This window comes from Melospiza georgiana, chromosome 1 (assembly GCF_028018845.1).
Source record: "Melospiza georgiana isolate bMelGeo1 chromosome 1, bMelGeo1.pri, whole genome shotgun sequence".
Classification (NCBI taxonomy): Eukaryota; Metazoa; Chordata; class Aves; order Passeriformes; family Passerellidae; genus Melospiza; species Melospiza georgiana.
The window spans coordinates 2,569,113-2,681,199 of record NC_080430.1 but is presented as its reverse complement, the minus strand read 5'-3'; the positions used below and the strand labels follow the sequence as shown (position 1 = coordinate 2,681,199).

The window sequence follows — 112,087 nt, the reverse complement described above, 5'->3', positions numbered from 1 at the left end:
CTACAACATGTCATGGGTTTAAAATAAAGGAGCATCTTAAAATGATGAGCTAATAAAAGTTCCAGCTTATAGAGAGAACTGTGAAAGGCTTGAAAAACACCCTGAATTTGGATGAAGATAAATAAAATATCATCAGGCACAACTCTAGTCCCTTCCTCTTTGAAATAAAAACCGAGAACTTTTCCATAAATGTTTTCTGCCCAACAACAAACATCAGGAAGATGTGTTCAAAACAGAAACTTGTGCAGTTTTAGAAAGAAAAATCTTCCCTTGCCCTTGAAAACCATAATTTGGAGTTCCAAACCTGCCCATCTGAACAGTTCAGTTGGAAATAAAAGGATGCCAAATGGAATTAACCAGAGTTTACAGGCACCAAAACAAGCTGTGTTTGGGTTTTCTCCAAAAAAATTAATTTAAATTATTTGAATTATAATAACCAGCAAGGCCTGAGGCATTATATCTTATTTCAATACTGCTCTGAAGTATGAGATTTTTTGCATAAAAAGGCAGATTTTTGTAAAAAAGATTATATTATTCCTGCTTCTCTCCGTGGGAGAATTTTATTTTTCCCCATGTGAAGCTGCACAAGAATTTAAAGGCTGACACCATTTATTTCTCCTCAGTATGTTTACTCAGTTTTTACAGCTAAAACACCCTGACTCTTTGTCTCCCAATCTAGCATTGTCAGAAAAATAAAATTAAATAAAATCAACGCTAATAAAATCTTCACAAAGAAACAAGTAACAGAAAATAAGATTTTTTTTTTCCTACCACATCTAATTCTGATGGGAAGAGCACCTAATTCTGAATTAAACCTCACAAGAAATTCCCTAAGGCACTTCTATCATGAGGGAACACATTCCCCTAAAAAGTTTACTTATACCTGGCAATGTTAATTGACAAAGTCCTGGAGGACACAGAAAATTAATATATAGAGGCAAATTAAGTATTATATTGATTTAAAAAAGAACAGAGGAACTGGGTTAATTTTTCTTCAATTCCTAACTGGATTATTTTTTCTTAAAATGCATTTTTTCAGAATTTCAGGACAAAAAAGAAATTAAATAAACAAAGCTGAAGTGACACATCTTGCTAAGGCTTCCAAAAAGCTTATAAAAGCTCCTTTTTATTTTATGCTTTCCTGAGCTTCTCTGCTCTCAGCATTAAACCTTTTTCTATATTCCTAATAAAATACCTAAATTTAAAAATTTCTGCTGAATTTTTAAATTTAGGTATTTTACCTAAGTTTTACCTGATTTAACCCTGTATATCCCAAACATTTTGTCAGGATGCCTGGAGATGTTTGAAGAGTGGACACATTTGAGCATCCCATTATGGATTTTTGCCCATTTCAAAACAACTGAGGAGTTGCTGATCCCAAATCCTCCTTTGCTTCCCAGTAATCCCCAAACTTTCCCAGAGCTGCACCTGAGCAGCATTTTCCTGGCATTATGAACTAGACTGAAAAAGTAAAAATTAAAAAAAAATTAAATGAAAGGTTAAAAAAAATGTTTCCTGAATTTTGTGTTGGTGGAAGCCTGAAGATGCGAAGCCTCAAGATCTGCCAAAAATCAGATTTTCAGTAAAAATATGGCCCTGATGGCAAAATCTGTCTGGTTCTGTTGGGCCAATTCTTCTATTTTGGCATTAAACCTTCAATAACTATACGCTGAATAAAGCTCTGCACCACAATCCAAAACTGTGTACAGGTCTCTCACAGTACCAAGCTATTTCCTACAGGAAAAAGTTAATTTCATTCTGGTAGAAATGCACATTTTACAAGTTGTTTTGCACTGAGGGCAGTGCAATTGCCATAGAAAACCAGCACACTTGGTATAAAAATGGGTTTTTGCCCACAGAAGATATGGACTTCCCATCCCTAGAAGGGTTCAAGGCCAGGATAGATTGGGGTCTGAGCAACCTGAGAAATATTTCTATTAATAAGCCAAACAAATAAACAATCACAGCACAAAGAAAACTAAAGCCCACAAACAAAAAAGAACAGAAAAAAACTGCCCCAAATCAAACAAACACCAAAAAAATTAAAAACAAGACCAAAAAAACCAACTAACCAACCAACCCAAAACAAAAAAATCCAAATAGAGAATCCCAGAGTGGTTTTGGTTGGAAAGAACCCAAACAAGTTCTATTAAAAAAAAAAAAACAAACAAATAAAACAGCAACAGAACAAAAACCTACAAAAAAGAAAACAAAAAAACCCTGAAACAAGCAAACACCAAGAAAATAAAAAAAAAAAAATACTCAAAAAACCCCCAACCAATCAAATTAAATCAAAACACCAAACAAAAAACCCCAACAGAGAATTCCAGAGTGGTTTGGGTTGGAAAGGACCCAAACAACCTGAGAAATAGTTCTATTAAAAAACCCAAACAAATAAACAATCACAGCATAAAGAAAAAACTACAAACCAAAAAGAAAACAAAAACCAAATCAAACATTGAAAAAAATTCAAAATACCCAAACAACCACCTCAAAACCAAAAACAATACCCCAAAAACCCAACCAACCAACCCAAAACAAATCAAATAAAAAGCCCAAACAGAGACTCCCAGAGTGGTTTGGGTCAGAAACGACCCTAAAAACATCATTTTCCATCCTCCACAACCCCAGGTTGCTCCAAACCCCATCCAACCTGCCCCATATTAAAATATAAAAAACAGCCAAGAGCAGGACAACCAAGAGTATGGAGCTGATTTACCTTTTGAAACGTCTTTTACTCGAGGAACTTCATTCCTTTCAGAGAGTTACCTGCACAGAAGGTCCATTTTTAGGTGCTGAAGCAGCACCATGGGCTCTCCGTGGCCACACTCATCCATCTCTTCTTGGGTTCCAGCTAAGGAAGATGCATCAGCACGGATAAAATGGGCTCAGTCCCTCATCCCAAACATTGCCCAGTGACTCAGCTCATCCCACTCTGCCTCTCCAGCTCCCCCTTCATCATCATCATCATCATCATGAGGAGCCCCTGAGGGAGCTGGGGGTGCTCAGCCTGGAGAAAAGGAGACTCAGGGCTGCCCCCATCACTCTGTGCAGCTCCTGAAAGGTGCCTGTGCCCAGCTGGGGCTGGGCTCTGTCTGCAGCAGCACTGACACACCCAGAGCACACAGCCTCAAGCTGCACCAAGGGAAGTTTAGGTTGGTGTGCAAACCCAGGGCACTGGGAATATTTCTGTGTCTGCTCTGGGGTGCCCTGACCCCCAGGGCAGCACTGACTCTGACCCTCATCCATGGAGAAAGTTTCCCAGACTTCAAGACAGACTGGAATCCACCAAAGTGTGCAACAGATTATAGAGAGCAGTGTGGGTGTGTCACTGGGTGAGAAATTGAGGGTTTGGGGTTTTTAGTGTGTTGTGGATGGCAGCAAGATGGAGGGCACAGGATGTCATCCTGGGTTTCTTCTTCATGCTGCTTCTTCCTCCTTCTCCATGGGTTTGGGTGGCATTTTGTAATTGGGCAGAAAAGTCCCCATGGCAGCTCTGTGGGATCAGTTATTGGGTTAAAAGGGAAAATAATCCAGGTGTCAGTTCTGAATTGGATAGTTTAGTCTGAAAAGCCCTTGTACCAAGAGATTGTTGGCCATTTTGTGCCTTCTGATGAAAAGCTGCTGAACTCCCAGCAGTGAGACTGTTTTACTGATAAACAATAAACACCTGAGTGTGAACATGAACTACTGTCTCTGGTGCCTTCAATCCAGACCCAGAGAAACCCACACCTGGAACCAGCACAGGTTGGATATCAGGAAAAGGTTTTTCACAGAAAGAGTGATAAAGTTCTGGAATGGCTGCCCGGGGAGGTGGTGCAGTCCCCATCCCTGGGTGTGTTTAACAAGGCCTGGATGTGGCACTGGGTGCCAGGGTTTGGTTGAGCTGTTGGGGCTGGGCTGGACTCGATGATCTTGAAGGTCTCTTCCAACCTGGTCATTCTGGGAATCAGCAGAGAAACCATTTCCCTTTTTGCCAATACGCCACAACCAGTGGCAGTGACTGCTTTACCCAAAAATAAAGATTTCATGGCCACATTGTTATTGGGTGAGTTCTGCTTTCCAGGGAATTCCAAACTGAGTGCATATCCTGTTTGTGACTCACCTTGGACAAGCCAACAGAGTTGTTTAAGCTCTAAATTCCTCCAGCACCCCTGAGGGATCAATCCCAGCACAATCCAATCAATCCCAGCACAATCCCATCACCTGCAGTGCCTCTGGGAAAAGCTCAGTATGTCACAGATGGGACATTGTCAGCAAAGGGGCTTTAAAGACTTAATACACAAAGGAAAATTTGGATAAAAATTTGACAACCAGGTTGTTTTACTAATAAAACTATCTTAAATATTATTTGCATTAAAATGACCTTAATTTTTTTTTATACTAATAAAACTCTCAAATGTTTTAATTGCATTAAAATGACCTTGAATTATTTTTTACATTAATAAAACTATTTTAAATATTTTACTTGCATGAAAATAACCTTGAATAATTTTTTACATTTTTTTGAACATTATATAATTATTTTGTTGTTTGAGTTGGTTTTTTCATTACCCTCTGGGGGGCAAACAAAGATCCCTCAGGAAAGAGAGAAGGAGCAAGCACCAAGGTTTTTATTCAAGTGTGCTCTCCTCAAAGAGCCCCATTCATCCAATAATGGATATTTACATCATTATTTATACAACTATTGGCTGTAGTCAGTGTCACTCACAGATCTTTAGTGTGATTACCTCCCAACAGGATGCACATCCACACTTTAAAAATACAAAGTGCCTGCACAATGGATTTGTAATTCTAGAAAGGCAATTTCTTTCCACATCACAACAGAGTTCAGCCCTTAAATGTTCCTCAGCTGGAGCACAAATCAATCATTTACAGGATGATTAAGCACCCAGGAAAGCTTTCACTCACACACATATACACCCCAGATTAGCTTTGCTTCACAACTGCTGCCAGAAGTTGTCCTTAAAATCAAACTTGGATACTCTGCCTGAATTTTGGAGTGATTCTGATTAACGCAAAATGTAACTTTGCTTATGATAAATGATGCTTCTGCTGAACAGGGGGGAAAAGAATTCTCTCAGCTCAGCAGTGGCCTCAGCAGAGCTGCACAAACAGGACAAGAACATCACAAACAGGACAAGAACATCACAAACATCACTGCCAAGGGCTGAGAGGGGGGCTTGGAACAGGGACCTGTTCTGGGAGAAAAGGTAATGGCTCCAGCTGGGAAGGGAGCAGGTCTAGATGGGACATTGGGAAGGAATTCTTCACTCTAAGGGTGGTGATGCCCTGGCACAGGGTGCCCAGAGCAGCTGTGGCTGCCCCTGGATCCCTGGAATTGTCCCAGACCAGGCTGGATGGGCTTGGAGCAGCCTGGGATGGTGGAAGGTGTCCCTGCCATGGCAAGGGTGGCACTGGATGATTTTTAATGTCCCTTGCAACCCAAACCATTCTTGGATTCCATGATCTGTGAGAAGAGCGGAGTCACTTACTCTGTGAAGTTTTGTGAAGCCTGAACAAGCTCCCAAGAGTGAATTCCAGACACGCCTCCATCCTTGTTTCCTCCTCCTGGTGATACCATTCATTTGAGCACCCTGATAAAAAACCTTGACATGAGCCACACAGATTTTATTTCCCCCATTTGTAGCTGTGACTTCCTCCATTCAGTCCCTCTTAAAGAGCTGTTTGTTTTTCTGGAATTTTAATGGAATTGCCTGCAGCCTTTGCTGAGCCAGGGATCTACCAGGATAACAAATCCATCTTTTCTACTAAAATCTCCTTCATAACAAGTCAGACATTGGTTGAAAACAGATTTATGGATTCCAGAATGAAGAAAGCAACATCCTACCAATTCAGCCAATCTTCTAAACCCACTCATTTCTGTTAAAACTTCTGATACATCTTCACCTATCTTATTTTTCAAATCTCAGTGATTACAGTCCCTCCTGTTCTGATAGAAATCCCCAAGCTCCCAGGGTCACACTGCTACAATTATATTGATTAAACTCCAGCAGACCTTGAGTTCTTCCCTATTTGCTTCAAGAACTGAAGCCACCCTGAGACCCACAGAACAACAGGAACTCTGTCACTGGGAAGCTCCCACACCTTCTGGGTGATTTCTCATGGGCAGCTCCTCACAGCACTGACTGCTCCTTCCTCACAGCACAGCCAACAGACCCCAGCTCCCTTCTCAACCAGCTGACCCCTCTTTTATAGCACTCAAGCTCACTGGACACAGCTGGGGCCTGTTAAGGGCAGGGCTGGTCTCAATCTTTGGTGATTGGCACAGCTGCAGCTCCTCAGGGGCCAGATCACCTTCTGCACCATCTTTGTTTTCTTTCTATCCCACACAGTCATTCAGCAGGTTCTGCAGCACAGCAAGGAGAGATCGGCAACAGCTCCTGGGAGGGGGGATGTTGGATTAGGCCCTTTCCTGACCCACAGCTGGGGCAACTGAGAGGTGCTTTAAAAACTTTTATTCCATTTTCAGTCTCATGTGAAGGGTGAGACAAAGCAGATGTTATCATTCACACCATCACAATCAGAAGTCAATTATTTCCTAATTACATTACAAAGTGTTTCTTGGCCTATCAGCTTTAGCCACACCATGCTGTAAATGCCTTAAAGCAAATCATCTAAAATTACCCCTCGTGGGTCTCACTACAATGCATCTTTCCTGTTCTATTTCTCCAAAGTATCCAGTCTTATTTGCAAGGTTATCTTTTGAAACTTGTTCCTGGTTCCATTTCTCTCTCAGCAATGTCTGTCCTATTCCATGACATTTCCAAGTCAGCATTTCTCATCTCAAAGTTTGCATATGGATGCACACACTGTGTGAGCCTTCTGTCAGGCTTGGAGAATTCCCTCCAAATCCATTTCCCACAGGAGGAAGCTCTGAGTTTACAGGAGAGCTGAGGAACTGGGAATGCACCAGAGCCTGAGATTCAAAGCTCACCAGAGCATCTTCTAATTATTGATGAGATTATTGATTATCCCAGGCCAGGCTGGACAGGGCTTGGAGCAGCCTGGGACAGTGGGAGGAGTCCCTGCCATAGCAGGGGTGGAACAAGATCAGCTTTAAGGTTCCTCCCAACCCAAACCAGTCTGGGATTTAACTCTGAAAATCCACCTACATCTCCCAAACAAACATTTTTCATCAAAGTTAAAGATCTGAGTTACCATAAATTCTTTCTGTAAGTCAGAATGCTCCCACAGCTCCTTCAGTCATGACCTACCCAAGGCACAAAGATCTGGGAATTCTCTACCAGAAGCAGCAGCAGAAATTGTTTTATATTTCTAATTTATCTAAATTCTCTGCTTTTGCAACCCAACACTCTTAAATATTTACCTAAGCAACCTGATTCATCAGCTCCAAATCAAAGATCTCCTCAATAAGGAGAGCTGGCACTGTGGAAAACCAGATTTTATTTTTTATATGGCACTATTATTCAAATCAGAGCAGCACTACTGAATTTCCCAGCTTCACAAAGCCCAGCCTATCACACAAACGTGGATTTAAAACACCTTTGATTAATATTATTTAAAAACCAGCATAAAATACTGAGATTGATTTGGGAAGAACACATTTCCCTGTGCCTGCTTTCCAAAATATCTCACACAGCACAAGCTGCCAGCACAGCCCCACTAAAATAGCTGCATTTATTCCATCACAGGTGCTTTGGAACGAGTATCAAAGCAACCAAGCTGCAGTCAAATAAAAGCAGAGATGCCCCCCAGGGAAGGGATGTTTCTCTCATGATCTGCTCTGGAAATCCCCTTCTCTCTGCAAAAGGAGGGTAAAGAGGAGGCTGCTTGGCAGGGGCACCAAAATTAATTTATAAAACATGTGTCCAATCAGCAGCAACAACAGGAACCTGCTCAGAAGGGATCATTTGGGATATTTGATGTGTACAGCTCAGCTGAAGATGGAAACACCTCAAAATTAGATTATCCAAAGCACCATTTTATAACTTTTATAACAAGTTTTATAACTTCTCCACCAATGAAAAAAAAAACAATATAGCAATTATTTTTTCTGCCTGTCACCAGAAAAGAAAAAACACTTTTCAATTTTAAAATTCCTTGCTCTAAAACAAGGAACTTTTCCCAGGCAAGGTTTAGAACATCACACTTAACTTCTACAGCACAAACCAGCCAAATTCTCTTGATACCTATGCAATTCTTGACTTTTGCTTCAGATCTCTGCCAAAAAAAATGAATCTCGGACATTTGTCAATTTATTTTGAGAAAAATGCTAAATTCATCCCAATTCCCCCATAATATCCCTTGAAGTCCTCACTAAACTCTTCCCTTTATTCTCAACTACCTGATGCAAATCTGAATTTTCTGTGTGATCCGAGATCCCTCAGCTCCAAGTTCAACAACTGCCCAAACTTCCCCAGAATTAAGGCAATTAATTCTTCCAGAATTAAGGCAATAAAACCCAGTCACAAAAAACACACAGGATTTTAATTTCTGTCATGAACACGGAACAGGTCAATTCAAGGCAGAATTACCAAACTGAAATTCAGCAGCTGAGGAACAGTGTGAGTGGATCTAAACAAGCTGTCACCATTTATTAGGGACATCCACACAGCACAGGTGATTATTTAAATAAAAAGGAATCAAACCACATACACAGAAAATACCAGAAAATCACACTGGCCATGACTTATGACAGAATTCTCCTGTTTCTGAAGACTCTCACACATGTGAACCCCATCAGTTCAGCACAGGTGGACATAACAAGGCATCCTGGTGATCCACAATAAAAAAAATAAATAAAATAAAAGGAAAAGCAGATGGAATTCCCAAGTTAAGGTGCACAACACCCTGTGGCATCAGAGCACATCTGTGAAGGGGAATTTTAAGGATGTTACATAAGAGGTAGAAGTAAGATTTCTGCAGCGTTCAAACATCCACAGTTGTTTTACAGAAACACTTAAATAAGCCTAAATTGATTAATGATTAAAATCTTGCATAATCAACAAGTTTTTTTAAGCGAAGTTATAATTTCACACATTTCTGTTGGGCCCAACCAAAATCTCCTTCAGTAATATTTCACTAGCAGTGTAAAATGGGATATTTTAAGGAAATCAGTTTGACCAACACACAGGCAAATGAAACACTTCAGACACCAAACAGTAATATTAAAATATAGACACTATTAATCTTTGTAGATCTGTCATAAAAAATAAAAGGAAACTTATTTTTCCCATCTATATATTGGAAACATAATTATGTGAAAAAAACTATGCTCATTAAGTAACTATTGTGCATAAACAAGTTGTGTTTTATTCACACAACTTTATTTACTGTTTTTATTCAGCAAAAAACAAAGCAATCTTTGTCTGGCAATGATTTTTTTCTCTGATTTATTCTCTCTCTAACCAGTGCTTTTTTTTAATACACTATATGCAATATTTTCCTTTTTAAAGCTCATTTGGCAATATAAGTTTGGATTTATAACTCTAGTTCCTCAATTTAGAAGGAACTAAATTTAGAAGTTGCTCCTAACCCAATATATTTTCAATTTCTAACAGCACAGACATTTATATTAAACACATAATTTTGCACCTTTGATTACAGTATTGGTAATGAAGAAAAATAAGGACCTTCCATTCTATAGCACTGATAAATTTGCTTGGCAAAGTTATTATTTTATTTTAGAAAATTACAAAGCAGTTCTCTACCAAAAAAATTAATTTATTAAAAAATCAGACATCTCAAGTGCTACAAACCAAAAAAAAAAAAAAACAAAAAACCAAAAAGTGCTGGTGACTGGCATGGATAAACTGCACAGGGAATAATAAATCAAGGTCTCAGCATGGTTAAGGCTCCATTTCCCTCAAAGCAAAACAGGAGAAAACGTGGTGCAAAAATTCCCAGAAAACCCCAAGTTCCTGCAGCAGGTACATTCCTCAGCTTTAAGAGAAATCAAAATTATCCAGGCTCATTCCAAGAATCCCTCTAAAAGCGGCTGGGAGCTCATCCCTCCAGATTTTATTGATAAAAGTTCAAGGTGAGCCACTGAGCTTGTGTTTAATGAGCTCCTGCACTCAAGGCAAAGCAAGAAACCCAAATCAAGGCAGAAATCTCTTAAAAGCTGTGCCTTCAATGCAAGCAGGGCCACACTCAGCTCCTCAGCAGCCCAATCATTCAAAAATAATAATTTAAATATATATTCCACAGCCAACTGCCCTCATATTCACTGATGGGAAGTGCTCCCTGCTCCTGTTCAATCTACAAACACCAAATAATCAATAATTCAAAGTCTTTCCACTTTAACAACCCCATTAGGAAAAATAAATGAATAAATCTGTAACAGACTGTGGCCATAAGGAATTTAACATTTAGTTTTGCAGCAAAGAGCGCTCTACCACAGAAATAAAGATATAAAGAACAAAATCCCCAAACCCCACTGCTTTGGCCTGTGCCACCTTGCAGCATTTGTGAAAATTGCAGCTCTCAAACAAAGAATGGGCCAAAAAAAAGAGAAAAATTCCAATACCCAGCTTTGCTTCCAGAGCAGGTAAAAATAGAATTAAAAAAAAAATTAATAAACATCTAGGCTTAAGGTCTGTTTGTTGCATAATTTTTACAGTATTTCAACAAAACCAAAACCCAAATTCCTGCAGAATGAGAGCTAAGACTTAATGGTGATGTAGTGAATATCCCACAAAGCCAAGGTGGATTCTGCCCCTGGGGGAAGAACAGACATGAACCACAACCAAACCCATCTTATGCTCACTTCTCCTTGCTCTTTGTCATCTCCCAAATCTAGAAAATAAATGGATAAACTGCACAGGGAATAATAAATCAGTGAAATCCTGCCAGGAGAGGAGCTGATGCTGATCCCAGAGGGACAACTCCATGCCCAAACCCTGTCCTGGCCCCTCAATTTAATAAAAACACACCTGGCAGGAAGGTTGGCCATCAGGGCAGGGCAGGAAGAAACCAACTCTGCCCAAAATCTGCACCCTGACAGAATCCAGAAGGGAAAAGAATCTTAATTCAAGCCAAGATCCCTGGTCCCTCAAGCCCTCCTGACCATGGCAGGCAAAAGAAGAGAATTCTCCACTGGAATTTGGGCTCCTTCCTTCTTGAGGCTCCCTTTCCCTTCTTTTTATCCCCCAAAAATGGGGTGCAGATCAAAGACAATGCCAGGAAGTTGGGCTCTGGAAAAGTGGAAAAACCTGGTACAGTAATATTAAAATATAGACACTATTCATCTTTGTATATCTGTCATAAAAACTAAACAGATTTTTATCTCCCCTGCTCTGCAAACAGAAATTCCTCACCAAACCTCTCATTCACCAAATCCCCACCTTAAAACATTGATTTCCTTCAAAAGAAATAACCAGGAATAACCATAAACAAAACATTCATTTCCTTCAAAAGAAATAAACAGGAAAAACCAAGAGACCATGAACTAGAAAATAAACAGGAACTAGAAACAAACAGGAATAAAGAGACCATGAGCTAGAGCAGCAGTTCTGCCTAAGGCAAACAATTCCCAAATTTCACATATCCAGGTACAGACAAAAATATTGGTGGTAAATTCCAGCAGCAAAGACAAATATTCAGTTTAAAAAGGATAAAAATGCAGTTTGGGAATTAAAGTCACCCACTCCTGAAAAGGCAAAACAAGCAGCATGAACTTAAATAATCTCCCTGCATGATGCTCTAATAGAAATAATAAATTAATAACAATTTCTGAGTTTTAGTTTATATAAATAGCATCAGAGCAACTTAACTGCCAGAGGGACCCTGTGGGTACAGAAAAACAGAGGTACAAAACCTATAACCAGAAAAAAAAAATAAAGAGTTAAAAAATAAAGAAAAAAAAAATTAAGAGCTGTTCCCTGCTGCTGGCCTCCCTTCTGGGAATTAATGAGGTTGAATCACCAAAAACCTTCAGTTATTAACACAGAATACAGAAATAATTGTAATTTTTAAGTCTATGTTGCACTGGACTATCAACAACTAAAGCATTAAAGATTCACTAGCAACTATCAAAAAGCACCCTGATAATAATCCTGACTCAAAAAGGGACAACTGAGTGTTAAATTTATTTAAACTGGAGCAATCCAGTGTCCCTGACACCAGGACTGGCTACAACTCTGCCACTTTCTTCAGCTCACCCCCAAAATTTAGAAAGTATAAATCGAAATAGGGAAAAAATCCCAAATAATTAAATCTCATGAAAGTGGAGTGCAGGGGTGGAGGTGGGAAAAAGGGGGAATAACCTGAATTTTATCTGATAGCTTCTCAAAATGAGGAAGGGCATTTCTTTCCTGTCTCTAAACATCAAACCTAACTCCAAACCAAAATCACCTCTTTGGCTTAAATGTGACCCAAACCTCAATTCTGCTTTCCCTGAAGTCAGTAAAATATGAATACAATCAGTTCCTAAACCCACAAGCATTACAACTTGTGCTTATTCACACCAAAAACTCAGTGCAAGACTTGCAGAATTTGCACCTTGCTGCCAAATTAAACACAAGGCAGAAAAAATGATGTTCTGACTGGCAGAGCTGCTGCAACTCCAGGTGTTATTGTACAAAACAAAGTGTTATTTTACAAAATAAAGTGTTTGTTTCCCTAAAAATACAAAAAGTTTTGTAATAAAACAACAGAAATGGAGCATTCTGAAATTAGGAATTGAAGACAACTTATTCTAGGTCTGGTGCTGTCCATAACCAACCCATTTAAAGAAAAGGGTAGTAAAAAATTATTAAAACTTATTTTTGTAAATAAAACCTTATTTTTGTTTGCAGAGCTGGAGTTTTTGTGAAGAAAAGTGAGTGAGGCCAAGTGACAGAGGAGCATTTGCAGGGCATGAGCAGGAGCACCTGACCCAGCACATGATCCAGGGGGACATTCCAGAGCCCAGAGCTCCTTCAGGAGCCCAACCTGCAGCAGCTCCTGAGTGCAATTAACATAATTAACAATATGAGCTGATTGCAGTCACGTGTAACCCTTCAAAATGCCATTTTTAAAGAGAAATTGGAGTCAGAAGTGACCACACAGCTTTTTTAACACTCTGGAAAAATGAGATTGTTAAAGGCACATTAACTATGAGCTAATTAAGATCATTAATTAACACATTAATTAAGTATTACAAGAAGAACTAATTATACCCTAAACATTCACCACTACAAAACAACCATGGTTGTGTAAACAGAAAAAAACCCAAGATCCAGACTCTGAAATTCTGATTTCCTGCCAGCACAGCAATGGTAAATTAATTTTAATTTGGGTAATTAAACTCCCAAATCACCCACAAACTGAGATACTGCAAACTCCACTTTTAAGCTGTGCAGCACAATCAGTTTTACAAATGCAGATTGACCCTTCTTAAATTAGTTTGTGCAAATAAATTCCATGTACACAGAGAGAAAACACACTAAAATAACCCTGGTACCTGTTTTTTAGGCTAAGGCTTGAAATAATCTTTTAAGTGGAATTCACTTTTTTTTTAAAGGGGAAAAACATAATTTTGCTACACTAATGATCTGATTTCTATCTACTTTTGTTTTTAAACTTCACTCAGTGGATTACAGTGAGGCCTGGGTAAATTTTAGCTACAAATCTCCAGCCCTCAACAGAGTTAAGGATGGCACTACTGAGACAAAATCTGCTCTAGAAACATCCACAGATCCAGAACAACACAACTGCATTTGGAACAAGTTTGCAAGTACAAATATATATGTGAACAGTTCTATAATTACCCACAAAAATGTCAAATTTGACACCGAACACCACATGACATGAAAATCTTCATTTTTGTCCTTCAAGTTTTGCTTATATCCCCATCTTAATTCACTTTTAACCCAAGAACTGCCCTCCAAAACTGTTCATTAGTATCCTGATACTCAAGAACTTTAATTATTAGTACATGTTAGGAGACTGTGGAACAGTAAGACAGTTGTTAAAGCATTAAAATATTCCTAAATGCCCTAAGATCACAGCTTGGATTAATTTTTCTTCACTAGTTTTCACCCTGAACAGCCACACTCTGATTGTCTAAGCCACACAATGGAGACTAATTAACAGCAATTAACTATATTAAACCTTCCACACCAAAAAAATAATCAGTGAAAGAGCTTTGGTAACCTAGTACATAATTAGGTTTGTGTAAATATTTTGCAAACATCCCTCTCCCAAAAAACCCCTATATACCACGTGTATATTTATATAATAATATACAGAGTTCCTGAGTAAATCCTTAAATCTGACTATTCAGAAGATTTGGCAAAATATTTAACTTCATATTACTAAAATAGATTTTTAAAATAAACATTCAATGAAGGCATTAAAATAAATAGGGAATGTGTCTGAAAAAAATATAGTACCAAGAACATATATTAGTAACAAATAATAATTTTTTTATATGCAAGTGCATACTATGTTATATTGTTACTGGTTTTAACCCCACTGAGGAACCAAGAAATCTAATTTCTAATCCTGAGCAAGTTGTCTAACACCTGCTAATGTGCACTTCCACGCAGTTCACACTGCAAAGCTACAAAAATCCACTTTTTTTTAGTGGGAAAACCAAAGTGGACAATTCTATGGAAAAGCTCAGCTCATAATGGTTTTGCTGGAAACTGAACTGGCAGCACAAAACCAGCACTGAACACTGATTATTCCTGTCAAACAGAGATAACCTGTCCCAAAAAACACCACCACAGCAGCACGGATTGCTCCTGACACAGTGATGAGGTGCAAACTACTCAGTGATCACTTTGGCTCCGGAAAGAACTACATACACATGGTGCAAAAAATGAAAATAAAACAAACCCTGAATGACTACCGAGTACCTTTAAATATCCTAAATTGTCTCATTAGCCAAAAAAAAAAAAAAAAAAAAGAGAGTTGAGTTTTTCCAGATTCTGGTTGCTCAGGTCCTGGCTGGGCTCAGAGCTTTGGGTAAGCACAGGAGGAAAGCTCAGCTCTTGTTCAGCTTCCCTAAAATGAAAATTTATCAGCAGCAGACACCTGCAATATTCAACTGCATCAATACCACCACAAACTGTGTCTCCACACCAGAACCACAGCACCACAACTGCAGCATTGACCAGGCACCTTAATTAACCCTTTTTTTTTTAAATTAACCCCTTCCTGACATCCAGTGAAATCCACCTCTGGCGGTGCTGGGCAGGACCTGAGCCCTTCCCTCCCCATCCTCAACTTTCCATTTATTATCGGCGATTATTCCAAAATCTTCCTCTCTTCCTCAGCTTTTCCACTTCCTCTGCTTTCCTGCTCCAGGCTGCTTTTCTCCTGGCTGCTTGTGCTTGAAGGACGAAGCTCTGGCAGGAGGAGTTGTGGGTTTCCAGGTCCAGCAGGAGGGGCTTTGGGCAGGGCCAGCTGCAGCGCGCACCAGAGCGCGGTGCGAGTTGCGCGCGTGGCTCCAGCCAGGGCTCGCAGGGCAGCTGCCAGGGCCAGCACATCTGCAACACAGGGAAAACTCATCAGGGGACAAGCCTGGAAATGTTGTTACCAGCTTTGGGTTTCTATGATGGGATCTTTGGTGTCCAGATGACCCTGAGATGTTGGAAAATCTCTTTTTCCCAGGTCCGAGATCAAAGAAGACTGAATTCCTTGGCTGTCATTCTCAAGGTTGTTTATTCTCTGTTATCTATAAAATTCTCTCTCTGACCTGCTGCGATCTGTCTGGCAGGTTGGTTCATGGCACATTGACCACCTTCAGGGTGGTGTTTACTTTATTTACAATAATTTTCCAATACCTATCACCTATGTTAGTCTGTCTCTACTCTAAACCAATCCAGAAGTGTCACCATCACAGCAGAAAATGGAGGCCAAGAAGAAGGAGAAGAAGGAGAAAGACAGGATTCCTCCATCTTGCCTCTTGAACCCCCATTCTAAATCCCCCAAAATTCTACTTTTTCACCCTGTGACAAATTCACTGTCATTCTACTCAAACTCTTGTGGCTTGTAACTCCTGGCACAAAGGTGGTGATTGTTTCCATGGGCTAAAATCAAAGGCCCAGGTGTTTGTGACTCCGTGCCAAGGGCTCTGAGCCCCCTGACAGGGTCTGGAGTCTTCCAAGGCAGTCAGAGGAATGTCCTGGGTCAGGACTGAAGGCACTTGAGACAATAGCTCATGTTTAGACTTACATGTCCTTTATTTCTTATCTACGTCACAGTCTCACAGCAGTGAGTTCTGCAGCCTTTCATTAACAAGGCACAAAATGGCCAACTACCTCTTGGTACAATGTCTTTTAAGGATAAACTCTCCAATTAAGAAATGAAATCTAAATTATTTTTACTGTTAACCAAATAACTAATCACTCAAAGTCTGAAATATTGGCATTAAATCTAATCATAATCATCCACTTAACCACTGTGTCCTACTTCTCCCGCCTGGCCAAGAACCTTCCTTCTACTATTCCTGACTCACACTTGGAGTTAAAAAGTCACATGGAACTGTTAGGAGTTATTTTAAAAGTTAGTTTGCATATAGGACTAGTCTTTTAAGGGCACGACATTTTACATTTTAATTTTTGACATCTGAATTGCAAAATCAAAACATTTTGCTTCTCTTTCCAGCTTATCACAAGAGCAGCTATTCCACAGCCAAAGGAATCTCACTGTCCCCTTCACTTCAGCCCTAAGGACTGAATTCCTCTTTTGCTCTGACACAGCTATTTTCTGAAGAAAAATAATATGATCTTTAACCCCAAACCAAAAATTGCCACATTTACTGCTGCTACAGGTTATCCCGGCTTTACTTCAACAGAATTTGGGAAACCTGGAATGTCATTCCTGGTGGGTTTGTGATTTAGGTAAGGTAGACAATTGTTCTGCACAACACTGGCTATTTTATTATTTTATAAGCTGAAGAGAAAAGAAAGTTTAGCTGTACCAGGAAGTAATTCTACCTGCTTAAAAACAAGCACATTTTTGCTTTTAGGACAACCACTTACGGTTATATAACGTGACTGAAGTTTTTACAAAAACTCTTCCTAATCAAGAGGATAAAATAGCTTTTTTTTTTAATAGTAACAGGAAAACAACAACAAAACAATAGAACGCAAAGTAAGTCAAAGTCTTAAAATTAACAACAAAATTAAAATGTATTTGCAAGCTTCCTTGCTGAAGTGACAAAAATTGCTGGGTATTCCAAATTTACATTTTTATGTGGAACATAGTCACAATTAAACCCCTGGAAAAGCTCTGAGGGCTGCAGGAATGGGCAGCATTACCTTTCTCATTGTTGCAGCGTGGCCCCCTGTGACTCCGGGGGTTTGCAGCATTCCCAATCTCATCCTTCCGACGTGCCTGGGTCACCTGAATGGCTTCCAGGTGCAGCTCCAAGGTCCTGGAGATGTTCCTGTGCAGGGGAGCACCACAGAGCCTCTCCATTCTTCCTATCAGTGCGAGCACCTAGCAGAAAACTCAAGCTATTGTTTCATGTCCTTGCTTGCTGTACAAATGTAACTTTTCTACTTTCAAACTTTGCAGCTGCTCTAAGTTCTCTGAGGCCTGCTTTCACAGATTTCTAAAAGTCTTATCTTTACTATTTCCCACAATCCCCCCCACTCCCAAATGTAGTAAATACCCTCACAAAGATCAAACAGCAACAGGACATCCCTTCATTATACAGAAACCTCTCCCCATATGAAAGAAAGATGTACTGTCCCAGTAGGGAGCAAAACTAGAAGCAGATCTTTAATAGAGACCGTGTCAAAACCCATCATTCCACAGAAAACTAATAACCCTATTTAAATTAATCAGTAAACTTTATCAAAAAACGCCCAAAAACCTAAGTACCCTTGAAAATTTAGTAAAACAACAATTACAAAAAAAAATCACATCACACCCACAAATAGTTCTGTATTCATCATCCACAAAAAGACTTCTAACTCCTAGAGATTACTTCAAAACCTAAACAAAACCAAGAAAGCAATCAAAAACATGACACCCCTCCAACCTAGATTTCCTTCTCTATCAATAACTCCAAGAAACTAACCTCTGGTTAGTTTCAATTTAAAAGACTATCCTCATCGTTTAAAAGACAACTGTTCTCATCAATTTAAATGACTGTTTTCTCAACATACCACTCCATCCAAAAAACCATCCCAAAGTTCACCTTTTCAGTTCACAGAATTCACAGAATCACTGGGTTGGAAGAGACCTTAAAGATTACAGAGCCCAACGCAGGCCCCAACACCTCAACTAAACCCTGGCGCTGAGCTCCACTGATCAGTTCTACCAGTGAACTCAACCACCAGTTCCAAAAGAGAACCACTACAAAACCACCAAAACCCACTAAGGTTGATGCGTAAACCAACAAATCCCAGATTTGTTGATGAATAAACAAACAAATCCCAGGAGAAGTGCAGGAGTGCAGGCGTACCCAGGCACACTCATGGGCCTGGTCGGTGAGCAGGCGATCCACATGGGATGGAACTCAACCTCGAGTTCCAACTATCAGCCAAAGAAAACCACCACAAAACCACCAAACCCACTGCGGCTGATGAACAAACAAACAAATTCCAGATTTGTTGATGAATAAACAGACAAATCCCAGGAGACTGCAGGCGTACCTGGGTGCGCTGGCGGGCCTGGTCAGTGAGCAGGCAATCCACACGGGATGGATTCACAGGGAGCCGTGGCACAGGGCTGGGACTGGAGATAGACTGCCCTGGGAAGTGCCTTGCAAGGTCAGCCTCAGCCTGAAAGGGAAATAATTTGTCAGTGTGATGGTTTGAAGTGAGTACAGTGTGCTCAATCTGGTTTTGGCGCTGTTTGGAATTTTCAAGTGGATTAGCAGTGAGGGCCTGATCGGCTTCTGAGGGCATTGACAGAAAAACATTCCCAAATATCACAGGATCCCAGAGTGGTTTGGGTTGGAAGGGATCTTTAGGCTCATCTTATTCTACCCTCTGCAATGAATGCCTTCCACTATCCCAGGGTGTTCCAAGCCCCATCCAACCTGGCCTGGGACACTGACAGGGATCCAGGGCCTGCCCACCCTCACAGGGAGCAATTCCATCCTTTTTCCATGAGGAAAACACTAAACCACTGTTGGTTTAATCCCAAGCTCCCTGAATGTGGATTTGCAACAGAATGATTTGGGTTGAGAAAGGACCTGCAAGCTTCCACTATCCCAGGGTGTTCCAAGCCCTGTCCAGCCTTGGGCACTTCCAGGGATCCAGGGGCAGCCACAGCTTCTCTGGGCACCCTGTGCCAGGGCCTCAGCACCCTCACAGTAAAACTTTCTTCCCAAATCTAATCTAACCCTGCCCTCTTTTGGTTTGAAGTCATTCCCCTTGACCTGTCACTACATGCCCTTGTCAGAAGTCCCTCTCCAGCTTCCTTGCAGGAATATTTCTCTAATTCAGCTCTCCCTCAGAGTTCAACACCTCTCACTGCTTGTCTCAAATGTCACATATTAAGATTATCAAGAAAAAAAAAAACCAACCAAAACCAGGCGATAACAGCAGCATAAATCACATCTCAAGTGCATTAGGATGAAACTCCATTTAGCAAAAACTGATACCAGCACTTGAACCCAGAAGATATTTTTCTTTAACAAAGAAAATCTTTAACACAACAGCCAAGCTTCCACTGAGAAAGAGTGGCTTAGGCAGGGTCTAACACAGACAGTGACTAAACACCACCAAATCTATTTTTGGATAGGAAATTCTGACACTTAAGTAAGAAAGACACAGCTAGCAGTAGATTCCTTATCTCATTCCTTCTCCAGGGTACCATGGATGTAAGAGAGAGGGGTCAGGTGCTGCACTCAAGGCTAAGTCCATATTTGTGCATATTTGTACTAAAAGTATGTGGTGAAGTCCTTCTCTTTTTGCTTCACTTATTATTTACTACATTATTACTTGTTAGTAATTATAATTTTATTATTATTATTTTGTCTCTGCCTGACCTAACATGGATTACAAGAGCTGACTCCCCCTGCACTCATCATCTGAGGAATCTGAAAGGCATCCAGAAAAAAATAATGGATGGAGAAAAGGTCATGGAATCGTATAATGACACCAGGTAATTAAGAATTACAATTAATAAGCAATTAAGTAAACTACGTGCACATTTAATATTGCACATTATTCCTAACTTGTGGAAATGCTTTAAATGTGAGATCCCTAGAAGAGTGGGGTTTATCAAAGGAGACAGGTAAGCTGTGACCCCAAAGCAGCTGCAAGGAACAGGTTTCAGAGAGCTAAAAGGGCTGAGTGATTAAACAAGACAGAGAGAATTACATAAAATCCCAGGAGGAGTTTCTCTCTCCTTGCAGTCATCCTCTCCTGAGGAATGTGGTTTGGCTGCAGGAACGGGAGCCAGGCTGTGGCTTGGAGGACTGAGAACAGTTTCTGTTCTGTAACCACAAACCACCCTGAGAAACCCAGAACAGCTCACTGGGATAAAACTGGAACACTTGGAATGGACCAGAGCAAGGGGTCAATTAAGCCCCTTTGATTAACGAGTATGAGGGTAAACAACCCTCCTTTCATGATGAAATAAAAAGCAGGAGACCAAAACTATGAGGTGGTCTTTGTAAACAACTGAAAACAGGAGACAAGCACTGGATCAAGAACCATCCCTTGCTCACTTCCAGAGCATTCCTGGAAGGCCAGACAGGCAGAGAGGAGTCTTGTTTGAAGGCATCCATGAGAGAACAACACAGGCACCTCCATTCACAATTCCAGAAGTCCATCAGCAAGGCCCCACAGCTGATGATGGAAAGAAAAAGAAGTTTTCCAGGTCAAGCCTGCTCAGACACCTTTATCCAGTGATCAGGAGGCTTCTCACACATGGGAGTAGCACCCAGTGCATTATTAAAATCAGGGATTATGGCCAATTTATTTTCTGAGACCTGGCATGGAATTCAGGTATTTGACTCCTCTTGGGAAAGCTCTTCCTCCCTCTTTGGAGCACAGAGTTTTCATTCCCAAGTGCAATACCCTCGTTATCAGTGTGATGCTCCCCCTGCCAACAGTTCTGGAAGTGAGTCTAAAGCAGGAAAGTGACTGTAATGAGAGAAGCATAAACTGAAATTCCCTTTGGGAACAAGAAAAATATTGTAGGTTTTCTCTGCAGACACACAGAGAGTGCCCGGGATTAGTCACTTCATTTTCTTTCTTACTACTTTACTACAAGAAGAAAAACAAACAGAAGAGAAAGCTGTGACCGTATCATGGACAGTAAAAACCAACCAAACAAAAAAAATAAACAAAACCAAAACAACAACAACAAAAAAAACAACCAAAAACCCCAACAAACCAAAGAAGAAACACCATAAAACTTTCTCTCTTAAAACCAGCCCAGTCTTTATCAGGAATCGCCACCAGCTGTGTTTTACCTTCTTCCTCTCCTTCTCCAGAGCTCTCCACTGCTCGTGGCACTCCTCCAGGCGGATGTGGAGCTCGTTAGCGGGGCCACTGCGGCTCCTGGGAGGCCTGAACTTGTTAAATGGGGCTGAGAAGGCAAAGCAGGGGGCAGGGATTTCCCCAGGGAAGAGATCACTCATGAAGGGACTCAAGGGGTTGAAGTCGTCGCAGTGAAAAAGATCAACGAGGTCCGAGAATGGAAACGGCGGCGGAGGGAAACTGAAGCCGTTGGCTGGTGGGAACAGTTGGTGATTAAATGGAGGGAAGCTGGGATTTTGTTTAAAATCAGACATGAATGGGAAGGAAGGAAGCAGAGATGGGTTGATGAAATCTGATAAGCTGCCACCGCTCTGCTCCTGCTTCTTCGGGAACACGTGCAAGGTCTGGTGGCTTGGGGCCGTAGATCCCAAATGAGGGATCCAATTCCTTCTGCCTCTTCTGTCATCTTTACTGCCACTTTCCTGGCTCTGCCTCTTTGGGAACCTGTGGTATTTCTCAGCATGGTCTTCACCTGCAGCCTTCTGCTGCCCAAGCCAGCCGGGTGAAAATCGAACGGGGAATCTGCGGCGCCGTCCGTCCTTGTTCACCCCAGCACCCTCCTGGGACCTTCCAATGGGTCTCATCTGCTTCTGGCTCTCTGAGACGAAATGAGGAACCCCCAGGTGACTGGAAACTCCATTTGATGTCTGTAACCTCCCATCTTTCCTGGGAGGGAGGGTGGGAAGGAGGTGGGAGTAGAAGGAGGGCTGTGTGAAAGGCTGGTGGGTGGGAGAGCCCCCAGACATGGTGGAAACCCCTGATGAGGACTGGGGGCTCGTTGCCATTTGTTTTCCATATGGAATTTCAGATGCAGCAGCTGCCAGACTGTTCCCATCAAGCCATGCACACCCCTGGTATGAGGAGTAATTCCCATTTTGCACAGTGTTTTTCACAGATAAATCATATTCAGCTGCTTGAGGAGAGCTTTCCTTAGGGCCCATATTCACTTTACACTCATTATTATTAAAAGCATCCCCCACAATAAAGCCATTTTGCACATGGCTTTCCTGGGGTTTCCTGCCTGTTTCTCCAGAAAATGGATTTTCCTTAGGGGGTGGGTTGAAAAAATGAAGGGATGGATGGACAGGTGACTGCAGTTTGTGAGCAGCTGGGAAGTTCTCATATCTCTTAGAGAACAGGTGGCTGTCCTGGGGTACTTTATCCCAAGAGTTATCACCAGGCTGATTGGAAAGATCAGGGGAATACTTAGTTTGTCCTTGAGCATTATTTTTCAGTGCTTTTCCTCTTTTCCAAAACTCCTTCTGGGTGCTGGGGTTTTCTTTCATCCTGTTCCGAGCAGAAAAAGGGCTAAAACTGGACCCACACTTTTCATAATCTCCATTTAACCTCCTGTGGTCATCATGCTGGTTCCAGCCCCCATTTGGGAAGGAAAACCCTTCCTGGGGAGCTGTGGTGCTGTTCTGCAAGGAGGAGTTTTCAGGGTTCTTCAGGGCACTGCTGGCATGAGCACAGGGAGAGAGCCAAGACTCGAGGAGCTGAAGGTCCCCCAAACCTCTGTGCAGCATCTCCACCTCAGGAGGCTCCTGCAGGGGTTCCTGGTGGCAGCTGGAGCCCAGCAGGGTCGGAAAATCCTTGGGTTGGAGCCAGTGCTGAGCCGGCAGCCCTGGGAACTCCCCACTGCTGCCCAGATCAGGTGCCCACGCAGCGGGGAACAAACTGGACAGAGAATTCCTGGAACAGAGTTAAACCGACCTCCCGTCAGGATTTAAAACATTTCTTGCTTTAAAATAATCCACACATCACGCACAGCTCTCCTCAAAAACAGGAGGAATATTCCCACTGCAGCTGAGCAAGTGCTCTGTGAAATCTCATCACCCACGCTGTTTATCCTGCACGTTCAGAAATGCAGAGTTTATTTGGATTTATTAAATATCTCAGATTCCACTGTGTTCTGTCAGCTCCCTACTGGTTAAAATTAATTATATTTTTCCCCCTCTTCAAATGCTGTAAAGTTGATGGAAAACTTGTTAAAATTTGCATTTTTAACAGTTCGGTATTGTTTTTTATACCGGCAAATGAAGTAAAAACACTTCCACATTTTAGGGGGATTTGAAAGGCTGTCATTACTCAAATTAATTAATTAAAAATCTCTATCATATATGTGTGACAATGGGCATAAAAACCAGCACAGGAATTGTAAGAACCCTCAAAACAAACTCACCAATCTGTAGCTGGCTCTGGCTTGTTGGGCTCCTCTAAAATGCTCGACACCAACCCAAACACATCAGGGCCATTGCCAGAGTAAGGAAGATTTATTGGTGCCCTGAAAAAAACAAAACAAAACAAAAAAAAAAAAACCCAGAGTAAAAGTGTTAAGTAAGTAAAACTTATTAAAGTTTTCTCCTAAACAAAACAGGCAAAAAGAAGATCAAACCTTTATCTTGGCAGCATTTTTTTAGTTCTGAATTTATTGTATCCTCAGCATCCCTCTACAGAAATCCCTTCCTGCATTTGTGAATTCTACAGCCCAAGAGGAGAAGAATTATTTTCCTTCTTTTTTTTACCAGAGACTTTCCAAGCACCAAAAATTTCCCTCTCTTTCCAAGGGAAAAAAAAACCTGTTTCATGAACATTCCTTCAAACCTTGACTGTCTTGTTTAGAGCATAAATAGAATCACTACTCTCAAAGTCTGGAGCACTCTAATTCACCTACTGCCAAATAATTCAAAAACTATTATGCTAATCTCAAAAATAATTTATATGTAAGTTATATATACTTAACTTGAACCACTTTTCAATCCCCCTTCTGGACAGGTCAAAATTTTACTAGATATTTCTGGTAAACACCCAAGGTTTGCAACAATCTTTAAACAAACCCAACTTTTTACCTCAGGTGCAAGATCAGATTTTCATGGAGTTGTTTGGAATGACTCCTGACTCTTCCTCACAAGTGAATTACAGAGCTCTCCTTCCCTCCATCCTCATTATTTTGCTCCAATAAACTTCCCTTCCTTCCTCACCTTTCAGGGTTCTTGAAGATCTGAGATTTTCTGGTCCCACCTTACCCAAGCCCCCTTGGCTGCCACACAATTGCTCACTGACTTTGCTGATTAACAGAGACCATAAAATTGGGACAAACTCATATTTAAAAAAAAAAAAAATCACATTTTTAATCTCAGTGAGAATCACACCCTGCTGGCTTTTCAGACCTCACCAGTTTCACCTCTAACTCAGTCCCTGATTTACCCCATGATTGCTCAGTTTCCTCTCCAAGGAACCTGAATTTAATTTAGGATGCTCAGAAGTGCAAAGGTTCTTGAAAATGTTCTGTGAATGCAGAACTGATATTTGATAACCAGATCTTTTATGTGCTTTGGTCAAATAGCAAAGTTTTTTCTTTTCTTTTTGTTCTTTTTTTTTTTTTAAGGGAGGCATCAAGGAATTTTGAATATCCACAGGCTCAGAATGGGTGTAGACATGAATTAACCCAACAATTTACATGAATTAACCCTAATTCCAAAACTTGTTTGTTTTTTAAAGCTAGCTTGCAATAATCTAAAGGCTGCTTTAAGAAAATACCGTATACTTTATTTAGCAAATTGCCACTCTTTGATTAAAATTAACTCTCACAGCTGAGACCAAAGCTGTGATCTTTTATTCAAAAATACACCTCACTCTGACATTTCCCACTGAAAACCAGCAAAAAAAATTAAGGTTTTTTGCAATCCATCATCTTATTTAACTGTTTCCTTTCAGCACCTTGTGAGCCAGTGGACTCCACTTTCTGCTCAGCTCAGATTTTGCTTTTCTTATTAAGCAAATGATACAAAAAATGCAGTGAGGCATTAGAAATGCTCATTAAAAGAGCATTTTCTCATCAAAAGCTGCTGTGTCAGTCTCTAGCACCCAATAAAAAAGTTTCTATCACCCTCCAAAAAAGGCAATATTCGGTCACTGTCACTTGGCTTTAGGATGGAAAAAACAAACCCCACACACCTTTTTTTCACAACCTCAGTAATAACCACCACAGAGCAAAGAAAAGCTGCTGAGCTTCCAGAGATGCCCGAAACTCTCCCAAAAAAATCCAGAATTTGTTCTGTAACACAAGAAGTGACCCAGTGGCCCCAAGGCCCCAGCAGGGATGCTGATACCTTTTTTTTGGGCACTCCTGGAAGGCATTTTGGGATCCAAAATCCTCAGCACACCCCAGCCAGTCCCTGCACAGCTGGGAGGGCTCTGGGGGCGTGGGGGGACTGGGGACTGCTCCCAGGAATGGGGAGAACAACTGGGTGTCCATGGTTTGCCTCCTGCAGGGAACAGAGAAAAAAAAAAAATGTTATTTAATATTAGATGTTCATCTGGTGAGCAGGAAAGGCAGCAAAGCAAAGCTTTGCTTTTGTTTCCTGAAATAAAAGAATTTTTCAGCACTGCATAACGTAACCACAACAAAAGTCTAAATCATGTCCCTCCCTTGCCTTAAACTAACCCAAATCTGCCCTCCAAAAATAAATATGCATAAAATAAATGCAATAAATAAATAGAGCTGACTTACTGCACAGCAATAGGGATTCTCCACAGGTTTCACATTTTAGGTGTTGGTGTGGCACCTTCAGAGCTCTATGAGACTGGGAATGCACCTGTGCCAGGCAAACACATCCCCTCTGGAAAACAAGAGCCATCATCCCTGTTATACCCCAAAAAACACAAAATATTCCAGTGAAGAAAGGAGAGGCACCTGGGAACTCCACAGAGCAAAATGTGGGTAAAGAAAAGTAACTCAGTACTGCTGCAGAAAGGAATATCACAAATAAATTATTTCTTCCAAGGTTATTTATGCCAAGAAAAACTGGAGCAGATGGTATTTGAGGTCTCTTCAAACCTGGAATTCTCTGAATTTAATTTACTATTAATCCTTGGCCTACTGAAAGCTGTCCCAGACCCAGATCTCCATTCCTGGAGATTTTCTGGAAAGGTTGGACAGAAATATTCTCTGGTCATGTGTGTTTTTACCAAGAGCAGGGCAGAACAACTCTGCAGTGAATAAATTTATTTTAAATAAATAAATAAAAACTTTACACAAGTTTATCACTTGCTACAAACTGATTTTGCACACCCAAACCAATCCCTATTAAATAACAAAATTAGAGGCATTAAGACCCCAAGGAGACCACACAAATATCCTGTAAAATTCCATATAAACAGCATGGAACATACGAACAGCCTGGCAGTGTTTATTTAACCAAATATTAGGTTAAATAAATGCTAATATTAGGCCAAAATCCCACAAGAATTTAGCAGCACACCCACAGCCCCTGGTCCTGTTTGGGCTACCAGGGAGCAGCAGGCAGAGAGAAATCCCTGCTCCTTGGCCAGAGAATAGAACACTTGTGCACAGATTAAAAATAGGATGTGTAACAAATGGATTCATGTTTTATTTCCAGAGCCATTCATCACTGCTGATGGGAGCTGTGTCTAAAGCCCAGGAGAAGAGGGACTTCATGTACCCTAGATAAGGCTCAGTGCTCCCACAACACTGGAGCCTGTCCTTCCCCCCAGGCAAACACTGAATTCTCCTCAGGGGTTTACAGAGGAACCACTAACAAGCTGCAGGGGAAAAAAAAAATGGATGGAAACTCAGAATTAAAAAGCAATTAATTCAATTAATTCAATTTAACTCAAAAAATCAAAGTTTAAAAGCAATTAATTAAATGCGGCCTTAAAAAAAAAAAAAGAGGGGGAAAAAATCAAATTATTTCATTTATTCCCCTGCAAATCCCAGGAAAGCCACTGGTCTTAATAAATCACCATCAAAAACAACAATAAAAAACTACATCTAAAGCCCAGACAGGTGTTGTGGACTAATTTTTTCATTCAAACAGTGAAGGAACAGACAAAAGAAAAAAAACTATTTACCAAAACCATTCACTATTTCCAAAAGCCTCAAGCAGTTCCTTGGACTTAAATTCTCTGCCAAAGTTTCTTTTGAGGAGAAATACATGAGCACAACCTCATCAGTAAAATGTTAATATTTCAGGTATAAATTTATACAAAATTAAACAGCATGAAAGCTATTAGACATTGATATTGTTGTGGTATTTGTGACAAGAAAAAAGGAGAGATTTACATCAGATATTAAGAGAAAGTTGTTTCCTGTCAGGGTGGGGTGGCCCTGGCACAGATTCCCAGAGCAGCTGTGGCTGTCACATCCCTGGCAGTGGCCAAGGCCAGGCTGGAGCAGCTGGGACAGTGGGAGATGTCCCTGCCCATGGCTGGGGGTGGAATGAGATGATTTTTAAGGTCTCTCCCAACCCAAACCATTCTGGGCTTCTGTGATCTGCAAGATCAGCGAAAGATGTGTCTGAGGCATTTTCCACATAGAGGATTCTCCCAGATGGGGCAGCTGGAAACAGAGACCTGAACCCTGTGAAAATCCTCTCTCAGCCAGGATTCCACAGCAGGAGACTGCTGGAACCCTGATTATTGAGAATTTCAGATTTCTGTGCTGCCAGACCCCAAGAGAACACTGCACTGACCTGAGGCCGTGGAGAAGCTTCCAAAATGGAATGACAGAACTGGGATTGTGGGTGTGGAGTTTGGATAGAAGTGTGTGATATCACAGGGTGGGAAACTCAGAGTTTAAGGGTTTAGAATACAGTAATGGATATAAAGCAAGATGGAGGTTTGGGGTGGAGGCTGCTCCTTCTTCTTCACCTTCTTCTTCTCCTCCTTCTTCATCTTCTTTTCCAAGTCCCCATGGCAGGCATGGGTGGTTGTTTATTGGGTTAAAAGTGAAAATAATTTCGGTGTCATTTCTTAATTGGACAGTTGATCCTTCAAAGGCCTTGCAGAGAGAGAGATGGGGCTCCATTTTTAGTTTGTGAGAGTGAAGTGCTGCAGAACTCGGGATTTGTGAGTGTGTGACAGAGATAAGAGCTGATAAACATCTGAGTCCCAACAAGAAATTCCATCTCACACATTCAATCCTGACCTTGGCAGAAAAGAAGCAAAAGAATTGACAGACCACTCCCATGTTGCTCCTCATCACTGGAAGGGTTTTGCTCCCAGAGCTGTCCAAAGCCCTGAAAGCAGTTCCAGACTCCATTCCAAGATGCCAGGAGCTGCTGGCAGAGCATGGGAGATCCCTTAGGCCACCTGGAAGGAGTTTTAGGAATTTTCCTGGAGAATCCTAAATTATGCCAGGGTTATGAACATCTGGGGGACTGGAACAGAATGATTTGGGTTGGGAATGGACTTGCAGGTTCCACCAGACCAGGCTGCTCCAAGTCCCAATGACCAGCCTGGCCTTGGGCACTTCCAGGGATCCAGGGGCAGCCACAGCTGCTCTGGGAAGCTGCTCCAGGGTCTCAGCACCTTTAGGAAGGATTTCCTCCTCTTTAGATGTCAGAAGAGCTTCTGGCTCATAGCAGATTAAGAGTTCTCTGAGAAGATATTTTATAAGCTGAAAAATAACCTAAGCACAGCTAAATATTGCTCCATTTTACAATCAGGAGAAACTGCTTTCACTGACATGAAATTCCACCTGACAGAGCTCTTGATTTTCCAAAAAAAGCATTAAAATTAGCCAAAAGCCTTTTTAGAATCAGTTATCCTAAAGCTGCAGGATCTCCCTGCCCCAGAGCACTGCAAGAACATCCCTGATAACAACAGCAAACCACAGCCCTGCAGCATTATCACACCCACACTGAGGGGATTCTGCTCTCATTCCTTGGCAGGGGAAGGATTTCCTGCTTATTCCTTGGGTTTTGTTTCTTGGCAGGATAAAACAAGCACAAAAAACCCAGTTTTGTGGCTTTTTGAAGATTTTTAATAACTCCCACCTATGGATATCTTAATCTGTAGCACACGGGGACTGCCTGACTCAGGGTGCACTGCCAGGGATTCTCTGAAACCACTGGGTAAAAAAATAAAATAATAAAAAAACCCAAAATAACCCAAATCTCTAAATTTCTTTTTTTGGGTTTCCCAGGAAATGAACCAGCAGAAGTAAACAGGCAAAAAGAACATGTAAAACACCAAATTCAGGGAAGAAAATAGGTCAGTTATTCAGACCCCTTAATATCAGGGATAAAACTATAAAAATGGCAGATTACTGAAGACTTCCCTCTAAATCCTGAGCTCACATCATCAAAAAGATTTGTCACAGCAGCAAAAGGAAAGGATCCTTTTCAGCAGCCAAAGAATCAAGAAACTTTTTTTCTGAGGAAAATCCCAAGTCTGCCAGACCACTCTTAACTGGGTCAAAATCACCTTAAAAAAAGCACCTTTTAAGGAGGGGGAACAAGGTGTGTGTGTGGGAATAAAAGTGAATAAAATAAATTTTAAGGTGTGTGTGAATAAATAAATAATAATAAAAATAATAAATTAATAATCATAAATAAATTAAATTAATAAATTTATGAGGTGTTTGTTCAATACATGGGTTCTGTTGCCCAATTACAATTAAGAATACTCACAGGCTCACAGGCCATTTGTTTATTTTGTTTTAACACAAGAACCTAAATATTCATTTTATACCACCAAAGATTTTTGGGTTTGTTTTTATTTTTTTGGGCGCACGGAAACTTCCAGCAGTTATTCTTCAGGACTTTGTGGTGAGCCTGACAAAGCCAAGAAGAGCTTGGAGGATCTGCTGGATTCCCATGACCAGAGGATGACTCTGACACAACCAGGGAGAGCTGCTCCACCTGGGATGCAACATTCCCTCCAGGTGCTGAGGTTGTTATGGAATGTGGTTATTCACCATAAAACAAACCCCTCACCCAAGTTTTTATTTCTGCTGCCCTGCAAAAGCTCAGCTTTGGGCTCACCTGCTGTGGCTGGCACTGCCCAGGGGTGGCACTTGGACCATGTCCCTGTCCTCAGCACCCAGGTTCTCTCCTCTGGAGCGAGCAGCATTGCGTGAAGGCTGGGATCAAGGCTCCTAAGGAACAACTTCTCCTGTTAAAAGCAATAAAAAAAACCCAAAAAAGCAGTTACCAGGTCTGTCAAAGCTGTATTTGTACACAAAATTCATTTCTAGCTCCCCCAGCCCAGCCATCCCTATCCCAAAGCCAGACACGGAAATCCATCCTGCCAGGGAAGGGGTGAGAACTCACTCATGGGGAATTTTGGAAGGCATTTTATCATTGTTGTTGCTTTTAATGAAGGGATGGGGCTATTTTCAGGCTAAGAATGGTTTATTGCTCAGATAAACATCAGTCTCAGAGGCTGTGAGGTTTTAGAGGAGCAAGCAGTCGGCCATAGCTCAGAGTAGTCATAATTTCTTTGTTACAAGACAATATAGAACTTTCTAAACTAATAGGCAGCTGCTATAGGGTTTATTTTGCTTTTCTGACCCATCACCTTTACTCATTTCTCCTGCCCTGTGGATACTTTTGTCCAATGGGCTTTTGTCTCACATGCATAAATATATTTCTATTATAACTTCTAAACTCACAGCTCACTCCATACAACCACTACAGTATAAACCCTTCACCATCTTATCAATACAATTTCTCACTTATTTAAAGCAAATTCTCTTTCTTACAACTACAGAAACATAAGTTTATGATTTTTCTACTTAACATCTGTATATTATATTTTTACACCAATCCAAGCTTCTTTCAAAGATACAAATCAAATCCTTCAGTGCTCATAGAAGTTTCTGGTTTTTCAATTCCCACAGAATTTGAGACAGGACTTCTGATTTGGTTTTGATGATGTGGTTCATTTTTCTTACCTTTTGCACAGATAGGAAGGGTGAGTTTGGCTTACATCTTTACTGTATGGTTTGAAGGTTACAAGACTTTTAAAGGAGTTATTGACTACTAAAACACTGCTAACAAGGATCTTTATGTTTTTAAGTTAAATGCATGAATCTGAAATGCAAGGAACTCTCAGAACTTTGGGCCTGTAAGCCAAAGCTTAGAATTAAACCCAGGTTTTGATTTGACCTTGGAAAAGGCTCCCAAACTGAGGTGCTAGAAGGGAGAATGTGGATTTACAGTTTAAAGCAGAGAATGTTAAGCTAAGTAGAGGAAGTTTAGAGTTTTAAAGTTTAAGATATATGAAAAATTAAAAGTAGTTACAGAAGTAAACAAGGAGTTTATAATACAGTACTGTAGCTTTGTGTGTTATAACATGGTTGGATAAGAAAGCTCACACTGTAGCATGGATCCATAAGACAAAATATTTAATGATTAAATCAAAAAACAAATATCCTTGGCATAAATATCCTATTGGCAGTGTTTTATTGGTCAACAACTCCTTAAAAAATCTTGTAACTAAGGGTCTGGTGACCTTCTGAACCATGCAGTGAAGATGTGAGCCAAGCTCACCCTTCCTGCCTAATCAACTATATTCTCTTATCAACTATATTCTCACTGTACCAATATTTTGGTTACCAATAAGAGAAAAAATTTTTAAAAAATAAATTTTGAACAATATTATCAACAGTGCATTTGATGCCTGGCAAAGAATTAACATAGGCAATAGAAAAAAGGAATTAGAAAAAATAGAAAAAAGGGGAAGATAAGAAAATAAACTGCACCATCAAAAACAATTCAGAGGTCCCAATTCCTTCCAATATTCCCCACAAGTGAATTATCAGAGTCAGGCATTGGAGCAGGATGGCAGGGAAGTGCTGGAATCCATCACCATCATCACTGGTGGAACCGCCAGCAGTGCTCAAAAGGGATCTGAATGTGACACGTGGGGACAGGGCTGGACTTGATGACCTCAGAGGTTTTTTCCCACATGACCAACTCCCTGTTCCCAAGAGCATTCCAGGTGGAATGTTCTGATCCCCAAATCCTTCCAGTTTGACCCATTACAGCACAAGGGACTGTCCAGCTGTGGCTGTCCCCTGCCACACGTGTGACACTTGTCAGGACACAGCAATGTCCCAGGAGACAGAATCAACACCCTGCACAAACCTAAGGCTTCATCTTCACTGAACTTCACTCAGAGCTTTGAGGCAGCGCAGCTTTTATGATTAATATAAATTAGAATTTAAATTTCGCAGCAGTCACGTTATGATAAATTCTCCAAACCTGACAAAGCAGCTGCTCCCATCCTAAAGGAAGGAGATGATGTCAGACTGTTGGAGCCCTGGCTGCTGAGAATTTCAGATTTCTGTGCTGCCAGGCACTGACCCCCAAGAGAACACTGCACTGACCTGAGGCCATGGAGAAGCTTCCAAAATGGAATGACAGAACTGGGATTGTGGGTGTGGAGTTTGGATAGAAGTGTGTGATACCACAGGGTGGGAAACTCAGAGTTTAAGGGTTTAGAATACAGTAATGGATATAAAGCAAGGTGGAGGTTTTGGGGTGGAGGTTGGTCCTTCTTCACCTTCTCCTCCGTGGGTTTGGGTGGTTTTGTGTAATTGGATAAAAAGTCCCCATTGCAGCCATAGGTGGTTGGTTATTGGATTAAAAGTAAAAATAATTAATCATTTCTTAATTGAACAGTTGATCCTTCAAAGGCCTTGCAGAGAGAGAGATGGGGCTCCATTTTTAATTTGTGAGAGTGAAGGGCTGCAGAACTCAGGGTTTGTGAGAGTGTGACAGAGATAAGAACTGATAAACATCTGAGTCCCAACAAGAAATTCCATCTCACACATTGAATCCTGACCCTGGCAAAAAAAAAGCAGCAACTCCACATCCCACTGTGGCTGATTCCCCCCATCCTGCAGCACCAAATCACCAAGGATTTGGCTGATCTGATGTCCAACCTGGATTTTGCTCCCAGAAATGGGATCTCACCACATCAACCTTTTATCAGCTGTTTTTCTGTCAAGGCACCCCTCACCATACACATTATTGATCTGGTTAATCATTACCTCTGTGCCACAACCCTTATTTGCAACTTCAGAAGTAGATTTCAAAAGCACTCAGGAATATCCTGAAGCCCAAACAACAATCCATTGATCCCTCTAAAACAGGAATTCCCTGAAATCATGGCAAACTCCCAAACTGTTGCAGGTGCTGCCTTTGGAATTCACAACCCACACAAGAGTCCAAGTGAAGCTTAAAATTCACACAGGTGCTCAAAACCAGCTTTGGGTGCTGCCCTTGTGCTCCAGCCTCCTAGAGATAAATATATTTTCCATCTGTGGCTGCCACAAAGAGATGCTTCTTGCACTAGTGGGGAATAAAAAGGGGATTTCAGAAGGAAATGGGGAAGGCCTGAGAACTTCCAACCACATTACAAGCTCCAGAATCATCAGGTGCCAGGTTTGAAGACCCACATTTCCCTTTTTTTTTTTTTTTTTTTTTTTACTTATTTTATATTTAGGCCTGCTTTACAAAGCTACATGGCAGAAAGGTTTTGGGGATAAGAGGTTCCAACCAGCTCCTCAATTCCATCCCTGAAAGAAGGCAGTGATACTTTTGTCAGGTGCCTCTTTCTGAGCCAAAAACCCCCACCCAAACACACAAATCATTTCTGCAATATTTTATTAAAGCCTCTAATTCATAACCTCTCCACTGACTGAAATTCTTGCTTTAGTTAAAAAAAAAAATTAATAATTTGCCAGCAGAGAGTTTAGAAACAAAGCCCTGCTCAGACATGCTCTTAAACCATTTCAAAAAGTTACCAATATTGTTTTTAATGATAGATCTTACACCTCTACACCCCTGATTGTTGCCCAAAGCCACAAATACTCTGAACACTTCACTCCCACTACTTCCAACTGTTTTACTCTGAAGTTTCACCTTTTTTTAAATGCAGGCTACATGACAATAAAAGGGAATGGAATTCACCTTCACTTACAATTCCTGTCACATTTCACACTCCATTATCTCCTAGGAGTCCCAGGATACACAAGGGAATATTAAACAAACAGGTAATGAGATTTTACTGGACTTCCACTCACTTTAATGACAAATAATCCAAAGGCACCACAAGTGCCTGATTTGTAGATAATGTCCTGTGCTGTAAAATAGGATTATTGGTACTAAAATAAACCTTTTTGTTCAGGAATATAAAATTCCAGCTGGAGTTACAAAATATTTCTCCCAGTTCATTCTGACCTATCCAGTACAGTTAAAATTCTACTAAATCAAACTCTTTCCAAATATATCCTAAAGTGCACAAAAATGCTGGAATTATGCATTGCTGAATGGGGAAAACCCACACTTACTGAAGTTACAACTGCTGTAACATGTGGACAAAAATAAACAGAACTTTTAAATCAGCTGAACAGAGATCAGGACACACTAAATATTATATAAAAGTTTGTGTCTTAATTTCATTAGACTATTCAAATTAGATATAAAGCCACTTTTCCCATTTGATTTCCTCCTCCCTTTGTGAAAATAAAGTCATAATTAAGTGTCCTCAGGGCTTCAGATTGGAACAAAGCACTGTCACAACATCCCTTCAAACACCTAAACTGTTTCTAAAGAGGAACAGACAAGTTTTTAATGTTTTCATTACCTGGTTGGGAAGTTACTACACATCTCAAGATGACAGCAAGATTCTCAAATTTCCTATTCACTTTGAGAAAAACTTTTATAGCCTCCTGCTAGGAGGCTCTGGAGCTCAGCACCACGAGATAACTGGAGAAATCTGAGTTTTATCAGCACTGGTATCAAATAACCACCTGAAAGCTCTGAGAAATCTGAACACTACTAGGAAAGTAACTCACCACACTTTTTTTTAAACTGCAGCAATCCCAGCCAACGTTACTGTGCAGAAATCACTGTAACATCAGCGATCTGATCATGAAATCAACATCAGTATCACCAATATCAGCAGAAATCAGTATCCTGGGTGGTCTTCCAGATGTTCAAACCACCAGCATCTCTCTGGACACCCTGAATTATCCTTTGGGCAGCTCAAGCAGCCCTCTGGACACGCCAAATTAGTTATCCCCTCCAGACACCACAAGTTATCCTCTGGGCAGCCCAAGCATCCCATGGACACCCCAAATTCTCCTTCAGACAGCCCAATCATCCCTCCAGGCACCCCGAATTATCCTTTGGGAAGCCCGAGCATCCCTCCAAGCATGCCAAGTTATCCCTCCGGACACCCAGAATTAGTTATCCCCACCAGACACCCCAAATTATCCTCTGGGCAGCCCAATCATCCCTCTGGACACCCCGAATTATTCTTTGGGCACCCCAAGCATCCATCCAGGCACCCTGAATCATTCTTCTGGACACCCCAAGTCAGTTATCCCCTCCAGACACCCCGAATTATTCTTTGGGCAGCCCGAGCATCCCTCTGGACACCCCGAGTTAGTTATCCCCCCCCAGACACCCTGAATTATTCTTTGAGCAGCCCAAGCACCCCCCAGACACCCCAAATTATTCTTTGGGCAGCCAGAGCATCCCTCCAGGCACCCTGAATTATCCCTCTATACACCCCGAGTTTGTTATTCCCTCCAGACATCCCGAATTATCCTCTGGGCAGCCCGAACATCCCTCCGGGCACCCCAAATTATTCCTCTGGACACCCTGAGCATCCATCCAGGCACTCCAAGTTATCCCTCCGGACACCCCGAGTTCGTTATTCCCCGGGAAGCCCAAGCACCCCTCCGGGCACCCCGAGTTATCCTTCGGGCAGCCCGAGCATCCCTCTGGACACCCCGAGCATCCCTCTCAGGCATTCCAAGTTATCCCTTCAGACACCCCGAGTTAGTTATCACCCTGGGACACCCCGAATTATCCCTCTCCCCTGGACAGCCCGAGCATCCATCCAGGCACCCCAAGTTATCCCTCCGGACACCCCGAGCTTGTTATTATCCGGACACCCCGAGTTTGTTATCCCCTCCGGACACGCAGAAACCTCATCCCGCATCCAGAGCCAACTTGCACCGAGACCAACCCGCGCAGCCGCCGGGTCCCACCTGCCATTCCCCGGCTGCTCTCGCTGCCCCCGGCACAGCCCAGCGAGACCGGAGCCGATCCCGTGCCCCGGCCAGCAGCGGATCCCCGCTCACCCCCGTTACCACACGCGCTCCGTTGCCAGGCTATGACAGCAAAGCGTCTCCTCCGCCCTCCCGGAGCCGCGGGACAGCGCGGGAAGCAGCGGGAAAGCCCCGGGGAGCGGCCCCGCCGGTGTCACCTCGGTGTCCCCGCGGTGTCACCTCGGGCTGGCCGGGCCACGGAGGCTCCCGGGCGGCGGGGCCGGGCGCGGGGAGGCCCCGGAGGAGCGCGGGGAAAGCGGAGCTCACACTCGGCCGCCGCCGCTGCCCAGCCAGTCCCGGCCCGGGAGCGCTGATGTCACCGCAGGGCCGGGCGGCGCGGGGACGCTGGGAATTGCAGTCCGTGCCCGAGGACTGGGAATTGCGGTCCGTGCCCGAGGACTGGGAATTGCGGTCCGTGCCCGGTGTGCCCGAGGATTGGGAATTGCAGCCCGGTGTGCCCGAGAATTGGGATTGGGAATTTCGGTCCGTTCCCGGTATCCCGAGAATTAGGAATTGCAGTCCGTGCCCGGTGTGCCCGAGGATTGGGATTGGGAATTCCGGTCCGTTCCCGGTATTCCGAGGATTGGGAATTGCGGTCCGTGCCCGGTGTGCCCGAGAATGGGAAATGGGAATTGAAGTCTGTGCCCGGTATCCCGAGATTGGGATTGGGAATTGCGGTCCGTTCCCGGTATCCTGAGGACTGGGGATTGCGGTCTGTACCTGCTGTGCCCGGGATTGGGAATTGCGGTCCGTGCCCGGTATCCTGAGGATTGGGAATTGCGGTCTGTACCTGGTGTGCCCGGGATTGGGAATTGCGGTCCGTGCCCGGTATCCTGAGGATTGGGAATTGCGGTCCGTGCCCGCTGTTCCCGAGGGCGGGATTGGGAATTGCGGTCCCGCTCTCCTGGGGACTGGGAATTGCGGTCCGTTCTCTCCCTCCCGAGGTCTGGGATCGGGAATTGCGTCCGTTCCCACTGCCCCCGAGGTCAGGGATTGGGAATTGCAGTCTGTGCCCGGTGTCGCCGAGGATCGGGAATTGCGGTCCGTTCCCGTTATCCTGATGTTTAGGATCGGGAATTGCGGTCCGTTCCCGTTATTCCGAGGTTTAGGATCGGGAATTGCGGTCCGTTCCCGTTATCCCGAGGTTCGGGATCGGGAATTGCGGTCCGTTCCCGTTATCCCGAGGTTTAGGATCGGGAATTGCGGTCCGTTCCGGTTATCCCGAGGTTTGGGATCGGGAATTGCGGTCCGTTCCCGCTCTCCCAGAGGTTTAGGATCGGGAATTGCGGTCCGTTCCCGTTATCCTGAGGTTTGGGATCGGGAATTGCGGTCCGTTCCCGTTATCCCCAGGGTCGGGATCCCCTTGCCCGCGGGGTTTATAATGAGCTGAGCCGGTTAATGAGGAAACGCTGCCCAGGTGGGAAAGCAGCGCCCGCAGGTTTGGGAAATGCGGCTTCTCCTCCCCAATTAGCGGCTAATTGTGCTCAGGTGATCATTATTCTGTAGTTACGTATAAATATAGAATATTTAATATTATATACATATACATATATATATATGTAAAAGTATATCTATATATAAGTATATTAAAGTATATAATAATTACGTATAACAATAAGTAAAAATATCTATTTGTATGTATAGAAAAGTATATAAGTATAAATATATAGAGAGAAATATATATGTACATGTACATGTGTGTGAAAGCATATCTATAAAAGTATATCTGTAAAAGTATATAAGTATATATCAAAGCATGTGTGTATATATGTATATATTTTTAAACTATACAAGTATATAGCTATTAAAAAGTATATCTATAAATGTATATATATATTTGTATGTGTGTGTGGAAGCATATATATAAAATTATGTAAATATATCTTTAAAAGTATGTGTGTGTATATGTATAAATAGTTAAATATATAGTTAAATATATGTATAAATAGTTAAATAAATAAATAGTATGTATATTTACAAGTTTATACATAAATGTATACATATATATATTTATAGGTGTGTGTGAAAGTACACATATAAAAGTATATAAGTACAAATATGTATAAAATTATATGTATATAGATTTATGTATATTTAAAGGATATATATGTGTAAAAGTACATATATGTAAAATTATATAATTATAAAAGTATATTCTTAAAGTACGTGTCTATATATGTATATATAGTTAAATAATATATGTATATATATTAAAAAGTATATATAAAAACATATATGTATATATTTATGTGTGCGTGAAAGTACATCTATAAAAGTATGGAAGTATAAACATATATATATTTGTGTATATTTAAACTATTTATATGTGTAAAAGTACATATATAAAAAATTATATAACTATAAAACTATATCTATAAGTATTTGTGTATATACAAGCATATATATTTAAACAATATGTGTGAAATTGTGTATATATAAAAAAGAATATGAGTATAAAGGTGTATATCTATAAAATATATAAAGTACATATATAAGTGGATATATTCATATATATATACTATATTTCTATATTTTCAAATATAAGTATATATGTATTACTATTTATATTAGATATATTAATGTATACATGCTGTATTTATATATATATTAAATAAACAAATATGTGTACATCTAATAAAAGCATGTATATGCAGTGTACTTATAGATATATACTTATACATATATACTTAGTGTATATATACTAAATGTACTATACTTATAGAGTAATAAACTATACATTTTAATATTTCAAACCCATTTAAGCTGTAATCAGGAAGCACAAGCCACTGGGGAAATCTTAGTTTCTTTATTAGACATAATTTCTGTATTTCTAATATAGAAACTAAATGTTTCTATACATTTAGTTTCTGTATTAGACATAGACATTACAATTGCATCGTATTTCACAGTGAAAGGACTTTACACCTCTTGTATCCCTGGGGGTTTGGTATCTCAAATAATTCACTGAAATTCAGGTGGTTTTGGTGGTGGTGGCACTTCTGTTCCTGTGTTCCCACTGAAAGTAGCACTAAAAAGAATTAAAAATGAAATTTATTTTAAGTCAAGACTTCCATGCTAAGCTGATTTGCATTTTCCCCTTTATCAAATTTCTCAGTGACAGTTGCATTTTATCCCCTTTTAAACATTATTTTTGCTTAATAAATTCATGGTTTTCCCACAGTTCTTTGCCTGAGATCACAAATCCTGACCATTCCCCCACATCACTCTATTTTTACTACCAAAAAAAAAAAATCAAATGTAATTTCATCAAATAAATGTATCCAGAGACAATGGGAATGGGAATTGCAAACAGATCAATCTTAATCTTTTTGAAGAAAACGACACAAAACCCAGTTAAAATGCGATTTAGTTAGGTTGCTGGGAAGTGGAGTCCATCATCAGTCAGGAATTATTATTCTTGAGACTGGAAAAAAGAGAAAGTGCTGAATTCCCACGAAATTTAAAAAGAAAAACCACAAGAAAAAAAATTTATAAAAGCTACCTTTGACATGCATTTATTGAAGTTAAACTCCAAAATTTGAATTAAACTGCTCTCATCAAACACAATGTGAGTGGCACATACAGCACACAACCTTCCCCAAATATTAAATTTATTCCCTGCAGCTTTTCTGACACAGCAGTAAGGAGGAAATGAGATCAGCTCTACAAACCCAACTTTTATTTGCTGAATTACTGTTCCCCCTCTGGTTTGTCCCAAAACTTCCAATGAGATTCCCAGACACCCTCCAGCTGCCAAGCCAGCAAAACTGGAGAATAAAATAATATCTAAAAACTGAAACAAGAAGATTTCTATTCATTTCCAATTTTTTTTTTTCCTCAAAACCCTGAAAAATCAAAAATCTCAGGCAGGGATGAAGGAGAAGAGAGAAAACCCAAAGATTTCCAGAGTTGTGGCAGTTTGGCAGAAGCACAAACTGACTTTTGTGATTTTAGCAAAATTCCACACTCCTTTGGCCTGGATGGACAGAGGGAAAAAGAGGAAATCCAGACTCACATCCACAAAAACAGTTTAGGTAGAAATGGCTCAAGAAGAGGGTTACAACAAAAAAAAAAAAAACCCCAAACTTTTCCATGAAGGATTCACAGTCTAAAAAAAGCAAAATACCACCCAGGGAAAGAGTTGGGAAAAAGGATTTAAACCCAAAATGTAGCATTTGTCTTTGTTTCTCTCCAGCAGAAACTGTGTTCCCAAAATATTAAATAATTAGAAGTAGCAGGAGCTACACCCTCCTCTCAAAATAACATTAAAACTGCCACAATGGCCATGCAGAGAGTGGTTCCAGCAGGAATTGTTGGAAAAGGGGATGAAAACTGCCAAATTTTCCAGCCCTGAAAACCCTGGAGCAATTGAATCTCCTGGAAAAGCAGCCCCAAGGCAGCCTGTGAGGAATAAATCCAATTTGGGGCTTTGTCTGGGCAGTTTTTGGACACTCCCTGAAGGGCTGAAAGGGCTCAGCAGCAGGAAAAAACAATCAAAATATTGATTTAAGTAACAATATTGGTGAGGGATTCTTAAAGTCATCCAGAGTGAAGATGCTGACCCAAAACCTGGGCACAGCAGTGTGGATCCCTGTCAGTAATTATGTTTTTAATAGGGCATAGCAGTGGTTTTAACAACCTGTAGTAGAATATATTTATTTATTTATTTATTTATTTATTTATTTATGTTTTTATGTATATACATATATAGTCTATATGTATATAATATATAGACTAAATATATAAAATATAGTAGAATATCTATCTATCTATATAATATAGAAAATGTAGAATACATAAAATATATACAGACTATATACACAGAATATATAGAGAATATATATAGAATATATCAAATAGAGAATATATATAGTAGAATATATATAGAGAATATATATGTTATAAATTTCTATATTTATAAAGAGAAAAGATATATCTCTATGTACATATATCATATAGAATATATCAGAGAATATATATAGAATTATATATATAATATCAATCTATATATAGAATATATAGAGAATATATATAGAATATAGATATATCTATATAATACATAGAATATATAATATATAGTAGAATATCCATCTATATATGTTATACTATATATATTTATAGATATATAAATAGAAAATATATATCTCTATGTATATATATATAATATAGAATATAAAGAATATGTAGATAACATATATAGAATTATATATTGAATATATATCTATCTATAGAATACATAGTAGAATATATATAGAATATATATATCTATAGAATACATAGAATATATATAGAATATATACTAGAATATATAAATAAATAAACAAACAAATAAATATGTTGTATTATATATTTATATTTTTATATTTATATTTGCTAGACTGAAGTATAAGCAGTCATTTTTCTGGACTCTTCACCACACCAAGACAATGGGTTTTTTGCATTTTACTATGACAGAGAAGGTAAAAATATGTAACAATGAAGACAAGCACTGCTCCTATAAATTTTTAACAAAATCAAATTAAAGGCAGAAAAAAAGGAAAATTTTTCCCGAAAGCAACCATTTCATGTATTCCCCTCTGCAATCTCTGCCAGTGACTCCTGCCTTATCCCACAGAGATTTCAGGTTATTCCAAGTGTTTACTCCACTCTTTTCCCTCACAAAGCATCACTGAGGCAGAGGAAGGGGAAACTGAGGCAGCAAGGGGGGACCCACATTAAAAAGGGATCAGGAAGGGCCCCACATTTTCCAGCTGTTTGGGTTGGGGCTGGAATCTGAGCAGGTCACCGTGTTGGTGCTCAGGAGAAATTTCACAGAATTCCCAGAACGGCCAGGTTGGAAGAGACCTTCAAAACCAACCCAGCCCCAACAGCTCAACCAAGCCCTGGCACCCAGTGCCACATCCAGGCTTTGTTAAACACCCCCAGGGATGGGGACTGCACCACCTCCCCAGGCAGCCAGAACTTTATCATTCTTTTAATGAAAAATTTTTCCTGATATCCAGCTTGTGGTGGTTCCAGGTGTGGGTTTCTCTGTGTCAGGATTGAAGGCACCAGAGACAGTAGTTCATGTTCACACTCAGGTGTTTATTATTTCTTATCAGTAAAACAGTCTCACTGCTGGGAGTTCAGCAGCTTTTCATCAGAAGGCACAAAATGGCCAACAATCTCTTGTTCCAAGGGCTTTTCAGACTAAACTATCCCATTAAGAACTGACACCTGGATTATTTTCCCTTTTAACCCAATAACTGATCCCACAGAGCTGCCGTGGGGACTTTTCTGCCCAATTACAAAATGCCACCCAAACCCATGGAGAAGGAGGAAGAAGCAGCATGAAGAAGGAACCCAGGATGACACCCTGTGCCCTCCATCTTGCTGCCATCCACAACACACTAAAAACCCCAAACCCTCAATTTCTCACCCAGTGACACACCCACACTGCTCTCTATAATCTATTGCACACTTTTGTGGATTTTAGTCTATCTTGAAGTCCAAAAATGGCACAACCGAAGGACATTTTCTATAGCAGCTGATATTCTGAGCCTGAGAAATCCCATCCCCATCATTCCACTTCTCTGGAAGTGTCCAAGGCCAGGCTGGATGGGGCTTGGAGCACACTGGTCTGGAGGAAGTGTCCCTGTCCATGGCAGGGTTGGAATGAGATGGTCTTTAAGGTCTCTTCCAACCAAACCTGTTCTGGGATTCTCTGATATTCTTCAGGGTCCCTTTGTGCCTGGGCAGTGTCCAACCACACCATCTCCAGCCTAGAGCACTGCAGGGGTTACCATGGCCAAAATGCAGAACTGGACACTTGGATTTATCAAACTTCATCTTACTGGACTCTGCTCATCCATCCACCCATTCCAGGTCTCCCTGCAGAGCCCTTCTCCTTTCCAAATTCCTCACTGGAAAGGCTAAACCCTGAACAGGCTGCCAAGGGAAGTGGTGGAGTCACCATCCCTGGAAGTGGCCAAAAACTGGGTGGATGTGGCACTTGGGGATGTGGATTAGTGGTGGATTTGGAAGTGCTGTTGATGGTTGGAGTTGATGATCCAAGAGGTCTTTTCCAGCCTTAATAATTGCATGGCTCTCAGGAAGGCAAAATCAACTCTTGCACCCTCCAGCCCCAAATTCACCTGGCTCCAATCACTAAAGGTAGAGAAGGCTGTGAGGGAGAATAAAAAAATTAAGGATAACAGGGGATTGGGTTATCCTCCATCCATCCTTTCAATTTCTACCTCATTTTTTTTTTGTTTTCCAGAATCCAACAACTCTTCACCCCAGCACCACCTTCTTGTGTCTAACCTTGTGTCACCTGCAGCTGCTGGCAGCAACAAAAGCCATTTAAACACTGTGAAGAACAAAAGAAATGTGTGACCAAGGCAGAGGAGATGCAGGGCTTCCCCAAACAGAGGAGTTGATTCAGTGTTTGTTCAGGCTCTGCTCACCCCAGGACAATAAAACCACTCTGAGCAGCCTTTGCACAACGGGTGGCAGAGAGGAAAAGCTGCTTCAGCTTTGTGGCCTCTGAAGGGTCCAATTTTATTTATTTTCCCAGCAGAAAGGCTCTGATACCAATCCCACACCTGACCAAAAGGCTCAGGCATGGTTCTTGTCTGCAAGCAACCTGAAAATGCATTTATTCTGTTGCATGTCTTCACACCAAGCAAACAAAAGGCATCTTCTCTTTCAGAGGAGTCCCATTTAAATCAGAGGCAATAATTAATGAGATATTCCACAGAATCATTTTACAACAACCATAGAATTTTAATCAATATAAGCATTTTCTTTACAGACAAATTCCATTCACAGTAACACTGAAACAAAGGCAGAATGTGATTTGGGACGGGTTTTGTTACAAATATTCATGCAAAGGCTTTTTTGGTTTTGTTTTGGAGAAAATGGGATCTCACCTGGGCAGCTCTCTCATTGTGTAATGGATTGATTACAATACAAAAAATAAAAAGGGTTCCTATAAATCACTGCAGGTTTACAGGGTCAGGAGGCACAGAGCTGGTTTGCTTTGGAATAAGAGAGGAATATTATAATAAGAGAAATATGTTGCAGCAAGAAGAAAAATTGGAGAAGCAGAGGAGTGTTGGCAGGCAGAAAAATTAAAGCAAAGCATTGGGCTGCTCTGAAAACCCTGGGGGTGGTGGATGGAGAAAACCCCAGCAGCAGGGACAGGGTGAGGGGCACAGAAAGAGCCAGAACATGGTGAAAATCCTCCCTCAGCAAGGCCAGGCCAAGCCAGCACCTGTGGCATTGAAAATATCCCTTTCCTCTCCCAAAAAATGGTTTGAGAGAAGGGAGTCAGGAACTGGCTCTGCTCCCTCCACAAAACAGGAGACAGGACAGGAGGTTTGAGACCTTTTCTCCCCAGGGATGAGTTAAAATCAAGGTCTGACATGTGAAGCACAAGATGTTCCTCTTCCTGAACACAGTTGCAGTGGTGGGAAGAAACACCAGCCCCATCAGCAAGTTGAAGAAGCTCAATGCAAGGAACAAATTGCAGCAAAAAACTTCAGCCTGAGAATACATCTTAATAAGAGCAGCATGATCTCCACTCACAAAAAAAACAACGGAATTATAATCCCTCAGAATGGTTTTGTGAACCAATAAAATTATAATACCTCAGAATGGTTTTGTGAACCAATAAAATTATAATACCTCAGAATGGTTATTGTGAACCAATAGTATTGTAATATCTCAGAATGGTTATTGTGAACCAATAAAATTATAATATCTCAGAATGATTATTGTGAACCAATAAAATTGTAATATCTCAGAATGGTTTTGGGAACCAATAAAATTGTAATACCTCAGAATGGTGTTGGGAACCAACAAAATTATAATATCTCAGAATGGTTATTGTGAACCAATAAAATTGTAATACCTCAGAATGGTTTTGGGAACCAATAAAATTGTAATACCTCAGAATGGTTATTCTGAACTGAGAAATCAGTGCATGGAACAGGGGAAGTCCTGATCCCGTTGTTTGGGAGAGCAGAGTCTGAGGGAGTGAGTGTCAGCCTGGAGATCCATCCAGAGTCCAACCCAACAACACAGGGCACCCCCTAAAGAGGGTCCAACCCAACAACACAGGGCACCCCCTAAATACAGGGTCCCAACAAGTCACGGCACCCTAAAAAAGTGGGGATTACCCTCAGGAAAAGCTGCAATTCCCTGGATTTGTCCTTCCACGGCAGATCCAACCCACAGCGATCTGCCACCGCTTTGGGTTCTCGCTGTGAGGAATCCTGCAAGACCCTCCCCACAGAACAGCAGCATTCCCAAATTCCCCACCCGAACCACCCCAAACCTCTCCCAGAGCCGCTCCCTCACCTACTTCGCGGCCCCTTTCGGCCACCACTCGGGCGTGGCGGCCCTGAGCTCCACGCTGTCGCCGTCCAGGGGGATGCGGAGCGGCTCGTGGAGGTGAGCCAGCCTCAGCAGGGCGATGCCCAGCTCTCCCCCTCCGGCACGGAACTTGCCCGCGCGTTTCCCGGCCTGCGTGAGGATGTCGGCGCCCTCGGGGACGCCCGCGGCGGGAAGCGGCCCCGGGAAGGTGACGGGCAGCAGGCGCTTGCGGATCACCCCCATGTGGTGGGTGCGCGCCGTCAGCTCCTGGCCGATGTAGCAGCCCTTGGTGAAGCTGATGCCGTTCATGAAGGCCAGGTTGGATTCCAGGGGCAGCGCGACGCCAGGGGGGAGATCCTTCACCCCCTCAGGGATTCCTGGGGGAGAACAAAGGTGGAGATTGGTGCCCTGAGAAGGATGATCTGGAGGCTAGACTGAGCTACAACAGTATACCAATGTGCCCCTGCTGACACAGTGACAAAACTATCCTTTGTGCCCTTAAAAAGGAAACAAACCCAGAAGTTTAATGTGGGGGGTGTGAAAAATGTGTGTATTTTATGATTGGCTTTTTGTAAATATTAAAATGAATATTATATGTGTTGTGTTAGAAAGTAAAGCTGTATTAATTCTCTTAAGTAGGGTGTTAAATGTAGTTTTAGGTTATAAAAATTGTTAAAATAGAAACGATGCTTTGTAGGATACTTTTTTAAAGAAAGGGCTTGCAGCGAGACAGCAGCCACAGGACACCTGAATCTTTCAGAGAAAGAGAATTTATTGCCTCATTATCAGAAGAAATGAACTTCTTCCTGCTTTGCTCAGCCATGAAGACACCATCAGGATTAAGAGGAAGAAGCTGACACTGCCCAGACAGAATCCTGTGTTTGAATGGAATTTATGCATCATGTATGAGGTGTATGAATATACAACAGGCTGTTGTATAAGGGTTAATCCTTTGTTAACCTGGGTCCTTTTTCCGGCTTGTGCTGCCCAGAAAAAAGTACCCAGACATCCATAACTCTTTGTATTTATTGTCTCATATTGTCTTAATTCAAATTGTTATTACTCTAATTGTATTACTATTTTTATAACCATTTTATTACTATTAAACTTTTTAAATTTTAAAAACAAGTGATTGGTATTTTTCACAGAGAGGCTTGACAGCTGGCCTGCAAGCAAAGCTGAGTTAATAAAATAAATAACAATTGATGATTTTTGAGTGTATCCATAGCAAGGAAGAAGACAAGGCTGTCATCACGGAAACAGAAAAAATACATTAAATTTTTTGTAAGCTAGACTATGTGCACAAGTAGATGTGTAAACATGCTTTATTAAATTTCTGTAAAATTTTTGCCAACTATATTGATGTTAATTGCTTTGCACTAATGAATATAATAAGTTAGTGTGATGTGGTTAATGACTTAAGATCATGGACGTTTTTTATGAAAAATCCTTTTGCTAGGATTTTTTCTCCTGAGAAGCTGAGAGACCTCAGAAATGAAATGTAAACATTGATTATCTGCTGCTGTGGAATGCAACAGGTGCATCTGGGATTGGTCTCATGTGGTTGTTTTTAATTAATGGCCAATTATTTTATTATCATAAAATAATAAATCAGCCTTCTGAAACATGGAGTCAAGAGTCTCATCTCTTCCCTCATCCTGGGACCCCTGTGAACACCACCACACTTAAGATCATGCTTTGTTAAGAGTATATAAGCTGGAGAACACACAGAATAAAAAAACCTTTTTCTTCTTAGACCCTGATCACGTGTGTGTGTGTCATGTTCAACCTATGGGTGACATTTTCTCTTCTCAACTAGGTAAAAAGACACCTCATAGGCTATGGGGACTTCACCTCAAACTTAAGGGTTGGACAGAAGCCAAAAAGTCCCACCTGAGCAACTTACTAGAAAAAGAAGAGAGCAAAGGAACTGATGGCTTTTGTGAGGTGTTTTACTAAAAGCAAGAACCTCTGGCACCTTGCTCGGTTTTTCTCTGTAAAGAGTTTGTTCTTTTGCCTTTTATTAAAACCTTTTTGTCACCAACACTGCCACAGAAGCCATCCTGCTGATTTTATGCCTTCTAAGGTGGCTGAGCTATCTTGGGTGTGAAATAGACCGCCAAGAGCTGATGAGACCTGGCTTAAGGAGACCCATATTTCAGAACAGAAATAATAAAGAATAAAAAGAATAAAGCAGGGATTTATTCAAAGGCCTCCATGGCTGCACCTTGGGCAGCACCAGAGCCCAGCCAGGGCTGCACCCAAGATGGACCAAAATGGCCCCAAAATGCACGAGCGCTGCCGGGGTCTCTCCCTGGGATCAGTTCTGCTCCATTTGCACCTTGCAGTTCATTGTCCCATTCCAGCTTTAGCCCAGGCAGTCCCACCCTGCTTGTTTTTCTCTCTCCAGCCCACGGTGTTTGTGCTCCTGGGCTGAGATTTGGCTCATTTGTCCTTGGTGCCCAGCTGGAGCAGGAATTGTTTTGTCTCCCTGCTCTGTGCACAGAGCTCACCATGCCCTGATGTGAAGCTCAGACCCACACACTAAAGCAGCACAGAATCTGAAAATATAAAAGCCAAAACCTGAGGCATCAAGGTAAATGCTGCTCCTCATTAGATTTGTGCTCTGAATTGTTTGGCTTGTTCTCAGTTTGATTTTCCAACCCAAAGGGATCCCAGTTTCAGCACAGGACCATCCTCTTACCCTCTTTCCCAATTAATTTCATCCTTTGTCAGCATGGACACACTAAAATCAAAGGCACTGGGAATCCCAGGACTGAGATCCCTGACCAGTCTCTCTGACCTTGGAATTAATTCAGCAAATCCAGCCACAAAGTTTTTAGGAAGCCAAGTCTGGGTGTTTCCTTTTCCTTCCTCAGTAACAAGCAAAGTGCCAAGGCTGTGCATCATCTCAAAATAATCAAAATTACTCCAACCACAGAGGTTCTCTCTAAGAAAATGAATAATCGTGGCTTTCTTTTAGCATTCCTGACCAATCCCCATAACCTGAGTAAGAGAAAATTATACCCAAACATTGCCACCAGACAGAATTATAACCTCAGCTCCCTTTAATACTCAAAGCAGCAATTAATACATCTATTAACGAACAAATTAAATGCATTAAAAATGGGAATGAAGGGTTTATAACTTATTCCTGCCTGAAATCAGCATGTGGACTCCCAAAACCCATAGTGCAAACCAGGGCTTGGCTTTACCTTGTTTATACCTGTGCCTGTGGTAATCCTGCACATCTCCAAGCTGGCTGCCAGGGATAATCTCTGCCAGATTTGCTCCTTTCTTTGCAATCAGTCTCCAGCCCATGACTTCTGCCCTGGGGTCAGGGGTGAGGAGCAGAGCCTGGTCTGCACATTTGGGGGGGGAGCTGGTGTCCCCAGGGAGGACAGCCCACAGGGACAGTTCGGGGCAGGGGCTGATGGTGACTTTCCTGCGGATCTTGTAGAGTTTCAGGTGCTGCTGGATGGAGTCCAGGACGCTGCTGTCGCACTCCAGCAGGATGTGAGGCTCCTCTGCTGTGCTCCCGTGGAGCCTAAAATAAAATATCACACCCCCAAGGTCAGGAAAATAAACCCCTACAGCAGCAGGAGACAAAGATGGGTATTTATTTGGATCCTGGTGCAAATCCACAGAGAAATTTCTGGATTTACACAGAAATTTCTGTGTGGATGGCACAGAGGGAGCAGCACCCACATCCCACAGTGAAACACCTGAGCTGTTTCAGCTCCCCTTGCAAACACTGCCCTCACTTCTCCCAGGGGCACAAACAGGTCTGCCCAGGTGGAATTTTCTATTCTTACCTACAGTGAAGGGAATTCACAGAATCACAGAATGATGAGGTTGGAAGAGACCTCCAAGATCATCAAGTCCAACCTGTGCCCTAACACCTCACCTAGACTCTAGCACCAAGTGCCATGGCCAGTCTTTTGTTAAACACATCCAGAGATGGTGGTTCTACCACCTCCCTGGGAAGAGCATTCCAGTGCTTTGTTATTCTTTTGGTGAAAATTTTTTTTCCTAATATCCAACCTGTACCTTCCCTGATGTATATTGAGACTGTGTCCTTTGGTTCTGTCAGAGACCAACCCCACCTGTCTGCATCCTCCCTTCAGGAAGGTGTGGGGAGCAATAAGGTCACCCCTGAGTCTCCTTTTCTCCAGGCTAAACAACCCCAGCTCCTTCACACGTTCCTCACAGGGTTTGTGTTCACAGCCCCTCTCCAGCCTCGTTGCCTCCTCTGGACGTGCTCAAGCATCTCAACATCCTCCCCTAAACTGAGGGGCCAGAACTGGACACAGCTGGGGGAGAAGCTTCATTCACTGTCACACAATCCCAGGATGGTTTGGGTTGGGAGGGACCTTGAAGCCCATCCAGTTCCAACCTTCCACCATCCCAGGCTGCTCCAAGCCCTGTCCAACCTGGCCTTGGGCACTTCCAGGGATCCAGGGGCAGCCTCAGCTGCTCTGGGAACCTGTGCCAGGGCCTCAGCACCCTCACAGGGAAGAATTCCTTCCTAAAATCCCATATGTGGCCCTGGCAGGGGCTCTGAGCTCTCTCTGGAGCTCTCTCCTCTCCAGGTGAGCACCCCCAGCCCTCACAGCCTGGCTCCCGAGCACAGCCAACATCCACACGTGCGGATATCGCACCCATCACACTTCTCTGCTGCGGTAATCCCCAAACTCTGCACTGAGTGATGACACACACCCACAGAGGAAGCGCTTTTTTATACATTAATTTTGACTTTTTGACATTTAAGCCGGAAATGTCAGGAGTCACCCCCCGCCACCCCGCAATGGTCTCTCCCACCTCCTCCCCCCCCCGGCCGCGCCGCTTGGTCTCACCTGTACAGGATGACGTCATACAGGCAGCGGCCCTGCACGTTCAGCGCGTGCGCGTAGAGCGCGGGGGGGGCGTCGCCGTCCGCCACCAGCTGCGTGACGTCATTGGTGAGCAGCCCCTGCAGGAAGGCGGCGGCCTCGGCGCCCCTCACGCCCAGCAGCGCCCGGCCCAGCGGGAAACAGGCGGCGGCCGCGCCCCGCTGGCTCTGGCACCACCGGCGCAGCCCGGGCGCCGTTATTGCCCTCACCAACATGGCGGCGCCTTCACAGAGTCCCCCCACCGCCGCCGCCCGCCGCTGCCGCCGCCATCTTGTGTGTGTCCACCGGGAGGGCGACACCTGCTGGCGGGGCCGGGCGCCACGGGACCGCCCCCTTTCCGTTAGCCACGCCCTATTCCGCACTAGGCCACGCCCCTCGCATAGACCCAGCCGCTGAGCTGGCCACGCCCATATTCTTATAGCCACGCCCCTTGCGTTTGGCCACGCCCCCGGTGCCGAGCGGTGCCGGGCGCTCCCCGCGATCCCAAAGGAGGAATTTGGGAACCCCCCGGGATCCCCGGCCATGGAACAGCGAGGGGACAGCCCAGAGCGCTCCCCGCTGTCCCAAAGGAGGAATTTGGGAATCCCCCGGGATCCCCGGCCGTGGAACAGCGAGGGGACAGCCCAGAGCGCTCCCATGTCCCGCTGTTCGGGTGTGGGCGCTGTCGGGGCTGCCCAGCCCAGCTCTCCCTGTTATGGATGGATAATGAGATGATTGGCTCTCGCAATTAAAAGATAACTATTGTGTGAATATTGAGAAAAGCTTTAGTGAAATGTCCTCTGTTCTCCCCATGGTTCCCTTTGCCCCCCCTGTATTGTTGCCATCAGACAGCCTGGGCTGTCTAGGACAGGTTTTACCTAGGACAGGTAAAAACAAGGTGTGCACATGTGTCCCTTGCATGGGGCAGTGGGGAATGGAACAGCTTGGTGCTTAGGGGGTGCAGCATGGCACCCCCTAAGATCAGGGTGGACACCCTGATCTCCAGTCCTTTTAAAGAAAGCAGTTTCCACCGATAAATGGCACAGAATAGCTGACTGACAGACTTTGGGAAGGGCCAGGGCTGGCTGATGCAACCCCCAGAGGTATAAAACACTGAGCATCCTGAAGATGAACTGAGGATATGGTGTCCACAAGGGGCAGTTCCCAGTTCTGCAGCTTTTTCCTTATCTAGTCCTTTGTTGTATTTTTGTGAACGTTTAATAAACCTCTTTAAATTTTCAAAGTAAGCAGTTGTCTCTCACATCCCTGTCCCAGCTGATCCCCGTTTAATTGGAAAATCAGGCTGGAAAGGACCTTTGGGGTCATCAAGTCCAGCCATGCCAACCACAGCACGGCACTACATGGCAGAGCCAGTCATTCCTTGGCATCTCCATTCCTGCCCCTAAAATCCAGACAGAGAGGTCACAGAGCCATTCTCCCCCTCCAGGCACATTTTGACTGTCAGGGTGGAAACTCCAAGATTTCCTTTTCGCTGAGGTTCAGAGAATGCAAAACCCAGAAATATCCTTGGGAAGAATTGTGCCTTGCTTTTCTCGGTGAAGAGAAATGTGGCGCTACACAGGGGCATGTTCAGTCCATCAGGGACAGGTTCAGTCCATCAGGGACAGGTTCAGTCCATCAGGAACAGGTTCAGTCCATCAGGGGCAGGTTCAGTCCATCAAGGAGAGGTTCAGTCCATCAGGGACAGGTTCAGTCCATCAGGGAGAGGTTCAGTCCATCAGGGACAGGTTCAGTCCATCAGGGAGAGGTTCAGTCCATCAGGGACAGGTTCAATCCATCAGGGGCAGGTTCAGTCCATCAGGGACAGGTTCAGTCCATCAGGGAGAGGTTCAGTCCATCAGGGACAGGTTCAATCCATCAGGGGCAGGTTCAGTCCATCAGGAACAGGTTCAGTCCATCAGGGGTGTGTTCAGTCCATCAGGGGCAGGTTCAGTCCATCAGGGGCAGGTTCAGTCCATCAGGAACCGGTTCAGTCCATCAGGGAGAGGTTCAGTCCATCAGGGACAGGTTCAATCCATCAGGGAGAGGTTCCGTCCATCAGGGGCAGGTTCAGTCCATCAGGAACAGGTTCAATCCATCAGGGAGAGGTTCACTCCATCAGGGACAGGTCCAGTCCATCAGGTTGCTCACCCCAAACTGATCCTGAATATTTCCCAGCATGGACAGTCCCTGTGTTAAACCCCCCAGTTAAACCATGGAGCTGATGCTGTTTCCCCCTGTTTTTCCAGCGGCTGCTGCTCGGTTTGAGCCCATCCTGCCCCTTCCCTCTGCCAGCACCAGCAGCTCTGTGGGCAGGGGGAGCCTCCTGGCCCCAATGGCCCCACTAAAACCTCCAGGACAGGCAACACCACCACAAACCCACCCTGAGTGAAGGGAGGCTCGTTTTCCAGAGCTGGAAATGTGCTGAGCTAATGCAGGGCTGGGCTGTCCCCTTGTGCCCCACAGTGATAACCTTATCACACATCCCCCAGTGTGTCCTGGCAGCACTGAGACACGTGGGGTGTTCACCCTGGAATCCATTCCCCACTGGAATTCAGGGCTGGAGATGTAAAGGTGTGGGCAGAGGTGACCTTGGCACCTGTGTGTGCTCTGCCCACCTGCTGGCACCCAAAATGGGGCTGGGCAAAACTGCCAGGCTCTGGGGCAGCTGGAGGAGCAGAGAGCTGATGCCCAGGGTGGTTCTTTTATTTCCCTGGAAATGGGAATGTGCCCAGAGCAGGAGCTGGGTTTGCTTTTGGAAGGAGAAAGGGGAAAGTCACAAGTCTGGAAGCACAGCTGGGCTGGAACTGCAGAGTCCAACAGGCACCATGGAGGCACATCTGGATCCACATTTGTGGGTTTTTTACCTGTTCCACACCCCTGCTTCACCCAAGTCTTTATTTTATATTAAGATCTTTTGAAGGTGAGAGTTCTAAGGGGATATATATTGTTATTTTTTGCATGATTATATATATTATTGTTATATATTGTTATCTTGTGAAGAGCTAAGCTTACATTTTATCTTCCCTTATAAAAATACCACTATACCAAGCTGTGGGATGGTCAGTGGCCATCCCACAGGCAGCCCTTTGCCATCTTCCTGCATTCCCAACCACCACAGGCGTGCTGTGTCAAACCCCACAGAGATATCTGAAAGGGCAGCAAGGGGAATAAAAGTGAAAATGGAAAACAATCAGGCAGCCAGTTCAAGCCTTTATTTGTTTTACCACTTCCTACTGCCTTTATTCCTTTCCCTTTGGGGTTGCTTTTCTTTTCTCATGGAGCTGTTCAGTTATTACATGCAAAAATGCATGTTTGAGTCCAGAATTTAGTGGCTAATAAAGTCATGTTGAAAAATTTCAGTGTCAGAAACTACAACCCTGCCAGTTTGGTGCATTAAATGAGCTCAGGGGATGGTTTGAGACAATCCATGGTGTAACTGAGCCCTGGGAGGGTTTGTGCCAGCCCTCAGTGAGTGTGTGCCTGTCTTCACTAAAAATGGGGGACCTGAAGCCTTGGGTGGGAGGGACAACACAATTCCCAGAGCTTCCATGAGTTTAATTCCTACTGGGAGATGTGGAATTCTAGTGGGAATCCATTAGAATCCCACATCTAGTGGGAAACCTCTGGTGGGAATCCACTAGAATTCCATATCTAGAGGAAAATCTCTAATGGGAATCCACTAGAATTCCATATCTAGTGGGAAAGCTCTAATGGGCATCCACTAGAATTCGACATCTAGTGGGAAACCTCTAATGGGCATCCACTAGAATTCCATATCTAGAGGAAAATCTCTAATGGGAATCCACTGGAATCCCGTATCTAGTGGGAAACCTCCAGTGGGAATCCACTAGAATCCCATATCTAGTGGGAATCCACTAGAATCCCATATCTAGTGGGAAACCTCTAATGGGAATCCATTATAATCCCATATCTAGTGGGAAACCTCCAGTGGGAATCCACTGGAATCCCATATCTAGTGGAAATCTGTAATGGGAATCCACTAGAATCCCATATCTAGTGGGAAACCTTCAGTGGGAATCCACTAGAATTCCATATCTAGTGGGAAACCTCCAGTGGGAATACACTAGAATGCCATATCTAGTGGGAAACCTCTAATGGGAATCCACTGGATTTCCACATCTAGTGGGAAACCTCTAATGGGAATCCATTATAATCCCATATCTAGTGGGAAACCTCCAGTGGGAATCCACTGGAATTCCATATCTAGTGGAAATCTCTAATGGGAATCCACTAGAATCCCATATCTAGTGGGAAACCTCCAGTGGGAATCCACTAGAATCCCATATCTAGTGGGAAACCTCCAGTGGGAATCCACTAGAATTCCACATCTAGTGGGAAACCCATCCTTGGCATTTAATTGTCAATAAGTCATCCTGACCAGGGATAACTTCTGCAGCCAGCCCCACAGGGCAATGCTGCCCTCATAAACTTGTTTTCTCCAGCTTTTTCTTGGGGTTTTAAGCACAACACCCACGTGAGCTGCAATTATTCCTCCCAACCCTTGTGCATGAAATATTGTGGGAGGCCAGCCACAGGCAGCTGTGGTAAACCATAGCAGCACTCCTGGGACAACATCCCACAGCCTTGGAGAGGAAAAACAGGGATTGTGGCAATGCAAAATCGCTGCTGATAGGGGGAATTGCAAGTACAACAGAGCCAAGTGGAAGCTGAGCTTGGAGGGAGGGAGTTTGTGCATCCAAAAGCTGCTCTGAAAGGAGGGTGGGCACCTCTCTTTTCTCCCAGGGAACAAGGGACAGAGGAAACAGCCTGAAGTTGCACTGGGTGAGGTTTGGATTGGATATTAGGGAAAATTTCTTCATTGAAAGAGTGGCCCAGGGAAGTGGTGGGAGCAGCAGCCTTGGAAATGTTTAAAAACAGAGTGGATGTGGCACTTAGGGACAGGGTTTGGTGGTTGTGTGCTGGGTTGATGGCTGAACTCAAACTTAAAGAGCTTTTCCAACCTTAATTAAGGGCTCTGTGATTCCTGCTGGGGGGACTGAGAGGAAGGGACAGCTCTTCCTGCATTTCCCTGGTGTGGTTTTTGATGAGTGTTTTACTCTAGCTGAGAGTAAAAAGGAATAGGTTGTTGTTGTGTTGTCCTGTATATAAAGTCTTTATTTTATATTCTTTTAAGATCTTTTGCAGGTGATAGTTCTAAGGGGATATATTGTTATTTTTTGTATGGTAGTAGTAGTGAAATAATAATAATTGAGTGGGATTTTGACTAGGTAAGAGTTAAGCTTACATTTTGTCAGGGGCAGGCTAACTTTATGGAAATACCACTACCATGGTGGAATTGTGCCTATGAGCAAAAAGGCCTCTGCTCTCTGCTCCAGCTTTTTACATCAAGGCACTTAGTGTAAGTTTCTACTAACAGCTAAAATCTATATTCTAAATCTATATTTCTATTTCACTGTGTAGCTTCATATATCTCAGTTTCTCCAGGTCAATCCCTGTGCCTAAATTTTCCCTGTGCCCTGAGGGGCTCCATTCCAACCCTGGGAGGAGGGATTGGGAGCCAGGGGGATGCTGTGGCTGGAATTCTGGAATTCTGTGACCCCAGAGAGAACTGGAGAGTCACTGGCAATTTCACTGTGTCTTTCCAAAGGAATGGGAGGGGTTGTGTGTGGCATTCACATTGTCTGAAAAACCTCTTTGCCCAGGATTTTTCTCCTGGGAAGCTGAGAAGCCTCAGAGAAAAGGAAAACAATTCTTATCTCATTTGCTTCTCCTGTGTTTTGCTGCTTTGGAATGTGTTTGGAGATTGTTTACCCACAGGTGATTGTTCCATTGGATTCTGCTGTGAGTTGTTTTCATTCTTTGGCCAATCAGGGCCAAGCTGTGTCAGGACTCTGGAGAGTCACAAGTTTTCATTAATATCTTTTTAGCATTCTGTGAGTATCCTTCCTGTATTCTTTAGTATACTTTAGTTTAGTATTCTTTAATATAATATAGATCATAAAATAATAAATTAGCCTTCTAAGAACATGGAGTCACATTCATCATCCCTCTCAGCCACAAGGCTCCCTGCAAATACAATAGTTGTGATTATTCTGCCTGTTCCCAAAATGCTGTGGATGGGGGCTGCTTTTGCCTTTCTTCCTTCTGTGATTTGGGATCAACCCCTAGGGCAGGGACCAGGCTGCTCCAAGCCCCATCCAACCTGGCCTTGCCTCTTCCCTGTCTCTTGGTGGCACCACATCCTGTGTCCTGCCAAAGAAGTTGTCAACTTTTTTGAAAGTCACATTTTCTGAAAAATCTCTGCCCAGGATTCTTCTCCTGGGAAGCTGAGAAGCCTCAGAGAAAAATGAAAACTATAATTATCTCATTTGCTTCTCCTGTGTTGTGCTCATGTGGAATGTGTTTGGAGATTGTTTATTCACAGGTGATTGTTTCATTGGTTTCATGTCAATTGTTTTGACTCAATGGCCAATCAGGGCCAAGCTGTGTCGGACTCTGAGGAGAGAGTCAGGAGTTTTCATTATTATCTTTTTAGCCTTCTGTCTGTATCCTTTCTATATTCTTTAGTATAGTATTCTTTAATATATTATAGATCATAAAATATTAAATTAGCCTTCTGAGAACATGGAGTCCAGTTCATCATTCCTCCCTTCATTGCAGTATGAGAAAATACAGTCAGTATTTTACTTATATATTACTCAGTCAACTTAGGTCAACTTCCAGAGAAACAGTAAAAAAATGCATGTTTGAGTCCAGAATTTTTTTCCTGAGGACATTTGGAGAGGGGTTGTGAGTGCCCAGTGTCTGTGATTTAATGGGAGCAGCGCACACTGAGGTGCTTGCAAAGCCTCTTTGGCTCTCTCACAAAGTGTTTTCCCATTGTTTGCTCACCCTGGATCATCAATTTCTCTCAGATTCCCCAAAGTTTTATTGCTTTTGAAAGGCCAGGCTTCCCTCAGCAGCCTGAGCTGTGTGCCTGAGGGATCTGCAGTGATTCATCGGGGAGACAAGGCATCCCAAACAGCACCAAGGTCAAATGCTTCTTAAGGCAAAACTATTCTGGGATGGTTTGTGGCCATAGCAGGGAAAACAGAGCTCCTACGTGGCCAAACCAGGCCAGCCAGAGATGGAGAAGGATTTCTCCTCATCACTCGGAGCCCTTGCTCAAGCAAGCACCACACGCTTTACGTACTGTAACAAAATGTAAGTTTTATTCCATATTATTAGTAATGGATGTGGAATAGCCACAGTTGAGTTGGACTGGTGTCCCTTTCCCTTTTGACCAGTGGTTCATATTCTAACTACAGCCCAGATGTAACATTTACACTGCAAAATACTTAGAGATTCCACCTCATACTCCAAAAGTTTCTGGTACAAATACAGTTAGTACATTTTAAAAAAAATAACAACCAAAAAAAAAAAGAAAAAAGAAAAAAAAAAACCCCACCAATCCCAGACACTTTGTAACAGCACAGACTGGTTATGGCCTTGAGTTTAGTTCAAGTATTTCCCAGTGGAATGCAATGCAAGCAAGAAGGTAATCTGGCTTTTGTGGGACATTCCTGGCCCTGAATGGTAAGAAGAGAAAAGTAAGTGTGGGCACTTCATCTGACCAAGTTTAGTGAGAGAGTCAACGTTTATGATTAGTTCAGCCACAAAGCCAAACCTCCCTTGTGTGTGTGGACAAAACTGCTACCTGGAGAAAAGACAGAAATAAAAGCAAAGCATTAATTACACCATTGGCATTTCTTACATGGCTGATGCTCCACCCTCTAAACGAATTTCCTCTGGTTGCTGGTTGAGTTAGGAACAATTGTGGTGGGGATTTTGCTTGTGGCTGTGAATATTTTGCTGCTGTGTCCTTTTCCTGCCCCCAGTGACAGGATGAAAGGAGTCATTCCTGCAGAGTCATCGTCATTGCATTTGGTCACCTTTGTGGCAGTGACTCTGTGGAGAAACCCAACATCCTAAAGGGTTTACAGAGTGGAGGAGGAAAGGGGGAAGTGAGCAAATCAGTATATATAGAAATAATAACAAGTAATAATATTTTCTGTTCCTAGGGCTGTCTGACCCATGCTGGCTCCTGTGTGTGACCCAGATGGGATTTGGGAGAGCTTGGATCCCTCCTCCCCATGCTCAGAGCATCAGCATTGTCCTCCAGGCTGGTTGGGACCTCACTTTGCATCCCTGACACCAACTGGGAATGCACCCCTGTGCTTGAGTCCCTGCAAAACTCTAGGAAAACATGGGAAAGCAGGCTCAGCTCCCCTTGGGAAGGGATGTTGTGCAGGGCTGGGAGTGGTCATCCCGTGTCCCTGCCCAGCGAGGGGGTTATTGATCCCCCAAGAGTCTGCCCTGGCTCTGGCACCCATCAATAATGCAGTTATTGACTCTCCCTGCAGAAAACAGCCTGTGCATGTGAGATGTGAGGGTGACACCAGCTGGGGAGAGGCTCCAAACCCTCTGCAGGTCACTCACAGCCCCCTTGGCTCGCTGTGAGACAATGAAAAGGGGTTTGAAGGAGGGCACGAAGATTCTGACTGCGCAACCACACATCTGCAGAGGGGAGCAGTGGGGATTTGGGGAGGAGCAGAGTGAGGAAGAGGAGAAGGGAGGGAAGGTGACACAAGGAGCAGCACTGCCACACTGCTGGGAATTTGTCAAGTGGCTGCTGTTGGTCCAAAGACACCAGAGAAAACCATGCTAGAAAATCAGCCCTTGCAGAAGAGTTCAGCTTAAAGCACATTTGAGGGTGCAAACAGTCTCCAAACAACCAAAATATGCAGAGCTAAAGGCATGAGGCTTCTCCATGTCTCCATGGGGTTGCAGAGAGGGGGTTCATGTCACCCTTCAGGGTGATGGCGGCAAGTTGGCCAGAAGATCCATGGTCTTTTCCCACCCTGCTGCTCCAAAGCTGGAATCTCCTGCTGGGGTATTGCTGGGGCAGCCCTGCTGTACAGACTGGGATTAATGGGTTAATCAGGTCTCTGTGACCAGTTTTTGGGGGGTTTTAGCTTAAAATCTGCCCTTGGCTTTCCCCCTTTCCCTGACTTTGGGAGGTTTTAGCTTAAAATCTGCCCCTTGGCAAGGCGTTGGCCAAGGTTTTTTCCTGGCACGAGAACAAGGGAGTGACATTCCTATCCCTGGTGTGGTGACTCAGGGGGGATCTGCAGGTCAGCAGGAGCTGAGGGGAGGATCTGAGTCACCAGCAAGTGCTCAGGCCATGGATGGTGCTGTGAGGGGGGTAGGGGCAGGAGAAACCCAAAATGCTGCACTCCTGCCTCCCAGCATCGCGTGGGAAGCACAAGTTGATCTGGGGCTGTGGGATTGTTGTTGCTCATGGAAAAGGAATCACAAGAACCCAGGCAGAATCCAGCCATGGTTATCCTCAGAGTTTCCATCCCTCCCTTGGGATCACAACTTTAAATGCACACAGTTTCCCCTGGGACACAGGGCTGGGAATAAAGGAGAAGTCACGCTGATGTGGGGGACAAGCTCATGCCCTGCACAGCTGTGTCGCAGACATCTTTTATGAAAATCTTTTCCTTGAGATTTTTTCCTCCTGGGAGGCTGAGAGGCCTCAGAGACAAGATGTAAACAATGATTATCTGCTGCTGTGGAATGCAACAGGTGCATCTGTGATTGGTCTCATGTAGATGTTTAGAATTAATGGCCAATCACAGTCCAGCTGGCTCTCTCTCTGTCTAAGCCACAAACCTTTGTTATTCATTCCTTTCTATTCTCAGCTTAGCCAGCCTTCTGAAATGAAACCTTTTCTTCTATTCTTTTAGTATAGTTTTAATATATTATATATCATAAAATAATTAATCAGCCTTCTGAAACATGGAGTCAGATCCTCGTCTCTTCCCTCAACCTGAGACCCCTGTGAACACCGTCACACAGCTGCAGTGACCAGGGGACAAATTTCCATCCAGGGAGCAAATTTCCACCCAGGATCACCTCTCTCCTCCCCAGCAGCCTGGGATGTGGCCCTGCAGGCATTTTTTCCAGGTTTCAGCAGCCCTGTGAGCAGCCAGCCTCTCCTGCTGTGCCCAGCACATCCCCAGCCAGCAGGGAGCATATTCCCAACATGGGACAAGGACAAACACAGAACTTGGATATGTTTGTCACCACCATGGTGTGACCCTTCTGAGCCTTTCCTGCAAAACTCCCAGCAGAAGGGATGGATGGATGGATGGATGGATGGATGGATGGATGGATGGATGGATGGATGGATGATGGATGGATGGATGGATGGATGGATGGATGGATGGATGATGGATGGATGGATGGATGGATGATGGATGGATGGATGGATGGATGGATGGATGGATGGATGGATGGATGGATGATGGATGGATGGATGGATGGATGGATGGATGGATGGATGGATGGATGATGGATGGATGGATGGATGATGGATGGATGGATGGATGGATGGATGGATGGATGGATGGATGGATGGATGGATGAGGGATGGAGGGATGGATGGATGGATGGATGGATGGATGGATGGATGGATGGATGGATGGATGGATGCCACTGCCAGCTGCTGCTGTGCTGATGCTCCTCCTGCATCCACTTACCCTTTTCTCGAGCTGCAAGAGCAAACAGCATTCCAGGCATTTTGCTCAGCCAAAGTTCCCAGGGGATGAAGGGCATATCCAAATTCCCTGTCTGTTCCTAAAAATGGCCAAAGGGATGGACATTTAGGGAACAGGCATCCCCAGGGCTGTTAGGGACTGACCTCAAGGACATGAGAGTGTTGTTCAGCTAGAAATCAGGAATATCCCATGGATGAGAAATCCTGGCACAGCCTGAGAGAACAGCTTGGCACAGGGAGAATTTACTTCTTTTGCCATAGGTTTGATCCTGAGGGCTCTGCCTGTCTGGGTTCTCTGTGGTGGAAATGAAACCACCCTCTGACAAAGAACAGTAGGAGCCTTGGAGCTCAGCAGCTTGATTTTAATATGCACCCAAAGTAAGGTAAATGCATGAAAACCACCCTAAAATCAAGCCCAGCTGAAAAAAATTCCCCATAACTCAGGAAAAACTTCCTGCTCTTGTCCTGGTCCTGTCCCCACCGAAGCCAGACCTTCTTCAAAGCCCCCCCCAGCAAATGTGGGACCCCCTCCCATTCCCCAGGTGGGGCTGGAGGATAACAGGCCCAGGATGGGACCAGCCCCAGCCCTGGAGCAGCTGGGTTCTCTCAGAGGAGGTGGAAGGGAGGCTGTAGAAGGAGCAGAGGGTTGACATCACATTTACACCAAGCTCTCTATGTCTATGTTCACACTCACATGTTCATAGTGCCTGTATCTACACATGGACACACACACACCACTATGCATAGATCTGCCTCCTGCCACTATTTATAAGGGTTTGATTAATCAGAAAAACAAATTTGCCAACAGTGCTTTTCCTCAATTGATCAGAAAAACAAATTTGCCAACAGTGCTTTTCCTCAATTGATCAGAAAAACAAGTTTGCCGACGCCGATTGCCAAAAATTCAGCAAGTAAAGGAGCCTCAACCCTTCACACTTTTGTTTTCCTGGTTGCATAAAGGCACTTTCAGATGATGTGAAGCAGCAGTTTGTTAAAAACCCTGTAACTGCAACAATTCCCATCGCATCTGTAGCAAGTGCTACACAGGCACCAGTAGGACGCAATGTCTCTGAGGGTTTGGAGCAGAGTCGGCGCTGGGGACAACTCCCGTGGTCAGGGCGAGAGGGACTCCGAAGGTGTTCCGCATCTCTGCAGGCCCAGCACTCGGCTCCTCACGTCCAGACATCACTCCAGTCTCTCAGCTCTTATTTGGCTCGTTGTTTTTGGGGTTTTCTCAGTACGTTTGGAGCCGTAGTCCCACACAGCATGCTGGTCCTGGAGTCACTTTGCAAAACCCTCCCCTCCAGGTCTCTTCTCCTCACTGTTCGGGATGTCCCCACCCGTTACTGTCTCGGAGAAGGGCCATTACCTCGCCCCAGCCAGGGCTTTTACTAATACAAAAACAACCATTAACGACAACGACCCGTAATTACCATAACACAGGCAGCAGCCCAGCAGTACTGGTAACCTTTTTCTCACAGAAAAAAATCAACTGAATTTTTGTTCATAACAGTGCCAGCTCTGGTTCACAGCATCCAACGAGGCCCTCATTGGCATGTGCCAGCCCAGGCAGGCCATCAGCTGTGAGCCTGCCACCAAGGTCCCTGCAATATGTCAGTGGTTTTCTTACCAAAGGATCAGGAATTAATTTGATTAAGGGTGTTTAGTAATTAAACGCTGCCTGGCCTGCAGCACTCGAGCCTTGCCATGCAGGAGGGCGGCTGATCCCTGTCAGCCTCGCTTCTCTCCTGAGCCACCAGCAGCTCCTCTTCCCAGCACAGCACATTGTCCAGTCTCTGCTGGGGGCTCTGGTGCTGAGCCAGGGGCTGGGAGGTGGGGAGGGTTTGCTGTTACTCACTGGAGTGTTGTAGTGTGTTCATACGTGTGTTCATTAAGTTCATTTAATTCCTCCCCCATTTTATGCATCTGCTCCCCCCCATGTTGTGTAAAATGGTTCTGCCCTCCTCAGTTTTCCCGCCACAGCCCTGCCAGTTATACTGTCAATCTTTTAGGTTATATAATTCCTCCTCCCCTTTTTCCCTTATATGTATGCTTTTTCTCCTCCCTGGGCCAAGTCAATCACCCCCCCCCCCCCCCCACTCCACCTAGCATTCCAGAAGCTTCTCCTCTTTGGGGGTTGTGGTTGGCTGTGGTCCCGGGGCCCCTCCCATACCTGGTACCTATTGGGCTCTCCACTATGTCATTTGTGTTAAGTTCATCCCCTCTCCTCCCCCTATTGGTCTTCTGTAAACCCCTCCCGGGTCCACTCCTTCCCTTTATAACCCTGAGGCACCCTTTGTTCTGGGTCATTCGCTGATACATCGTGGGCTTTCCAATAAACCTGGTTAGCCCCCACCGGCGAGTGTCCAACTCCTTCCTTCTCGTGGTTTAGCAGCGATTCAGTCTACAATCAGCACAGTCCGAGGCCTTACAACGGGATTCGAAGCCGCAACTCCCCGCACCTGAGGAGGGCTTCAAGACGAGAAACCATCCGCCTGAACTTTTCCTTTGCACCGCTGCTGGATCAGGTGAGCCCCGGACTCGGTGATTCCCCCCCCGGCCTTTTTAATTTTCCCTGGGAGCCCTCCCTGCGCTGGGGACCGCTCCCGACCCTTCTTCCCTTGAGGGCTGGTCTCTGGGCGCTGCTCGTGGCCGGAGGAAATTTTCGGCGCGGGGCGGGGGGTCTCGGTCTGCCGCTCGGTGTGCCCCGGCTCCCTGCTGCTGCTGCTGCTGCTCGGGGATTTTAAAAGCAGTATACACAGCTGCATTGTTTCTCTGCAGCGTGTTTCGCTGTCTTTTAGAATTCGCGCCGGCGGGCATGGGGAAGCTCTGCCCTCTCTCTGTGCGGGGGGGGCCCTCTCGGCGCGGGGTGTTCTTCTGGGGACAGTCCTCACCCCTTTCGTTTTTGGTTTTCCCTTTCCTGTGGGGTCTGCTTCCCCAGACTTGGGGCCAGGTCCCACCACCTAAATTCCTTTCTTTCCCCCCAGTGAACCCCCAGACTTGGGGACAGTGGGTGGAGCAGGGGCCGGCGGTGTGACTCTTGAGGGAGTGCTGGCAGTTCCCCTCGCCCTTTGGCCCTCTCGCTGCCGAGGCAATGCCCAAAGTGAAGGGGAGCAGGAAGCCGCCCCCGGATGCTGGGAGCTGATCGAGCCCACGCTGGACGAGCTGGACCAGAAGATGAGAGAAGCTGAGACAGAGCCACACGAAGGGAAGAGGAAAGTGGAGTCTCTCTGGCCCATCTTCAGGATCCACCACCAGAAAACACGTTACATCTTTGATGTCTTCTACAAGAGGAAAGCAATCAGCAGAGAGCTCTATGAGTACTGCATCAAGGAGGGCTATGCTGACAAAAACCTGATAGCCAAGTGGAAGAAGCAGGGCTATGAGAACCTCTGCTGCCTGCGCTGCATCCAGACTCGGGACACCAACTTTGGCACCAACTGCATCTGCAGGGTCCCCAAAAGCAAGCTGGAAGTGGGCAGAATCATGGAGTGCACTCACTGTGGATGCAGAGGCTGCTCTGGGTGAAGCCTTTTGCCATCAGACTTGTTTTTTGAACTCTGAGGGACATCCTCCTCCTTCTCCTCAATGGACTATGGGTGTAATTGCAGCCATTTTCTGTGATGGGCTATTTCTGTATTAAATTAAAGCATCAGCATGGTCACCTGGATCATGCATAAATGGGGTGTCGCAGACATTTTTCCACAGAAATCCTTTCTTTTGGATTTCTGTGTCTTCGGGAGGCCAGAGGCCTCCGAAGAGAAGGTAAACAATTATTATCAGCTGCTGTGGAATGCAACAGGGACACCTTGATTGGCTCATTTCCTATGTTTATAATTAAGGGCCAATCACCAGGGCAAGTGAGGGGACTGAGTCCCTGGACACAACTTTGTTTGGGATTCTTTTCTATCTATTGTTAGCTTAGCTAGCAGCTCTGCAAACCTCTCTCTATATTCTATTTAGTATAGTCATAATGTGTTATATATCATATCTTAATAAATCAAGCCTTCTGATCAAGATACAAGAGTCACCGTCTCTCTATCACCAGCAGCACCCACTCAGGTCGCTGTAATAAATGGGGGGGAGCAGATACATAAAATGGGGGAGGAATTAAATGAACTTAATGAACGCACTACAACGCTGGAGGTTCCCAGTTGGAGAACACGTTGGAAACAGGGAAGAAATGTCTTTTGTTAACTGGAAGACAGCACTAAATTGGTCCAACACTCCTTTCACTCTCTCGACTTCCATGCAAAAACCGTGCCCTGCGAAACACACGCGAGATAACACCGAAAACCAGAAATAAACCAAAACCAAAGCCCCTCTCACGGCTTCCTGACACAGTTATATCCACACAGATGTCTTCCCATCTTTACTGCTGGAGCTGCCTTTCTCCAGTGAGGCCTTGGGCTTAGCACCTTGTTTCTCCTGGGCGGTGTTGGCCCTGTTCTGCTCCACCACAGTGCCCCCCGAGGCGGGGCTGCTGGTCCGAGAGGGCTGGGTGTTGGCCTGGGTGCTGCTGTAGCTCTGGAAGGCAATGTCCAGCTGCTCCTGGGCCACCCTCAGGTGCTTATGCAGCGTGGACAGGTCGGCGGGCAGGTTCTCGTCGGGGCTGGTGCATTGCTGCTCCTGGGCCACGTTGGCCAAGTTCTGCTCGTGGGCCATCAGGCTGTTGGGGATCTTGGTGGCCTTCTCGGATTTGACGACCAGGTTGTACTCGGGAGGGCAGGAGATGTTCTTGGGGTAGGCGTAGTTGTAGGGCGGCTGGCGGAAGCTGTTGATTTTGCGGTTGCGGATGGCGTCGCGGATGGTCCCGAAGCCCAGGTGGAACATCTCGCACATGTTCAGCAGCAGGCACAGGCAGCTCACCACGTACATCACCAGCAGGAAGATGGTCTTCTCCGTGGGCCGGGACACGAAGCAGTCCACGGTGTGGGGACATGGGACCCTGTTGCAGACGTAATATGCTTCCACCTCAAAACCGTAGAGCAGATACTGCCCTATCAAGAAGCACACCTCGAAGGAAGCCCGGGTGAGGAGCTGGAAGACGTAGATCTTCATCAGCCCCTCCTGCTGGATGCGCCTCCTCCCGTCGTGCTTCTGCTGCTCCTTGCACTTGGGCTTGGCCTTGCTGGCCTTGTCGTGCTCGGCCGCGTCGTCGGAGATCATGGGCTCCTCCTCGTCGGCCTCCATGGCGTCCTCCATGTTGCGCACGGCCTGCCAGTTGAGGGCAAACTGCTTCTTCTTCTTGAAGCCCTTGAGCTTCTCCTCCTCCTCGGCCGAGCGGGCGATCCTGTGGATGGCATAGCCCAGGTACATGACGGAGGGCGTGGAGATCATGATGATCTGGAAGACCCAGAAGCGGACGTGGGAGAGCGGCGCGAAGGCGTCGTAGCAGACGTTGTCGCAGCCCGGCTGCTTGGTGTTGCAGGTGAACTTGCTCTGCTCATCGGAGTAGATGGACTCGCCCCCCACCGCCGTCAGGACGATGCGGAAGACGATGAGCACGGTGAGCCAGACCTTCCCCACGAAGGTGGAGTGGTTGTGAATCTCTTCTAGCAGGCGGGTGAGGAAGCTCCAGCTCATGTTGGTCATAAGGGCTGCTCAGTTAGAACCTGCACGGAGAGGGGCGAGATAAAAGCAAACAGGGATGGGAGGTCACATCTTGTGCCAGAGCAGTGACTGACCCTTGTGCCGGGCACTGGGGAGGCCACACCTCGAATGCTGGGGTCAGGTTTGGGCTCCTCATGACAAAGAAATACATTGAGGAGCTGGAGCGAATCCAGAGATGGGAATGGAACTGGAGAAGGGGCTAGAGCACCAGGATGTAGCCATGATATTTTATGAAAAATCCCTTTGCCAGGATTTTTCTACTGAGAAGCTGAGAAGCCTCAGAGGAAAAGAAAAACAGTAATTATCTGCTGCTGTGGAATGCAACAGGTGCATCTTTGATTGGTCTCATGTGGTTGTTTTTAATTAATGGCCAATCACAGCCCAGCTGGCTCAGACTTTCTGGTCAGTCACAAGATTTTATTATCATTTTTTTCTATTCTGTCCAAGCCTTTTGATGAAATCCTTTCAGTATAGTTCTAGTATATTATTCTCCTTTAATGTATCATAAAATTATAAATCAGCCTTCTGAAACATGGAGTCAAGATTCTCATATCTTCCCTCCTGGGACTCCTGTGAACACCACCACACCAGGAGGGGCTGAGGGAGCTGGGAAGGGCTCAGCCTGGAGAAAAAGGGATCAGGGGGGCCCTTGTGGCTCTGCACAGCTCCTGACAGGAGGGCACAGCCTTGGGCTTGGGTTCTGCTCCAGGGAACAGGACAGGAGCAGAGGCAACGGCCTCAATCAGCACCAATGCAGGTTTGGATTGGATATCAGGGAAAATTTCTCCCCTTAAAGTGTGTTCAGGGCTGGAGCAGTGGAAGATGCTCCCACAACACAGAGACGTGCCCTGTTGAAACATTTTTCATCAGTAAACCCAGAAAAATGCAAAGAATCAGTGGAAAAATGGGAATATTTGTGTTTACAGGCCAATGGCCCTTTTAAGTTCCTCTTGAAACAAAGCAAACAAAACTTTAATCAAATACAGACTGTTTCAAAAATAAACCTTGAGAAGCTTTCAAGAGAAAAGCATGGATTTGTTAGGAGACCTGGACAGCTGGGGAGGAAGAGCTTGTAACGAGCATTTCGTGTTTAGCTTAACATACAGAGAGTTCCTTGGGTGACCTCAGGCAGCACCAAAGACAGGAGGGATCTCACTGCTTGGCTGGCACAGATACTGAGAGATGAGAGCAGTAGGGAAAACACCTGCACCCCGAGAAAAGAGGGAAGGGAAGAGGAAGAGGAAGAGGAAGAGGAAGAGAAGAGAAGAGAAGAGAAGAGAAGAGAAGAGAAGAGAAGAGAAGAGAAGAGAAGAGAAGAGAAGAGAAGAGAAGAGAAGAGAAGAGAAGAGAAGAGAAGAGAAGAGAAGAGAAGAGAAGAGAAGAGAAGAGAAGAGAAGAGGCTGTTTTCCTATGTGCAAGAAGGGCATCAACCATAAATCTCCACGCTGGGTGGGGAAAAGGCTGAGTGGGGAAAATGCTCATAAAATCTCAAAATTCTATAATTTTTGGGGGGTTGGAAGGGACCCTAAAGATCCTATTCCATGGGCAGGGACATCTCTTAGACCAGGTTGCTCCAGCCCCATCCAGCCTGCCGTGGTGATGCCACGAGACACCAGCCTGGCTTGGCACCACTGGAGACACAAATTTCGCTGTGGGGTTTCCGTGGTGGGAGCACAGCAGCAGGAAGGGAAACGTGCCCCGCTCTGATCTCCACATCCAGCCCTCCTGGAATGCAGCTCTGCTCCCACTGCTCCCCCGGAGAGGAGCCAAGCAGCGCTGCTTTGGTTCGCGCAGATGGAATTTTCTAACCCTGCTATTTCCAGATCAAACAAATCCCCTGTGAACGCAAACCCCCGAGTCTTCACACAGCCGGGCTGGGGGAGAGCTCACGGCACCACAGATGGTGCTCTTCCTGTGCTGGGGCTGGGGAAACTGAGGCACAGCTGGGTCATCAACCAGCAAAAGTGGGAAATTCTCCTCTCTGCCATCAACCCTCAAAGCTGCTGGGAGCAGAATCCCCCTCTCCTGCCCCAAAAGTGATGCCTTGGTCAATTCAGCCACTGCAGGACATGGGAAGTGATGCCCACTGAGATAATCTTTATTTACTGAGGAAATCTGGTTTATTCGGGGGTGAGATGGGGAAGTTCCCTGTATTTAACTCTTCCTCTGTGGTGTTCACATTCAGATAAGGGTAAATTGGGGTGTTAAAGGATTTGCAGAGTCAATCCAGGCACTCAACTGATAGGGGCTGGGAAGGGAAGGCCCTGCTGGGGAAACTGAGGCACAGCTGGGTCATCAACCAGAAGGAGAAGTGGGGAAATTCTCCTCTCTGCCACCAACCCTCAAAGCTGCTGGGAGCAGAATCCCCCTCTCCTGACCCAAAAGTGATGCCTTGGTTGCAGGTGGGACAATTCAGCCACTGCAGGACATGGAAAGTGATGCCCACTGAGACATTCTTTATTTACTGAGGAAATTTGGTTTATTCAGGGGTGAGAGGGGGAAGTTCCCTGTTTGAGTGCCTTTTTTTGCTTCCTTACAGTGGGTACACCCTAAAGGGTATTTAACTCTTTCTCTGTCATGTTCACATTCAGATAAGGGCAAATTGAGGTGTTAAATGATTTGCAGAATTAATCCAGGCACTCAACTGATGTGGGGCTGGGAAGGGAAGACCCTGCTGGGGAAACTGAGGCACAGCTGGGTCATCAACCAGCAAAAGTGGGAAATTCTCCTCTGTGCCATCAACCCTCAAAGCTGCTGGGAGCAGAATCCCCCTCTCCTGCCCCAAAAGTGATGCCTTGGTCAATTCAGCCACTGCAGGACATGGGAAGTGATGCCCACTGAGATAATCTTTATTTACTGAGGAAATTTGGTTTATTCGGGGGTGAGATGGGGAAGTTCCCTGTATTTAACTCTCCCTCTGTGGTGTTCACATTCAGATAAGGGTAAATTGGGGTGTTAAATGATTTGCAGAGTTAATCCAGGCACTCAGCTGATAGGGGCTGGGAAGGGAAGGCCCTGCTGGGGAAACTGAGGCACAGCTGGGTCATCAACCAGAAGGAGAAGTGGGGAAATTCTCCTCTCTGCCACCAACCCTCAAAGCTGCTGGGAGCAGAATCCCCCTCTCCTGACCCAAAAGTGATGCCTTGGTTGCAGGTAGGACAATTCAGCCACTGCAGGACATGGAAAGTGATGCCCACTGAGACATTCTTTATTTACTGAGGAATTTTGGTTTATTCAGGGGTGAGAGGGGGAAGTTCCCTGTTTGAGTGCCTTTTTTTGCTTCCTTCCAGTGGGTACACCCTAAAGAGTATTTAACTCTTCCTTTGTCGTTTTCACATTCAGAAGTGAGAAAATTGAGGTGTTAAATGATTTGTAGAATTAATCCAGGCACTCAACTGATGTGGGGCTGGGAAGGGAAGGCCCTGCTGGGGAAACTGAGGCACAGCTGGGTCATCAACCAGCAAAAGTGGGAAATTCTCCTCTGTGCCACCAACCCTCAAAGCTGCTGGGAGCAGAATCCTCCTCTCCTGCCCCAAAAGTGATGCCTTGGTCAATTCAGCCACTGCAGGACATGGGAAGTGATGCCCACTGAGATAATCTTTATTTACTGAGGAAATTTGGTTTATTCGGGGGTGAGATGGGGAAGTTCCCTGTATTTAACTCTCCCTCTGTGGTGTTCACATTCAGATAAGGGTAAATTGGGGTGTTAAAGGATTTGCAGAGTTAATCCAGGCTCTCAGCCAAGCTCCAGCTGATGGCGTCTGGGAAGGGAAGGTCCTGCTGGGTGTGGGGCATGGTGCATCTGCCTGTGGAGCATCCTGGGCTGGATCAGGCAAGGTTGGATGCTGCCCAACCCTGGCTGGCCCCATACAGGTGTCCAACCCCCCACCAGCTCCCATCTGCACTCCAAATCAGCTGCAAGCCCAAAATTGTTCTTAGAAATGCACTTTGAATCCTGTTCATCCAAATTTCAGTGCTGCCCAAAGGGTTTCTGAAGCTTACACCGAGGATAATTCACCGTTTTCATAATTCACAAGTGTTAATCATGGACACAATTCCCAAAGCTCCAACGCACCTCCCAGGAGCTGTGTGCTGGGGCAGGGGGGGGGGGGGGTCTGACCAAGGTTTTCACCAATTTTGGAGGAAATATTCCAGTTTTGAAGTGGTATTTGTCAGGGTTGCTAGCAAAGCACCCCCTGTCTCCTCTAGGGGACACATTGTAGGAAGGAGGACCCAATGAGGTGCTCCCAAATCTCCTGAGCCAAGGAAAAGGAAGGAAATTGTAAAATATCAGAAGTGAGGGGTTGTTGCTTTGAGCAGAACATCCCTGGCTGCCAGCTCCACCCTGAGCTGTGGGTGCTGCCGCTGCCCTGCTGCCCAGCCCTCTGTGCACATCTGGATCTGCAGGAACATCTGCAGGAAACAGCCCCGAGCTCTTGCTGCACCCTGGCACCCTCCTGTGAGGGGTCACACCTTGGTGAGCATGGCTGAGTGGGGAAAATGATCATAAAATCTCAAAATCCTATGATTTTTGGGGGTTGGAATGTGGTTTTTACCAAAACACACCCCTGTCTGCCCCCCTGGCACTGGATCTGAGAGCAGGAGCCGAAGGAAACGAGGTAAAAATCCCCTCCCTACAAACCAGTTTGGTTAAACTTCCAGTGGGGTTTAGGATTGACTGGTTACAAATCCCAAACTGTGGGATTTTAATGTTTTTAATTGCTTGGATGGGGGGTTAACAACATTCCATGATGTTTTGGGATTGATTATAAATAAAACAAGCTTTCAAGGAAAGACTTGTTCACAGTGCTGAACTGGCACTAGGAAAAGGCTCCTCTCCTCATAACCCCAGCCATCAAAGCACAAAACACAGATTTTTGCATCTTTCCACCAGTTCCTCTGTGCAGTGTGAAAGTTATGCAGTCTGGGTGAAAAATAAACCCATCTGGGTGGATCTGCAGCAGGCAGAGGGATTAGATGAGGTGGTTCATGTAGCTTAAATATCTCCCCTAGAAAGGATTCCTCATCCCTGTGGCTTTGAAACCCATTCATTCAGTCATTCATCACCTCCAGAGTTGTATGAACACACACAGGGTACAAGCTGCACTTCAAAACAGCTACAAAGGAGGGGTTGGACTGCTCAAACCACCACCAGTTCCTAAAGCAGTACAGGAATGAGATTTTCTGACCACAGTGACCACCCAAAACCCCCTGACCCCTCCACACAACCACAGGCACAGCTGTAGGAACTGGGAAAACTTTAAAAGCTGAGTATAAAACATGCCAAAGAATGAAAAAAATATAAATCAGTGCTGGCTGGGAGTGGGATCTCAGTCCATTCTGCACGCTTCCTGAACTACAGTGTAGATTCATGCAGCTGAATTATCTCCCCATCCCTGTGGCTTTGAAACCCATTCATTCAGTCATCCATCACCTCCAGAGGTGTATGAACACAGGGCACAAGCTCCACTTCAAAACAGCTGCAAAGGAGGGGTTGGACTGCTCAAACCACCAACAGCTCCTAAAGCTGTACAGGGATGAGATGTTCTCACCACAGTGATTTCCCAAAACCCCCTGACCCCTCCATACAGCTGTAGGAACTGGGAAAACTTTAAAAACCGACTCTAAAATGCACCAATCAATGAAAATATATAAATCAGTGCTAGCTGAACGTCAGTCCATTCTGCACACTGCCTGAATTACAGTGTAGATTCATGCAGCTGAATTACCTCCCCAAGAAAGGACTCCCCATCCCTGTGGCTTTGAAACCCATTCATTCAGTCATCCATCACCTCCAGAGGTGTATGAACACAGGGCACAAGCTCCACTTCAAAACAGCTGCAAAGGAGGGGTCGGACTGCTCAAACCACCACCAGCTCCCAAAGCAGTCAGAGCTGTACAGGAATGAGATGTTCTCGCCACAGTGACCTCCCAAAACCCCCTGACCCCTCCACACAGCTGTAGGAGCTGGGAAAACTTTAAAAACCGACTCTAAAACACTGTAAAGAATGAAAAAAATATATATAAATAACTGCTAGCTGGATGTCAGTCCATCCTGCACGCTGCCTGCACTACAGGGAAAGGGATAAAATGTACTTACAGAGACATGATGCTGCTCGCGGTGCCTTTCCCTCCTCCTCCACCGACATTCCTGTGCCTCGATCCCTCCTCCCTGCCCCGGATAAAGCCCTGGATAAAGCCCCAGCAGCTCGGTCCAGCTCGGTGCAGCCTCCCCAGCGCTGGGCAAGCCGGGCTCCCTATTTAAGGCTCTCAGACCCCGCCTTTGCCCGCAGCCCTGCCCGACCGTCCGCAGGCTGGAGAAGCTGGGAAGGTGCTCCACAGCCGGCCAGGATGGAGAAAGGCGCTGGTTTTAAATCCAAACAAGCCGCCGGGGCTGGTTTCAGGAACGCCGCCTGGAATTTTGCTTGAGTGAATTAATGGCATCAGCTTGTGGCGCTGGTTGGAAAGGCTGAGAGTGTGACTAATAGGGAACATGAGGAGAACGCATCCTGGGAAAAGCTGCTTGGCTGTTGGGGGTGAAAAATTAAAATAAAATAAAATAAAATAAATTTTAAAAATAAAAAATAAAATAAAAATAAAATAAAAATAAAAATTGAAATAAAATAAAATATAAAATAAAAAATAGATAAAATAAAATATAAAATAAAAAATAAAATAAAATAAAAAAATAAAAATTAATAAAATAAAATATAAAAAATAAAATTAAAAAAAAAGAAAAATAACAATAAAATAAAATAAAATAAAATGTAAAATAAAATAATAAAAGAGGGGAATCTCGCTAGTGGGAAAATCTGCCCTCAAGCTCCTGCTTGGAAATCTGTCCCTGAAGGAGGGGGTTCCCCTCTCCCCAATCTGTTGGAGGGAGCAGAAAGCAGGTGAAGGATGGGAGAGGGGTTTTGAGCACCTACAGAGAGTTTTCTGGCTTCTTGGCAGATGCAGGAAGGAATATCAGGGATGGGGATGCACAGGAAGCCTGAGGCAAGTGGTTCTCAAGAAGAAAAATCTCCACCCTGATGGTCCAAGGAGCACCTGCTCCATCCATGAGGAGCTCTGGCATTGCCATTCCAGCAGCACCAGGGCTCGGGGGTGTCAATGCTGAATTTATTCTGTTACCAGAATAAATAACATTTCTGCTGTGCTCACAGTGGAAATGGACAGTCAAGGCAGAAATTCCAGCAAGGATCAGATCCCTGAGGGCAGAAAACATGGGGAAACATCCCCATCTGCACTGGGATTAAAAGGGGTGTTTGAAACCATATGTTTTATCAGGAAATTTTATCTCTGGTGCTGAAAAAGCAGAGCCCTGGCTTCCCAAAAAGCCTGAATGGACCTGGAAGGGCAATTCCTTCTCATTGGAATTTGTTGCCTTGATGCTCTTGCAGAGAGCAGTATCTGCATTTTATTGCAGCTCCATTCCTCGAGGTTTCCTGTTATAAACGAATTACTTACTTATCATTACTGATAAGTTTATGCCCTGTTTGGAATCAGTCACCCAAGATAGGCAGGAAGAGCCTTATCAGCTGGGTGAGGTGTAGGGATGAACACACCTTGGTGGGAATGTGCCACACCAGGAAAACCAGGTGTGGGAGGTGTTTTTGGGGAGTAAACCTCTAAAAAAGTTAAATTACCACAACCCTGGCTTCATGTTTCAACTTAAGCACATGGCACAGTGGCAGTTTGTTCTCCCAAAGGACACAGGGAGGTTCCAGAGGAGAGCACCAGGGCTGGAGATCTCCAAACACCCCCAGGGCTGGAGATCTCCAAACAATCCTCAAGGGATGGAGATCTCCAAACTTCCCAAGGGCTGGAGAATTCCAAACCCTCCCCAGGGCTGGAGATTTCCAAACACCCCCAGGGCTGGAGATTTCCAAACCCTCCCCAGGGCTGGAGATCTCCCACTGGAAGAGTTTGGAGATCTCCAAACCCCTCAAGGGTTGGAGAATTCCAAACCCCTCCAGGGCTGGAGATCTCCAAACTTCCCAAGGGCTGGAGATTTCCAAACCCTGCAGGGGTTAGGGATCTCCAAACCCCCAAGGGCTGGAGATTCCCAAACTCTCCCAGGGCTGAAGATCTCTAAACTCCCCCAAGGGTTGAGGATCTCCAAAATCCCCAAGAGTTGGAGATTTCTAAACCCTCCCAGGGCTGGAGATCTCCAAACCCCCCAAGGGCTGCAGCATGGGCATGTCACACCTACTCCTTCCTAAAGCCACACCTTGTGACATCCACCAGAGCTCAGCGATGGTCACCAAGAGCTCTTTCCCACCCTAGAGCTGTGCTGAAAGCCCCACCTGCTGCTGCTGGTGCAGGACAGAGCTGCAGGGAAGTGCTGTTGGTTATTTAAAAATAACCCGCGGAGAACAACTCCCAGGCTCAGCTCAGAGATAAAAGGCAGCTCAGCGTGGTCCCAGCCCCGTGGGTCAGGCAGATTTTCCAGGCTCTTTGCTTTCTAACCATCAGGGTTATTTATACACACAGCTCTCGTGGCTGGGGAAAGGTTTCTGGGGCATCTGTGCTCCAGGCAGGCCAGGCAACATCTGCTCCTGCTCCTGCCATCACCCTGGCAGGGACTGAGGGATTCCCATCACCAAACCAGCACCTAGGCAAGGAGGCAGAGCCACGAATGGGTGTTCAGGGAAAAACCTGTGACAGTGGTCACAGGGGTTGCAGGATGAAGAGAGAGGCGAGAATGTTGACTTCGTGTTCAGAAGGCTTGATTTATTATTTTATGATAGATATTACATTATGATTATACTGAAAAGAAATAGAATGAAAGTTCTCATAAGGTTAGCTCAGCTAAGAATAGAAAAGGAAATGAATAACAAAGGTCTGTGTCTCGGCAGAGAGCAAGAGCAGCTCTGCCGTGAGTGGTCAGTAAATCCAAACATTTACAGGAGACCAATCACGGATCCACCTGTTGCATTCCACAGCAGCAGATAACCATTGTTTACACTTTGTTGCTGAGGCTACAGCTTCTCAGAAGGGAGAAAATTCCTAAAGAAAGGATTTTTATGAAAAGATGTCTGTGACAAAAACCCACGCCTGCAGTGTCGCAGACATATTTTCATGAAAAATCCTTTCCTTAGGGTTTTTCCTCCTGAGAAGCTGAGAGACCTCAGGAACAAAATGTAAACATTGATTATCTGCTGCTGTGGAATGCAACAGGTGCATCTGTGATTGGGCTCATGTGGTTGTTTCTAATTAATGGCCAATCACAGTCAGCTGTGACCGTGGACTCGGACAGAGAGCCAGAGCCACAAACCTTTGTTATCATTCCTTGCTGTTCTATTCTTAGCCAGCCTTCTGATGAAATCTTTTCTTCTATTCTTTTAGTATAGTTTTAATGTAATATATATCATAAAATAACAAATCAGCCTTCTGAAACATGGAGTCAACATTCTCATCTCTTCCCCAATCTGAAAACCCCTGTGAACACTGCAGCATCCTCAGTTCAATGCCTGGCCAGGAGAGATGGGAATAAAAGAGAGGAGACAGAGGGGAAAGGGTGTGATGGAGCTTTGGATAATTGTGGCTGCTGCTGGGAGTCACCTCTCCAAGCCACCTCTCCCCCCCAGGCACCATTTGTGTTTCAGAGCAGTGATCTGTGCATATTTATTTAAATGTTCTATGGAAATACAGGAGTGCTGTCACCAATGATAATGAGACCTGGTGTAACATCTCCTGCTACAGCAGGGATGAGGAGGGACCATAATTACCCACCCTGCGCACAAAACTACAAAGCTCTGGGCTGGATTGTGCTGATAGGTCATTGTCTTTGCTGATTTTCCTCTTTTGTATATTCATTTGTTCAGTTTTAAACTCAATGCAATGGAGGTTTGCATCTTTGTGCAAATGATAAGCCTGTTTTTAAAACAGGGTCCACTGTGTTGAGACAAATGTGAAAAATTGGAATGAATTAAAACCACCATCTTTTTACCTTATTGATTGTTGTTGGATTTGGGCTTTTGAGATGATGGAATTTCCCATCTGAGAAGCAAAAATATTTGAACATCACTAGCAAGAGCAAGACGTGAAGCAGCAGTTTTATTCTTATCTTTTTTCTCTTGGATTAACTTCACTAAACTTTTTTTCCCTGATTTTTGGAGGTGGGATGCAGGACTCATCCTCACCTTTGGTGGCTGTGGGTGCTTGCCCACTTTGAAAGGGATTTGTGATGGAAAGCGTGGCAAAGGCACTGCTAAAATGGAATATTGGGATTTGGAAAATATTATTTTTCTTTTGCATAGATTAAAAATCCACTGAACTGTGCTATTATTGTTATTTGCCAGTAATTAGGTGGCAATTATGGGGAAAAGGGGATCTGGGGAAGCACTCTGAGGTTTTATCCCCTTCAAGATGGGCTTCAGGGGTTGGTACCTCCTTCCTCAATGTGTCCTCCTTTCCTCCACCCCCTCTTGTGCTCTCAGAGCTGCTGTCCCAGGAGCACACAGGTGTGGGGGGATCCATGGGTTTGGAAGAGCATTTGGGCACATTTTCAACCAGTTTGGTTCAAGGCAGCCCTGAGAACTTGACATTTCCAACAGCACGTGCCCGGCTGAGAGGGGAACGGGGCCCTGTGGAGAATCCCAGGATGGTTTGGGTTGGGAGGGACCCTAAAGAGCCTCAAGTTCCACCCCCTGGCCATGGGTGGGGACTGCAGCAGGTCCTTGGGCCTGAGGGCCAAGCTGTGTCTCACTGGGACATCTCCATTTGCATTTCCTGGTGGCAAAGAGGCCACCAGCTCCCACGGGAGCGCCTTCTTCATGCCTGGAGTGTCCAGAGCCTTCAGCAACCCCAGGACCCACATTGTGTCCCCAAGGGCCCAAATCGTGTCCCCAGAAACCCAAACTGTGTCCTCAAGGACCTAAGTTGTGTCCCCAAGGAACCCCAAACTGTGTCCCCAAGGACCCAGGTTGTGCCCCTAAGAACCCAAGTTGTGTCCCAAGAAACCCAAGCTGTGTCTCCAAGAACCCAAGCTATGTCCTCAGGAACCCAAACTATGTCCCCAAGGACTGAAGCTGTGTCTCCAAGGACCCAAGTTGTGTCCCAAGCTGTGTTCCCAAGGGCCCAAGCTGTGTCCCCAGAAACCCAAGCTATGTTCCCAAGGAACCCAAGTTGTGTCCCAAGGAGCCAAGTTGTGTCCCAAGGAACCCAAGTTGCCAAGCTATGTCCCCAAGGACCCAAGCTGTGATCCCAAGGGCCCAAATTGTGTCCCCAAGAACCTAAGTTGTGTCCCCAGAAACCCAAACTGTGTCCCCAAGGGCCCGAACTATGTCCCCAAGGACCCAAGTTGTGTCCCCAGAAACCCAATCTGGGTCCCAAAGAATCCAAGCTATGTCCTCAGGAACCCAAAATATATCCGCAAGAACCCAAACTACGTCCCCAAGGACTGAAGCCGTGTCCCTAAGGAGCCAAGTTGTGTCCCAAGGACCCAAGCTGTGTCCCCAAGGAACCCAAACTGTGTCCCTAAGGACACGGGCTGTGTTCCCAAGAACCCAAATTGTGTTCCCAGGAACCCAAGTTGCCAAGCTATGTCCCCAAGAACCCAAGCTCTGTCCCCAGAAACCCAAGTTGTGTTCCCAAGGACCCAAACTGTGTCCCCAAGAACCCAAGCTGTGTCCCCAGGAACCCAATTTGAGTCCCCAAGGACCCAAGCTCTGTCCCCAGAAACCCAAGCTGTGTTCCCAAGGGCCCAAATTGTGTCCCCAAGAACCCAAGCTGTGTCCCAAGAACCCAAGCTGTGTACCCAGAAACCCAAATTGTGTCCCCAGAAACCCAAACTGGGTCCCCAAGCACCCAAGCTATGTCCTCAGGAACCCAAAATATGTCCCCAAGAACCCAAACTATGTCCCCAAGGACTGAAGCTGTGTCCCCAAGGAGCCAAGCTGTGTCCCCAGGAACTCAAGTTACCAAGTTGTGTCCCCAACTTGCCAAGCTGTGTCTCCAAGGACCCAAGTTGTGTCCCCGGGAACCAAACCTGTGTCCCCAAGGCCCCAAGCCATGTCATTGTCCTGGTGACCTGTCTGGTCCCCATCTCCTGAGTGCTCTGGGACAGGCCAGCAGCTCCCAGCAAGGATGGGAGCCCCATCCTGGGACAGGGGTTGGGTTAGCGGGTGGAGGGGCCACACCTGGGCACAGAAGGAGCCATTTCCTCATGAAACAGAAACCCAACCAACAATTCCATGGGTCAGGGATCAGGGACAAGCGTGGCTGTCCCAGGGAGCTGTTCAGGAAACTGAGGCAGGGGTGAGCAGTGGGAATGGCCCTGGCGCTGCTCGGCTCACCCATGCCAGCCCAGATGTTCCAGGCTCGTTTTCAGTCCAAACTCCCTGATTTAACACCAAACCCATCCCAGCTGTGCAAACTTCTCCCCTCCTTCACACAGAGCTTTGGGTGCTCTCCAAGATTTGGGGCTAATCAGGGCTCGAATCCTATGAACTCAGCCAGAACCTTAATTCTCTTTAAAATAACAATTTACAAGCAGCAGGAAAAGCTGTGCTAAAATCTGCTTCATCACAAAACTCTGCTCAGACTTTTCAGGGCAGTGGTGACGCCAACCCCAATGCAAATGTGTCATTTAAAGGACAGAAAGACAAAATCTCTATTTATTCATCATCAGCTTGATTTTTATCCTGCATCCAGCTCTGTTGGATGAACCCAGGAAGGTTTTTTGATGTGGAAAAGAATGATGTGGTTGGTCTCTGGCTCTTTGCAAGGATGAAACAGGGAAAATCTGGTCTTACACGTTTTTCCAAAGCCCGTGGGGATTCTGGCTGAATAATGCAAGACTGTTTGAAAGCGAGGTGAGGGATGTTTTCCTTCATGCACTCTGAAAATGTAAACTCTGGCTCTGAGCTGCCATGACATTTGGACCACAGCTATGCCTCAGTTAGCACAAAGACAGGTCAGAAAATGGAATTTCTGTGAAGTTTGCATTGGTTTGTGCCTGAAGCCAGAAGCCAGCGCTGTTAGCAGAATAAATAACATTTCTGCTGAAAACCAGGAAAAGTTTCCTTCAGATATCGCTGGCTGATGACTGCAGAAAGGTAAAAGCATTTTGAAAATGACCTAAAAACTTATCTGATATGCTTAAATAACAACAAGATTTCCATTCCAAAGCACAAAAGCCCAGAGGAAATGTTTAAACCCAGGCTGGAGAGCTGAAGCAATTTATTCCAGCCCTTCCCAGCTGAACATTTCTCTGCCATGGACACATTCTTGAGATAAATTTCAGTGTTGAGCAAAAAAAACACATTAATTTTTTTGAGAGAAACCTTTCTGCTGAAGTGTCTGAGGTGATGACAATGAGATGGCAGTGAGGGGTGGAAAGAAGGGACTCAGGTGGAGGCCTGGGATGTGGCTCAGCAAAGCCCTTTATAGCATTTTTTTTCCCCAGCATCTGTTCCTGCTCCAAAGAAAACATCTGCCTCCATAGCCAGAGGTCAAACTGAGCCATTATTCCCTCCTCTATTTGCTTCCCTTTCCTGAAGTGGCTGAGGGAGCAGTGGGAATGGAAGGCCATCCCCAACCCCACCCTCAGGGCCATCCCTGGAGCTGGAGCTGCCCCTGTTCCTCCTGGAATCCCATCCTGGAATCCCATCCTGCCGCCTCCCTCAGCTCTCATAACAGGAAACAATAAAATTTCCACTCGGTGCCGCCAGCCCTGTGAAGCCAAGCCAGGCTGGACTCGCTCTAGACCCTCCTGAACTTGTACAAAAGAGTGAAAAAAAAAAAAAAAAAAAAATCAAACAATTCAATTAAAATCAGAGGAAATCCATCCCTGGGCTGTACAAAAGTTCACAGCTCATCTCCTCCTCCCTCTGTTGTCCATGTGGACATTCCTCCATCCAGCAGTGCCTCAGTGCGGGTGGAAAAGGGTCAGGGTGTGTGGGAGAGGTCAGGCAGTGCTGGAAATAAAAAGGGAAATGGACACATTGTTGGCTGCTCCAGCAAGGTGTGGGTTTGGTGGTGGTGCTGTTCCCCAACACCTGTGGATGGGCAGGGATGGAGGGAGCTTGGAAGAGCCCCAGGAAAAGGGGTCAGGACAGGTTTGGAAGCTCAGCCACAACTTCTGAGCTGCTGGGTGAGGTCCCTGACTGGTGCCGAGTGGGTGAAAGGAATATTTTGCCCTATTTTTCAGCAGCATGAAAACCACACTCCCAATGTCAGCGTGGGAAGGGGATGGGGGCAGCAACACCTTAGGGGCAGCTTGAGCATAAAACAGCAACCCCCAGAGTGGAGGTGGAGCAGTTCTGTCCTTGGGACCCTCCCAAAGAAAGAGAAAGGCATGGAGGTGACAGGGCTGGAGCTGCTTTGCTCTGCAGCCAGGCTGGGAGAGCTGGGAATGCTCACAAGGAGCTCCAGGGAGAGCTGAGAGCCCTTCCAGGGCCTGAAGGGGCTCCAGGAGAGCTGGAGAGGGACTGGGGACAAGGGATGGAGGGAAGCACACAGGGAATGGCTTCAGAGTAAAAGAGAGGATGTTTAGATGGGATATTGGGAAGGAACTCCTGGCTGGGAGGGTGGGGAAAGAGTGGGATGGAATTCCCAGAGCAGCTGTGGCTGCCCTGGATCCCTGGAATGTCCAAGGCCAGGCTGGACAGGGCTTGGAGCAGCCTGGGACGATGGAATGTGTCCTGTCCTGTGTTTGGAACAGGATGGCCTTTGAGGTCCCTTCCAACCCAAACCTTTCCATGATTCCATGGTTCTCTGAAAGCTCAACATCTCCAGCTTTCCTCACCAATCCCCCCCTGCAAACACCTGCAATTCTCACAGGTTTGGGGTGGTTTTGTGTGTGGAAAATGCTCTGCAATGTCACAGCCAAGCTGCTGACCCTGAGAGTTTGACTCTTTTTTTTTTTTTTTCTTCCCCAGAAGTTCCAGTGGAAAAAATGATTGGTGTCACTTCTGTCAGCACACACCTCATCCATGTCAGACACTGCAGCAGATGGCACGAGCTGCTCACACCCAGCCAGGACAGCCATCAGAAATGGTCCAAAGCTATTTCATGCTTTTATCCTCTCTCAGATAACGAGTGACAGGACAAGAATAAATGGCCCCAATTTTATGGCATTTTAGAGGAGGTTCAGATTGGGGAAAAATTCTATTAGGGAAAAATTCTTCACAGAAAGAGTTATAAAACACTAGAACAGACTGCCCAGGGCAGTGGTGGAATCACCATCACTGGAAGTGTTCAAAACTGTGTGGATGTAACACCTGGGGACATGGTTTAGGTGTGACTACGATGGTGCTGGGTTGACTGGTGATGATCTTAAACAATTCTATGGTTCTAATGTTTTACAAATGCAAAAAATATCTGTAATTTGCCAACCGAAAGAAACCTCTCAACTCTAACAGGGCCAGGAGCTTGCAGTGAGCAAGTTCTCCATCAATTTGTCCAGGAACAGGAGCCAGCCCAGGTGTTTGCATCAGGTCCAGGTTTGTTTGCTCTGCCAGGTTCTCAGGATTGTCCCTCACACTGCCCTGGCCAGACCCTGGCACCACTGAGGCCTGCCCTGCCCTGTCCTGCTCTGTCCTACACCATCCTTGAGGCAGAGCTGCTGCTCTAAACAGCCCTGACAGCTCTGAGGTGGTTTAAAACCATCTGGGGGTGGTTTGGAGCAGCTGCTGGGCTTGAGGGCAGCTTCAGGTCCTGGTTTGGTGTGTCACCTCCTCAGGATGCTGAGCCACACTCTGGGGCCCAGCCTGCTCTGCCAGCACTGGAATCACAGAATCCCAGGTGGATTTGGGATGGAAGGGATCTTAAAACCCGTCTTCAAAGCCATGGCAGGGACACCTTCCACTGTCCCAGGCTGCTCCAAGCCCCATCCAGCCTGGCCTTGGGCACTGCCAGGGATCCAGGGGCAGCCACAGCTGCTCTGGGCGCCCTGTGCCAGGGCCTCAGCACCCTCACAGGAAGGAATTTATTCCTAATATCTATCTCATCTAAAGCTACCCTCCATCAATTTTAAGCCATTCCCCCTTGTCCTGTCCCTCCATCCCTTGTCCAAATTGCCCCTCCAGCTCTCCTGGAGCCCCTTTAGCCACAAGAAGGGGCTGCAAGGTCACCTTGAATCTTTCTCTTCTCCAGGCTGAACGACCCCAATTCTCTCAGCCTTTCCCCACAGGAGAGCTTCTCCATCCCTCTGGTCACCCTGGTGACCTCCCGAACCCATCACCTACCACAGAGTTTCTGCTTGCAGGAGCTGAGGTGAAGCTCGGGCAGCAGAACTTGTGAGAAAAGACAAAATTTTACCCAAACCATCATGTCTGAAATAGCAGATCTTTCTGCAGATTCCAACACTCATTGCTGGGATATCTGTGTTATCTATTTCCCAATCTTTTGGCTTTGGAGGAGCCTCTGACTTGTCAGGTCAGACAGAGCCATAACAGCGAGGCTGCTCCATGATCCAAGTGTTGTGCAAACAGGGACAAGGGCTGGGAACAGCTGTCAAACCCTTCTCTCCACCAGATAAACCCATCCCTCTGCCCTCCCCTAATAAACCTGCTGCACACTCACCACCCCAAATCACCAAAATATCCTCCTGAGCTCAGCCCTGGACACCTGGACACCAGATTTTCTTTATGGTAACAAAATATTTATGGTAAAAAAATTCAACACCAACTTTAAAACTGTATTGAAGACAGCAAGAAGTTGCCCAGAGAGGCTGTTCCCTCCCCAAATAAATCTGCTGCACATTCACCACCCCAAATCATGAATATATCCTCCTGAGCTCAGCCCTGGATACCAGATTTTCTTCATGGTAATAAAATCTTAATGGTAAAAAAATTCAACACCAACTTGAAAATTATGTTGAAGACAACAAGAAGTTGCCCCGAGAAGCTGTGCCCTCCCCAAATAAATCTGCTCACCACCCCAAATCACCAAAATATCCTCCTGAGCTCAGCCCTGAACACAGATTTTCTTCATGGTAACACAGTCTTTATGGTAAAGAAATTCAACACCAACTTGAAAATTGTATTGAAGACAGCAAGAAGTTGCCCAGAGAGGCTGTGCCCTCCCCTTCCATCCCTGGGGCTGTTCCAGACCAGGCTGGATGTGGCTTGGAGCAGCCTGGGGTAGTGGAAGGTGTCCCTGGCAGGGGCTGGAATGAGGTGACCTTTAAGGTCTCTTCCAGCCCAAACCACTCTGGGATTCTATGGAGGCAAGAAGGAAAATGCCAAAGGAGGTCCAAGACACTCAGGTGTGACTTTGTGGCCCATTTCCCCATTACTAATTAGACCTAAATGGAGTTAAAAGGGAAGACAGAGACTCCAGCATGAAAAATAAGGCAGCAAATAGGTTGCATGTGTTATTGCCAAACTGTTCTTAGATAACAGACACAACAGAAAATAAGGAAAAAAAGGAAACATCATTTCCACAAGTGCTTTCCTACCCTCCTGGCCGGGTTCCCAGCACAACCAAGGCAGGTTCCCACTCTGCTCACCAAGATATTTCATTACACAGATATCACCAGCAAATATTTAATTACCCCTTTGGTAATTAGGCACAGACTCAATTAGACAGCCAGGTTTGCATGCAAAGAGAGAGAAGAGCCCAGAGGAGAGCCCAGAGCAGCACGGTACCTTGCAGAGCTCCAGGCTGGAGCATCAGCCAGGGCTGCGGGTCCTGATCCAAGGAGGGTCTGATCTGAGGGTGGAACAGGGACAGGAACCTTCCTGGACATGCTTACATAGGTGGTCCCCACCCTGCTGACGTGCAGATGTCAGCAGCTCCTGCCTCACATCTGGACAGCCCCGGGTCCCCCGTGCCAAGAAGGGACACTGCCAGAATCATATTTCCTGGAAAAATCCCTTTACCCAGGATTCTTCTCCGGGGAAGCTGAGAAGCCTCAGAGAAAAGGAAAACAATTCTTATCTGACTTGTTTCTCCTGTGTTTTACTGCTTTTAAATGCATTTGGAGATTGTTTGCCCACAGGTGATTGTTTCATTGGTTTCATGTGAATTGTTTTTACTCAGTGGCCAATCACAGCCAAGCTGTGTCGAGGCTCTGGAGAGAGTCACAAGTTTAATTATTATCTTTTTAGCCTTCTGTCTGTGTCCTTTCTGTATTCTTTAGTATAGTTTACTATAGCATTCTTTAATATAATATACTATCATAAAATAATAAATGAGCCTTCTGAGAACATGGAGTCAGATTCATCATTCCTTCCTGCCATGGGGCACCCCACAAGTACAACAGGACACCACGTGTCTGGTCATCCCCAAAGGCTGCAGTGCTTTGGGCACCCAGGGGGGCTCCAGCAGCACCTTCTCCACCCCCTCACCACCATGGGCATGAGCCCACACCTGCCTGTTGGCCAAACCCTGCACCAGCACCACAAAAACCTACGCCAGTACCACAAAAATCTACACCACAGCACTGAACCCTATACCAGCACCACAAAAACCTACTTCATACCACCAAGTCTACTCTAGCACCTGCAAACCTACACCACACCACCAAACCTACACTGTCACCACCAAATCTATAAAAACACCATCAACCCTACACAACAGCACCAAACCCTACACCAGCACCGCAAAAACCAACACCACACCACTAAATTTGCTCTAGCACCACAAAAACTACACCACAGAACCAAACCTAGACCACAGCACCAAACCTACACTGGCACCACAAAAACCTACACCACAGCACCAAACCCTACACCAGCACCCCCAAACCCACACCAGCAGCACCAAACCGTAATCAGCACCACAAAAAGCTACACCACAGCACCAAAACTACACTGGCATCACCAAACCTATACCAGCACTTCCAACCCTACAGCAGCACCAAAAATTCTACCCTACACCACTAAACTCAAACCATACCACCACACCTATACCAGCACCCCCAAACCCTACACCACAGCACCAAACCCTACACCAGCAGCACCAAACCTACACCAGCACCACCAAACCCTGCACCACACCCCCAAACCTACACCAACACATCCACACCAACACCTCCAAACCTACACCAACACCACCAAACCTACACCAGCACCATGAAAAATGACCCAACAGCCCCAAACCTACACCAACACCCCCAAACCTATACCAAGCACCACCAAACCTACACCACCAACCCTACACCAGCAGCACCAAACTTACACCAACACCATGAGAAACGACCCAACAGCCCCAAACCTACATCAGCACCCCCAAACCTTACACCATGCCACCAATCCACAGCCCACCTTCACCCAATCCTAGAGCATTCCCCAAACTTGTGGTGGGCCCAGGATGGGACCATGATCCCAAGGGCTTGCTGTGATCCCATCACTCTCCAGGCCAAGGAAGATGATCCCGGCCTTGCTCCCTGCCCTGTCCCACCAAAGGATGGACCAAGCTGGCTGGACAAGGATAAGGAGTTGGACAAGGAGCTAGGAGATGCTGGCTGCAGCCAGGTGTCCTCAGGGGACCATTATGGGATGGCACCTTCTTCTCTCCCTGCCCAGACAGGATCCATTGCATGGCCCCACTGCAGGAGAACACAATCCCTTCCAGACTCAGTCTTTAATGAACAGCTCATGGAATCACAGAACCCTGGAACTGTTGTGGGTGGAAGGGCCCTCTGGGGATCAGCCAGTCCAACCCCCCTGCCCAGGCAGGGTCACAGAATCACAGAATCATCACAGAATTACAGAATAATGAGATTGGAAGAGACCTCTAAGATCGAGTCCAACCCATGCCCTAACACATCAACCAGACTATAGCACCAAGTGCCATGTCCAGTCTTTTTTTTTAAACACATCCAGAGATGGTGATTCCACCACCTCCCAGGGAAAAGCATTCCAGTACTTTATTATTCTTTTGGTGAAAATTTTTGTCCCAATATCCAACCTGTACCTTCCCTGACACAGCTTGAGGCTGTGTCCTCTGGTTCTGTCAGAGCCCAACCTCACCTGTCTGCATCCTCCCTTCAGGAAGGTGTAGAGAGCAATAAGGTCACCTCTGAGCCTCCTCTTCTCCAGGATAAACAGTCCCAGCTCCTTCAAACGTTCCTCACAGGGTTTGTGTTCCCAGCCCTTCTCCAGCCTTGCTGCCTCCTCTGGACGTGCTCAAGCATCTCAACGTCCTTCCTAAACTGAGGGGCCAGAACTGGACACAGCAGGGGTTGAAGCTTCATTCAGCTGTGCCTTCCACCAGTCTTTTTTTTGCTCCAGGTCACCTGGAGCAGGTGGCACAGGAGCTCATCCAGGTGGGTTTGGGGTGTCCCCAGAGATGGAGGCTCCACGCCTTCCCTGGGCAGCTGTTCCAGAGCTCTGCCACCCACCATGGGAAGAAGCTTTTCCTCATGTTGAGGTGGAACTCGTTGTGTTTTTGTTTATGGCCATTGCTCCTCATCCTGTCCTGTGGGGGACAGCACCCCTCACTGCCCCTGCAGCCTGGGCCCCACACCAGCACACATTCTGCTTCCCTACAGGTTGCTCTGGAGAATGAGCAGCAATAAAAAGCTGCAGAGAAGAGAGGATAATGTGGAATCCAGCTGTGAAAACAAAGATTGAATCCCTCTGGGCCTACGACCTCCCTTGGCTGGCGCGCGGGAAAAAACGCGCCAACACCAATTCCTCTCCTCACGTCCTTCCAGCTGGGAACTTTTCATGAATGAGCACGTTGGGGAGGAAGGGGAGGGCAGGAAGCTGGGGGAGGAAGAGGATGAGGAGGAGGAGGAGAGCCCTCCCATGCCTGTTACACAGGGGAAGCTGCAGCTCGTGGCTGCGGGCCCGAGCCAGCCACGCTCCATGCTCAGGGCTGATCCGCAGCCTGAGACAAGGGGAGATGAGGGCTCGAGGGCTCTGTCTTTGTTTTCAGGTCGGTCCTGATGCAGAGATCGTCCCTGTCAGGAGCCAGGACATCCCTCTGGCTGTCCAGAATGGCCAAGACCCCTGCCAGGGGGCTCAGGGACCCTGGCACAGAGCCCAAAACACCTGTGGGTTTGATTATGACCCATGGAGCAAATTACCAACCTTAGATGAAGATCTGCAAGCCACAACAGTTTAGGTAGAATAATAGTGAAGTTATCATGGGGTGGAAAAGTAGATTTTGGGGTTTCTGGAATGGGGGTTCAGGGGGCAAAATGGAGGGATCTGGGTGTGTCCAGCCTTTCTCCTTCTTCTTCTTGGCCTCCATCTTCTGCTGTGATGTTGGCACTTTTGGATTGGTTTAGAGGAGAAGCTCACTGTCTAACACAGGTGACAGGGATTGGAAAGTAATTGTAAACATTGTACACGTAGTTTTTAGTATAAAGACATAACAGTGCCCTGGGGCAGGCAGAGTGCCTGGAACTGTCCTGCTGGATGGACCTCAGCTGGACAGAAGAAAGAATTTTATAGATAAGAAACAATAAACAACCTTGAGACTGAGAACTGAAGAGCTCTGACTCCTTCTTCAAGCACCGGGCTGGGAAAGAGAATTTCTAACACATCTTGGGGTCACTGTGAGCAGCGAGAGATCCCGACACTTCCCAAGGGAGCACCAGGCCTGTGGGTGCAGGTAGGGATGTGCCCCCTGTTGATAAAGTGACCAAATTATCCTTTGTCTCCTAAAAAAGGAAAAAAAGCCCAAAAGTTTCTCTCCTCAGTTAGGTAAAAAGACATCTCATAGGGCCTTGGGGACTTCACCTCAAACCTAAGGATAGCTCATTGAACAGGAGCCAAAAGGTCCTATCTAAGTAATTTACTAGAAAAAGAAGAGAACAAAAGGAACTAATAATTTTTGTGACGTGTTTTACCAGGAGAAAGAACCTCTTGCCGTGGCTGGGTTTCCTTTATAAAGACTTTTGTTACTTTGCCTTTTAATAAACTTTTCTGTTTCCAGCACTGCCACAGAATCCATCCTACTGATTTCATGCCATCTAAGGCAGCTGAGCTGTCTTGGGTGTGATATAAATCTCCAAGAGCTTATCAGACCTGGCTTGAGGAGACCCCAAAATCAGGTGCAGGTTTGGCTGGAGAAAACAACAGCTCAGGTGAGCCCTGCCCTGCTCACCCCAAACCTCCACCACCCCTGGGTGAATTTGTCTGGTTCCCAGGCAGGGATGCCTGCATCTCCTCTGTGAGGCTGGGGATGGGACACAGAGGATGTTGCAGTCATGGTTTAATTCACGATAATACCAAAATCCCTCCATGACGTGCAGCAAGCCCCTTCCCAGGCTCCCAGTCTGGTGCTCACATTTCTTCCACATTTTCTGCCAGCCCAGGGATGGTTCAGCCTCCTCTGCTAAGTTTAAAGAGGCAATCAGCACAGAAATTCTGTGAAAAGAGTGTATTTAAGGGAAAAAAACCTGATTCTCCTTCCCTTAGTGATAAATAGACCTTAAAAATGCCAAGCCAGAGTCTCTGACCTCTAGGCAGCTTTTGGGACGGGTCTCAGTTTGTTGGTGCTCAGCTGAGGTCCATCCTCTTTGCTGTGGTGGTCACTGGCTGGGCACCCATCCCACCACATTTCCATATTCCAGGAAACCCCCTGGGTATTTTCTGGAGTGAAAAGCTGCCATCACTGACCCTGGCCATTACCAGCAGCTGAGGAAAGAAGATGAAGTGGTGGGAGGCTCTGTGTGAAAATTCAGTCTTTCCATCTCTGCTTCTTTCCCTCCCTTCCTCTCCAAGTCATCCTCCCTGCAGTATGCAGACAGAAACAATTAAGAAACCACAGCACCATCTGTGTTTCTGAGAAACTTGAAGAAACAACATGAACCAACCCCCAAATCATGTCCTGCTGGAGGGGCTGGAGCCAGAGGAGCAGCCCCACACCTGACTGGTGGCACCTGACCCACTGAGCTGTGATAAATACAGAGCCTCTGAGCTCCCTTGTGTCATTTTAAAGCAGATCTGCACCCATTATCACCTTTTTTCCTGACTGCTTTTTGGTCCCTACTGGCCTCAAAGCCTTGGAGCCTCCAGTTGAATCCTCTGGAGCTCCTGCCAGTGTTGCTTGGCCAGCTCTGTGCTGCCCCTGGGGTGACTCCAGGCAGAAATGAGCAGGAGATCCCTGTTCCATGCCCTTTATTCCCCATTCCACCCTGTGCAATCCCACACTGGATAGCTGCAGTGGTGGAGTGCTTGCTCAGCATGTGTGAGGCAATGGGATTGGTGCCTGCATTCTCCTTCTGGGAACCAGATGATCTTCAATGTCCCTTCCAACCCACGCCATTGGATCCTGTGATTTCCCCCTCTCCCAAGGAGAACAAGGGAAATGTTGGTCTTGTCTTCCCTTGAGCTGTGAGGGTCCTGCAGACCAGGATTGTCAGCACCAGACACAGCCCTGGGGTGGAGGGTGGCTGAGATATGATGAGGGAAGGAACTTGCCTGGCGGGGGACAACATCCAGACCAAGCCCAGGATGTCCCACTGAAGGTTTCTCCCATGGCATTGTCACCCTGTCCCACGTGGGACCTGATCCCAACCCTCCTGCATGGATGTGTGTCGCAGACATCTTTTATGAAAAATCCTTTCCTTAGGATTTTTCCTCCTGAGAAGCTGAGAGGCCTCAGGAACAAAATGTAAACATTGATTATCTGCTGCTGTGGAATGCAACAGGTGCATCTGGGATTGGGCTCATGGGGTTGTTTCTAATTAATGGCCAATCACAGTCAGCTGGCTCAGACTCTCTATCCGAGCCACAAACCTTTGTTATCATTCTTTCTTTTTCTATTCTTAGCCAGCCTTCTGATGAAATCCTTTCTTCTATTCTTTTAGTATAGTTTTAATGTAATATATATCATAAAATAATAAATCAGCCTTCTGGAACATGGAGTCAGATCCTCATCTCTTCCCTCATCCTCAGACCCCTGTGAACACTGTACAGGATGTGCCTCTTCTGCCATGACAAAATTCAATATTATCACCCTGCCATGAGCCCAGACCCTGCTTTGTGTCCATCCCCACTTTTTTGGGGGCCCCAAAAGTGAGCAGGCCTTCTCCTGGCGCACCTGAGCAGAGCAGATCCAGCCCTTGTCCTGCTGCTGCCCATTCAGAGCTCCTCACTCCACCCTTCCCAAAAATCCCGCTGACCGAGTGGGATTTCTCCTTTGGCCAAAGCTCTTCTGCTCTCCATCTCATTGCCAAGAATTTCCAAAACCTGGCGGGAAATTAGAGAGCCAGCAAAACCTGCCCTGCCTCGGAGCTCATTTCCTGCCAGCCATCCTCTGTCAGGCACTGGGGGCAAAATATTCCAGTCTTTTGCAGGCACTAAATCACCCAGCTGGACTGGTAATGGGGGCAGCTGAACTACACCTAGTTCCAGCTATTGAAATGGTGGCAGCAGCCTCCATCCCACAGGAACTGACCCCTCTGCTGCTGCTGACATCCATTTCCAGAGGTGTTTGTGGAGCCACCACAGAGCCTGGGCTGGGTGGAGGGCTGCAGGCTCCAGGGAATGGAGATGGGATGTGGGGTGCTCAACCCAAAGGAGAAGCCAAAAGCTTCATGGAAAAGAAGGAATGGATGAGGTAGGGAGTAAACAACTTAGGGGGAAAGCGTTCTGAGGGGATGGAATAGGGGTACAAAGGATCAAACCGTTTCTCTAACTAACAGAGAATGGCTATTTTTTGTAATAGAAACAACAATAAAACTTGTAAAAGCATGCAACACCACAGACAGGTGCATGGCAGAAATATCAATTAATCCCAAATTAATGCAAATGCCTTCTTTGTGCATCCACCTCCAACTCTAATTAAATACAACAATTAATAAATACCAATTCCTTGTACAGAAGGAGAAGAGATGAATACAGCTTCAAATCCTGAAGAAGGAGCATCTTTGCAGCACACAAACCCAAAAATTTATTACCTTCATTAAAAACCCTCTCCAAACCTGCCACAGGCCCTCTGATTCCACTCATGCAGTCCCAGGGATTACATGGATATGATGAATTAGCCCTACCAGACTGATCATCAAGGGAAATTAAGGTTGGAAATGAGCCCTAAGATCATCAAGTCCAACCATCAACCCAGCACTGCTGTGTTCACCTCAAACCACATCCCCAGGTGCCACATCAATGTGTATTTGAACATTTTCAGGGATGGGATTCCACCGCTGCCCTGGGCAGCCCCCTCCAATGCCTGACCAGATTTTCAGGGAAGAAATTTTCCCTAATATCCAATCAATACCTCACCTGGTACAAATTGAGGCCGTTCCCTCTCCTCCTGTCCCTGTTCCCTGGAGCAGAGCTGGCTGTCCCCTCCTGTCAGGAGCTGTGCAGAGCCACAAGGTCCCCCCTGAGCCCCCTTTGCTCCAGGCTGAGCCCCTTCCCTGCTCCCTCAGCCCCTCCTGGGGCTCCAGACCCTCAATGTCCTTCTGTTCATGAGGAGCGCACACATGGACACAGAATTCCAGGTGTCCCAGGGACAATCCCTGCCCTGGCTCGAGCTGGTTGGTCACAATGCTCTGCACATCAGCCCGTTCCAGCCACAGAACCAGAGAACATCCAAATGGGATCTACAGGGACCAGCACTCTCCAGTGACCACTGAAATTCTACATTCAGAAACACCCAACGTGGTCACTGGGCTTCATAGGACTGAGAAACGGGGCCACCATGGGCTCCTCCTGCAGCTCTCAGCAAATCTGCCCAGCACAGAAGCCCCCACACACCCCCAGCCCATCACCTGCCCCATCCTGGCCACCCCAACAAGTCCCTGCTGCCCCACCAGCTCTCCCTGCCCAGATTTCTGTCCAGCTCCCACTTTTGGAATTTTGGGTGCTTTCACTTGTGCTTTGGGAGATGACCAATTTCACCCTGCCTGCCCACACAATTCCCTCGTTAAACCAGGGACAAGAAGGGGATTTGGGAACACTCAGCCTCTCTGCTGGGCAGTGGAAGGGGCTGGGTGGAATCTGCCTTCCCTGGGCAGGCCTGTTTTTGAACAGCAATTCCTGGCAGGGAAGAGCAAATCCTGCATTCCTCAGTGAAGGAATCTGGGTGATGTCACCTCCTGCCCAGTGGCAGCAGCATTCCTGCCCGAGCCCTCCCTCCAGGCAGCCCCTGCCTTTCCTCCAAATATTTGTTTTGGCTGGTTTTTAGGAAGCTTGGAATAACAGCAGGATGGGCTCTCCTACTGTAAGGTCTGTCCCTGAGCAGCACGTTCACAGGGCCAGGGGTTAATGGAGGCTCAAATGTGTCAGCCAAAATTTTACTGCCAGTAGCAAAGTGGGGGATTTGTTGGTTTTGTGTTGTTTTTTTTTCTTTTTTCCTCCTCCTTTACAATCTGTGTGGTTCAGTGCAGGCCGGGAGATATCAGAAACCTCTTAAAACAGAAGGTTCTGTGCCTCGCTAAAACACTTTGAACCAAATTCCTTAAATTTTCTTGTACTTGTGACTGGACTAGAGGCACGTAGATGTGCTTGTAATGCTGTGCCCTGCCTTCCCTCCCTTCCACCCAGCAAGACACATCTATTGAGGTGCCTGATGCCAGCCAGGACCTTTCCTAAACTGCTGGCCTGGAACAAAGTGCCCTTTTGCCTGGCAGGGAGTCCCAGTGGATGTTTGTGGGATAAGGGCTGCAGGGTATGGAGCAACTCTGGGGTGATAATGCAGAGGCAGGACCTTGTGCCACGGTCTCCTCCAAAGGATAAAATCTCTGTGGCATCATTCAAGACTGGATTTAAGGCGCTGGGGTGGGATTTCATTGTTTAAATTTGGGTGGTTAACCCTCCCTGGAGCTGAGTGTCGCAGACATCTTTTATGGAAAATCCTTTCCTTAGGATTTTTCCTCCTGAGAAGCTGAGAGGCCTCAGGAACAAAATGTAGACAATTATTATCTGCTGCTGTGGAATGCAACAGGTGCATCTGGGATTGGTCTCATGTGGTTGTTTCTCATTAATGGCCAATCACAGTCAGCTGGCTCGGACAGAGAGCCGAGCCACAAACCTTTGTTATCATTCTTTACTATTCTATTCTTAGCTAGCCTTCTGATGAAATCCTTTCTTCTATTCTTTTAGTATAGTTTTAATGTAATATATATCATTAAATAATAAATCAGCCTTCTGAAACATGGAGTCAGATCCTCATCTCTGCCCTCATCCTCAGACCCCTGTGAACACTGTCACAGCTGAGCACTGGGTGCCCAGAGGAGCTGGGGCTGCTCCAGCCCTGGAAGTGCCCAGGACCAGGCTGGATGAGGTCTGGAGCAGCCTGGGATGGTGGAAGGTGTCCCTGCCCATGACCCTTCCAACCCAAACCATTCTGGAGTTCTGTGACATCCAGGGGCTGTCTGGGATTCATCTCAGCTTCCAGCTCTTCCCTCCCCTCCTCTAGATGTCACCAACTCTCCTCAGGAACCAAAGCACACCCTGCCCAAGGTGTGACATCCCCCTGCAGCTCTTTTTAAATTTTACACTGCCCTTAGGAGTTCCCATCCTTCACCAAGGTGCTGCTCACACCCCATGGATCACCCACTGCTCCTCAGCACCTGTGATGTGGAGAAGGGAAGGTGGGCATGGCTGGAGGGATCAGGAGCTGATTTCAAAGTCGGTTTCTTATGGCAGGTGGGTAAATTCTTTCCCTATGCTCCAAGATGATCCATTGCTGGCACTTGAAAACGTTTCCTGCTCTCAGACTAATTCTGCAGGACTCATGGGAGGGGGATAATCCAGTGGAAAATGAAGAGCAGGAGGTTGTTTCTTGTGAGGGGCTTGTGAGGTTCAATCACTCTGAATCCCACAGGTGATGAAGAGATGTCACCAAGACAGATTTCACTAAAACCTGAGCTGGGACACTGAGATCCTACAATGACTTGGGGAGAGGAGTGATGGGATGGAAATGAGCCCCATTTCCAACACCAGCACAAGGTGCTGCCCCACATCTGAATTATAAAAAATCCCCCACATTTAACCAACTGCTTTTTCCCCCAAGCTGAAACCTCTTACATCTGCTGATCATCTTGTTCTGTCAGGCTGTGAGCAGGGACAGGAGCCTGAGGCACCAGCACAATCTGTCCCTCTCAGTGCCAGATGTGACCTTCAGTGGCCAAACGACCCAACCTGGATGGATCCCACCCTGCTGATGGCTGAAATCATCTCTCCAGCAGCCCCTCACAGCCAGGCTGGTGGAGAGATTTCACAGCTCCAGCCCCGACTCAACCCCTCTGCAATTAGCACAGCACTTTTCATCAGCTCTCTGTTGTTTTTCAGCCCTGGTGATAAAAGGCTTCAGAGAACATTTCCAGCCGTACACAAACTGCAGCCTGCCAACATAAACACCATAAAACACTCCCAATAAATCAGGGCTCACCCTTGCTACGGCTATTCAAATGCTCTGGAATGGCTAAAAAAGTGAAAAGTGCTCTGGGCTGCCAGGAGGATCTGCAGCCACGGGATCAGGGAGGGAGGGAGACAAACAGGGAGAAGGATTGAGAGGAAGCTGGAGCTGAGCTTCCTCCTCATCCTCCCACACTGGGAGAGCTCTGCTCGTGGAGGAATAAATAAAGGAGCTCCACGCCCACACAGATCCTGGCTAGTGCAAAGATCCTCGTGTCTTTGCCCTTAGACACAGAAATCCTTACAGAAAGCTGAACCTGTGAGCTGGCCACATGCCTCTCCTGTTTTCCAGGGTATCCCTCTGTGCTGTAACCACCCCACACAGCAGCTCCAGGAGCCCCCTCAGCATTTGAGGATGGGCACAGGAGATCAAACCCTGCATTGGCCACCAGAGTTCTCCAGGCAGAAACAGCCTTGGCCAAACCCTCCGGCCAAACCAACCCCGAAAGTCAGGCAGGGTCTGGAGCATCCCCCAGCAGGGACTGGAGCATCCCCCAAGCAGGGCCCAGCCCCACCCTGCTCATTTTGCCATGGGTCCCACCCACAGAAGGACCAGCCCCAGGTGATCCCCCAGGCTGGGGCTGAAGGAGAGGGCACCCAAGCCCTCCCTTCTCCCAAAATCCCGGAGGCACACGGTCCCTCTCCCGGCATCCCCAGCCAAGCTCCTCACCTCTGCACCCACGCCAGGATGCTGGGCAGGTGTCCATGGCCCAGGCAGGGGTGTCTCACGCTCCACCAGCCCAGCTCTGCCCAGCACACGCCGCCTCCACGCTCCGCCAAGCTCTGGCTCCATGCAGGCAGGCGCTGAGGCTGCGGCTGATCTCACCCGTGTCCCTGCAGCCTGGAAAACGCTTTGTGCGGGGATTCTGCGGGCCTGACAGCGACCACCTCCCACCGAGGCAAGCCAAGCATGCAGCACGGCCCCGCGGGAGGCAGCCTGGCTGTGGATGCCCTTGGAGGAGAGGCGGTGGGAGCAGCGAGCGGCATCCCCAGAGCCTGGCAGAAATAATGGGGTTTGGCATCTGGGGTGACCCCAAACACCTCCCCAGACCAGCCCGGGCGCTCTGGGCACTGAGGTCAGCACAGGGTCCCAGCCCTGGTGGTCTCCCCTTTTCCTGGGGAATCTCCCAGGAGAGGCCAGGCTGTCAAACCAGGTTGTGTCTACAGCAGGGATTCCTTGCAACGCCCCTGGCATCATCTTTTCCTTCTCTCTCTTTCTCCTCCCCTCCTCCTCTCCTGTTGTATTTGCAGGGATTCCTGTGGCAGGGAGGAATGGTGAATCTGACTCCATGTTCTCAGAAGGCTAATTTATTATTTTATAATGTTATATTAAAGAGTACTATACTAAATTATACTAAAGGATACAGAAAGGATGCTTACAGAAGGCTAAAAAGATAATAATGAAAACTCCAGACTAATGTTATATTAAAGAGTACTATACTAAATTATACTAAAGAATACAGAAAGGATACTTACAGAAGGCTGAAAAGATAATAATGAAAACTCCAGACTCTCTCCAGAGCCCTGACACAGCTTGGCCATAATTGGCCAATGAGACAAAACAACTCACACCAGAATCCAATCCAACAATCTCCAAACACATTCTAGACTTATGATTGATGATTATGATGATGATGATTTTATTATTGTCTATATTTGTAGTTATTAATATGACTATTATGGTTATGGTTTTATTATGTATTTATTATATTTGCTGGGTCCCCTGATGAAGGGAGGAATGGTGAATCTATGTTCTCAGAAGGCTAATTTATTATTTTATAATACTATATTATATTAAAGAATGCTAGACTATACTACACTAAGGAATACAGAAAGGATACAGACAGAAGGCTAAAAAGATAATAATGAAAACTCCTGACTCTCTCCAGAGTCCTGACACAGCTTGGCATGGATTAGACGGTGAGTGAAAACAACTCACTTGAAACCAATGAAAAAAATCACCTGTGAGTAAACAATTTACAAATACATTCTAGATGAGCAAAACACAGGAGAAGCAAATGAGATAAGAATTGTTTTCCTTTTTTTCTGAGGCTTCTCAGGAGAAAAATCCTGAGTGAAGGGATTTTTCAGAGAATGCGAATGCCACATCCTCCAGCCCTGCTTTTTATCACCAGCCTGATGCCCAGGAGGTGCAGGAGGGAGAAAAGTGGAGCTGCAGAGAGCCCCGGGGCACGGGGCAGGGCCAGCACAGGCCACCGGGTCACTGAGACACCGCCTGGTGATGCTCTGCAGAGCGGCTCCTCCGAGCGAGCGGGGACACGGGCAGGGGGAGGGAGGGAAACCAGGACATCCATGTCTGAGCCAGCCTGCTTCACTGATTCTGTCTGAGGAAAGGGCTGGGCAGGGCTCTGAGCAAAGCCATTGTCACCGGCAGGAAAAAAAAAATAAATAAAAATTAAAAAAAAAAGGATGATGAAAACGTGCCTGGAGGGATTTGGCTCGGGTTCACGTTTGAACTGGTGTTGTCTTGTAGGGAACAGGATTTGGGGTCGTGGCATGGATTAACCCTGTCTCAATCCAGAGGAGGGATGGGAGCACCCAAAGGTGCTCAGGGCTGGGCTGGAAGCCATGCCTCCCCAGTGGGGGGCGAGCCCCATTTCTGGGCTGTTTTCCCGTGATTTTGCCCATTTCCGTCCCACTGCTGGTGCCATCAGGGGCTCACTGCCCCCTGCCCTGTGTTTGAAAGGTGCCTCACACCAAGCAGACTTGCACAGCTCCCGGCCAGCTTAAAAGGGTGTGAAAAGGGGTGAGAAATAACAACACAAAGCAGAAATTCAGCCTTAGAGGTGCTGAGCTCCCTCAGTTCTTGCTCTGCAGAAATGGACCTGATCTCTGGGGAAATGGGGATTCTGGGTGTAAACCCCACAGAACAGGCTCCTGTGGCTGATGGAAAATGGGGATTCTGGGTGTGAACCCCTCAGAAAATAGGGTCCTGTGACCTCATACCATCCTGGTGTCCTGGAGCACCTGGTGCCACCCTGTGACCCCCCTTGTGATGGTGACAGGGCCCAGCTGGTGGTGGCACCTCCCAGGGATGAGGCTGTGGAGTGTCATTAATGATCAGGGTGATGGCACTGAGTTCAGGGGGATAGGGAAGCTGTGCTGCTCTGTGCTCCTCACAGACATCCCAAAAACACTCCATGGAAGGACAAGATGCAGCCAGAAGAACTTCAGGTGGATAGGAAATAAAACTCTCCCTGGCAAACACTGGCATGGCGTGCTGGTGGCATCTGCACCTCCTGAGGGACCTCCAGCCTCTGCTGCACTGTGGTTGCACAAATCACCCTCAGATCCTCACCTTGCTCAGCATTTCCCACACCTCCACACCCACTGGAGCCAGGAAAAGTTGGCATCCACTCCCAGAGCATGGAGAAAGAGCAAAAAGTCAAACTGAACATAAAAAGAGAGTGTGCAGCTCTTGGAGGAGCAGTTCTGACCTGCTCGAGGGCTTGGCTTGTCCTTATAAAGTCACTTCATGTGGGAACCCAGGACATTCCTCTGGCTGCTCTGGAGGACTCCAGACCCTTGGCACAGAGTCACAAACATCTGTGCCTTTGATTTTAACCCATGGAAACAATCACCAACTTTGTGTGGGGTTACAAGCCACAAGAGTTTGAGTAGAATGATAGTGAATTTATCACAGGGTGAAAAAGTAGAATTTTGGGGATTTAGAATGGGGGTTCAAGAGGCAAGATGGAGGAATTTGGGTGTGTCCTGTCCTTCTCCTTCTTGGCCTCCATCTTCTGCTGTGGTGGTGACAGTTGTGGATTGGTTTAGAGTAGAGACAGACTGTCTAACATAGGTGATAGGTATTGGAAAATTATTGTAAAATTATTGTAAATAAAGTACACATAGGTTTTAGTATGAAAAGCCAACACCACCCCAAGGGTGGCCAGTGTGCCCCAACCCAACCTGCCAGACAGATCTCAGCAGGTCAGAGAAAGAATGTCATAGATAAGAGAAAATAAACAGCCTTGAAATGCAGAACTGAAGAATCTCAACTTCTTCGGTTGCAGGGCTGGGAAAAAAGAGACTTTCAAATATCTCAGGAGCCATTTCAGCCACAGAAACCCAAGAACTTCATTCCTCAGGGTGGGACATGGGGTCCTCACCTTCTGAGGATGCAGCTGGAGAAACAGTGGCACAACCCACAGCAGAAAAAATGGGAGAGGCAGGGAGATAAATTGCTCCAGCAAAGTTTATCCTCATGTGCCTTAATTAATTTACAGCACGGGGCTGCTCCTTTGCCATCCATCTTCCCTGTCTTCTACAGGCTGCAACGTGCAGAAACCCCACAAAAACTCCTTTATTTTCCCTTCTCCTGGCAGCAAGGAGCAGAAACCACGTGGATTTTCATGGCTGCTCATCAATCTCCAAGGGACAGAGCAGGTCAAAGGGAGCTGGGCAGCCATAAATGTGACCCTTGGGGTGCTGGGGTGAGCACTGGGTGCAAGAACTCCAGCCAGGCCATAAATGAGAGGAGAAGAGAATTCTCCCCAGCCCTGGGGTCAATCAGGAATGTATATGGTGCACACCATGTTGCTGGGGAAGGAGGGGTTTCCTTGTGACACACACACACACAAAACACAAAAATAAAACCCTCCTGGTATTTTGGTCTTGGACAAGACCCAAGGATTGTCTGGGAAATGGCTCTCCCAGCTTGCAGGAGGAGCAGATTCCCTACATCTGTTCCTGTTCCCATTGTCTGGAGCTGGGATTTCCTCCCTGTGCCTCTCTAAGGAAGTCTGGACACGGGGCAGGTTGCCCTCCTGTGGCATTCCAAGGGAATTTGGGGGAAAGGAGAAGGTCCCAGGGTTTAAGGCACTCTGTTTCCCTTTGGGGGGGTCATGGAATATTTGCTCTCCTCTCATCAGGAGAGGACACAGCTCTCTACCAATAAACAATTGAGCCAAACTCCTGTGCTTGGGATAGATGGAAGGGCTTTTTGGGGTGGGAGGAGATGGGAGGAGGAATTCCCTCCCCTCCCAGGCCACCTCATGAACAATGGGGGTCAGGAGCTCCTTCCAGCCCCCCTCTCCAGGAAATCCTTTGGGCAACTAAATCTGCAGAATCTGGAGGTAAAAGGGACACAGTCCAGGGTCATCCATCAGCCACAGGGAAGATCTTTAGGATTTTGAAGGATGGGACAAATAAAAGCTGTGGAACCTCAACAGCATCTCCACATGAGGTTCATCCCAGGAGCCTGAGGTGGGGATGGGGGATCCAAGTTGGAGATCCCAGCCCAGAGGAGCATCCTGGGTGTTTGGTGGCCCAAGGAGAGTTTTCTCTCCAGGAAGGTTGGCCAGGAAGACGAGGCCAGCCAGGAGCAGGTTCAGCTCCCAGTGGTGGTGATTGCCAAGCCACAGGCTCCCCCTGCCTCAGTTTCCCCAGCTGCACAGGAGGGAACACAGCCTTTGCGAGGTGTTTGGGATGTGAAGGTGAAAAGGGCACTCACAGCCTTGGGTCTTATTTCAAAAACAAGCCAAAAGCACCTTGCAGAGAAGATAAACTTATCATGGATCAGACACACCAGATGCAAATCCACATCTGCTGCTGGATGAGCCCCCATGGCTGCTGCTCTCCAGCCATGCCTGGCCTCACAGGATGCAGGAGCAAGGGGATCCAAGCTGGTGATCCCAGAGCCAGGAGGATGCACATCCCAAATTTTGCAGAAACCTCAGGAATGGAACACAGGATCAGCAGGAAAATCAGAATCTGGCGTTCCTCCCCCAGCTTGGGTGGTCTGAGATAAGAGGAGGTTTGAGATAGGGACTGACAGGAGGTCCTGGAGCACAGAGGGGTTTCACAGAATCCCAGAGTGGTTCGGGGTGGAAGAGATCTTAAGGATCACCTCATTCCACCCCTTGCACTGTCCCAGGCTGCTCCGAGCCCCATCCAGCCGGGCCTTGGACACTTCCAGGGATCCAGAGGCAGCCACAGCTGCTCTGGGAATTCCATCCCACCCCTCCCCACCCTCACAGGGAAGAATTCCTTCCTTTTTCCAGCTGCACCACGTTGGGTTTAATCCCAAACTGCCTGGACGCGGCTCTGCAGTGCCCTGCGTGCCGGGGGATGATTCACGGCAGCAAAGCGTGCACAAACCCACGCCAAAAAAGGGATGTTGTGGCTCTCACCCCTGCAGGAAAGGCACCACAGGAACATCCAGGCTCAACAAGCCAAATTTTGGCATTTCTCACCCCAGAAATTGGGGAAGGGCGGCAAATGAAGAGCGGGGTGGGAGCAGAGCAGAGGGTGCAGCACAGGGAGGGGATCCGCAGCGCGCTGAGCTACAAACCACCGGCAAAACCAGGAGGAGGGAGAACAAAACAAAGCAAAACAAAGCAAAATAAAATAAAATAAAATAAAATGAACACGAAAGTAACATACAGAGAAGCGCTGGGCTCAGTCTGTCCCAGAATGGTCCCATCCTGGCCAGCTTTGGCGCCTGGATCCCCGTCCGGAGCCGCTCCCAGCGCCGCTGTCCTCCCTTCCCAGCACAGCTCTGACGTGGGACGGGAAAACTCCTCTGGATCTGCACTCCCTGCCACACCAAGGATTCCTTCGCTTCCCTCGAGTTTTTTGGGGGTTTTTCTTCCCAACCCGCCACGAAAACGCCATAAAAAAAAAAAATACAGCGGGATGAATTCAACTCGCTCGCTCTACCAGAGCCCAGAGCGGTGTTTGTGGAAAAAAAAAAAAAAATCAAATAATTCAAATAGTTGAAGGGTTTAGGGCTAAAAATAGCAGAAAGAGCTCCTTGGAGCGGGAGGGGAAGGCGGGAAGCGGAGGTGCTGCAGCTGGATAAGAATGTTTCCTTCTTGTTTGGGATTTCTTTTCCTTTCTGCACCAAACCTGGTGGAAAGTTGGCACAAACCCTCCCTTAGAGTGAAACGCTGCAGCACCACCAAAAAATTGCATTTTCCCCTCATTTTTTATGCCCAAAGCAGTGCTTGTTGGTTAAATTTTGTATTTGAATGTTTTTTTTGTTGATCAGAGGCTCCTCTTTATCCCCGTTCTGCATTCCCAACCCCATTTCAGGGCAGGGGGAACAGCTGGAAGGGAAAACAGCTGGAAAGGGACAAGAGGGACATTTTCCTCCTGCTCTCTGCCAGAGGTATTTTTCTCAATTTTTCTCTCCTATCCCAGCCCCTCTTCATCCTCGTTCTCCCTTCCCAACCCCATTTCAGGGCAGGGGGAACAGCTGGAAGGGAAAACAGCTGGAAGGGGGCAGAGGGACATTTTCCTCCTCCTGCTCTCTGCCAGAGGGATTTTCCTCCCCCCTGTGCACATCCCTGCTGCAGATGAGGGGATGCTGCCCCTGACTCGAAGCCACCAGCAGGGATTGAATAATTGCCCCGCGCCGAGGCCACAACCCCTGGCACGTTGTCATCTGCTCCTTCCCCTTGCCAGCCCGCATGATTTTCTGGCTGACCTCACAAAAATTGATGTTTTCCTTAAAGGCCCCGTGTTTTGTGAGGGGAGATTTGGTTTCCAGGAGTCCAAATCACTGAGGTTTTGCTGGCTGCTATTAAAGAAAAGCCCAAAACTGAAGAAATTTGGCATAAAGAAGGCGCTAAGCCTTTAAAATCTTGTGGTTCCTCATCTCTTAAACATCCACAACCTTCAACACATCCTAAGCAGCTCTCACCGTGTGAAACTGCTCAAAATAACTTGTTTTCCCTGGTCTGAAGGAAATTTTAAGAGATGTCCTTGCTCCTCAGAGCAGCTGGGACGGGGCAGCCAAGTTTGCATCCCCTAATTTAATTTCTCCAGCGTTTTTGTGCTCTCCAGCTGCTCTGGGGCAGGAACAGGCTGGGAACAGCCTGGCTGGCTGGGCAGGGGTTATGTGAGCCCAGGAGGAGCTTTCCAGAGGAAATCAGCTCTGGGATGCTCCAGGGATGGAGGAGGAGGAGGAAGCACCGCAGCATTTGTTCCTGCAGCTGCTGCTGCCCTTGGCACAGTCACGAGCCCCAAGTTCAAGAAATTTTGACAAGAAAGTTCCTAGGGAAATCCTATTTGTAACCACACGGCTCGAAACCAACCTTAAATATGCTCCTTCAAAAAAAAAATCTCAGCCCTGCTCTGTACCAGACTCTGAGCAAACTCTCACTCAGCCTTGTGTAAAAGGGTTCCAAGCAAAATCCTGGATTTAAATTTTAAGGGATTGCCCAGACCCCAATGGAGTTGGATTTCTGTATCTTATGCAAATATTTAATGCAAAACATTTTGCAGGCTTAGGGAGAAATTATCATTTTCATGGTTCTCAGTGCTGCCTTGATACATGCAATATATAAAATAAAATATAACAAATACACAATATCTTACAAGGATCAGTGAAACAATGACACAGAATCCTGGGGTGAGGAACCTCATTTCCCTCCCCAGTTTTTTTTGCTCCCAAATCCACAATCCCAGCCTGCCAGTGCCCACCCAGAGAGTCCCATCCTGGTTAGGAGGTGACAATGAAAAAAACATAAAAAACATTAAAAACCTCATAATTTTTTTTTTACATTTACTTATCATTATAAAAAACCCTATAATAATTTCAAACCTTAAAACCCTATCAAATTAGTTACATCAACTTTATTTCTGCCTCAACTTACCTCAAACATAACATTGTAAAAATTAAACCAATGAGAGTACTAGCTAAATAAAAAATCAATACTGCTAGCATTACAATTAAAACACAATAACAAATTATTATGTTATGTTATAATGACAGATTATGTTATGTTAAAATTACAGATTATTATGTTATGGTATAATGACAAAATGTTATGTTGTGTCATAATAACAAATTGTTGTTATAATAGCAAAGTATTATGCTATGTTATAATAAATTATTATGTTATGCTATAGCATAATAACAAATTATTATGGTATGCCATGATAATAAATTATGTTATAACATAATAACAAATTATTATGTTATAATAACATATGATGTTATGTTATATAATTTTAAAAAACTATGTTATGCCAGAGTAACAAATTATTATGTTATGCTATATCATAATAGCTATTATGTTATGCTGCAATAACAAATTATAGGGATTTGTAATTAATTATCATGTTATCATAATATCATTATCATGTTATCATATAATAGCAAAGTATTGTTATACTATAATGATAAATTATGTTATGCCATAAAAATAAATTATGTTATGTTATATCATTATACCAATTTATTGTTATGCTATATCATAATAGCAAATTATTATGTCATAACAAGTCATTATGTTATATCATAATAAATTACTTATGCCATAATAACAAATTTTTATGTTATATGATAATGCCAAATATTTATGTTATGCTATATCACAATACCAAAATATTATGTTATATCATAATAATAAGTTATGTTATGCCATAATACCAAATTACTGTGTTGTGTTATATGATTAAAAATTATGTTATAGAATAATAACAAATTATTATTTTATGCACAATATATTACAACACCAAATGATGATGTTATGCTATATAATAACACCAAATGATCATATTATGCTTTAGCACAGTACGAAATGATGATGCTATGCTGTCTCACAACCCCAAATTCTGATCCTGTGCTGTATCACAACTCCAAATTCTGATGTTATGCTGTCTCACAACACCAAATCATTGTGTTATGCTATATCACAACCCCGAATTCTGATGCTGTGCTGTATCACAATACCAAAGGATGATGCTATACCATATCAGAGTACGAAATGATGATGTTGTGCTGTATCACAATACCAAAGGATGATATTGTGCTGTCTCACAACCCCAAATTCTGATGTTACGCTATATCACAACCCCAAATGATGATGCTGTGTTATATCACAGTACCAAATAACAATGTTATGCTGTCTCACAGTAACAAATTCTGATGCTGTGCTGTATCACAACGCCAAATGACGATGTTATGCTATATAATCGTACCAAATTACGATGCTGTGCTGTACCACAACCCCAAATGATGGTGTTATGCTATATCACAACACCAAATGATGATGTTATGCTATATAATAATACCAAATTACGATGCTGTGCTGTATCACAACACCAAATTCTGGTGCTGTGCTGTATCATAACGCCAAATGATGATGTTATCACAACCCCAAATGATGGTGTTATGCTATATAATCGTACCAAATTACGATGCTGTGCTGTATCACAACCCCAAATGATGATGTTATCACAACCCCAAACGAGGATGTCATCACACCCCCAGACTCTGCTGCCATGCCCCAGTAGCCATCCCCTGCAGGTCCGTACCTTTCCCAGGCAGGAATCGGAGCCGTGGGGCGGCGGCTGCTCGGCTCGGCTCAGCTCAGCTCAGCGCATTCCCGGGGCCCAGGCTGGCAGCTCCAGCTCAGCCCTGCAACAAAGGCAAGGAGGATCAGCCCCGGGCATCTGTGCCAGGCACAATACGGCAGCGCAGGGCCACTGTCCCCTCAATGGCACCATTGTCCCCTCCCGGCCGCGCTCCTGCGGGTGGTGGCACGGGGAGAAGCTGCTGCTCGTCAGACAGTGGGGATTGAGGGGGTTTTTGCTTAGAGTAATTGAGAAGTGCTTAAAAAACTTTTATTTTAGTCTTGGAGTAACTGAGAAGTGCTTTAAAAATTTTATTTTCAATTTTATGTGAGGAGTAAGATAATACAGATATTATAATTTACACTATTATATTATAATTTACACTATTATAATCAGAAACTATTTTTCAATTACAATACAAGTGTTTCTTAACTTATTGACTTTTACCACACTATACTGTAAATCCTTTAAAACCAATCATCTAAAATGACTTCTCATGAGTTCTATTGTACTGTAGCATTTACAGTTCTATTTCTCTAAAATATCCAGTCTTACTTATAAAACCATCTTTTAAAACTTGTTTCTAAATCCATTTCTCTCTCAACAATATCAATCTTATTCTATAATATTTCTAAATTGACATTTCCTATTTCAAAATTTACATACCAATATATACTATGTAAACCTTCTATCAAACTTTAAAAATATTCCCACAAATTCCCACAAGAGAGCCCCTGAAAGGTTTTGTGCCGCCCCTGGAGAAGAGCAGGAGGAAATAATTGTTCAAATTATTTTGGATGCCGTCAAAACAGTTTTGTATCCCAGTTTTGCCCTGACAGCAGCACTGGGGTGAGGCTCCTCCAGGAGAGGGAGGAAATGGGATCTTGGGGGAAATAAATCAGAATTGGGAGGATTGGGGTGAGAAAGGGATCACAGCTCACTGATCAAACACAGGGATGCTCCCAGGTTTTGTTGGGATCCTTGCAGGAGTTTCCATCTGGATGCTGCTTCCAGGGGAAGAGCACACTGAGGAGCTGGAGGAATCTCAGAATCCCAGATGGTTCGAGTTGGAAGGGACCTAAAAGCTCAGCCAGTGCCACCCCTGCCATGGCAGGGACACCTTCCAGTGTCCCAGCCCTGTCCAGGGACACTGCCAGGGATGGAGCAGCCCCAGCTGCTCTGGGAAATGGGAAATGCAGGGAGCAGGGTCAGGGCTGGAGGATGGGCTGCACAAGGGGAGGCTCAGCAGGGAGACTTCCCTGATAAATACAACTCTTAAATGGGAAAATGGTGAGAAAACAGAGCCAAAACATCCTCAGAGGCACCCAAGGCCCAGAGGGGCAGCACATTTGTGGCAGCCACAGTGGTGACAATGCACAAGGGAAGGTCCTGCCTGCCTCTGCAAACACTGGAGCTGCTGCTAGAACTCAAATGAATGCCTTTCCTATAGGACAGAGGGGATCAGGCTGGGTTTCAGACAAAAAAAACAACCCAGTAAAGATCCCAGAGATGCCACCACAGCAACGCTGTGACCTTGGGGATGACCCAGGGTGAATAAAATATATTTTAAAAAAATATATGAAAAGGCAAATGGAAATTAGCAGTGGTGTTGTGCTGGAGGCAGGCAGCTCCTGAGGCTGCTGGCAGGGACAGGGAGGGCAGGCAGCCCTTGGAGGAGGGAGCAGGGGGATGTTCCCAGCTGGGATGTGGGCATCAGGCTGCAGCAGGAAGGAGCAGCCAGAGCCACGTGGATGGAGGGTGTGGGATCACCCCTGCTCAGGGGAGAGCCTGACAGACACACACACCCTGCCAGGGAGGGGGACTGTCTCTCTGCTCTGGGCTGGGGCACCAGTTCCACCTCTCCACCCAAACTGGGGTGCGTTTTCTCCCTCCAGTCCATGCCCCCACACCCAGGATTTCAACCATGTTTAAAGCAGGAGATGCAGCTCACATATCCTGCAATTCCAGCTAGGAGAAATTATAAATCCCAGGATTTCAACCATGTTTAAAGCAAGAAATGCAGTTCATGTATCCTGAACTTCTAGCTAGGAACAATAATAAATCTCCTCTATTTTCTCATCCTATACCCAGCATATCCAGGTCAGCACATTGGTGGTGACTGGAGCATTGCTTTTGGCTTTTTGAGTTTTTTCCATCATCTCCATGCTGACTCCACATCAAGGAGCCAGGCCATCCCTAAAGTTCAATGTCCACCACACAGGCACTTTGTTTTCCATCAAGAATTGAAACAAACAGGAGCAGCAACCCCTGTTCCTTCAGGGAATATCTGCAAATTAATGCTGGGCACCTTCCCTGTGCCCATTGGACCCAACTGCCAGGAGTCTTATTCCCCACATGGCTTCAATAAAAGAAACCCCTCTATGTGGAAATTGAGGAATATAAATCTATATTTGCCCGGCTCCACCTTGATACTGAAATTTTGCCTTTTTTTCCTCCCTTCTTTTCATCCCCTCTTTGCATCTCTGGAGATGGGGAAAGTAAAACGCAGAAAAACATCCTGTTTTCCCTCTTTTTTTGTGGCTGGACTGAGAGGAATCAGGAATCACAGAGCAATCAGTCAGGAGGGGGATGCACCCCTGACCCCACACGCATCCGCTCCTTGCGGTGGCCGTACCAGTTGCCACGGCACAATGGGAATTGCAGATGGCTTCTGCTTGTTTACAGGGCTGGAACACATCCTGGACAAGCAGAATCCCAGCTGCTGCTGCTGGAAAAGGCTGAGGCAGCGGTGGATTGCTGAGTTCTGGAGGCTAGGAGCAGGGCAGGATGGCAGGCTGTGCGTGCCGTGCCGGCCGGAGCCGGCCGCGCGTATGGATCGGCGTCCCGCGCTCTCCAGGGATGACACACTTGCACATGCAGTCGATGAGGCTGACCCAAATACAGCACCCAGCAGGGCAGGCATGGCCCCTGAGCCAGCTGCCAGGGCCACTCTCAGCCTCGTGCAGCTCATGGGCACGGCAGGACTCCTGTGAGCAGCCTGGAGCGTCCAGAGGCGCGGCACGCCTGGCAGAAATTCCGTCCTCCCGCTCAGCTTCCTTCCCAGGGGCAGCACAGGCAGAGAAAAGCCCTGGAGGGGCAAGTTTGGCTTTGGCCAAGAGCCCTGGAGGGGCAAATTTGGCTCTGGCCAAGAGCAAATTTGGCTCGGGCCAAAAGCCCTGGAGGAGCAAACTTGGGTCAAGTCAAAAGCCCTGGAGGACCAAATTTGGTTTGGATCAAAAGTCTTAGAGGAGCAAATTTGGCTTGGGCCAAAAGTTCTGGAGGAGCAATGCCATGGCCAAAAGCCCTGGAGGAGCAAATTTGGCTTGGGCCAAAAGCCTTGGAGGAGCCAATTTGGCTTGGATCAAAAGCCTGGAGGAGCAAATTTGGCTTGGGCCAAAAGCCCTGGAGGAGCCAATTTAGCTTGGATCAAAAGCCCTGGAGGAGCAGAAGGGCCATGGCTAAGGGTTGCTGGCACGGATCCATTTGAGTCCCACATGGATCAGCTATCCCAGGGAGGGTTCTCTGCTGCTGTGGGATAATGGGACCTACCTGTGCTCGGTGCTGGTGGTGCTGGTGGGAGTTTCAGTGTGAGGTGGCAGCAGCTGGAGCGTGGTGGTCACCTCCCTGTCCTGTGGGAGAGCACAAGGGACATCAGGATACCCCAGCATGGATCACAGCACCCAGCACAGCTGCAGCCTCCTGAAAAAATGCCCTGGATCTACATGGCTGGGGAAATCCATCCCAAGCCCACCTCCCAGTGGTTCCACTGCTCTTTATCCATTTTGGAGCAGCTGGGAGCTGCCAGAGGTTTTTGCACCCTGAGGGATTGGGGAACACATGCAGGTGGCTCCAGTGTGGAGGGATGAGGATGAGACCCCCAACTCCCTGCTCTCCTGTCAGAAGCCATGCAGGCTGCTGGAGGATTCCCTAGAAGATTTTCCCTCACAGACAGAACAGGAAAGCTGTCTTTGCCGAAAAAGGTGGGAATTAGCAGCCTCTCCAGAAGATCCCAGGAGTTTTCCCTCACAGGATAACTTCTGGCAGCACTCAGACACCCACAGCACACCCTCCCCATGCCCCACCACGAGCACATCCCCTCACATCCCCTACCTGGGCTGCTCAATCCCGGGAGACGTGCGCGGAGCGGGGCGGGCGCTGACGGACAAGCAGGAGAATCAGGGTTATTCCTGCTCCTTCTCCCCCTCCTTGCTCATTCTCTACGCCAGCTGCCCAATTATTTGCCAGGCCAGCTCTGCCCCGCGGTGCCTTTCTGCAGTGGAATGGAAGGAAGCCTGAAAATCAGAGCTGCCTCCAACAGCACTGAGATGCCAAGGAAAAGCACGGCAAGGACAAGGCTCTGGGATCATCAGGATAGATAAAAATGGGCTTTGGGCTAATGTTGGCTGATTCAAGGTGTCCTGGAGGGTGGCTCCAGCTTTTTTGGGGTGGTTTGGGCTTTGGGGAATGCCTGCCTTCCCGAATTCCCAGCAGCTGGGTGCTGCTGTGTCAGAGCAGAGGTGACCTCAGTTCACACCCCACTCCTTGAAGGAGTGTTTCTATTTCCAAAGAGCTTGGGTAGGCATGAAAATTGAAAAAAAGGGGGGAAAATAATCAGCTGCTGCCCCAAAAGCAGCATGTCAGCCTGGATTCAGCTAAAAACAATGCAATGACTGCAAAGCAACAGCTTTGAAGCAAAAGTGCTACAGGGTGTTGTTATTTTCTTGGCATTGGCTTGAAAATATCCTCAGTCACAGACTAGAGAGCTCCCAGGGCAGGTTTTATCCCAGCTTTTACCATCCCCTGCCCTCCTCTTCCTCCCTCAGCATCCTCTCCTGCAGGGATGTAGGTGCTGCCACGTTTCCCAAAGCATCTCAGCTGAAAAAAGCTGAAGTCTGTCCAAATTTATCTCAGCCTGACAGAACAGTGAATATTTAGTTATATAAAATCCCCATTTCTGACATTTCTGGAAGCAAGCCAGGAGCAGGCCTGCTCCTTCCCTTGGGTGTACCCCAAGATGGGAGCAGCACCCTCCTGCCTGGGAGATCTGGGTGGGACAATGTTCCTCCAGGAGGAGCACCTTTAATCAGCCAACCCCTGGGCTGGAAGGTTTCTGTATCCTCACTTTTCCAGTCTGATCCCTCAATGCCAGCCCCACATGGAGCAGATGTTTGCAGATGTGGAGGGCCCAGCATCTGGCCCCAGTCATGCTCAGCATGGTCCTTGCCTGCCCCAGGGATGTAGGAATTGAACACCCCAATGAGCCAGCACCAAACCCACAGATCCAGAGAGGCTTTTATGGCTGCAAACTCAATTAACAAAGCAGACATCCCATTTTTGAGGGTGCAGGAATTAAACTCACTTCAACAAGTGCCTTCACCCACCCAGCTTTGGGATTCAATGCGCCTCCAAAACGCCAAACCTAGAGAGGGGCACCCAAAATGACTCTCTGGAGATGCTCCACAGCTGTGCCACCTGCCTGGGGACCAGCCTGGCTCCAGCACCCCCTCCCTCTGATTCCCACTGCCATCCCCATGGCCATCCTGTCACCTCCATCATGTCACCTCATATTGGAATTCCAAGCGTTCTCTGTCTGATCCATCACACACAGCAGCGACAGCAGGGCACCCCACCATGCCGGGACACCCCACCAGGCCGGGACATTCATCCTTCCCCAGGGAAGGGGACACCAACCACCCAAAGGCTCGGCTGTTCCCGGTTCCCAGGAGCTGCCCCGCTCCCGTTCCCGTCCCGCGGGCTCTGCACTCACCGCTCCCGCCGGGCTGACCGAGGCCGGGCTCCAGGAGGGATCCGCAGGGAGCAGCGGGCGCTTCCATGGGGTGACAGCCCCGCAGGCGCCACGCGGTGGCCGCAGAGCCCCGCACCGAGGCGGCCGCCGTGTCCTGCGCCTCCCGCTCGCTGCTCCGGGACTCCAGCGCGTTCCTGCTGCCGTTCCTGCCATCTAGAGGGGACCTTTCCCACTGCAAACCGTCCCTCGAATTGTAATAAAATCCCACGGTTCAGGAGGAAAAAAAAAAATTCAGAGCTCATCATTGAAAAAGGACGGGAAAAAGCACAAGAAAAGCCTGCGTGGTTCACACCACGAATCCACACAGGATTCTCCTGCTTGTTAAGCCAGTTCCAGAACCAAGCAGTGGGAAATCCACAATAGGAATTTCTAGGAAAGATGTATCAAAGCAGTCTGAGAAAGGTAAATGAGCAAAATAATCATGAAGTCATGGATGTGAATGTGAGGTACTGAAAGGGTGGCCCAAGGAGAGTTTCTGCTTGTTGTCCCCATAAAGTGGAGGATGGAGGTTTGGAGATGACCTGGAGCAAGAGGTGCTGCAGAGGGCTGGGATGTGGAGAGGATGAAACCCATAAATGGAGTGTTTAGGTACAAACCTGCTCTTGGGTAAGAAAATATCCCAGCCTGGCACTGCAGGGCCCAGTGGGCCGTGGGGTTTGGGGGGAAGCAGCTGAAGTCACCCCCTCTAGGACAGAGCGTGGTCATTCCATGGAAGGGATCACACAAGGGTTTGGGACGGAAGGAACCTCAAAGCCCATCTTGTTCCAATCCCTGGATGGGCAGGGACCTTCCACTGTCCCAGGCTGCTCCAAGCCCTGTCCAGCCTGGCCTTGGGCACTGCCAGGGATCCAGGGGCAGCCTCAGCTGCTCTGGGCACCTGTGCCAGGGCCTCAGCACCCTCACAGCCAGGAATTCCTTCCCAATATCCCTCTGGCAGTGGGAG

General features: G+C 46.1%; 4 protein-coding genes across 8 annotated transcripts; 1 reads left to right on the top strand and 3 right to left on the bottom strand.

Annotated features, from left to right (window-relative positions):
* Nucleotides 1–14,899: 14,899 nt before the first annotated feature.
* On the bottom strand, nucleotides 14,900–25,626 carry LOC131091038 (meiosis-specific coiled-coil domain-containing protein MEIOC-like; the record flags this gene model as incomplete). Its single annotated transcript, XM_058036847.1, has 6 exons — nucleotides 14,900–15,461; nucleotides 17,238–17,418; nucleotides 18,582–18,710; nucleotides 21,359–23,117; nucleotides 23,608–23,709; nucleotides 25,538–25,626. Coding segments are annotated over 6 exons (2,502 nt in total), but the record flags the coding sequence as incomplete, so codon positions are not given.
* Nucleotides 25,627–39,185: 13,559 nt separating this feature from the next.
* On the bottom strand, nucleotides 39,186–50,772 carry IBA57 (iron-sulfur cluster assembly factor IBA57). Of its 2 annotated transcripts, none has more exons than XM_058040691.1 (4): nucleotides 50,514–50,772; nucleotides 48,873–49,204; nucleotides 45,647–46,034; nucleotides 39,186–39,328 (listed from the first exon to the last, which is right to left on the bottom strand). In XM_058040691.1, exons 1-4 carry the CDS (start codon nucleotides 50,762–50,764, stop codon nucleotides 39,262–39,264), a joined length of 1,038 nt encoding a protein of 345 aa, XP_057896674.1. In that variant the 5' UTR covers nucleotides 50,765–50,772; the 3' UTR covers nucleotides 39,186–39,261. The 2 variants fall into 2 exon arrangements, with proteins under 2 accessions (XP_057896674.1, XP_057896684.1); XM_058040701.1 differs by having other exon boundaries at nucleotides 39,240–39,328; nucleotides 45,643–46,034.
* Nucleotides 50,773–63,288: 12,516 nt separating this feature from the next.
* Nucleotides 63,289–64,824, top strand: LOC131086122 (protein BUD31 homolog). Its single transcript, XM_058028928.1, is given in 2 exon segments — nucleotides 63,289–64,247; nucleotides 64,250–64,824. Coding segments are annotated over 2 exon segments (432 nt in total). The 5' UTR covers nucleotides 63,289–64,210; the 3' UTR covers nucleotides 64,645–64,824.
* Nucleotides 64,825–64,958: 134 nt separating this feature from the next.
* GJC2 (gap junction protein gamma 2) lies at nucleotides 64,959–105,367 on the bottom strand. Of its 4 annotated transcripts, none has more exons than XM_058028914.1 (2): nucleotides 105,300–105,367; nucleotides 64,959–66,731 (listed from the first exon to the last, which is right to left on the bottom strand). In XM_058028914.1, exon 2 carries the CDS (start codon nucleotides 66,709–66,711, stop codon nucleotides 65,461–65,463), a length of 1,251 nt encoding a protein of 416 aa, XP_057884897.1. In that variant the 5' UTR covers nucleotides 66,712–66,731; nucleotides 105,300–105,367; the 3' UTR covers nucleotides 64,959–65,460. The 4 variants fall into 4 exon arrangements, with proteins under 4 accessions (XP_057884897.1, XP_057884878.1, XP_057884888.1 ...); XM_058028895.1 differs by lacking the exon at nucleotides 105,300–105,367 and adding an exon at nucleotides 101,418–101,484; XM_058028905.1 differs by lacking the exon at nucleotides 105,300–105,367 and adding an exon at nucleotides 95,680–95,767.
* Between the last annotated feature and the right edge of the window lie 6,720 nt (nucleotides 105,368–112,087).

Bases quoted from the DNA above. Each gene is read 5' to 3' on its own strand.
- IBA57 (XM_058040691.1), bottom strand. From the start codon at position 50,764: ATGTTGGTGAGGGCAATAACGGCGCCCGGGCTGCGCCGGTGGTGCCAG. The intron at 49,205-50,513 runs GTGAGACCAAGC...ATTTTATTTTAG, and splicing joins TATGACGTCATCCTGTACAG to GCTCCACGGGAGCACAGCAG. The intron at 39,329-45,646 runs GTAGGTGAGGGA...AATTCTTTTTAG, and splicing joins TGGCCGAAAGGGGCCGCGAA to TGCTACTTTCAGTGGGAACA.
- GJC2 (XM_058028914.1), bottom strand. From the start codon at position 66,711: ATGACCAACATGAGCTGGAGCTTCCTCACCCGCCTGCTAGAAGAGATT.